Raw genomic sequence first — 144,179 nt, forward strand, 5'->3', positions numbered from 1 at the left:
CATCGGTTATCTTCCCTCCTCATTGCGTATCCTGCCCATGCCCATTTATTTTTCTTGATTTCAACTAAGATGTCATTAACTCGCGTTTGTTCCCTCACCCAATCTGCTCTTTTCTTATCCTTGAACGTTACACCTATCATTCTTCTTTCCATAGCTCGTTGCGTCGTCCTCAATTTGAGCAGAACCCTTTTCGTAAGCCTCCAGGTTTTTGCCCCATAGGTGAGTACTGGTAAGACACAGGTATTATATACTTTCCTCTTGAGGGGATAATGGCAACCTGCTAATCATCATCTGAGAATGCCTGCCAAACGCACCCCAGCCCATTCTTGTTCTTCTGAATATTTCTGTCTCATGATCCGCATCCGCTGTCACTACCTGCCCTAAGTTGATGTATTCCCTTACGACTTCCAGTGCCTCGCTGCCAATTGTAAATTGCTGTTTTCTTCCGAGACTGTTAAGCATTACTTTAGTTTCCTGCAGATTACTTTTTAGACCCACTCTTCTGCTTTGTCTCTCCAGGTCAGTGAACATGCATTGCAATTGGTCCCCTGAGGTACTAATGAAGGCAATGTCATCAGCGAATCGCGAGTTACTAAGCTATTCTCGATTAACTTTTATCCCCAATTCTTCCCAATCCATGTCTCTGAATACCTCCTGTAAAATAAAATGCCCAAATAAAACAAAGCATTTTGGGGGCCGTTGACCATGCTGACGCAGTGTGATTTCTGCACAGTGCTCTAAATGTCAACGTGACAAAATGAAAAAAAGCGTGGATAAACAACATGAGTAATGACTCCCTAGCAGTGTGCATTCAGCTGTGCCGCTTTGCACTTTCCGTTGTGCTTCAACTGGTATAGACCGGGGGAATCCTGCTGTCCATTTAAAACAAAGCATTGCGGGGACTTTTGACCATGCTGACGCAATGTGATTTCTGCCCAGTCCCCTATATGTCAACTTGATAAAATGCGACAAGGCGTGGGTAAACGAAGAGACTAACTATGACTCCCATGAGGTGCGACTAGAGCAGCACGGCTTTGCACTGTCTGGTGTGGTTTACCTGGCATGCACCGGGGGAATCTCAGTGTGCAATTAAAACAAATAATTGTGAAGGCTGTTGCCGATGCTGACACAATGTGATTTCTGCCCACTGCTATTTAATGTCAACGTGAAGAAATGCAAGAAGGTGTGTGCAAGCGGTGAGAGTAACAATGACTCCCTTGAGGTGCGCCTAGAGCAGTGCGGCTCTTGCGCAGTCTGCTGCACTCCAACTGGCATAGATCGGGGGAATCCGACTGTCAATTTATAACAAATGATTGCGAGAGCCGTTCACCATGCTTACGCAATGTGATTTCTGCCCAGTGCTCTAAACGTCAAAGTGAAGTAATTAAAAAAAAGGACGGATAAACGACAGGAGTAACCATGACTCCTTTGTGGAGCGGCTATCGCAGTGCGGCTCTTGCGTGGTCTTGTGTGCCTCAACTGGCATGGACCGGCGGAATCAGCATCAGCCTGGTTACGCCTACTGCAGGGCAAAGGCCTCTCCCATACATCTCCAACAACCCCGATCATGTACTAAGTGTGGCCATGTCGTCCCTGCAAACTTAATCTCATGCGCCCGCCTAACTTTCTGCCGCCCTCTGCTAAGCTCCCCTTCCCTTCGAATCCATTCCGTAACCCTTAATGACCATCGGTTATCTTCCCTCCTCATTGCGTATCCTGCCCATACCCCTTTCTTTTTCTTGATTTCAACTAAGACATCATTAACTCGCGTTTGTTCCCTCACCCAATCTGCTCTTTTCTTATCCTTTAACATTACACCTATCATTCTTCTTTCCATAGCTCGTTGCGTCGTCCTCAATTTGAGCAGAACCATTTTCGTAAGCCTCCAGGTTTCTGCCCCATAGTTGAGTACAGGTAAGACACAGGTATTATATACTTTCCTCTTGAGGGGATAATGGCAACCTGCTAATCATCATCTGAGAATGCCTGCCAAACACACCCCAGCCCATTCTTGTTCTTCTGAATATTTCTGTCTCATGATCCGCATCCGCTGTCACTACCTGCCCTAAGTTGATGTATTCCCTTACGACTTCTAGTGCCTCGCTGCCAATTGTAAATTGCTGTTTTCTTCCGAGACTGTTAAGCATTACTTTAGTTTCCTGCTGATTAATTTTTAGACCCACTCTTCTGCTTTGCCTATCCAGGTCAGTGAACATGCATTGCAATTGGTCCCCTGAGGTACTGAGGAAGGCAATGTCATCAGCGAATCGCGAGTTACTAAGCTATTCTCGATTACCTTTTATCCCCAATTCTTCCCAATCCATGTCTCTGAATACCTCCTGTAAAATAAAATGCCCAAATAAAACAAAGCATTTTGGGGGCCGTTGACCGTGCTGACGCAGTGTGATTTCTGCCCAGTCCCCTATATGTCAACTTGATAAAATGCAACAAGGCGTGGGTAAACGAAGAGACTAACAATGACTCCCATGAGGTGCGACTAGAGCAGCACGGTTCTGCACTGTCTGGTGTGGTTTACCTGGCATGCACCGCGGGAATCTCACTGTGCACTTAAAACAAATGATTGTGAAGGCTGTTGCCGATGCTGACACTATGTGATTTCTGCCCAGTGCTATTTAATGTCAACGTGAAGAAATGCAAGAAGGTGTGCGTAAGCGAAGAGAGTAACAATGACTCCCTCGTGGTGCGACTAGAGCAGTGCGGCTCTTGCGCAGTCTGCTGCACTCCAACTGGCATAGATCGGGGGAATCCGACTGTCCATTTAAAACAAATGATTCGAGGGCCGTTCACCATGCTGACGCAATGTGATTTCTGCCTAGTGCTCTAAACGGCAAAGTGATGAAATAAAGAAATGCCTGGATAAAGGACAGGTGTAAGAGTGACTCCTGTGAGGTGCGGCTGGAGCAGTGCAGCTCTTGCACGGTATGGTACGCCTCAACTGGCATGGACCGGCGGAATTCACTGTCCAAATGAAACAAAGCATTCTGGGGGCCAGTGCTCTAAAGGTCAACGTGAAGAAATGCAAAAAGGTGGGTATAAAGGACAGGAGTAAGAATGACTCCCGTGCAGAGTTTATTGAGCAGTTTCGCTTTGTGCTATCCATTGTGCTTCATTTGGTATGGACCGGTGGAATCCAACTGTCCATTAAAACAAAGCTTTGCGAAGACTTTTGATCATGCTGACGTAATGTGACTTCTGCCCAGCGCTCTAAATGTCAACGTGAAGAAATGCAACAAGGCATGGCTACACAAAGCGAGTAACAATGGCTCTCTTGAGGGGCGGCTAGAGCAGTGTGGCGCTTGCGCTGCTTGGTGCGCTTCAACTGGCATGGACCGGGAGAATCCGACTCTCCAAATAAAACAATGCATTTTGAGGGCCGTTGACCATGCTGACGCAATGTGATTTCTGCCCAGGTCTGTAAATGTCAACGTGAAGAAATGAAAAAAGGCGTGGTTAAACGACAGGAGTAACTATGACACCCTTTAGGTGCGGCTAGCGCAGTACAGCTCTTGCGCGGTCTGGTGCGAATGAACTGGCATGGACTGACAGAATCCACTGTCCAAATAAAACAAACCATTCTGGGGGCCGTTGAGCATGCTGACGCAGTGTGATTTCTGCACAGTGCTCTAAATGTCGAAGTGAAAAAATGAAAAAAAAAAGCGTGGATAAAAGACAGGAGTAAGAATGACTCCCTTGCAGTGTGGATTGAGCTGTGCCGCTTTGCACTTTCCGTTGCGCTTCAACTGGTATGGACCGGGAGAATCTGACTGTCCATTGAAAACAAAGCATTGCGAGGACTTTTGACCATGCTGATGCAATGTGATTTCTGCGCAGTCCCCTATATGTCAACTTGATAAAATGCGACAAGGCGTGGGTAAACGAAGAGACTAACTATGACTCCCATGAGGTGCGACTAGAGCAGCACGGCTTTGCACTGTCTGGTGTGGTTTACCTGGCATGCACCGGGGGAATCTCACTGTGCAATTAAAACAAATAATTGTGAAGGCTGTTGCCGATGCTGACACAATGTGATTTCTGCCCACTGCTATTTAATGTCAACGTGAAGAAATGCAAGAAGGTGTGTGTAAGCGGTGAGAGTAACAATGACTCCCTTGAGGTGCGCCTAGAGCATTGCGGCTCTTGCGCAGTCTGCTGCACTCCAACTGGCATAGATCGGGGGAATCCGACTGTCAATTTATAACAAATGATTGCGAGGGCCGTTCACCATGCTTACGCAATGTGATTTCTGCCCAGTGCTCTAAACGTGAAAGGGAAGTAATTAAAAAAAGGACGGATAAACGACAGGAGTAACCATGACTCCCTTGTGGAGCGGCTATCGCAGTGCGGCTCTTGCGTGGTCTTGTGTGCCTCAACTGGCATGGACCGGCGGAATCAGCATCAGCCTGGTTACGCCTACTGCAGGGCAAAGGCCTCTCCCATACATCTCCAACAACCCCGATCATGTACTAAGTGTGGCCATGTCGTCCCTGCAAACTTCTTAATCTCATGCGCCCGCCTAACTTTCTGCCGCCCTCTGCTAAGCTCCCCTTCCCTTGGAATCCATTCCGTAACCCTTAATGACCATTGGTTATCTTCCCTCCTCATTTCGTGTCCTGCCCATGCCCATTTCTTTTTCTTGATTTCAACTAAGACATCATTAACTCGCGTTTGTTCCCTCACCCAATCTGCTCTTTTCTTATCCTTTAACATTACACCTATCATTCTTCTTTCCATAGCTCGTTGCGTCGTCCTCAATTTGAGCAGAACCATTTTCGTAAGCCTCCAGGTTTCTGCCCCATAGTTGAGTACTGGTAAGACACAGGTATTATATACTTTCCTCTTGAGGGGATAATGGCAACCTGCTAATCATCATCTGAGAATGCCTGCCAAACACACCCCAGCCCATTCTTGTTCTTCTGAATATTTCTGTCTCATGATCCGCATCCGCTGTCACTACCTGCCCTAAGTTGATGTATTCCCTTACGACTTCTAGTGCCTCGCTGCCAATTGTAAATTGCTGTTTTCTTCCGAGACTGTTAAGCATTACTTTAGTTTCCTGCTGATTAATTTTTAGACCCACTCTTCTGCTTTGCCTATCCAGGTCAGTGAACATGCATTGCAATTGGTCCCCTGAGGTACTGAGGAAGGCAATGTCATCAACGAATCGCGAGTTACTAAGCTATTCTCGATTAACTTTTATCCCCAATTCTTCCCAATCCATGTCTCTGAATACCTCCTGTAAAATAAAATGCCCAAATAAAACAAAGCATTTTGGGGGCCGTTGACCGTGCTGACGCAGTGTGATTTCTGCCCAGTCCCCTATATGTCAACTTGATAAAATGCAACAAGGCGTGGGTAAACGAAGAGACGAACAATGACTCCCATGAGGTGCGACTAGAGCAGCACGGTTCTGCACTGTCTGGTGTGGTTTACCTGGCATGCACCGCGGGAATCTCACTGTGCACTTAAAACAAATGATTGTGAAGGCTGTTGCCGATGCTGACACTATGTGATTTCTGCCCAGTGCTATTTAATGTCAACGTGAAGAAATGCAAGAGGGTGTGCGTAAGCGAAGAGAGTAACAATGACTCCCTCGTGGTGCGACTAGAGCAGTGCGGCTCTTGCGCAGTCTGCTGCACTCCAACTGGCATAGATCGGGGGAATCCGACTGTCCATTTAAAACAAATGATTCGAGGGCCGTTCACCATGCTGACGCAATGTGATTTCTGCCTAGTGCTCTAAACGGCAAAGTGATGAAATAAAGAAATTCCTGGATAAAGGACAGGTGTAAGAGTGACTCCTGTGAGGTGCGGCTGGAGCAGTGCAGCTCTTGCACGGTATGGTACGCCTCAACTGGCATGGACCGGTGGAATTCACTGTCCAAATGAAACAAAGCATTCTGGGGGCCAGTGCTCTAAAGGTCAACGTGAAGAAATGCAAAAAGGTGGGTATAAAGGACAGGAGTAAGAATGACTCCCGTGCAGAGTTTATTGAGCAGTTTCGCTTTGTGCTATCCATTGTGCTTCATTTGGTATGGACCGGTGGAATCCAACTGTCCATTAAAACAAAGCTTTGCGAAGACTTTTGATCATGCTGACGTAATGTGACTTCTGCCCAGCGCTCTAAATGTCAACGTGAAGAAATGCAACAAGGCATGGCTACACAAAGCGAGTAACAATGGCTCTCTTGAGGGGCGGCTAGAGCAGTGTGGCGCTTGCGCTGCTTGGTGCGCTTCAACTGGCATGGACCGGGAGAATCCGACTCTCCAAATAAAACAATGCATTTTGAGGGCCGTTGACCATGCTGACGCAATTTGATTTCTGCCCAGGTCTGTAAATGTCAACGTGAAGAAATGAAAAAAAGGCGTGGTTAAACGACAGGAGTAACTATGACACCCTTTAGGTGCGGCTAGCGCAGTACAGCTCTTGCGCGGTCTGGTGCGAATGAACTGGCATGGACTGACAGAATCCACTGTCCAAATAAAACAAACCATTCTGGGGGCCGTTGAGCATGCTGACGCAGTGTGATTTCTGCACAGTGCTCTAAATGTCGAAGTGAAAAAATGAAAAAAAAGCGTGGATAAAAGACAGGAGTAAGAATGACTCCCTTGCAGTGTGGATTGAGCTGTGCCGCTTTGCACTTTCCGTTGCGCTTCAACTGGTATGGACCGGGAGAATCTGACTGTCCATTGAAAACAAAGCATTGCGAGGACTTTTGACCATGCTGATGCAATGTGATCTCTGCCCAGTCCCCTATATGTCAACTTGATAAAATCAACAAGGCGTGGGTAAACGAAGAGACTAACAATGACTCCCATGAGGTGCGACTAGAGCAGCACGGCTCTGCACTGTCTGGTGTGGCTTACCTGGCATGCACCGGGGGAATCTCACTGTGCACTTAAAACAAATGATTGTGAAGGCTGTTGCCGATGCTGACACTATGTGATTTCTGCCCAGTGCTATTTAATGTCAACGTGAAGAAATGCAAGAAGGTGTGTGTAAGCGGTGAGAGTAACAATGACTCCCTTGAGGTGCGACTAGAGCAGTGCAGCTTTTGCACAGTCTGCTGCACTCCAGCTGGCATAGATCGGGGGAATCCGACTGTCCATTTAAAACAAATGATTGCGAGGGCCGTCGGCCATGCTGACGCAATGTGATTTCTGCCCAGTGCTCTAAACGTGAAACTGAAGTAAATAAAAAAGGCATGGATAAACTACAGGAGTCACAATGACTCCCTTGTGGTGCGGCTATCGCAGTGCGGCTCTTGCGTGGTCTTGTGTGCCTCAACTGGCATGGACCGGCGGAATCATCATCAGCATCAGCCTGGTTACGCCTACTGCAGGGCAAAGGCCTCTCCCATACATCTCCAACAACCCCGATCATGTACTATGTGTGGCCATGTCGTCCCTGCAAACTTCTTAATCTCATGCGCCCGCCTAACTTTCTGCCGCCCTCTGCTAAGCTTCCCTTCCCTTGGAATCCATTCCGTAACCCTTAATGACCATCGGTTATCTTCCCTCCTCATTTCGTATCCTGCCCATGCCCATTTCTTTTTCTTGATTTCAACTAAGATGTCATTAACTCGCGTTTGTTCCCTCACCCAATCTGCTCTTTTCTTATCCTTTAACGTTACACCTATCATTCTTCTTTCCATAGCTCGTTGCGTCGTCCTCAATTTGAGCAGAACCCATTTCGTAAGCCTCCAGGTTTCTGCCCCATAGGTGAGTACTGGTAAGACACAGGTATTATATACTTTCCTCTGGAGGGGATAATGGCAACCTGCTAATCATCATCTGAGAATGCCTGCCAAACGCACCCCAGCCCATTCTTGTTCTTCTGAATATTTCTGTCTCATGATCCGCATCCGCTGTCACTACCTGCCCTAAGTTGATGTATTCCCTTACGACTTCTAGTGCGTCGCTGCCAATTGTAAATTGTTGTTTTCTTCCGAGACTGTTAAGCATTACTTTAGTTTCCTGCAGATTAATTTTTGACCCTCTCTTCTGCTTTGCCTATCCAGGTCAGTGAACATGCATTGCAATTGGTCCCCTGAGGTACTAAGGAAGGCAATGTCATCAGCGAATCGCGAGTTACTAAGCTATTCTCGATTAACTTTTATCCCCAAATCTTCCCAATCCATGTCTCTGAATACCTCCTGTAAAATAAAATGCCCAAATAAAACAAAGCATTTTGGGGGCCGTTGACCGTGCTGACGCAGTGTGATTTCTGCACAGTGCTCTAAAAGTCAAAGTAAAGAAATGAAAAAAAGGTGTGGATAAACGACATGAGTAAGAATGACTCCCTTGCAGTGTGCATTCAGCTGTGCCGCTTTGCACTTTCCATTGCGCTTGAACTGGTATAGACCGGGGGAATCCGACTGTCGATTTAAAACAAAGCATTGCGGGGACTTTTGACCACGCTGACGCAATGTGATTTCTGCCCAGTCCCCTATATGTCAACTTGATAAAATGCAACAAGGTGTGGGTAAACGAAGAGACTAACAATGACTCCCATGAGGTGCGACTAGAGCGGCACAGGTCTGCACTGTCTGGTGTGGCTTACCTGGCATGCACCGCGGGAATCTCACTGTGCACTTAAAACAAACGATTGTGAAGGCTGTTGCCGATGCTGACACTATGTGATTTCTGCCCAGTGCTATTTAATGTCAACGTGAAGAAATGCAAGAAGGTGTGTATGCGATGAGAGTAACAATGACTCCCTCGAGGTGCGACTAGAGCAGTGCGGCTCTTGCGCAGTCTGCTGCACTCCAACTGGCATACATCGGGGGAATCCGACTGTCCATTTAAAACAAATAATTGCGTGGGCCGTTCACCATGCTGACGCAATGTGATTTCTGCCTAGTGCTCTAAACGGCAAAGTGATGAAATAAAGAAATGCCTGGATAAAGGACAGGTGTAAGAGTGACTCCTGTGAGGTGCGGCTGGAGCAGTGCAGCTCTTGCGCGGTATGGTACGCCTCAACTGGCATGGACGGGCGGAATTCACTGTCCAAATGAAACAAAGCATTCTGGGAGCCAGTGCTCTAAATGTCAACGTGAAGAAATGCAAAAAGGTGGGTATAAAGGACAGGAGTAAGAATGACTCCAGTGCAGAGTTTATTGAGCAGTTTCGCTTTGTGCTATCCATTGTGCTTCATTTGGTATGGACCGGTGGAATCCAACTGTCCATTAAAACAAAGCTTTGCGAAGACTTTTGATCATGCTGACGTAATGTGACTTCTGCCCAGCGCTCTAAATGTCAACGTGAAGAAATGCAACAAGGCATGGCTACACAAAGCGAGTAACAATCGCTCTCTTGAGGTGCGGCTAGAGCCGTGTGGCGCTTGCGCTGCCTGGTGCGCTTCAACTGGCATGGACCGGGAGAATCCGACTCTCCAAATAAAACAATGCATTTTGAGGGCCGTTGACCATGCTGACGCAATGTGATTTCTGCCCAGGTCTGTAAATGTCAACCTGCAGAAATGAAAAAAAGGCGTGGTTAAACGACAGGAGTAAGAATGACTCCCTTGCAGTGTGCATTCAGCTGTGCCGCTTTGCACTTTCCATTGCGCTTGAACTGGTATAGACCGGGGGAATCCGACTGTCCATTTAAAAGAAAGCATTGCGGGGACTTTTGACCACGCTGACGCAATGTGATTTCTGCCCAGTCCCCTATATGTCAACTTGATAAAATGCAACAAGGCGTGGGTAAACGAAGAGACTAACAATGACTCCCATGAGGTGCGACTAGAGCAGCACAGGTCTGCACTGTCTGGTGTGGCTTACCTGGCATGCACCGCGGGAATCTCACTGTGCACTTAAAACAAACGATTGTGAAGGCTGTTGCCGATGCTGACACTATGTGATTTCTGCCCAGTGCTACTTAATGTCAACGTGAAGAAATGCAAGAAGGTGTGAATGCGATGAGAGTAACAATGACTCCCGCGAGGTGCGACTAGAGCAGTGCGGCTCTTGCGCAGTCTGCTGCACTCCAACTGGCATAGATCGGGGGAATCCGACTGTCCATTTAAAACAAATAATTGCGCGGGCCGTTCACCATGCTGACGCAATGTGATTTCTGCCTAGTGCTATAAACGGCAAAGTGATGAAATAAAGAAATGCCTGGATAAAGGACAGGTGTAAGAGTGACTCCTGTGAGGTGCGGCTGGAGCAGTGCAGCTCTTGCGCGGTATGGTACGCCTCAACTGGCATGGACGGGCGGAATTCACTGTCCAAATGAAACAAAGCATTCTGGGAGCCAGTGCTCTAAATGTCAACGTGAAGAAATGCAAAAAGGTGGGTATAAAGGACAGGAGTAAGAATGACTCCCGTGCAGAGTTTATTGAGCAGTTTCGCTTTGTGCTATCCATTGTGCTTCATTTGGTATGGACCGGTGGAATCCAACTGTCCATTAAAACAAAGCTTTGCGAAGACTTTTGATCATGCTGACGTAATGTGACTTCTGCCCAGCGCTCTAAATGTCAACGTGAAGAAATGCAACAAGGCATGGCTACACAAAGCGAGTAACAATGGCTCTCTTGAGGTGCGGCTAGAGCAGTGTGGCGCTTGCGCTGCCTGGTGCTTCAACTGGCATGGACCGGGAGAATCCGACTCTCGAAATAAAACAATGCATTTTGAGGGCCGTTGACCATGCTGACGCAATGTGATTTCTGCCCAGGTCTGTAAATGTCAACGTGCAGAAATGAAAAAAGGCGTGGTTAAACGACAGGAGTAAGAATGACTCCCTTGCAGTGTGGATTCAGGAGTGGCGCTTTATGCTATCTGTTGTGCATCAACTGGCATGGAGCGGCTGAAACTGACTGTCCACTTAAAACAAAGCATTGCAAGGACTTTTGACGATGCTGACGCAATGTGATTTGTGCCCAGGGCTCTAAATGTCAATGTGAGGAAATGGAACAAAGCGTGGGTGAAGGACGTTAGTAACAATGACTCCCTTGAGGTGCGGCTAGAACAGTGCTGCTTTGCACTGTCTGGTGTGGTTCAACTGGAATGCACAGGGGGAATCTTACTGTGCTTTAAAAAGATATAATTGCGAGGGCGGTTGACCATTTTTATGCAAGGCGATTTGTGCCCAGTGCCCTAAATGTCAACCTGAAGAAATGGAACAAGGCGTGGGGGAGCTAAGTGAGTAACAATGACTCCCTTGAGCTGCGACTAGAGCAGTGCGGCTCTAGCGCTGCCTGGTGCGCTTCAACTGGGATAGATCGGGGTAATCCGACTGTCCATTTAAAACAAATGATTGCGTGGGCCGTTGACCATGCTGACGCAATTTGATTTCTGCCTAGTGCTTTAAACGTGAAATAAATAAATTAAGGAAAGGGCTGGATAAACGACAGGAGTAACTATGACACCCTTTAGGTGCGGCTGGCGCAGTGCAGCTCTTGCGCGGTCTGGTGCGAATGAACTGGCATGGATTGACAGAATCCACTGTCCAAATAAAACAAACCATTCTGGGGGCCGTTGAGCATGCTGACGCAGTGTGATTTCTGCACAGTGCTCTAAATGTCGAAGTGAAAAAATGAAAAAAAAAAGCGTGGATAAAAGACAGGAGTAAGAATGACTCCCTTGCAGTGTGGATTGAGCTGTGCCGCTTTGCACTTTCCGTTGCGCTTCAACTGGTATGGACCGGGAGAATCTGACTGTCCATTTAAAACAAAGCATTGCGAGGACTTTTGACCATGCTGATGCAATGTGATCTCTGCCCAGTCCCCTAAATGTCAACGTGATAAAATGCAACAAGGCGAGGGTAAACGAAGAGACTAACAATGACTCCCATGAGGTGGGACTAGAGTAGCGCGGCTTTGCACTGTCTGGTGTGGTTTACCTGGCATGCAACGGGGGAATCTAACTCTGCCATGAAAAGAAATGATTGCGAAGGCCGTTGACCATGCTGACACAATGTGATTTCTGCCCAGTGCTATTTAATGTCAATGTGAAGAAATGCAAAAAAGGTGTGTGTAAGCCATGAGAGTAACAATGACACCCTTGAGGTGTGATTAGAGCAGCGCAGCATTTGCACAGTCTGCTGCACTCCAGCTGGCATAGATCGGGGGAATCCGACTGTCCAATTAAAACAAATGATTGTGAGCGCCGTCGACCATGCTGACGGAATGTGATTTCTGCCCAGTGCTCTAAACGTCAAAGTGAAGTAAATAAAAAAAAGGACGGATAAACGACAGGAGTAACAATGACTCCCTCGTGGTGCGGCTATCGCAGTGCGGCTATTGCGTGGTCTTGTGCGCCTCAACTGGCATGGACCGGCGGAATCATCATCAGCATAGGCCTGGTTACGCCTACTGCAGGGCAAAGGCCTCTCCCATACATCTCCAACAACCCCGATCATGTACTAAGTGTGGCCATGTCGTCCCCGCAAACTTCTGAATCTCATGCGCCCGCCTAACTTTCTGCCGCCCTCTGCTAAGCTTCTCTTCCCTTGGAATCCATTCCGTAACCCTCAATGACCATCGGTTATCTTCCCTCCTCATTGCGTATCCTGCCCATGCCCCTTTCTTTTTCTTGATTTCAACTAAGACATCAATAACTCGCGTTTGTTCCCTCACCCAATCTGCTCTTTTCTTATCCTTTAACGTTACACCTATCATTCTTCTTTCCATAGCTCGTTGCGTCGTCCTCAATTTGAGCAGAACCCATTTCGTAAGCCTCCAGGTTTCTGCCCCATAGGTGAGTACTGGTAAGACACAGGTATTATATACTTTCCTCTGGAGGGGATAATGGCAACCTGCTAATCATCATCTGAGAATGCCTGCCAAACGCACCCCAGCCCATTCTTGTTCTTCTGAATATTTCTGTCTCATGATCAGCATCCGCTGTCACTACCTGCCCTAAGTTGATGTATTCCCTTACGACTTCCAGTGCCTCGCTGCCAATTGTAAATTGCTGTTTTCTTCCGAGACTGTTAAGCATTACTTTAGTTTCCTGCAGATTATTTTTAGACCCACTCTTCTGCTTTGTCTCTCCAGGTCAGTGAACATGCATTGCAATTGGCCCCCTGAGGTACTAATGAAGGCAATGTCATCAGCGAATCGCGAGTTACTAAGCTATTCTCGATTACCTTTTATCCCCAATTCTTCCCAATCCATGTCTCTGAATACCTCCTGTAAAATAAAATGCCCAAATAAAACAAAGCATTTTGGGGGCCGTTGACCGTGCTGACGCAGTGTGATTTCTGCCCAGTCCCCTATATGTCAACTTGATAAAATGCAACAAGGCGTGGGTAAACGAAGAGACTAACAATGACTCCCATGAGGTGCGACTAGAGCAGCACGGTTCTGCACTGTCTGGTGTGGTTTACCTGGCATGCACCGCGGGAATCTCACTGTGCACTTAAAACAAATGATTGTGAAGGCTGTTGCCGATGCTGACACTATGTGATTTCTGCCCAGTGCTATTTAATGTCAACGTGAAGAAATGCAAGAAGGTGTGTGTAAGCGGTGAGAGTAACAATGACTCCCTTGAGGTGCGACTAGAGCAGTGCAGCTTTTGCACAGTCTGCTGCACTCCAGCTGGCATAGATCGGGGGAATCCGACTGTCCATTTAAAACAAATGATTGCGAGGGCCGTCGGCCATGCTGACGCAATGTGATTTCTGCCCAGTGCTCTAAACGGCAAAGTGATGAAATAAAGAAATGCCTGGATAAAGGACAGGTGTAAGAGTGACTCCTGTGAGGTGCGGCTGGAGCAGTGCAGCTCTTGCACGGTATGGTACGCCTCAACTGGCATGGACCGGCGGAATTCACTGTCCAAATGAAACAAAGCATTCTGGGGGCCAGTGCTCTAAAGGTCAACGTGAAGAAATGCAAAAAGGTGGGTATAAAGGACAGGAGTAAGAATGACTCCCGTGCAGAGTTTATTGAGCAGTTTCGCTTTGTGCTATCCATTGTGCTTCATTTGGTATGGACCGGTGGAATCCAACTGTCCATTAAAACAAAGCTTTGCGAAGACTTTTGATCATGCTGACGTAATGTGACTTCTGCCCAGCGCTCTAAATGTCAACGTGAAGAAATGCAACAAGGCATGGCTACACAAAGCGAGTAACAATGGCTCTCTTGAGGGGCGGCTAGAGCAGTGTGGCGCTTGCGCTGCTTGGTGCGCTTCAACTGGCATGGACCGGGAGAATCCGACTCTCCAAATAAAACAATGCATTTTGAGGGCCGTTGACCATGCTGACGCAATGTGATTTCTGCCCAGGTCTGTAAATGTCAACGTGAAGAAATGAAAAAAAGGCTGGGTAAACGACAGGAGTAACTATGACACCCTTTAGTTGCGGCTAGCGCAGTACAGCTCTTGCGCGGTCTGGTGCGAATGAACTGGCATGGACTGACAGAATCCACTGTCCAAATAAAACAAACCATTCTGGGGGCCGTTGAGCATGCTGACGCAGTGTGATTTCTGCACAGTGCTCTAAATGTCGAAGTGAAAAACTGAAAAAAAAAGCGTGGATTAAAGGCAGGAGTAAGAATGACTCCCTTGCAGTGTGGATTGAGCTGTGCCGCTTTGCACTTTCCGTTGCGCTTCAACTGGTATGGACCGGGAGAATCTGACCGTCCATTGAAAACAAAGCATTGCGAGGACTTTTGACCATGCTGATGCAATGTGATCTCTGCCCAGTCCCCTATATGTCAACTTGATAAAATCAACAAGGCGTGGGTAAACGAAGAGACTAACAATGACTCCCATGAGTTGCGACTAGAGCAGCACGGCTCTGCACTGTCTGGTGTGGCTTACCTGGCATGCACCGGGGGAATCTCACTGTGCACTTAAAACAAATGATTGTGAAGGCTGTTGCCGATGCTGACACTATGTGATTTCTGCCCAGTGCTATTTAATGTCAACGTGAAGAAATGCAAGAAGGTGTGTGTAAGCGGTGAGAGTAACAATGACTCCCTTGAGGTGCGACTAGAGCAGTGCAGCTTTTGCACAGTCTGCTGCACTCCAGCTGGCATAGATCGGGGGAATCCGACTGTCCATTTAAAACAAATGATTGCGAGGGCCGTCGGCCATGCTGACGCAATGTGATTTCTGCCCAGTGCTCTAAACGTGAAACTGAAGTAAATAAAAAAAGGCATGAATAAACTACAGGAGTCACAATGACTCCCTTGTGGTGCGGCTATCGCAGTGCGGCTCTTGCGTGGTCTTGTGTGCCTCAACTGGCATGGACCGGCGGAATCATCATCAGCATCAGCCTGGTTACGCCTACTGCAGGGCAAAGGCCTCTCCCATACATCTCCAACAACCCCGATCATGTACTATGTGTGGCCATGTCGTCCCTGCAAACTTCTTAATCTCATGCGCCCGCCTAACTTTCTGCCGCCCTCTGCTAAGCTTCCCTTCCCTTGGAATCCATTCCGTAACCCTTAATGACCATCGGTTATCTTCCCTCCTCATTTCGTATCCTGCCCATGCCCATTTCTTTTTCTTGATTTCAACTAAGATGTCATGAACTCGCGTTTGTTCCCTCACCCAATCTGCTCTTTTCTTATCCTTTAACGTTACACCTATCATTCTTCTTTCCATAGGTCGTTGCGTCGTCCTCAATTTGAGCAGAACCCATTTCGTAAGCCTCCAGGTTTCTGCCCCATAGGTGAGTACTGGTAAGACACAGGTATTATATACTTTCCTCTGGAGGGGATAATGGCAACCTGCTAATCATCATCTGAGAATGCCTGCCAAACGCACCCCAGCCCATTCTTGTTCTTCTGAATATTTCTGTCTCATGATCCGCATCCACTGTCACTACCTGCCCTAAGTTGATGTATTCCCTTACGACTTCTAGTGCCTCGCTGCCAATTGTAAATTGCTGTTTTCTTCCGAGACTGTTAAGCATTACTTTAGTTTCCTGCAGTATAATTTTAGACCCACTCTTCTGCTTTGCCTATCCAGGTCAGTGAACATGCATTGCAATTGGTCCCCTGAGGTACTAAGGAAGGCAATGTCATCAGCGAATCGCGAGTTACTAAGCTATTCTCGATTAACTTTTATCCCCAAATCTTCCCAATCCATGTCTCTGAATACCTCCTGTAAAATAAAATGCCCAAATAAAACAAAGCATTTTGGGGGCCGTTGACCGTGCTGACGCAGTGTGATTTCTGCACAGTGCTCTAAATGTCAAAGTAAAGAAATGAAAAAAGGTGTGGATAAACGACATGAGTAAGAATGACTCCCTTGCAGTGTGCATTCAGCTGTGCCGCTTTGCACTTTCCATTGCGCTTGAACTGGTATAGACCGGGGGAATCCGACTGTCGATTTAAAACAAAGCATTGCGGGGACTTTTGACCACGCTGACGCAATGTGATTTCTGCCCAGTCCCCTATATGTCAACTTGATAAAATGCAACAAGGCGTGGGTAAACGAAGAGACTAACAATGACTCCCATGAGGTGCGACTAGAGCAGCACGGTTCTGCACTGTCTGGTGTGGTTTACCTGGCATGCACCGCGGGAATCTCACTGTGCACTTAAAACAAATGATTGTGAAGGCTGTTGCCGATGCTGACACTATGTGATTTCTGCCCAGTGCTATTTAATGTCAACGTGAAGAAATGCAAGAAGGTGTGCGTAAGCGAAGAGAGTAACAATGACTCCCTCGTGGTGCGACTAGAGCAGTGCGGCTCTTGCGCAGTCTGCTGCACTCCAACTGGCATAGATCGGGGGAATCCGACTGTCCATTTAAAACAAATGATTCGAGGGCCGTTCACCATGCTGACGCAATGTGATTTCTGCCTAGTGCTCTAAACGGCAAAGTGATGAAATAAAGAAATGCCTGGATAAAGGACAGGTGTAAGAGTGACTCCTGTGAGGTGCGGCTGGAGCAGTGCAGCTCTTGCGCGGTATGGTACGCCTCAACTGGCATGGACGGGCGGAATTCACTGTCCAAATGAAACAAAGCATTCTGGGAGCCAGTGCTCTAAATGTCAACGTGAAGAAATGCAAAAAGGTGGGTATAAAGGACAGGAGTAAGAATGACTCCCGTGCAGAGTTTATTGAGCAGTTTCGCTTTGTGCTATCCATTGCGCTTCATTTGGTATGGACCGGTGGAATCCAACTGTCCATTAAAACAAAGCTTTGCGAAGATTTTTGATCATGCTGACGTAATGTGACTTCTGCCCAGCGCGCTAAATGTCAACGTGAAGAAATGCAACAAGGCATGGCTACACAAAGCGAGTAACAATCGCTCTCTTGAGGTGCGGCTAGAGCAGTGTGGCGCTTGCGCTGCCTGGTGCGCTTCAACTGGCATGGACCGGGAGAATCCGACTCTCCAAATAAAACAATGCATTTTGAGGGCCGTTGACCATGCTGACGCAATGTGATTTCTGCCCAGGTCTGTAAATGTCAACGTGCAGAAATGAAAAAAAGGCGTGGTTAAACGACAGGAGTAAGAATGACTCCCTTGCAGTGTGCATTCAGCTGTGCCGCTTTGCACTTTCCATTGCGCTTGAACTGGTATAGACCGGGGGAATCCGACTGTCCATTTAAAACAAAGCATTGCGGGGACTTTTGACCACGCTGACGCAATGTGATTTCTGCCCAGTCCCCTATATGTCAACTTGATAAAATGCAACAAGGCGTGGGTAAACGAAGAGACTAACAATGACTCCCATGAGGTGCGACTAGAGCAGCACAGGTCTGCACTGTCTGGTGTGGCTTACCTGGCATGCACCGCGGGAATCTCACTGTGCACTTAAAACAAACGATTGTGAAGGCTGTGGCCGATGCTGACACTATGTGATTTCTGCCCAGTGCTACTTAATATCAACGTGAAGAAATGCAAGAAGGTGTGAATGCGATGAGAGTAACAATGACTCCCGCGAGGTGCGACTAGAGCAGTGCGGCTCTTGCGCAGTCTGCTGCACTCCAACTGGCATAGATCGGGGGAATCCGACTGTCCATTTAAAACAAATAATTGCGCGGGCCGTTCACCATGCTGACGCAATGTGATTTCTGCCTAGGGCTATAAACGGCAAAGTGATGAAATAAAGAAATGCCTGGATAAAGGACAGGTGTAAGAGTGACTCCTGTGAGGTGCGGCTGGAGCAGTGCAGCTCTTGCGCGGTATGGTACGCCTCAACTGGCATGGACGGGCGGAATTCACTGTCCAAATGAAACAAAGCATTCTGGGAGCCAGTGCTCTAAATGTCAACGTGAAGAAATGCAAAAAGGTGGGTATAAAGGACAGGAGTAAGAATGACTCCCGTGCAGAGTTTATTGAGCAGTTTCGCTTTGTGCTATCCATTGTGCTTCATTTGGTATGGACCGGTGGAATCCAACTGTCCATTAAAACAAAGCTTTGCGAAGACTTTTGATCATGCTGACGTAATGTGACTTCTGCCCAGCGCTCTAAATGTCAACGTGAAGAAATGCAACAAGGCATGGCTACACAAAGCGAGTACCAATGGCTCTCTTGAGGTGCGGCTAGAGCAGTGTGGCGCTTGCGCTGCCTGGTGCGCTTCAACTGGCATGGACCGGGAGAATCCGACTCTCCAAATAAAACAATGCATTTTGAGGGCCGTTGACCATGCTGACGCAATGTGATTTCTGCCCAGGTCTGTAAATGTCAACGTGAAGAAATGAAAAAAAGGCGTGGTTAAACGACAGGAGTAACTATGACACCCTTTAGGTGCGGCTAGCGCAGTACAGCTCTTGCGCGGTCTGGTGCGAATGAACTGGCATGGACTGACAGAATCCACTGTCCAAATAAAACAAACCATTCTGGGGGCCGTTGAGCATGCTGACGCAGTGTGATTTCTGCACAGTGCTCTAAATGTCGAAGTGAAAAAATGAAAAAAAAAGCGTGGATAAAAGACAGGAGTAAGAATGACTCCCTTGCAGTGTGGATTGAGCTGTGCCGCTTTGCACTTTCCGTTGCGCTTCAACTGGTATGGACCGGGAGAATCTGACTGTCCATTGAAAACAAAGCATTGCGAGGACTTTTGACCATGCTGATGCAATGTGATCTCTGCCCAGTCCCCTATATGTCAACTTGATAAAATCAACAAGGCGTGGGTAAACGAAGAGACTAAGAATGACTCCCATGAGGTGCGACTAGAGCAGCACGGCTCTGCACTGTCTGGTGTGGCTTACCTGGCATGCACCGGGGGAATCTCACTGTGCACTTAAAACAAATGATTGTGAAGGCTGTTGCCGATGCTCACACAATGTGATTTCTGCCCAGTGCTATTTAATGTCAACGTGAAGAAATGCAAGAAGGTGTGTGTAAGCTATGAGAGTCACAATGACTCCCTTGAGGTGCGACTAGAACAGTGCAGCTTTTGCACAGTCTGCTGCACTCCAGCTGGCATAGATCGGGGGAATCCGACTGTCCATTTAAAACAAATGATTGCGAGGGCCGTCGACCATGCTGACGCAATGTGATTTCTGCCCAGTGCTCTAAACGTGAAACTGAAGTAAATAAAAAAAGGCATGGATAAACTACAGGAGTCACAATGACTCCCTTGTGGTGCGGCTATCGCAGTGCGGCTCTTGCGTGGTCTTGTGTGCCTCAACTGGCATGGACCGGCGGAATCATCATCAGCATCAGCCTGGTTACGCCTACTGCAGGGCAAAGGCCTCTCCCGTACATCTCCAACAACCCCGATCATGTACTATGTGTGGCCATGTCGTCCCTGCAAACTTCTTAATCTCGTGCGCCCGCCTAACTTTCTGCCGCCCTCTGCTAAGCTTCCCTTCCCTTGGAATCCATTCCGTAACCCTTAATGACCATCGTTTATCTTCCCTCCTCATTTCGTATCCTGCCCATGCCCATTTCTTTTTCTTGATTTCAACTAAGATGTCATTAACTCGCGTTTGTTCCCTCACCCAATCTGCTCTTTTCTTATCCTTTAACGTTACACCTATCATTCTTCTTTCCATAGCTCGTTGCGGCGTCCTCAATTTGAGCAGAACCCATTTCGTAAGCCTCCAGGTTTCTGCCCCATAGGTGAGTACTGGTAAGACACAGGTATTATATACTTTCCTCTTGAGGGGATAATGGCAACCTGCTAATCATCATCTGAGAATGCCTGCCAAACGCACCCCAGCCCATTCTTGTTCTTCTGAATATTTCTGTCTCATGATCCGCATCCGCTGTCACTACCTGCCCTAAGTTGATGTAATCCCTTACGACTTCTAGTGCCTCGCTGCCAATTGTAAATTGCTGTTTTCTTCCGAGACTGTTAAGCATTACTTTAGTTTCCTGCAGATTAATTTTCAGACCCACTCTTCTGCTTTGCCTATCCAGGTCAGTGAACATGCATTGCAATTGGTCCCCTGAGGTACTAAGGAAGGCAATGTCATCAGCGAATCGCGAGTTACTAAGCTATTCTCGATTAACTTTTATCCCCAAATCTTCCCAATCCATGTCTCTGAATACCTCCTGTAAAATAAAATGCCCAAATAAAACAAAGCATTTTGGGGGCCGTTGACCATGCTGACGCAATGTGATTTCTACCCAGGTCTGTAAATGTCAACGTGCAGAAATGAAAAAAAGGCGTGGTTAAACGACAGGAGTAAGAATGACTCCCTTGCAGTGTGGATTCAGGAGTGGCGCTTTATGCTATCTGTTGTGCATCAACTGGCATGGACCGGGGGAATCCGACTGTCCATTTAAAACAAAGCATTGCGGGGACTTTTGACCATGCTGACGCAATGTGATTTCTGCCCAGTCCCCTATATGTCAACTTGATAAAATCAACAAGGCGTGGGTAAACGAAGAGACTAACAATGACTCCCATGAGGTGCGACTAGAGCAGCACAGCTTTGCACTGTCTGGTGTGGTTTACCTGTCATGCACCGGGGGAATCTCACTGTGCACTTAAAACAAATGATTGTGAAGGCTGTTGCCGATGCTGACACAATGTGATTTCTGCCCAGTGCTATTTAATGTCAACGTGAAGAAATGCAAGAAGGTGTGTATGCGATGAGAGTAACAATGACTCCCTCGAGGTGCGACTAGAGCAGTGCGGCTCTTGCGCAGTCTGCTGCACTCCAACTGGCATAGATCGGGGGAATCCGACTGTCCATTTAAAACAAATGATTACGCGGGCCGTTCACCATGCTGACGCAATGTGATTTCTGCCTAGTGCTCTAAACGGCAAAGTGATGAAATAAAGAAATGCCTGGATAAAGGACAGGTGTAAGAGTGACTCCTGTGAGGTGCGGCTGGAGCAGTGCAGCTCTTGCGCGGTATGGTACGCCTCAACTGGCATGGACGGGCGGAATTCACTGTCCAAATGAAATAAAGCATTCTGGGAGCCAGTGCTCTAAATGTCAACGTGAAGAAATGCAAAAAGGTGGGTATAAAGGACAGGAGTAAGAATGACTCCCGTGCAGAGTTTATTGAGCAGTTTCGCTTTGTGCTATCCATTGTGCTTCATTTGGTATGGACCGGTGGAATCCAACTGTCCATTAAAACAAAGCTTTGCGAAGACTTTTGATCATGCTGACGTAATGTGACTTCTGCCCAGCGCCCTAAATGTCAACGTGAAGAAATGCAACAAGGCATGGCTACACAAAGCGAGTAACAATGGCTCTCTTAAGGTGCGGCTAGAGCAGTGTGGCGCTTGCGCTGCCTGGTGCGCTTCAACTGGCATGGACCGGGAGAATCCGACTCTCGAAATAAAACAATGCAATTTGAGGGCCGTTGACCATGCTGACGCAATGTGATTTCTGCCCAGGTCTGTAAATGTCAACGTGAAGAAATGAAAAAAAGGCGTGGTTAAACGACAGGAGTAACTATGACACCCTTTAGGTGCGGCTAGCGCAATACAGCTCTTGCGCGGTCTGGTGCGAATGAACTGGCATGGACTGACAGAATCCACTGTCCAAATAAAACAAACCATTCTGGGGGCCGTTGAGCATGCTGACGCAGAGTGATTTCTGCACAGTGCTCTAAATGTCGAAGTGAAAAAATGAAAAAAAAAAGCGTGGATAAAAGACAGGAGTAAGAATGACTCCCTTGCAGTGTGGATTGAGCTGTGCCGCTTTGCATTTTCCGATGCGCTTCAACTGGTATGGACCGGGAGAATCTGACTGTCCATTCAAAACAAAGCATTGCGAGGACTTTTGACCATGCTGATGCAATGTGATCTCTGCCCAGTCCCCTATATGTCAACTTGATAAAATCAACAATGCGTGGGTAAACGAAGAGACTAACAATGACTCCCATGAGGTGCGACTAGAGCAGCACGACTCTGCACTGTCTGGTGTGGCTTACCTGGCATGCACCGGGGGAATCTCACGGTGCACTTAAAACAAATGATTGTGAAGGCTGTTGCCGATGCTCACACAATGTGATTTCTGCCCAGTGCTATTTAATGTCAACGTGAAGAAATGCAAGAAGGTGTGTGTAAGCTATGAGAGTAACAATGACTCCCTTGAGGTGCGACTAGAACAGTGCAGCTTTTGCACAGTCTGCTGCACTTCAGCTGGCATAGATCGGGGGAATCCGACTGTCCATTTAAAACAAATGATTGCGAGGGCCGTCGACCATGCTGACGCAATGTGATTTCTGCCCAGTGCTCTAAACGTGAAACTGAAGTAAATAAAAAAAGGCATGGATAAACTACAGGAGTCACAATGACTCCCTTGTGGTGCGGCTATCGCAGTGCGGCTCTTGCGTGGTCTTGTGTGCCTCAACTGGCATGGACCGGCGGAATCATCATCAGCATCAGCCTGGTTACGCCTACTGCAGGGCAAAGGCCTCTCCCGTACATCTCCAACAACCCCGATCATGTACTATGTGTGGCCATGTCGTCCCTGCAAACTTCTTAATCTCGTGCGCCCGCCTAACTTTCTGCCGCCCTCTGCTAAGCTTCCCTTCCCTTGGAATCCATTCCGTAACCCTTAATGACCATCGTTTATCTTCCCTCCTCATTTCGTATCCTGCCCATGCCCATTTCTTTTTCTTGATTTCAACTAAGATGTCATTAACTCGCGTTTGTTCCCTCACCCAATCTGCTCTTTTCTTATCCTTTAACGTTACACCTATCATTCTTCTTTCCATAGCTCGTTGCGGCGTCCTCAATTTGAGCAGAACCCATTTCGTAAGCTTCCAGGTTTCTGCCCCATAGGTGAGTACTGGTAAGACACAGGTATTATATACTTTCCTCTTGAGGGGATAATGGCAACCTGCTAATCATCATCTGAGAATGCCTGCCAAACGCACCCCAGCCCATTCTTGTTCTTCTGAATATTTCTGTCTCATGATCCGCATCCGCTGTCACTACCTGCCCTAAGTTGATGTAATCCCTTACGACTTCTAGTGCCTCGCTGCCAATTGTAAATTGCTGTTTTCTTCCGAGACTGTTAAGCATTACTTTAGTTTCCTGCAGATTAATTTTCAGACCCACTCTTCTGCTTTGCCTATCCAGGTCAGTGAACATGCATTGCAATTGGTCCCCTGAGGTACTAAGGAAGGCAATGTCATCAGCGAATCGCGAGTTACTAAGCTATTCTCGATTAACTTTTATCCCCAAATCTTCCCAATCCATGTCTCTGAATACCTCCTGTAAAATAAAATGCCCAAATAAAACAAAGCATTTTGGGGGCCGTTGACCATGCTGACGCAATGTGATTTCTACCCAGGTCTGTAAATGTCAACGTGCAGAAATGAAAAAAAGGCGTGGTTAAACGACAGGAGTAAGAATGACTCCCTTGCAGTGTGGATTCAGGAGTGGCGCTTTATGCTATCTGTTGTGCATCAACTGGCATGGACCGGGGGAATCCGACTGTCCATTTAAAACAAAGCATTGCGGGGACTTTTGACCATGCTGACGCAATGTGATTTCTGCCCAGTCCCCTATATGTCAACTTGATAAAATCAACAAGGCGTGGGTAAACGAAGAGACTAACAATGACTCCCATGAGGTGCGACTAGAGCAGCACAGCTTTGCACTGTCTGGTGTGGTTTACCTGTCATGCACCGGGGGAATCTCACTGTGCACTTAAAACAAATGATTGTGAAGGCTGTTGCCGATGCTGACACAATGTGATTTCTGCCCAGTGCTATTTAATGTCAACGTGAAGAAATGCAAGAAGGTGTGTATGCGATGAGAGTAACAATGACTCCCTCGAGGTGCGACTAGAGCAGTGCGGCTCTTGCGCAGTCTGCTGCACTCCAACTGGCATAGATCGGGGGAATCCGACTGTCCATTTAAAACAAATGATTACGCGGGCCGTTCACCATGCTGACGCAATGTGATTTCTGCCTAGTGCTCTAAACGGCAAAGTGATGAAATAAAGAAATGCCTGGATAAAGGACAGGTGTAAGAGTGACTCCTGTGAGGTGCGGCTGGAGCAGTGCAGCTCTTGCGCGGTATGGTACGCCTCAACTGGCATGGACGGGCGGAATTCACTGTCCAAATGAAATAAAGCATTCTGGGAGCCAGTGCTCTAAATGTCAACGTGAAGAAATGCAAAAAGGTGGGTATAAAGGACAGGAGTAAGAATGACTCCCGTGCAGAGTTTATTGAGCAGTTTCGCTTTGTGCTATCCATTGTGCTTCATTTGGTATGGACCGGTGGAATCCAACTGTCCATTAAAACAAAGCTTTGCGAAGACTTTTGATCATGCTGACGTAATGTGACTTCTGCCCAGCGCCCTAAATGTCAACGTGAAGAAATGCAACAAGGCATGGCTACACAAAGCGAGTAACAATGGCTCTCTTAAGGTGCGGCTAGAGCAGTGTGGCGCTTGCGCTGCCTGGTGCGCTTCAACTGGCATGGACCGGGAGAATCCGACTCTCGAAATAAAACAATGCATTTTGAGGGCCGTTGACCATGCTGACGCAATGTGATTTCTGCCCAGGTCTGTAAATGTCAACGTGAAGAAATGAAAAAAAGGCGTGGTTAAACGACAGGAGTAACTATGACACCCTTTAGGTGCGGCTAGCGCAATACAGCTCTTGCGCGGTCTGGTGCGAATGAACTGGCATGGACTGACAGAATCCACTGTCCAAATAAAACAAACCATTCTGGGGGCCGTTGAGCATGCTGACGCAGTGTGATTTCTGCACAGTGCTCTAAATGTCGAAGTGAAAAAATGAAAAAAAAAGCGTGGATAAAAGACAGGAGTAAGAATGACTCCCTTGCAGTGTGGATTGAGCTGTGCCGCTTTGCATTTTCCGATGCGCTTCAACTGGTATGGACCGGGAGAATCTGACTGTCCATTCAAAACAAAGCATTGCGAGGACTTTTGACCATGCTGATGCAATGTGATCTCTGCCCAGTCCCCTATATGTCAACTTGATAAAATCAACAATGCGTGGGTAAACGAAGAGACTAACAATGACTCCCATGAGGTGCGACTAGAGCAGCACGACTCTGCACTGTCTGGTGTGGCTTACCTGGCATGCACCGGGGGAATCTCACGGTGCACTTAAAACAAATGATTGTGAAGGCTGTTGCCGATGCTCACACAATGTGATTTCTGCCCAGTGCTATTTAATGTCAACGTGAAGAAATGCAAGAAGGTGTGTGTAAGCTATGAGAGTAACAATGACTCCCTTGAGGTGCGACTAGAACAGTGCAGCTTTTGCACAGTCTGCTGCACTTCAGCTGGCATAGATCGGGGGAATCCGACTGTCCATTTAAAACAAATGATTGCGAGGGCCGTCGACCATGCTGACGCAATGTGATTTCTGCCCAGTGCTCTAAACGTGAAACTGAAGTAAATAAAAAAAGGCATGGATAAACTACAGGAGTCACAATGACTCCCTTGTGGTGCGGCTATCGCAGTGCGGCTCTTGCGTGGTCTTGTGTGCCTCAACTGGCATGGACCGGCGGAATCATCATCAGCATCAGCCTGGTTACGCCTACTGCAGGGCAAAGGCCTCTCCCGTACATCTCCAACAACCCCGATCATGTACTATGTGTGGCCATGTCGTCCCTGCAAACTTCTTAATCTCATGCGCCCGCCTAACTTTCTGCCGCCCTCTGCTAAGCTTCCCTTCCCTTGGAATCCATTCCGTAACCCTTAATGACCATCGGTTATCTTCCCTCCTCATTTCGTATCCTGCCCATGCCCATTTCGTTTTCTTGATTTCAACTAAGATGTCATTAACTCGCGTTTGTTCCCTCACCCAATCTGCTCTTTTCTTATCCTTTAACGTTACACCTATCATTCTTCTTTCCATAGCTCGTTGCGTCGTCCTCAATTTGAGCAGAACCCATTTCGTAAGCCTCCAGGTTTCTGCCCCATAGGTGAGTACTGGTAAGACACAGGTATTATATACTTTCCTCTTGAGGGGATAATGGCAACCTGCTAATCATCATCTGAGAATGCCTGCCAAACGCACCCCAGCCCATTCTTGTTCTTCTGAATATTTCTGTCTCATGATCCGCATCCGCTGTCACTACCTGCCCTAAGTTGATGTAATCCCTTACGACTTCTAGTGCCTCGCTGCCAATTGTAAATTGCTGTTTTCTTCCGAGACTGTTAAGCATTACTTTAGTTTCCTGCAGATTAATTTTTAGACCCACTCTTCTGCTTTGCCTATCCAGGTCAGTGAACATGCATTGCAATTGGTCCCCTGAGGTACTAAGGAAGGCAATGTCATCAGCGAATCGCGAGTTACTAAGCTATTCTCGATTAACTTTTATCCCCAAATCTTCCCAATCCATGTCTCTGAATACCTCCTGTAAAATAAAATGCCCAAATAAAACAAAGCATTTTGGGGGCCGTTGACCATGCTGACGCAATGTGATTTCTGCCCAGGTCTGTAAATGTCAACGTGCAGAAATGAAAAAAAGGCGTGGTTAAACGACAGGAGTAAGAATGACTCCCTTGCAGTGTGGATTCAGGAGTGGCGCTTTATGCTATCTGTTGTGCATCAACTGGCATGGACCGGGGGAATCCGACTGTCCATTTAAAACAAAGCATTGCGGGGACTTTTGACCATGCTGACGCAATGTGATTTCTGCCCAGTCCCCTATATGTCAACTTGATAAAATCAACAAGGCGTGGGTAAACGAAGAGACTAACAATGACTCCCATGAGGTGCGACTAGAGCAGCACAGCTTTGCACTGTCTGGTGTGGTTTACCTGTCATGCACCGGGGGAATCTCACTGTGCACTTAAAACAAATGATTGTGAAGGCTGTTGCCGATGCTGACACAATGTGATTTCTGCCCAGTGCTATTTAATGTCAACGTGAAGAAATGCAAGAAGGTGTGTATGCGATGAGAGTAACAATGACTCCCTCGAGGAGCGACTAGAGCAGTGCGGCTCTTGCGCAGTCTGCTGCACTCCAACTGGCATAGATCGGGGGAATCCGACTGTCCATTTAAAACAAATGATTACGCGGGCCGTTCACCATGCTGACGCAATGTGATTTCTGCCTAGTGCTCTAAACGGCAAAGTGATGAAATAAAGAAATGCCTGGATAAAGGACAGGTGTAAGAGTGACTCCTGTGAGGTGCGGCTGGAGCAGTGCAGCTCTTGCGCGGTATGGTACGCCTCAACTGGCATGGACGGGCGGAATTCACTGTCCAAATGAAACAAAGCATTCTGGGGGCCAGTGCTCTAAAGGTCAACGTGAAGAAATGCAAAAAGGTGGGTATAAAGGACAGGAGTAAGAATGACTCCCGTGCAGAGTTTATTGAGCAGTTTCGCTTTGTGCTATCCATTGTGCTTCATTTGGTATGGACCGGTGGAATGCAACTGTCCATTAAAACAAAGCTTTGCGAAGACTTTTGATCATGCTGACGTAATGTGACTTCTGCCCAGCGCTCTAAATGTCAACGTGAAGAAATGCAACAAGGCATGGCTACAAAAAGCGAGTAACAATGGCTCTCTTGAGGGGCGGCTAGAGCAGTGTGGCGCTTGCGCTGCTTGGTGCGCTTCAACTGGCATGGACCGGGAGAATCCGACTCTCCAAATAAAACAATGCATTTTGAGGGCCGTTGACCATGCTGACGCAATGTGATTTCTGCCCAGGTCTGTAAATGTCAACGTGAAGAAATGAAAAAAAGGCGTGGTTAAACGACAGGAGTAACTATGACACCCTTTAGGTGCGGCTAGCGCAATACAGCTCTTGCGCGGTCTGGTGCGAATGAACTGGCATGGACTGACAGAATCCACTGTCCAAATAAAACAAACCATTCTGGGGGCCGTTGAGCATGCTGACGCAGTGTGATTTCTGCACAGTGCTCTAAATGTCGAAGTGAAAAAATGAAAAAAAAAGCGTGGATAAAAGACAGGAGTAAGAATGACTCCCTTGCAGTGTGGATTGAGCTGTGCCGCTTTGCACTTTCCGTTGCGCTTCAACTGGTATGGACCGGGAGAATCTGACTGTCCATTCAAAACAAAGCATTGCGAGGACTTTTGACCATGCTGATGCAATGTGATCTCTGCCCAGTCCCCTATATGTCAACTTGATAAAATCAACAAGGCGTGGGTAAACGAAGAGACTAACAATGACTCCCATGAGGTGCGACTAGAGCAGCACGGCTCTGCACTGTCTGGTGTGGCTTACCTGGCATGCACCGGGGGAATCTCACGGTGCACTTAAAACAAATGATTGTGAAGGCTGTTGCCGATGCTGACACAATGTGATTTCTGCCCAGCGCTATTTAATGTCAACGTGAAGAAATGCAAGAAGGTGTGTGTAAGCTATGAGAGTAACAATGACTCCCTTGAGGTGCGACTAGAACAGTGCAGCTTTTGCACAGTCTGCTGCACTTCAGCTGGCATAGATCGGGGGAATCCGACTGTCCATTTAAAACAAATGATTGCGAGGGCCGTCGACCATGCTGACGCAATGTGATTTCTGCCCAGTGCTCTAAACGTGGAACTGAAGTAAATAAAAAAAGGCATGGATAAACTACAGGAGTCACAATGACTCCCTTGTGGTGCGGCTATCGCAGTGCGGCTCTTGCGTGGTCTTGTGTGCCTCAACTGGCATGGACCGGCGGAATCATCATCAGCATCAGCCTGGTTACGCCTACTGCAGGGCAAAGGCCTCTCCCGTACATCTCCAACAACCCCGATCATGTACTATGTGTGGCCATGTCGTCCCTGCAAACTTCTTAATCTCATGCGCCCGCCTAACTTTCTGCCGCCCTCTGCTAAGCTTCCCTTCCCTTGGAATCCATTCCGTAACCCTTAATGACCATCGGTTATCTTCCCTCCTCATTTCGTATCCTGCCCATGCCCATTTCTTTTTCTTGATTTCAACTAAGATGTCATTAACTCGCGTTTGTTCCCTCACCCAATCTGCTCTTTTCTTATCCTTTAACGTTACACCTATCATTCTTCTTTCCATAGCTCGTTGCGTCGTCCTCAATTTGAGCAGAACCCATTTCGTAAGCCTCCAGGTTTCTGCCCCATAGGTGAGTACTGGTAAGACACAGGTATTATATACTTTCCTCTTGAGGGGATAATGGCAACCTGCTAATCATCATCTGAGAATGCCTGCCAAACGCACCCCAGCCCATTCTTGTTCTTCTGAATATTTCTGTCTCATGATCCGCATCCGCTGTCACTACCTGCCCTAAGCTGATGTAATCCCTTACGACTTCTAGTGCCTCGCTGCCAATTGTAAATTGCTGTTTTCTTCCGAGACTGTTAAGCATTACTTTAGTTTCCTGCAGATTAATTTTTAGACCCACTCTTCTGCTTTGCCTATCCAGGTCAGTGAACATGCATTGCAATTGGTCCCCTGAGGTACTAAGGAAGGCAATGTCATCAGCGAATCGCGAGTTACTAAGCTATTCTCGATTAACTTTTATCCCCAAATCTTCCCAATCCATGTCTCTGAATACCTCCTGTAAAATAAAATGCCCAAATAAAACAAAGCATTTTGGGGGCCGTTGACCATGCTGACGCAATGTGATTTCTGCCCAGGTCTGTAAATGTCAACGTGCAGAAATGAAAAAAAGGCGTGGTTAAACGACAGGAGTAAGAATGACTCCCTTGCAGTGTGGATTCAGGAGTGGCGCTTTATGCTATCTGTTGTGCATCAACTGGCATGGACCGGGGGAATCCGACTGTCCATTTAAAACAAAGCATTGCGGGGACTTTTGACCATGCTGACGCAATGTGATTTCTGCCCAGTCCCCTATATGTCAACTTGATAAAATCAACAAGGCGTGGGTAAACGAAGAGACTAACAATGACTCCCATGAGGTGCGACTAGAGCAGCACAGCTTTGCACTGTCTGGTGTGGTTTACCTGTCATGCACCGGGGGAATCTCACTGTGCACTTAAAACAAATGATTGTGAAGGCTGTTGCCGATGCTGACACAATGTGATTTCTGCCCAGTGCTATTTAATGTCAACGTGAAGAAATGCAAGAAGGTGTGTATGCGATGAGAGTAACAATGACTCCCTCGAGGTGCGACTAGAGCAGTGCGGCTCTTGCGCAGTCTGCTGCACTCCAACTGGCATAGATCGGGGGAATCCGACTGTCCATTTAAAACAAATGATTACGCGGGCCGTTCACCATGCTGACGCAATGTGATTTCTGCCTAGTGCTCTAAACGGCAAAGTGATGAAATAAAGAAATGCCTGGATAAAGGACAGGTGTAAGAGTGACTCCTGTGAGGTGCGGCTGGAGCAGTGCAGCTCTTGCGCGGTATGGTACGCCTCAACTGGCATGGACGGGCGGAATTCACTGTCCAAATGAAACAAAGCATTCTGGGAGCCAGTGCTCTAAATGTCAACGTGAAGAAATGCAAAAAGGTGGGTATAAAGGACAGGAGTAAGAATGACTCCCGTGCAGAGTTTATTGAGCAGTTTCGCTTTGTGCTATCCATTGTGCTTCATTTGGTATGGACCGTTGGAATCCAACTGTCCATTAAAACAAAGCTTTGCGAAGACTTTTGATCATGCTGACGTAATGTGACTTCTGCCCAGCGCTCTAAATGTCAACGTGAAGAAATGCAACAAGGCATGGCTACACAAAGCGAGTAACAATGGCTCTCTTGAGGTGCGGCTAGAGCAGTGTGGCGCTTGCGCTGCCTGGTGCGCTTCAACTGGCATGGACCGGGAGAATCCGACTCTCCAAATAAAACAATGCATTTTGAGGGCCGTTGACCATGCTGACGCAATGTGATTTCTGCCCAGGTCTGTAAATGTCAACGTGCAGAAATGAAAAAAAGGCGTGGTTAAACGACAGGAGTAAGAATGACTCCCTTGCAGTGTGGATTCAGGAGTGGCGCTTTATGCTATCTGTTGTGCTTCAACTGGCATGGACCGGCTGAAACTGACTGTCCACTTAAAACAAAGCATTGCAAGGACTTTTGACGATGCTGACGCAATGTGATTTGTGCCCAGGGCTCTAAATGTCAATGTGAGGAAATGGAACAAAGCGTGAGTGAAGGACGTTAGTAACAATGACTCCCTTGAGGTGCGGCTAGAACAGTGCTGCTTTGCACTGTCTGGTGTGGTTCAACTGGAATGCACAGGGGGAATCTTACTGTGCTTTTAAAAGATATAATTGCGAGGGCGGTTGACCATTTTTATGCAAGGTGATTTGTGCCCAGTGCCCTAAATGTCAACCTGAAGAAATAGAACAAGGCGTGGGGGAGCTAAGTGAGTAACAATGACTCCCTTGAGCTGCGGCTAGAGCAGTGCGGCTCTAGCGCTGCCTGGTGCGCTTCAACTGGGATAGATCGGGGTAATCCGACTGTCCATTTAAAACAAATGATTGCGAGGGCCGTTGACCATGCTGACGCAATTTGATTTCTGCCTAGTGCTTTAAACGTGAAATAAATAAATTAAGGAAAGGGCTGGATAAACGACAGGAGTAACTATGACACCCTTTAGGTGCGGCTAGCGCAGTACAGCTCTTGCGCGGTCTGGTGCGAATGAACTGGCATGGACTGACAGAATCCACTGTCCAAATAAAACAAACCATTCTGGGGGCCGTTGAGCATGCTGACGCAGTGTGATTTCTGCACAGTGCTCTAAATGTCGAAGTGCAAAAATGAAAAAAAAAGCGTGGGGAAAAGACAGGAGTAAGAATGACTCCCTTGCAGTGTGGATTGAGCTGTGCCGCTTTGCACTTTCCGTTGCGCTTCAACTGGTATGGACCGGGAGAATCTGACTGTCCATTGAAAACAAAGCATTGCGAGGACTTTTGACCATGCTGATGCAATGTGATCTCTGCCCAGTCCCCTATATGCCAACTTGATAAAATCAATAAGGCGTGGGTAAACGAAGAGACTAACAATGACTCCCATGAGGTGCGACTAGAGCAGCACGGCTCTGCACTGTCTGGTGTGGCTTACCTGGCATGCACCGGGGGAATCTCACTGTGCACTTAAAACAAATGATTGTGAAGGCTGTTGCCGATGCTGACACAGTGTGATTTCTGCCCAGTGCTATTTAATGTCAACGTGAAGAAATGCAAGAAGGTGTGTGTAAGCTATGAGAGTAAAAATGACTCCCTTGAGGTGCGACTAGAACAGTGCAGCTTTTGCACAGTCTGCTGCACTCCAGCTGGCATAGATCGGGGGAATCCGACTGTCCATTTAAAACAAATGATTGCGAGGGCCGTCGACCATGCTGACGCAATGTGATTTCTGCCCAGTGCTCTAAACGTGAAACTGAAGTAAATAAAAAAAGGCATGGATAAACTACAGGAGTCACAATGACTCCCTTGTGGTGCGGCTATCGCAGTGCGGCTCTTGCGTGGTCTTGTGTGCCTCAACTGGCATGGACCGGCGGAATCATCATCAGCATCAACCTGGTTACGCCTACTGCAGGGCAAATGCCTCTCCCGTACATACCCAACAACCCCGATCATGTACTATGTGTGGCCATGTGTCCCTGCAAACTTCTTAATCTCATGCGCCCGCCTAACTTTCTGCCGCCCTCTGCTAAGCTTCCCTTCCCTTGGAATCCATTCCGTAACCCTTAATGACCATCGGTTATCTTCCCTCCTCATTTCGTATCCTGCCCATGCCCATTTCTTTTTCTTGATTTCAACTAAGATGTCATTAACTCGCGTTTGTTCCCTCACCCAATCTGCTCTTTTCTTATCCTTTAACGTTACACCTATCATTCTTCGTTCCATAGCTCGTTGCGTCGTCCTCAATTTGAGCAGAACCCATTTCGTAAGCCTCCAGGTTTCTGCCCCATAGGTGAGTACTGGTAAGACACAGGTATTATATACTTTCCTCTTGAGGGGATAATGGCAACCTGCTAATCATCATCTGAGAATGCCTGCCAAACGCACCCCAGCCCATTCTTGTTCTGCTGAATATTTCTGTCTCATGATCCGCATCCGCTGTCACTACCTGCCCTAAGTTGATGTAATCCCTTACGACTTCTAGTGCCGCGCTGCCAATTGTAAATTGCTGTTTTCTTCCGAGACTGTTAAGCATTACTTTAGTTTCCTGCAGATTAATTTTTAGACCCACTCTTCTGCTTTGCCTATCCAGGTCAGTGAACATGCATTGCAATTGGTCCCCTGAGGTACTAAGGAAGGCAATGTCATCAGCGAATCGCGAGTTACTAAGCTATTCTCGATTAACTTTTATCCCCAAATCTTCCCAATCCAGGTCTCTGAATACCTCCTGTAAAATAAAATGCCCAAATAAAACAAAGCATTTTGGGGGCCGTTGACCGTGCTGACGCAGTGTGATTTCTGCACAGTGCTCTAAATGTCGAAGTGAAAAAATGAAAAAAAAAGCGTGGATAAAAGACAGGAGTAAGAATGACTCCCTTGCAGTGTGGATTGAGCTGTGCCGCTTTGCACTTTCCGTTGCGCTTCAACTGGTATGGACCGGGAGAATCTGACTGTCCATTGAAAACAAAGCATTGCGAGGACTTTTGACCATGCTGATGCAATGTGATCTCTGCCCAGTCCCCTATATGTCAACTTGATAAAATCAATAAGGCGTGGGTAAACGAAGAGACTAACAATGACTCCCATGAGGTGCGACTAGAGCAGCACGGCTCTGCACTGTCTGGTGTGGCTTACCTGGCATGCACCGGGGGAATCTCACTGTGCACTTAAAACAAATGATTGTGAAGGCTGTTGCCGATGCTGACACAATGTGATTTCTGCCCAGTGCTATTTAATGTCAACGTGAAGAAATGCAAGAAGGTGTGTGTAAGCTATGAGAGTAAAAATGACTCCCTTGAGGTGCGACTAGAACAGTGCAGCTTTTGCACAGTCTGCTGCACTCCAGCTGGCATAGATCGGGGGAATCCGACTGTCCATTTAAAACAAATGATTGCGAGGGCCGTCGACCATGCTGACGCAATGTGATTTCTGCCCAGTGCTCTAAACGTGAAACTGAAGTAAATAAAAAAAGGCATGGATAAACTACAGGAGTCACAATGACTCCCTTGTGGTGCGGCTATCGCAGTGCGGCTCTTGCGTGGTCTTGTGTGCCTCAACTGGCATGGACCGGCGGAATCATCATCAGCATCAGCCTGGTTACGCCTACTGCAGGGCAAATGCCTCTCCCGTACATACCCAACAACCCCGATCATGTACTATGTGTGGCCATGTCGTCCCTGCAAACTTCTTAATCTCATGCGCCCGCCTAACTTTCTGCCGCCCTCTGCTAAGCTTCCCTTCCCTTGGAATCCATTCCGTAACCCTTAATGACCATCGGTTATCTTCCCTCCTCATTTCGTATCCTGCCCATGCCCATTTCTTTTTCTTGATTTCCACTAAGATGTCATTAACTCGCGTTTGTTCCCTCACCCAATCTGCTCTTTTCTTATCCTTTAACGTTACACCTATCATTCTTCTTTCCATAGCTCGTTGCGTCGTCCTCAATTTGAGCAGAACCCATTTCGTAAGCCTCCAGGTTTCTGCCCCATAGGTGAGCACTGGTAAGACACAGGTATTATATACTTTCCTCTTGAGGGGATAATGGCAACCTGCTAATCATCATCTGAGAATGCCTGCCAAACGCACCCCAGCCCATTCTTGTTCTGCTGAATATTTCTGTCTCATGATCCGCATCCGCTGTCACTACCTGCCCTAAGTTGATGTAATCCCTTACGACTTCTAGTGCCTCGCTGCCAATTGTAAATTGCTGTTTTCTTCCGAGACTGTTAAGCATTACTTTAGTTTCCTGCAGATTAATTTTTAGACCCACTCTTCTGCTTTGCCTATCCAGGTCAGTGAACATGCATTGCAATTGGTCCCCTGAGGTACTAAGGAAGGCAATGTCATCAGCGAATCGCGAGTTACTAAGCTATTCTCGATTAACTTTTATCCCCAAATCTTCCCAATCCAGGTCTCTGAATACCTCCTGTAAAATAAAATGCCCAAATAAAACAAAGCATTTTGGGGGCCGTTGACCGTGCTGACGCAGTGTGATTTCTGCACAGTGCTCTAAATGTCGAAGTGCAAAAATGAAAAAAAAAAGCGTGGGGAAAAGACAGGAGTAAGAATGACTCCCTTGCAGTGTGGATTGAGCTGTGCCGCTTTGCACTTTCCGTTGCGCTTCAACTGGTATGGACCGGGAGAATCTGACTGTCCATTGAAAACAAAGCATTGCGAGGACTTTTGACCATGCTGATGCAATGTGATCTCTGCCCAGTCCCCTATATGCCAACTTGATAAAATCAATAAGGCGTGGGTAAACGAAGAGACTAACAATGACTCCCATGAGGTGCGACTAGAGCAGCACGGCTCTGCACTGTCTGGTGTGGCTTACCTGGCATGCACCGGGGGAATCTCACTGTGCACTTAAAACAAATGATTGTGAAGGCTGTTGCCGATGCTGACACAGTGTGATTTCTGCCCAGTGCTATTTAATGTCAACGTGAAGAAATGCAAGAAGGTGTGTGTAAGCTATGAGAGTAAAAATGACTCCCTTGAGGTGCGACTAGAACAGTGCAGCTTTTGCACAGTCTGCTGCACTCCAGCTGGCATAGATCGGGGGAATCCGACTGTCCATTTAAAACAAATGATTGCGAGGGCCGTCGACCATGCTGACGCAATGTGATTTCTGCCCAGTGCTCTAAACGTGAAACTGAAGTAAATAAAAAAAGGCATGGATAAACTACAGGAGTCACAATGACTCCCTTGTGGTGCGGCTATCGCAGTGCGGCTCTTGCGTGGTCTTGTGTGCCTCAACTGGCATGGACCGGCGGAATCATCATCAGCATCAACCTGGTTACGCCTACTGCAGGGCAAATGCCTCTCCCGTACATACCCAACAACCCCGATCATGTACTATGTGTGGCCATGTCGTCCCTGCAAACTTCTTAATCTCATGCGCCCGCCTAACTTTCTGCCGCCCTCTGCTAAGCTTCCCTTCCCTTGGAATCCATTCCGTAACCCTTAATGACCATCGGTTATCTTCCCTCCTCATTTCGTATCCTGCCCATGCCCATTTCTTTTTCTTGATTTCAACTAAGATGTCATTAACTCGCGTTTGTTCCCTCACCCAATCTGCTCTTTTCTTATCCTTTAACGTTACACCTATCATTCTTCGTTCCATAGCTCGTTGCGTCGTCCTCAATTTGAGCAGAACCCATTTCGTAAGCCTCCAGGTTTCTGCCCCATAGGTGAGTACTGGTAAGACACAGGTATTATATACTTTCCTCTTGAGGGGATAATGGCAACCTGCTAATCATCATCTGAGAATGCCTGCCAAACGCACCCCAGCCCATTCTTGTTCTGCTGAATATTTCTGTCTCATGATCCGCATCCGCTGTCACTACCTGCCCTAAGTTGATGTAATCCCTTACGACTTCTAGTGCCTCGCTGCCAATTGTAAATTGCTGTTTTCTTCCGAGACTGTTAAGCATTACTTTAGTTTCCTGCAGATTAATTTTTAGACCCACTCTTCTGCATTGCCTATCCAGGTCAGTGAACATGCATTGCAATTGGTCCCCTGAGGTACTAAGGAAGGCAATGTCATCAGCGAATCGCGAGTTACTAAGCTATTCTCGATTAACTTTTATCCCCAAATCTTCCCAATCCAGGTCTCTGAATACCTCCTGTAAAATAAAATGCCCAAATAAAACAAAGCATTTTGGGGGCCGTTGACCGTGCTGACGCAGTGTGATTTCTGCACAGTGCTCTAAATGTCGAAGTGAAAAAATGAAAAAAAAAGCGTGGATAAAAGACAGGAGTAAGAATGACTCCCTTGCAGTGTGGATTGAGCTGTGCCGCTTTGCACTTTCCGTTGCGCTTCAACTGGTATGGACCGGGAGAATCTGAGTGTCCATTGAAAACAAAGCATTGCGAGGACTTTTGACCATGCTGATGCAATGTGATCTCTGCCCAGTCCCCTATATGTCAACTTGATAAAATCAATAAGGCGTGGGTAAACGAAGAGACTAACAATGACTCCCATGAGGTGCGACTAGAGCAGCACGGCTCTGCACCGTCTGGTGTGGCTTACCTGGCATGCACCGGGGGAATCTCACTGTGCACTTAAAACAAATGATTGTGAAGGCTGTTGCCGATGCTGACACAATGTGATTTCTGCCCAGTGCTATTTAATGTCAACGTGAAGAAATGCAAGAAGGTGTGTGTAAGCTATGAGAGTAAAAATGACTCCCTTGAGGTGCGACTAGAACAGTGCAGCTTTTGCACAGTCTGCTGCACTCCAGCTGGCATAGATCGGGGGAATCCGACTGTCCATTTAAAACAAATGATTGCGAGGGCCGTCGACCATGCTGACGCAATGTGATTTCTGCCCAGTGCTCTAAACGTGAAACTGAAGTAAATAAAAAAAGGCATGGATAAACTACAGGAGTCACAATGACTCCCTTGTGGTGCGGCTATCGCAGTGCGGCTCTTGCGTGGTCTTGTGTGCCTCAACTGGCATGGACCGGCGGAATCATCATCAGCATCAGCCTGGTTACGCCTACTGCAGGGCAAAGGCCTCTCCCGTACATATCCAACAACCCCGATCATGTACTATGTGTGGCCATGTCGTCCCTGCAAACTTCTTAATCTCGTGCGCCCGCCTAACTTTCTGCCGCCCTCTGCTAAGCTTCCCTTCCCTTGGAATCCATTCCGTAACCCTTAATGACCATCGGTTATCTTCCCTCCTCATTTCGTATCCTGCCCATGCCCATTTCTTTTTCTTGATTTCAACTAAGATGTCATTAACTCGCGTTTGTTCCCTCACCCAATCTGCTCTTTTCTTATCCTTTAACGTTACACCTATCATTCTTCTTTCCATAGCTCGTTGCGTCGTCCTCAATTTGAGCAGAACCCATTTCGTAAGCCTCCAGGTTTCTGCCCCATAGGTGAGTACTGGTAAGGCACAGGTATTATATACTTTCCTCTGGAGGGGATAATGGCAACCTGCTAATCATCATCTGAGAATGCCTGCCAAACGCACCCCAGCCCATTCTTGTTCTTCTGAATATTTCTGTCTCATGATCCGCATCCGCTGTCACTACCTGCCCTAAGTTGATGTATTCCCTTACGACTTCTAGTGCCTCGCTGCCAATTGTAAATTGCTGTTTTCTTCCGAGACTGTTAAGCATTACTTTAGTTTCCTGCAGATTAATTTTAGACCCACTCTTCTGCTTTGCCTATCCAGGTCAGTGAACATGCATTGCAATTGGTCCGCTGAGGTACTAAGGAAGGCAATGTCATCAGCGAATCGCGAGTTACTAAGCTATTCTCGATTAACTTTTATCCCCAAATCTTCCCAATCCATGTCTCTGAATACCTCCTGTAAAATAAAATGCCCAAATAAAACAAAGCATTTTGGGGGCCGTTGACCGTGCTGACGCAGTGTGATTTCTGCACAGTGCTCTAAATGTCAAAGTAAAGAAATGAAAAAAAGGTGTGGATAAACGACATGAGTAAGAATGACTCCCTTGCAGTGTGCATTCAGCTGTGCCGCTTTGCACTTTCCATTGCGCTTGAACTGGTATAGACCGGGGGAATCCGACTGTCGATTTAAAACAAAGCATTGCGGGGACTTTTGACCAAGCTGACGCAATGTGATTTCTGCCCAGTCCCCTATATGTCAACTTGATAAAATGCAACAAGGCGTGGGTAAACGAAGAGACTAACAATGACTCCCATGAGGTGCGACTAGAGCAGCACAGGTCTGCACTGTCTGGTGTGGCTTACCTGGCATGCACCGCGGGAATCTCACTTTGCACTTAAAACAAACGATTGTGAAGGCTGTTGCCGATGCTGACACTATGTGATTTCTGCCCAGTGCTATTTAATGTCAACGTGAAGAAATGCAAGAAGGTGTGTATGCGATGAGAGTAACAATGACTCCCTCGAGGTGCGACTAGAGCAGTGCGGCTCTTGCGCAGTCTGCTGCACTCCAACTGGCATAGATCGGGGGAATCCGACTGTCCATTTAAAACAAATAATTGCGTGGGCCGTTCACCATGCTGACGCAATGTGATTTCTGCCTAGTGCTCTAAACGGCAAAGTGATGAAATAAAGAAATGCCTGGATAAAGGACAGGTGTAAGAGTGACTCCTGTGAGGTGCGGCTGGAGCAGTGCAGCTCTTGCGCGGTATGGTACGCCTCAACTGGCATGGACGGGCGGAATTCACTGTCCAAATGAAACAAAGCATTCTGGGAGCCAGTGCTCTAAATGTCAACGTGAAGAAATGCAAAAAGGTGGGTATAAAGGACAGGAGTAAGAATGACTCCCGTGCAGAGTTTATTGAGCAGTTTCGCTTTGTGCTATCCATTGTGCTTCATTTGGTATGGACCGGTGGAATCCAACTGTCCATTAAAACAAAGCTTTGCGAAGACTTTTGATCATGCTGACGTAATGTGACTTCTGCCCAGCGCTCTAAATGTCAACGTGAAGAAATGCAACAAGGCATGGCTACACAAAGCGAGTAACAATCGCTCTCTTGAGGTGCGGCTAGAGCAGTGTGGCGCTTGCGCTGCCTGGTGCGCTTCAACTGGCATGGACCGGGAGAATCCGACTCTCCAAATAAAACAATGCATTTTGAGGGCCGTTGACCATGCTGACGCAATGTGATTTCTGCCCAGGTCTGTAAATGTCAACGTGAAGAAATGAAAAAAAGGCGTGGTTAAAAGACAGGAGTAACTATGACACCCTTTAGGTGCGGCTAGCGCAGTACAGCTCTTGCGCGGTCTGGTGCGAATGAACTGGCATGGACTGACAGAATCCACTGTCCAAATAAAACAAACCATTCTGGGGGCCGTTGAGCATGCTGACGCAGTGTGATTTCTGCACAGTGCTCTAAATGTCGAAGTGAAAAAATGAAAAAAAAGCGTGGATAAAAGACAGGAGTAAGAATGACTCCCTTGCAGTGTGGATTGAGCTGTGCCGCTTTGCACTTTCCGTTGCGCTTCAACTGGTATGGACCGGGAGAATCTGACTGTCCATTGAAAACAAAGCATTGCGAGGACTTTTGACCATGCTGATGCAATGTGATCTCTGCCCAGTCCCCTATATGTCAACTTGATAAAATCAACAAGGCGTGGGTAAACGAAGAGACTAACAATGACTCCCATGAGGTGCGACTAGAGCAGCACGGCTCTGCACTGTCTGGTGTGGCTTACCTGGCATGCACCGGGGGAATCTCACTGTGCACTTAAAACAAATGATTGTGAAGGCTGTTGCCGATGCTGACACAATGTGATTTCTGCCCAGTGCTATTTAATGTCAACGTGAAGAAATGCAAGAAGGTGTGTGTAAGCTATGAGAGTAACAATGACTCCCTTGAGGTGCGACTAGAACAGTGCAGCTTTTGCAGTCTGCTGCACTCCAGCTGGCATAGATCGGGGGAATCCGACTGTCCATTTAAAACAAATGATTGCGAGGGCCGTCGACCATGCTGACGCAATGTGATTTCTGCCCAGTGCTCTAAACGTGAAACTGAAGTAAATAAAAAAAGGCATGGATAAACTACAGGAGTCACAATGACTCCCTTGTGGTGCGGCTATCGCAGTGCGGCTCTTGCGTGGTCTTGTATGCCTCAACTGGCATGGACCGGCGGAATCATCATCAGCATCAGCCTGGTTACGCCTACTGCAGGGCAAAGGCCTCTCCCGTACATCTCCAACAACCCCGATCATGTACTATGTGTGGCCATGTCGTCCCTGCAAACTTCTTAATCTCGTGCGCCCGCCTAACTTTCTGCCGCCCTCTGCTAAGATTCCCTTCCCTTGCAATCCATTCCGTAACCCTTAATGACCATCGGTTATCTTCCCTCCTCATTTCGTATCCTGCCCATGCCCATTTCTTTTTCTTGATTTCAACTAAGATGTCATTAACTCGCGTTTGTTCCCTCACCCAATCTGCTCTTTTCTTATCCTTTAACGTTACACCTATCATTCTTCTTTCCATAGCTCGTTGCGGCGTCCTCAATTTGAGCAGAACCCATTTCGTAAGCCTCCAGGTTTCTGCCCCATAGGTGAGTACTGGTAAGACACAGGTATTATATACTTTCCTCTTGAGGGGATAATGGCAACCTGCTAATCATCATCTGAGAATGCCTGCCAAACGCACCCCAGCCCATTCTTGTTCTTCTGAATATTTCTGTCTTATGATCCGCATCCGCTGTCACTACCTGACCGAAGTTGGTGTATTCCCTTACGACTTCCAGTGCCTCGCTGCCTATTGTAAATTGCGGTTTTCTTCGGAGACTGTTAAGCATTACTTTAGTTTCCTGCAGATTAATTTTTAGACCCACTCTTCTGCTTTGCCTATCCAGGTCACTGAACATGCATTGCAATTGGTCCCCTGAGGTACTAAGCAAGGCAATGTCATCAGCGAATCGCGAGTTACCAAGCTATTCTCGATTAACTTTTATCCCCAATTCTTCCCAATCCATGTCTCTGAATACCTCCTGTAAAATAAAATGCCCAAATAAAACAAAGCATTTTGGGGGCCGTTGACCGTGCTGACGCAGTGTGATTTCTGCACAGTGCTCTAAATGTCAAAGTGAAAAAATGAAAAAAAGGTGTGGATAAACGACATGAGTAAGAATGACTCCCTTGCAGTGTGCATTCAGCTGTGCCGCTTTGCACTTTCCATTGCGCTTCAACTGGTATAGACCGGGGGAATCCGACTGTCCATTTAAAACAAAGCATTGCAGGGACTTTTGACCATGCTGACGCAATGTGATTTCTGCCCAGTCCCCTATATGTCAACTTGATAAAATCAACAAGGCGTGGGTAAACGAAGAGACTAACAATGACTCCCATGAGGTGCGACTAGAGCAGCACAGCTTTGCACTGTCTGGTGTGGTTTACCTGTCATGCACCGGGGGAATCTCACTGTGCACTTAAAACAAATGATTGTGAAGGCTGTTGCCGATGCTGACACAATGTGATTTCTGCCCAGTGCTATTTAATGTCAACGTGAAGAAATGCAAGAAGGTGCGTATGCGATGATAGTAACAATGACTCCCTCGAGGTGCGACTAGAGCAGTGCGGCTCTTGTGCAGTCTGCTGCACTCCAACTGGCATAGATCGGGGGAATCCGACTGTCCATTTAAAACAAATGATTACGCGGGCCGTTCACCATGCTGACGCAATGTGATTTCTGCCTAGTGCTCTAAACGGCAAAGTGATGAAATAAAGAAATGCCTGGATAAAGGACAGGTGTAAGAGTGACTCCTGTGAGGTGCGGCTGGAGCAGTGCAGCTCTTGCGCGGTATGGTACGCCTCAACTGGCATGGACGGGCGGAATTCACTGTCCAAATGAAACAAAGCATTCTGGGAGCCAGTGCTTTAAATGTCAACGTGAAGAAATGCAAAAAGGTGGGTATAAAGGACAGGAGTAAGAATGACTCCCGTGCAGAGTTTATTGAGCAGTTTCGCTTTGTGCTATCCATTGTGCTTCATTTGGTATGGACCGGTGGAATCCAACTGTCCACTAAAACAAAGCTTTGCGAAGACTTTTGATCATGCTGACGTAATGTGACTTCTGCCCAGCGCTTTAAATGTCAACGTGAAGAAATGCAACAAGGCATGGCTACACAAAGCGAGTAACAATGGCCCTCTTGAGGTGCGGCTAGAGCAGTGTGGCGCTTGCGCTGCCTGGTGCGCTTCAACTGGCATGGACCGGGAGAATCCGACTCTCCAAATAAAACAATGCATTTTGAGGGCCGTTGACCATGCTGACGCAATGTGATTTCTGCCCAGGTCTGTAAATGTCAACGTGCAGAAATGAAAAAAAAGGCGTGGTTAAACGACAGGAGTAAGAATGACTCCCTTGCAGTGTGGATTCAGGAGTGGCGCTTTATGCTATCTGTTGTGCTTCAACTGGCATGGACCGGCTGAAACTGACTGTCCACTTAAAACAAAGCATTGCAAGGACTTTTGACGATGCTGACGCAATGTGATTTGTGCCCAGGGCTCTAAATGTCAATGTGAGGAAATGGAACAAAGCGTGGGTGAAGGACGTTAGTAACAATGACTCCCTTGAGGTGCGGCTAGAACAGTGCTGCTTTGCACTGTCTGGTGTGGTTCAACTGGAATGCACAGGGGGAATCTTACTGTGCTTTTAAAAGATATAATTGCGAGGGCGGTTGACCATTTTTATGCAAGGTGATTTGTGCCCAGTGCCCTAAATGTCAACCTGAAGAAATAGAACAAGGCGTGGGGGAGCTAAGTGAGTAACAATGACTCCCTTGAGCTGCGGCTAGAGCAGTGCGGCTCTAGCGCTGCCTGGTGCGCTTCAACTGGGATAGATCGGGGTAATCCGACTGTCCATTTAAAACAAATGATTGCGAGGGCCGTTGACCATGCTGACGCAATTTGATTTCTGCCTAGTGCTTTAAACGTGAAATAAATAAATTAGGGAAAGGGCTGGATAAACGACAGGAGTAACTATGACACCCTTTAGGTGCGGCTAGCGCAGTGCAGCTCTTGCGCGGTCTGGTGCGAATGAACTGGCATGGACTGACAGAATCCACTGTCCAAATAAAACAAACCATTCTGGGGGCCGTTGAGCATGCTGACGCAGTGTGATTTCTGCACAGTGCTCTAAATGTCGAAGTGAAAAAATGAAAAAAAAAAGCGTGGATAAAAGACAGGAGTAAGAATGACTCCCTTGCAGTGTGGATTGAGCTGTGCCGCTTTGCACTTTCCGTTGCGCTTCAACTGGTATGGACCGGGAGAATCTGACTGTCCATTTAAAACAAAGCATTGCGAGGACTTTTGACCATGCTGATGCAATGTGATCTCTGCCCAGTCCCCTATATGTCAACTTGATAAAATCAACAAGGCGAGGGTAAACGAAGAGACTAACAATGACTCCCATGAGGTGCGACTAGAGCAGCACGGCTCTGCACTGTCTGGTGTGGCTTACCTGGCATGCACCGGGGGAATCTCACTGTGCACTTAAAACAAATGATTGTGAAGGCTGTTGCCGATGCTGACACTATGTGATTTCTGCCCAGTGCTATTTAATGTCAACGTGAAGAAATGCAAGAAGGTGCGTGTAAGCGGTGAGAGTAACAATGACTCCCTTGAGGTGCGACTAGAGCAGTGCAGCTTTTGCACAGTCTGCTGCACTCCAGCTGGCATAGATCGAGGAATCCGACTGTCCATTTAAAACAAATGATTGCGAGGGCCGTCGGCCATGCTGACGCAATGTGATTTCTGCCCAGTGCTCTAAACGTGAAACTGAAGTAAATAAAAAAAGGCATGGATAAACTACAGGAGTCACAATGACTCCCTTGTGGTGCGGCTTTCGCAGTGCGGCTCTTGCGTGGTCTTGTGTGCCTCAACTGGCATGGACCGGTGGAATCATCATCAGCATCAGCCTGGTTACGCCTACTGCAGGGCAAAGGCCTCTCCCATACATCTCCAACAACCCCGATCATGTACTAAGTGTGGCCATGTCGTCCCTGCAAACTTCTGAATCTCATGCGCCCGCCTAACTTTCTGCCGCCCTCTGCTAAGCTTCTCTTCCCTTGGAATCCATTCCGTAACCCTCAATGACCATCGGTTATCTTCCCTCCTCATTGCGTATCCTGCCCATGCCCCTTTCTTTTTCTTGATTTCAACTAAGATGTCATTAAGTCGCGTTTGTTCCCTCACCCAATCTGCTCTTTTCTTATCCTTGAACGTTACACCTATCATTCTTCTTTCCATAGCTCGTTGTGTCGTCCTCAATATGAGCAGAACCCTTTTCGTAAGCCTCAAGGTTTCTGCCCCATAGGTGAGTGCTGGTAAGACACAGGTATTATATACTTTCCTCTTGAGGGGATAACGGCAACCTGCTATTCATCATCTGAGAATGCCTGCCAAACGCACCCCAGCCCATTCTTGTTCTTCTGAATATTTCTGTCTTATGATCCGCATCCGCTGTCACTACCTGACCTAAGTTGGTGTATTCCCTTACGACTTCCAGTGCCTCGCTGCCTATTGTAAATTGCGGTTTTCTTCGGAGCCTGTTAAGCATTACTTTAGTTTCCTGCAGATTAATTTTTAGACCCACTCTTCTGCTTTGCCTATCCAGGTCACTGAACATGCATTGCAATTGGTCCCCAGAGGTACTAAGCAAGGCAATGTCATCAGCGAATCGCGAGTTACCAAGCTATTCTCGATTAACTTTTATCCCCAATTCTTCCCAATCCATGTCTCTGAATACCTCCTGTAAAATAAAATGCCCAAATAAAACAAAGCATTTTGGGGGCCGTTGACCGTGCTGACGCAGTGTGATTTCTGCACAGTGCTCTAAATGTCAAAGTGAAAAAATGAAAAAAAGGTGTGGATAAACGACATGAGTAAGAATGACTCCCTTGCAGTGTGCATTCAGCTGTGCCGCTTTGCACATTCCATTGCGCTTCAACTGGTATAGACCGGGGGAATCCGACTGTCCATTTAAAACAAAGCATTGCGGGGACTTTTGACCATGCTGACGCAATGTGATTTCTGCCCAGTCCCCTATATGTCAACTTGATAAAATCAACAAGGCGTGGGTAAACGAAGGGACTAACAATGACTCCCATGAGGTGCGACTAGAGCAGCACAGCTTTGCACTGTCTGGTGTGGTTTACCTGTCATGCACCGGGGGAATCTCACTGTGCACTTAAAACAAATGATTGTGAAGGCTGTTGCCGATGCTGACACAATGTGATTTCTGCCCAGTGCTATTTAATGTCAACGTGAAGAAATGCAAGAAGGTGTGTATGCGATGAGAGTAACAATGACTCCCTAGAGGTGCGACTAGAGCAGTGCGGCTCTTGCGCAGTCTGCTGCACTCCAACTGGCATAGATCGGGGGAATCCGACTGTCCATTTAAAACAAATGATTACGCGGGCCGTTCACCATGCTGACGCAATGTGATTTCTGCCTAGTGCTCTAAACGGCAAAGTGATGAAATAAAGAAATGCCTGGATAAAGGACAGGTGTAAGAGTGACTCCTGTGAGGTGCGGCTGGAGCAGTGCAGCTCTTGCGCGGTATGGTACGCCTCAACTGGCATGGACGGGCGGAATTCACTGTCCAAATGAAACAAAGCATTCTGGGAGCCAGTGCTCTAAATGTCAACGTGAAGAAATGCAAAAAGGTGGGTATAAAGGACAGGAGTAAGAATGACTCCCGTGCAGAGTTTATTGAGCAGTTTCGCTTTGTGCTATCCATTGTGCTTCATTTGGTATGGACCGGTGGAATCCAACTGTCCATCAAAACAAAGCTTTGCGAAGACTTGATCATGCTGACGTAATGTGACTTCTGCCCAGCGCTCTAAATGTCAACGTGAAGAAATGCAACAAGGCATGGCTACACAAAGCGAGTAACAATGGCTCTCTTGAGGTGCGGCTAGAGCAGTGTGGCGCTTGCGCTTCCTGGTGCGCTTCAACTGGCATGGACCGGGAGAATCCGGCTCTCCAAATAAAACAATGCATTTTGAGGGCCGTTGACCATGCTGACGCAATGTGATTTCTGCCCAGGTCTGTAAATGTCAACGTGAAGAAATGAAAAAAAGGCGTGGTTAAACGACAGGAGTAAGAATGACTCCCTTGCAGTGTGGATTCAGGAGTGGCGCTTTATGCTATCTGTTGTGCTTCAACTGGCATGGACCGGCTGAAACTGACTGTCCACTTAAAACAAAGCATTGCAAGGACTTTTGACGATGCTGACGCAATGTGATTTGTGCCCAGGGCTCTAAATGTCAATGTGAGGAAATGGTACAAAGAGTGAGTGAAGGACGTTAGTAACAATGACTCCCTTGAGGTGCGGCTAGAACAGTGCTGCTTTGCACTGTCTGGTGTGGTTCAACTGGAATGCACAGGGGGAATCTTACTGTGCTTTTAAAAGATATAATTGCGAGGGCGGTTGACCATTTTTATGCAAGGTGATTTGTGCCCAGTGCCCTAAATGTCAACCTGAAGAAATAGAACAAGGCGTGGGGGAGCTAAGTGAGTAACAATGACTCCCTTGAGCTGCGACTAGAGCAGTGCGGCTCTAGCGCTGCCTGGTGCGCTTCAACTGGGATAGATCGGGGTAATCCGACTGTCCATTTAAAACAAATGATTGCGAGGGCCGTTGACCATGCCGACGCAATTTGATTTCTGCCTAGTGCTTTAAACGTGAAATAAATAAATTAAGGAAAGGGCTGGATAAACGACAGGAGTAACTATGACGCCCTTTAGGTGCGGCTAGCGCAGTGCAGCTCTTGCGCGGTCTTGTGCGAATGAACTGGCACGGACTGACAGAATCCACTGTCCAAATAAAACAAACCATTCTGGGGGCCGTTGAGCATGCTGACGCAGTGTGATTTCTGCACAGTGCTCTAAATGTCGAAGTGAAAAAATGAAAAAAAAAGCGTGGATAAAAGACAGGAGTAAGAATGACTCCCTTGCAGTGTGGATTGAGCTGTGCCGCTTTGCACTTTCCGTTGCGCTTCAACTGGTATGGACCGGGCGAATCTGACTGTCCATTTAAAACAAAGCATTGCGAGGACTTTTGACCATGCTGATGCAATGTGATCTCTGCCCAGTCCCCTATATGTCAACTTGATAAAATCATCAAGGCGTGGGTAAACGAAGAGACTAACAATGACTCCCATGAGGTGCGACTAGAGCAGCACGGCTCTGCACTGTCTGGTGTGGCTTACCTGGCATGCACCGGGGGAATCTCACTGTGCACTTAAAACAAATGATTGTGAAGGCTGTTGCCGATGCTGACGCAATGTGATTTCTGCCTAGTGCTCTAAACGGCAAAGTGATGAAATAAAGAAATGCCTGGATAAAGGACAGGTGTAAGAGTGACTCCTGTGAGGTGCGGCTGGAGCAGTGCAGCTCTTGCGCGGTATGGTACGCCTCAACTGGCATGGACGGGCGGAATTCACTGTCCAAATGAAACAAAGCATTCTGGGAGCCAGTGCTCTAAATGTCAACGTGAAGAAATGCAAAAAGGTGGGTATAAAGGACAGGAGTAAGAATGACTCCCGTGCAGAGTTTATTGAGCAGTTTCGCTTTGTGCTATCCATTGTGCTTCATTTGGTATGGACCGGTGGAATCCAACTGTCCATTAAAACAAAGCTTTGCGAAGACTTGATCATGCTGACGTAATGTGACTTCTGCCCAGCGCTCTAAATGTCAACGTGAAGAAATGCAACAAGGCATGGCTACACAAAGCGAGTAACAATCGCTCTCTTGAGGTGCGGCTAGAGCAGTGTGGCGCTTGCGCTGCCTGGTGCGCTTCAACTGGCATGGACCGGGAGAATCCGACTCTCCAAATAAAACAATGCATTTTGAGGGCCATTGACCATGCTGACGCAATGTGATTTCTGCCCAGGTCTGTAAATGTCAACGTGCAGAAATGAAAAAAAGGCGTGGTTGAACGACAGGAGTAAGAATGACTCCCTTGCAGTGTGGATTCAGGAGTGGCGCTTTATGCTATCTGTTGTGCATCAACTGGCATGGACCGGCTGAAACTGACTGTCCACTTAAAACAAAGCATTGCAAGGACTTTTGACGATGCTGACGCAATGTTATTTGTGCCCAGGGCTCTAAATGTCAATGTGAGGAAATGGAACAAAGCGTGGGTGAAGGACGTTAGTAACAATGACTCCCTTGCTAGAACAGTGCTGCTTTGCACTGTCTGGTGTGGTTCAACTGGAATGCACAGGGGGAATCTTACTGTGCTTTTAAAAGATATAATTGCGAGGGCGGTTGACCATTTTTATGCAAGCTGATTTGTGCCCAGTGCCCTAAATGTCAACCTGAAGAAATAGAACTAGGCGTGGGGGAGCTAAGTGAGTAACAATGACTCCCTTGAGCTGCGACTAGAGCAGTGCGGCTCTAGCGCTGCCTGGTGCGCTTCAACTGGGATAGATCGGGGTAATCCGACTGTCCATTTAAAACAAATGATTGCGAGGGCCGTTGACCATGCTGACGCAATTTGATTTCTGCCTAGTGCTTTAAACGTGAAATAAATAAATTAAGGAAAGGCTGGATAAACGACAGGAGTAACTATGACACCCTTTAGGTGCGGCTAGCGCAGTGCAGCTCTTGCGCGGTCTGGTGCGAATGAACTGGCATGGATTGACAGAATCCACTGTCCAAATAAAACAAACCATTCTGGGGGCCGTTGAGCATGCTGTCGTAGTGTGATTTCTGCACAGTGCTCTAAATGTCGAAGTGAAAAAATGAAAAAAAAAAGCGTGGATAAAAGACAGGAGTAAGAATGACTCCCTTGCAGTGTGGATTGAGCTGTGCCGCTTTGCACTTTCCGTTGCGCTTCAACTGGTATGGACCGGGAGAATCTGACTGTCCATTTAAAACAAAGCATTGCGAGGACTTTTGACCATGCTGATGCAATGTGATCTCTGCCCAGTCCCCTAAATGTCAACGTGATAAAATGCAACAAGGCGAGGGTAAACGAAGAGACTAACAATGACTCCCATGAGGTGGGACTAGAGTAGCGCGGCTTTGCACTGTCTGGTGTGGTTTACCTGGCATGCAACGGGGGAATCTAACTCTGCCATGAAAAGAAATGATTGCGAAGGCCGTTGACCATGCTGACACAATGTGATTTCTGCCCAGTGCTATTTAATGTCAACGTGAAGAAATGCAAAAAGGTGTGTGTAAGCGATGAGAGTAACAATGACAGCCTTGAGGTGTGACTAGAGCAGCGCAGCATTTGCACAGTCTGCTGCACTCCAGCTGGTATAGATCGGGGGAATCCGACTGTCCAATTAAAACAAATGATTGTGAGCGCCGTCGACCATGCTGACGGAATGTGATTTCTGCCCAGTGCTGTAAACGTCAAAGTGAAGTAATTAAAAAAAAAGGACGGATAAACGACAGGAGTAACAATGACTCCCTCGTGGTGCGGCTATCGCAGTGCGGCTATTGCGTGGTCTTGTGCGCCTCAACTGGCATGGACCGGCGGAATCATCATCAGCATAGGCCTGGTTACGCCTACTGCAGGGCAAAGGCCTCTCCCATACATCTCCAACAACCCCGATCATTTATTTATTTATTTATTTATTCGGTATACCTACATCGCCTGTGCGGCATTATCGTAGGGGGGTTAAAATACAGGTTGTCACAATGGAAACATATTTAGCAACATCAAAAGAATACATCAGTAAATACAACATAGTTTAAGCACTGAAATTCGCAAAAGCGGAATAGAAACTACGAAAGTACAAAACAAAGTGAGTGACAAAGTAACTAACTAACAAAACAGAAAAAAAGTAGCGTATGTACAGAATTGAATAACAGAACAATCAAAGAATATGGCTCTCAATAGCATTTTCAAAACTAGAAGCTGCCATCACTTCATTAGGGAGCTCATTCCAATCGCTAATCGTGTTAGGAAAAAATGAATACTTAAACACATTGGTACGGCACTGGTAAGCTCTAATTTTGTTAGCGTGGTCTCTCCTAGATGAAACGTAATGCGGCTCCTTGATGAACAGTGTTTTGTTGATACCAGTTTTACTTTTATATATATTATAAAGGAATTTCAATCTTAGGATTTTCCTGCGTGAAGAAAGAGTTTTCCAACCCAACCCTTCCCGTATTCTGGATCCTCTGGTAGTAAAATTATAATTTCCTGTTACGAAGCGTGCTGCGTGCTTTTGGACGCGTTCTATTTTTTCTGTGAGGTTTTTAGTGTATGGATCCCAGATAACGCATGCATATTCTAGAATAGGCCTGATATTTGTTAAATACAAGGTTGCTTTCAGTGATGAAGGAGAATGCTTAAAATTTCGTCGGAAAAAGTGAAGAAGACGGTAAGCTTTCGCGCTAATTAAGTTAACATGATTAGTCCAGTCAAGCGTTTCAGAAAACGTAACTCCGAGGTACTGAACATCATTAGCGGTACTGAGTGCAACATTATTTACGCAATAGGAACTGGGGAATTTTTTCTTTTTCTTTGTGAACTGCACATGGTAGCATTTACCAGTATTCAGAGTCATCTGCCACCGCTTGCACCAAATAGATACTTTTTCAAGGTCGTCCTGTAAGACAGACATGTCGGCATAACATTTCACTGCACGATACATGACGCAGTCGTCGGCATACAGTCTAACTGTTGATTTAAGGCCTACTACTAAATCATTAATATAAATTAGGAACAAAAGAGGCCCAAGCACAGAGCCTTGAGGCACTCCCGATAGCACGTGCATTGGAGCCGAGTTTACCCCATTAAGAACAACTTGCTGTTTGCGCAGGTGTAAATAATCCTTTATCCAGCCAAAAATACGTTCAGGAAGGCCTAGGAATGATAATTTTAAGCAAAGTAGATTGTGGGGGACGACGTCAAATGCTTTCCGCAGATCAAGAAAGAGTGCATCTATCTGTTCACCATGGTCCAGGCCGAGTGCAATGTCATGAGTGAATTCGGCTAGTTGTGTTACGCACGAAAAACCAGAGCGGAACCCATGCTGAGCCGAAGTGAAAAAGTTATTTGTTTGCAAATGTTTCATCAGATTAGAGTACAGGACATGTTCGAGAGTCTTACAGCAAACGGAAGTTAAAGATATCGGCCTGTAATTGCCTACGTGTGTACGATCGCCCTCTTTAAATATCGGAGTCACGTTAGCTGTCTTCCAATCTTCGGGCAGTTTTTGATTATCTAGTGACTTGTTGAATAATAATACTAAGAAAGGCGCTATCTGTCTCGAACATTGTTTCAACACATGATTAGAAATTCCATCGGGTCCATGAGCTGAATGCAGGTTTAGGTTAAACAACAAAGCCTCCACTCCTTCCTTGCTCACTGAAACGTTTTCCATTTCCGGTAATGGTGTGGGTGTGTAAGAAATAGCAATGCTACATGGCTTTGTAAAAACTGAATGAAAATACTTGTTGAATACTTCTGCTTTTTCTTTGTCCTCTTTAATTAGGTTACCCTCATTTGTGATGGCCGGGATGCCAGTGTTATCCTTCTTGTTGCTCTTGATATACCGCCAGACCTCTTTGGGATTTGTTTTTAGTTTATCTGCTAAGGCTTGTAGATATGCATCCTTCGCAACCTTCAATTCGCTTTTAAGTTTTGTGCTGATATCCCTAAGTATATCCCTAGTTATCCTAGTTTTGTGCTGATATATGTACTAAGTGTGGCCATGTCGTCCCTGCAAACTTCTGAATCTCATGCGCCCGCCTAACTTTCTGCCGCCCTCTGCTAAGCTTCTCTTCCCTTGGAATCCATTCCGTAACCCTCAATGACCATCGGTTATCTTCCCTCCTCATTGCGTATCCTGCCCATGCCCCTTTCTTTTTCTTGATTTCAACTAAGATGTCATTAAGTCGCGTTTGTTCCCTCACCCAATCTGCTCTTTTCTTATCCTTGAACGTTACACCTATCATTCTTCTTTCCATAGCTCGTTGTGTCGTCCTCAATATGAGCAGAACCCTTTTCGTAAGCCTCAAGGTTTCTGCCCCATAGGTGAGTGCTGGTAAGACACAGGTATTATATACTTTCCTCTTGAGGGGATAACGGCAACCTGCTATTCATCATCTGAGAATGCCTGCCAAACGCACCCCAGCCCATTCTTGTTCTTCTGAATATTTCTGTCTTATGATCCGCATCCGCTGTCACTACCTGACCTAAGTTGGTGTATTCCCTTACGACTTCCAGTGCCTCGCTGCCTATTGTAAATTGCGGTTTTCTTCGGAGACTGTTAAGCATTACTTTAGTTTCCTGCAGATTAATTTTTAGACCCACTCTTCTGCTTTGCCTATCCAGGTCACTGAACATGCATTGCAATTGGTCCCCTGAGGTACTAAGCAAGGCAATGTCATCAGCGAATCGCGAGTTACCAAGCTATTCTCGATTAACTTTTATCCCCAATTCTTCCCAATCCATGTCTCTGAATACCTCCTGTAAAATAAAATGCCCAAATAAAACAAAGCATTTTGGGGGCCGTTGACCGTGCTGACGCAGTGTGATTTCTGCACAGTGCTCTAAATGTCAAAGTGAAAAAATGAAAAAAAGGTGTGGATAAACGACATGAGTAAGAATGACTCCCTTGCAGTGTGCATTCAGCTGTGCCGCTTTGCACTTTCCATTGCGCTTCAACTGGTATAGACCGGGGGAATCCGACTGTCCATTTAAAACAAAGCATTGCGGGGCTTTTGACCATGCTGACGCAATGTGATTTCTGCCCAGTCCCCTATATGTCAACTTGATAAAATCAACAAGGCGTGGGTAAACGAAGAGACTAACAATGACTCCCATGAGGTGCGACTAGAGCAGCACAGCTTTGCACTGTCTGGTGTGGTTTACCTGTCATGCACCGGGGGAATCTCACTGTGCACTTAAAAAAATGATTGTGAAGGCTGTTGCCGATGCTGACACAATGTGATTTCTGCCCAGTGCTATTTAATGTCAACGTGAAGAAATGCAAGAAGGTGTGTATGCGATGAGAGTAACAATGACTCCCTCGAGGTGCGACTAGAGCAGTGCGGCTCTTGCGCAGTCTGCTGCACTCCAACTGGCATAGATCGGGGGAATCCGACTGTCCATTTAAAACAAATGATTACGCGGGCCGTTCACCATGCTGACGCAATGTGATTTCTGCCTAGTGCTCTAAACGGCAAAGTGATGAAATAAAGAAATGCCTGGATAAAGGACAGGTGTAAGAGTGACTCCTGTGAGGTGCGGCTGGAGCAGTGCAGCTCTTGCGCGGTATGGTACGCCTCAACTGGCATGGACGGGCGGAATTCACTGTCCAAATGAAACAAAGCATTCTGGGAGCCAGTGCTCTAAATGTCAACGTGAAGAAATGCAAAAAGGTGGGTATAAAGGACAGGAGTAAGAATGACTCCCGTGCAGAGTTTATTGAGCAGTTTCGCTTTGTGCTATCCATTGTGCTTCATATGGTATGGACCGGTGGAATCCAACTGTCCATTAAAACAAAGCTTTGCGAAGACTTTTGATCATGCTGACGTAATGTGACTTCTGCCCAGCGCTCTAAATGTCAACGTGAAGAAATGCAACAAGGCATGGCTACACAAAGCGAGTAACAATGGCTCTCTTGAGGTGCGGCTAGAGCAGTGTGGCGCTTGCGCTGCCTGGTGCGCTTCAACTGGCATGGACCGGGAGAATCCGACTCTCCAAATAAAACAATGCATTTTGAGGGCCGTTGACCATGCTGACGCAATGTGATTTCTGCCCAGGTCTGTAAATGTCAACGTGCAGAAATGAAAAAAAGGCGTGGTTAAACGACAGGAGTAAGAATGACTCCCTTGCAGTGTGGATTCAGGAGTGGCGCTTTATGCTATCTGTTGTGCTTCAACTGGCATGGACCGGCTGAAACTGACTGTCCACTTAAAACAAAGCATTGCAAGGACTTTTGACGATGTTGACGCAATGTGATTTGTGCCCAGAGCTCTAAATGTCAATGTGAGGAAATGGAACAAAGCGTGAGTGAAGGACGTTAGTAACAATGACTCCCTTGAGGTGCGGCTAGAACAGTGCTGCTTTGATCTGTCTGGTGTGGTTCAACTGGAATGCACAGGGGGAATCTTACTGTGCTTTTAAAAGATATAATTGCGAGGGCGGTTGACCATTTTTATGCAAGGTGATTTGTGCCCAGTGCCCTAAATGTCAACCTGAAGAAATAGAACAAGGCGTGGGGGAGCTAAGTGAGTAACAATGACTCCCTTGAGCTGCGGCTAGAGCAGTGCGGCTCTAGCGCTGCCTGGTGCGCTTCAACTGGGATAGATCGGGGTAATCCGACTGTCCATTTAAAACAAATGATTGCGAGGGCCGTTGACCATGCTGACGCAATTTGATTTCTGCCTAGTGCTTTAAACGTGAAATAAATAAATTAAGGAAAGGGCTGGATAAACGACAGGAGTAACTATGACACCCTTTAGGTGCGGCTAGCGCAGTACAGCTCTTGCGCGGTCTGGTGCGAATGAACTGGCATGGACTGACAGAATCCACTGTCCAAATAAAACAAACCATTCTGGGGGCCGTTGAGCATGCTGACGCAGTGTGATTTCTGCACAGTGCTCTAAATGTCGAAGTGAAAAAAATGAAAAAAAAAAGCGTGGATAAAAGACAGGAGTAAGAATGACTCCCTTGCAGTGTGGATTGAGCTGTGCCGCTTTGCACTTTCCGTTGCGCTTCAACTGGTATGGACCGGGAGAATCTGACTGTCCATTGAAAACAAAGCATTGCGAGGACTTTTGACCATACTGATGCAATGTGATCTCTGCCCAGTCCCCTATATGTCAACTTGATAAAATCAACAAGGCGTGGGTAAACGAAGAGACTAACAATGACTCCCATGAGGTGCGACTAGAGCAGCACGGCTCTGCACTGTCTGGTGTGGCTTACCTGGCATGCACCGGGGGAATCTCACTGTGCACTTAAAACAAATGATTGTGAAGGCTGTTGTCGATGCTGACACAATGTGATTTCTGCCCAGTGCTATTTAATGTCAACGTGAAGAAATGCAAGAAGGTGTGTGTAAGCTATGAGAGTAACAATGACTCCCTTGAGGTGCGACTAGAACAGTGCAGCTTTTGCACAGTCTGCTGCACTCCAGCTGGCATAGATCGGGGGAATCCGACTGTCCATTTAAAACAAATGATTGCGAGGGCCGTCGACCATGCTGACGCAATGTGATTTCTGCCCAGTGCTCTAAACGTCAAAGTGAAGTAATTAAAGAAAAGGACGGATAAACGACAGGAGTAACAATGACTCCCTCGTGGTGCGGCTATCGCAGTGCGGCTCTTGCGTGGTCTTGTGTGCCTCAACTGGCATGGACCGGCGGAATCATCATCAGCATCAGCCTGGTTACGCCTACTGCAGGGCAAAGGCCTCTCCCGTACATCTCCAACAACCCCGATCATGTACTATGTGTGGCCATGTCGTCCCTGCAAACTTCTTAATCTCATGCGCCCGCCTAACTTTCTGCCGCCCTCTGCTAAGCTTCCCTTCCCTTGGAATCCATTCCGTCACCCTTAATGACCATCGGTTATCTTCCCTCCTCATTTCGTATCCTGCCCATGCCCATTTCTTTTTCTTGATTTCAACTAAGATGTCATTAACTCGCGTTTGTTCCCTCACCCAATCTGCTCTTTTCTTATCCTTTAACGTTACACCTATCATTCTTCTTTCCATAGCTCGTTGCGTCGTCCTCAATTTGAGCAGAACCCATTTCGTAAGCCTCCAGGTTTCTGCCCCATAGGTGAGTACTGGTAAGACACAGGTATTATATACTTTCCTCTTGAGGGGATAATGGCAACCTGCTAATCATCATCTGAGAATGCCTGCCAAACGCACCCCAGCCCATTCTTGTTCTTCTGAATATTTCTGTCTCATGATCCGCATCCGCTGTCACTACCTGCCCTAAGTTGATGTAATCCCTCACGACTTCTAGTGCCTCGCTGCCAATTGTAAATTGCTGTTTTCTTCCGAGACTGTTAAGCATTACTTTAGTTTCCTGCAGATTAATTTTTAGACCCACTCTTCTGCTTTGCCTATCCAGATCAGTGAACATGCATTGCAATTGGTCCCCTGAGGTGCTAAGGAAGGCAATGTCATCAGCGAATCGCGAGTTACTAAGCTATTCTCGATTACCTTTTATCCCCAAATCTTCCCAATCCATGTCTCTGAATACCTCCTGTAAAATAAAATGCCCAAATAAAACAAAGCATTTTGGGGGCCGTTGACCATGCTGACGCAATGTGATTTCTGCCCAGGTCTGTAAATGTCAACGTGCAGAAATGAAAAAAAGGCGTGGTTAAACGACAGGAGTAAGAATGACTCCCTTGCAGTGTGGATTCAGGAGTGGCGCTTTATGCTATCTGTTGTGCATCAACTGGCATGGACCGGGGGAATCCGACTGTCCATTTAAAACAAAGCATTGCGGGGACTTTTGACCATGCTGACGCAATGTGATTTCTGCCCAGTCCCCTATATGTCAACTTGATAAAATCAACAAGGCGAGGGTAAACGAAGAGACTAACAATGACTCCCATGAGGTGCGACTAGAGCAGCACGGCTCTGCACTGTCTGGTGTGGCTTACCTGGCATGCACCGGGGGAATCTCACTGTGCACTTAAAACAAATGATTGTGAAGGCTGTTGCCGATGCTGACGCAATGTGATTTCTGCCTAGTGCTCTAAACGGCAAAGTGATGAAATAAAGAAATGCCTGGATAAAGGACAGGTGTAACAGTGACTCCTGTGAGGTGCGGCTGGAGCAGTGCAGCTCTTGCGCGGTATAGTACGCCTCAACTGGCATGGACGGGCGGAATTCACTGTCCAAATGAAACAAAGCATTCTGGGAGCCAGTGCTCTAAATGTCAACGTGAAGAAATGCAAAAAGGTGGGTATAAAGGACAGGAGTAAGAATGACTCCCGTGCAGAGTTTATTGAGCAGTTTCGCTTTGTGCTATCCATTGTGCTTCATTTGGTATGGACCGGTGGAATCCAACTGTCCATTAAAACAAAGCTTTGCGAAGACTTTTGATCATGCTGACGTAATGTGACTTCTGCCCAGCGCTCTAAATGTCAACGTGAAGAAATGCAACAAGGCATGGCTACACAAAACGAGTAACTATCGCTCTCTTGAGGTGCGGCTAGAGCAGTGTGGCGCTTGCGCTGCCTGGCGCGCTTCAACTGGCATGGACCGGGAGAATCCGACTCTCCAAATAAAACAATGCATTTTGAGGGCCGTTGACCATGCTGACGCAATGTGATTTCTGCCCAGGTCTGTAAATGTCAACGTGCAGAAATGAAAAAAGGCGTGGTTAAACGACAGGAGTAAGAATGACTCCCTTGCAGTGTGCATTCAGCTGTGCCGCTTTGCACTTTCCATTGGGCTTGAACTGGTATAGACCGGGGGAATCCGACTGTCCATTTAAAACAAAGCATTGCGGGGACTTTTGACCACGCTGACGCAATGTGATTTCTGCCCAGTCCCCTATATGTCAACTTGATAAAATGCAACAAGGCGTGGGTAAACGAAGAGACTAACAATGACTCCCATGAGGTGCGACTAGAGCAGCACAGGTCTGCACTGTCTGGTGTGGCTTACCTGGCATGCACCGCGGGAATCTCACTGTGCACTTAAAACAAACGATTGTGAAGGCTGTTGCCGATGCTGACACTATGTGATTTCTGCCCAGTGCTATTTAATGTCAACGTGAAGAAATGCAAGAAGGTGTGAATGCGATGAGAGTAACAATGACTCCCGCGAGGTGCGACTAGAGCAGTGCGGCTCTTGCGCAGTCTGCTGCACTCCAACTGTCATAGATCGGGGGAATCCGACTGTCCATTTAAAACAAATAATTGCGCGGGCCGTTCACCATGCTGACGCAATGTGATTTCTGCCTAGTGCTATAAACGGCAAAGTGATGAAATAAAGAAATGCCTGGATAAAGGACAGGTGTAAGAGTGACTCCTGTGAGGTGCGGCTGGAGCAGTGCAGCTCTTGCGCGGTATGGTACGCCTCAACTGGCATGGACGGGCGGAATTCACTGTCCAAATGAAACAAAGCATTCTGGGAGCCAGTGCTCTAAATGTCAACGTGAAGAAATGCAAAAAGGTGGGTATAAAGGACAGGAGTAAGAATGACTCCCGTGCAGAGTTTATTGAGCAGTTTCGCTTTGTGCTATCCATTGTGCTTCATTTGGTATGGACCGGTGGAATCCAACTGTCCATTAAAACAAAGCTTTGCGAAGACTTTTGATTATGACGTAATGTGACTTCTGCCCAGCGCTCTAAATGTCAACGTGAAGAAATGCAACAAGGCATGGCTACACAAAGCGAGTAACTATCGCTCTCTTGAGGTGCGGCTAGAGCAGTGTGGCGCTTGCGCTGCCTGGTGCGCTTCAACTGGCATGGACCGGGAGAATCCGACTCTCCAAATAAAACAATGCATTTTGAGGGCCGTTGACCATGCTGACGCAATGTGATTTCTGCCCAGGTCTGTAAATGTCAACGTGCAGAAATGAAAAAAAGGCGTGGTTAAACGACAGGAGTAAGAATGACTCCCTTGCAGTGTGCATTCAGCTGTGCCGCTTTGCACTTTCCATTGGGCTTGAACTGGTATAGACCGGGGGAATCCGACTGTCCATTTAAAACAAAGCATTGCGGGGACTTTTGACCACGCTGACGCAATGTGATTTCTGCCCAGTCCCCTATATGTCAACTTGATAAAATGCAACAAGGCGTGGGTAAACGAAGAGACTAACAATGACTCCCATGAGGTGCGATTAGAGCAGCACAGGTCTGCACTGTCTGGTGTGGCTTACCTGGCATGCACCGCGGGAATCTCACTGTGCACTTAAAACAAACGATTGTGAAGGCTGTTGCCGATGCTGACACTATGTGATTTCTGCCCAGTGCTATTTAATGTCAACGTGAAGAAATGCAAGAAGGTGTGAATGCGATGAGAGTAACAATGACTCCCGCGAGGTGCGACTAGAGCAGTGCGGCTCTTGCGCAGTCTGCTGCACTCCAACTGGCATAGATCGGGGGAATCCGACTGTCCATTTAAAACAAATAATTGCGCGGGCCGTTCACCATGCTGACGCAATGTGATTTCTGCCTAGTGCTATAAACGGCAAAGTGATGAAATAAAGAAATGCCTGGATAAAGGACAGGTGTAAGAGTGACTCCTGTGAGGTGCGGCTGGAGCAGTGCAGCTCTTGCGCGGTATGGTACGCCTCAACTGGCATGGACGGGCGGAATTCACTGTCCAAATGAAACAAAGCATTCTGGGAGCCAGTGCTCTAAATGTCAACGTGAAGAAATGCAAAAAGGTGGGTATAAAGGACAGGAGTAAGAATGACTCCCGTGCAGAGTTTATTGAGCAGTTTCGCTTTGTGCTATCCATTGTGCTTCATTTGGTATGGACCGGTGGAATCCAACTGTCCATTAAAACAAAGCTTTGCGAAGACTTTTGATCATGCTGACGTAATGTGACTTCTGCCCAGCGCTCTAAATGTCAACGTGAAGAAATGCAACAAGGCATGGCTACACAAAGCGAGTAACTATCGCTCTCTTGAGGTGCGGCTAGAGCAGTGTGGCGCTTGCGCTGCCTGGCGCGCTTCAACTGGCATGGACCGGGAGAATCCGACTCTCCAAATAAAACAATGCATTTTGAGGGCCGTTGACCATACTGACGCAATGTGATTTCTGCCCAGGTCTGTAAATGTCAACGTGCAGAAATGAAAAAAGGCGTGGTTAAACGACAGGAGTAAGAATGACTCCCTTGCAGTGTGCATTCAGCTGTGCCGCTTTGCACTTTCCATTGGGCTTGAACTGGTATAGACCGGGGGAATCCGACTGTCCATTTAAAACAAAGCATTGCGGGGACTTTTGACCACGCTGACGCAATGTGATTTCTGCCCAGTCCCCTATATGTCAACTTGATAAAATGCAACAAGGCGTGGGTAAACGAAGAGACTAACAATGACTCCCATGAGGTGCGACTAGAGCAGCACAGGTCTGCACTGTCTGGTGTGGCTTACCTGGCATGCACCACGGGAATCTCACTGTGCACTTAAAACAAACGATTGTGAAGGCTGTTGCCGATGCTGACACTATGTGATTTCTGCCCAGTGCTATTTAATGTCAACGTGAAGAAATGCAAGAAGGTGTGAATGCGATGAGAGTAACAATGACTCCCGCGAGGTGCGACTAGAGCAGTGCGGCTCTTGCGCAGTCTGCTGCACTCCAACTGTCATAGATCGGGGGAATCCGACTGTCCATTTAAAACAAATAATTGCGCGGGCCGTTCACCATGCTGACGCAATGTGATTTCTGCCTAGTGCTATAAACGGCAAAGTGATGAAATAAAGAAATGCCTGGATAAAGGACAGGTGTAAGAGTGACTCCTGTGAGGTGCGGCTGGAGCAGTGCAGCTCTTGCGCGGTATGGTACGCCTCAACTGGCATGGACGGGCGGAATTCACTGTCCAAATGAAACAAAGCATTCTGGGAGCCAGTGCTCTAAATGTCAACGTGAAGAAATGCAAAAAGGTGGGTATAAAGGACAGGAGTAAGAATGACTCCCGTGCAGAGTTTATTGAGCAGTTTCGCTTTGTGCTATCCATTGTGCTTCATTTGGTATGGACCGGTGGAATCCAACTGTCCATTAAAACAAAGCTTTGCGAAGACTTTTGATCATGCTGACGTAATGTGACTTCTGCCCAGCGCTCTAAATGTCAACGTGAAGAAATGCAACAAGGCATGGCTACACAAAGCGAGTAACTATCGCTCTCTTGAGGTGCGGCTAGAGCAGTGTGGCGCTTGCGCTGCCTGGTGCGCTTCAACTGGCATGGACCGGGAGAATCCGACTCTCCAAATAAAACAATGCATTTTGAGGGCCGTTGACCATGCTGACGCAATGTGATTTCTGCCCAGGTCTGTAAATGTCAACGTGCAGAAATGAAAAAAAGGCGTGGTTAAACGACAGGAGTAAGAATGACTCCCTTGCAGTGTGCATTCAGCTGTGCCGCTTTGCACTTTCCATTGGGCTTGAACTGGTATAGACCGGGGGAATCCGACTGTCCATTTAAAACAAAGCATTGCGGGGACTTTTGACCACGCTGACGCAATGTGATTTCTGCCCAGTCCCCTATATGTCAACTTGATAAAATGCAACAAGGCGTGGGTAAACGAAGAGACTAACAATGACTCCCATGAGGTGCGATTAGAGCAGCACAGGTCTGCACTGTCTGGTGTGGCTTACCTGGCATGCACCGCGGGAATCTCACTGTGCACTTAAAACAAACGATTGTGAAGGCTGTTGCCGATGCTGACACTATGTGATTTCTGCCCAGTGCTATTTAATGTCAACGTGAAGAAATGCAAGAAGGTGTGAATGCGATGAGAGTAACAATGACTCCCGCGAGGTGCGACTAGAGCAGTGCGGCTCTTGCGCAGTCTGCTGCACTCCAACTGGCATAGATCGGGGGAATCCGACTGTCCATTTAAAACAAATAATTGCGCGGGCCGTTCACCATGCTGACGCAATGTGATTTCTGCCTAGTGCTATAAACGGCAAAGTGATGAAATAAAGAAATGCCTGGATAAAGGACAGGTGTAAGAGTGACTCCTGTGAGGTGCGGCTGGAGCAGTGCAGCTCTTGCGCGGTATGGTACGCCTCAACTGGCATGGACGGGCGGAATTCACTGTCCAAATGAAACAAAGCATTCTGGGAGCCAGTGCTCTAAATGTCAACGTGAAGAAATGCAAAAAGGTGGGTATAAAGGACAGGAGTAAGAATGACTCCCGTGCAGAGTTTATTGAGCAGTTTCGCTTTGTGCTATCCATTGTGCTTCATTTGGTATGGTCCGGTGGAATCCAACTGTCCATTAAAACAAAGCTTTGCGAAGACTTTTGATCATGCTGACGTAATGTGACTTCTGCCCAGCGCTCTAAATGTCAACGTGAAGAAATGCAACAAGGCATGGCTACACAAAGCGAGTAACTATCGGTCTCTTGAGGTGCGGCTAGAGCAGTGTGGCGCTTGCGCTGCCTGGTGCGCTTCAACTGGCATGGACCGGGAGAATCCGACTCTCCAAATAAAACAATGCATTTTGAGGGCCGTTGACCATGCTGACGCAATGTGATTTCTGCCCAGGTCTGTAAATGTCAACGTGCAGAAATGAAAAAAAGGCGTGGTTAAACGACAGGAGTAAGAATGACTCCCTTGCAGTGTTGATTCAGGAGTGGCGCTTTATGCTATCTGTTGTGCATCAACTGGCATGGACCGGCTGAAACTGACTGTCCACTTAAAACAAAGCATTGCAAGGACTTTTGACGATGCTGACGCAATGTGATTTGTGCCCAGGGCTCTAAATGTCAATGTGAGGAAATGGAACAAAGCGTGGGTGAAGGACGTTAGTAACAATGACTCCCTTGAAGTGCGGCTAGAACAGTGCTGCTTTGCACTGTCTGGTGTGGTTCAACTGGAATGCGCAGGGGGAATCTTACTGTGCTTTTAAAAGATATAATTGCGAGGGCGGTTGACCATTTTTATGCAAGGTGATTTGTGCCCAGTGCCCTAAATGTCAACCTGAAGAAATAGAACAAGGCGTGGGGGAGCTAAGTGAGTAACAATGACTCCCTTGAGCTGTGACTAGAGCAGTGCGGCTCTAGCGCTGCCTGGTGCGCTTCAACTGGGATAGATCGGGGTAATCCGACTGTCCATTTAAAACAAATGATTGCGAGGGCCGTTGACCATGCTGACGCAATTTGATTTCTGCCTAGTGCTTTAAACGTGAAATAAATAAATTAAGGAAAGGGCTGGATAAACGACAGGAGTAACCATGACACCCTTTAGGTGCGGCTAGCGCAGTGCAGCTCTTGCGCGGTCTGGTGCGAATGAACTGGCATGGATTGACAGAATCCACTGTCCAAATAAAACAAACCATTCTGGGGGCCGTTGAGCATGCTGACGCAGTGTGATTTCTGCACAGTGCTCTAAATGTCGAAGTGAAAAAATGAAAAAAAAGCGTGGATAAAAGACAGGAGTAAGAATGACTCCCTTGCAGTGTGGATTGAGCTGTGCCGCTTTGCACTTTCCGTTGCGCTTCAACTGGTATGGACCGGGAGAATCTGACTGTCCATTTAAAACAAAGCATTGCGAGGACTTTTGACCATGCTGATGCAATGTGATCTCTGCCCAGTCCCCTAAATGTCAACGTGATAAAATGCAACAAGGCGAGGGTAAACGAAGAGACTAACAATGACTCCCATGAGGTGGGACTAGAGTAGCGCGGCTTTGCACTGTCTGGTGTGGTTTACCTGGCATGCAACGGGGGAATCTAACTCTGCCATGAAAAGAAATGATTGCGAAGGCCGTTGACCATGGTGACACAATGTGATTTCTGCCCAGTGCTATTTAATGTCAACGTGAAGAAATGCAAAAAAGGTGTGTGTAAGCGATGAGAGTAACAATGACACCCTTGAGGTGTGACTAGAGCAGCGCAGCATTTGCACAGTCTGCTGCACTCCAGCTGGCATAGATCGGGGGAATCCGACTGTCCAATTAAAACAAATGATTGTGAGCGCCGTCGACCATGCTGACGGAATGTGATTTCTGCCCAGTGCTCTAAACGTCAAAGTGAAGTAACTAATAAAAGGACGGATAAACGACAGGAGTAACAATGACTCCCTCGTGGTGCGGCTATCGCAGTGCGGCTATTGCTTGGTCTTGTGCGCCTCAACTGGCATGGACCGGCGGAATCATCATCAGCATAGGCCTGGTTACGCCTACTGCAGGGCAAAGGCCTCTCCCATACATCTCCAACAACCCCGATCATGTACTAAGTGTGGCCATGTCGTCCCTGCAAACTTCTGAATCTCATGCGCCCGCCTAACTTTCTGCCGCCCTCTGCTAAGCTTCTCTTCCCTTGGAATCCATTCCGTAACCCTCAATGACCATCGGTTATCTTCCCTCCTCATTGCGTATCCTGCCCATGCCCCTTTCTTTTTCTTGATTTCAACTAAGATGTCATTAAGTCACGTTTGTTCCCTCACCCAATCTGCTCTTTTCTTATCCTTGAACGTTACACCTATCATTCTTCTTTCCATAGCTCGTTGTGTCGTCCTCAATATGAGCAGAACCCTTTTCGTAAGCCTCAAGGTTTCTGCCCCATAGGTGAGTGCTGGTAAGACACAGGTATTATATACTTTCCTCTTGAGGGGATAACGGCAACCTGCTATTCATCATCTGAGAATGCCTGCCAAACGCACCCCAGCCCATTCTTGTTCTTCTGAATATTTCTGTCTTATGATCCGCATCCGCTGTCACTACCTGACCTAAGTTGGTGTATTCCCTTACGACTTCCAGTGCCTCGCTGCCTATTGTAAATTGCGGTTTTCTTCGGAGACTGTTAAGCATGACTTTAGTTTCCTGCAGATTAATTTTTAGACCCACTCTTCTGCTTTGCCTATCCAGGTCACTGAACATGCATTGCAATTGGTCCCCTGAGGTACTAAGCAAGGCAATGTCATCAGCGAATCGCGAGTTACCAAGAAATTCTCGATTAACTTTTATCCCCAATTCTTCCCAATCCATGTCTCTGAATACCTCCTGTAAAATAAAATGCCCAAATAAAACAAAGCATTTTGGGGGCCGTTGACCGTGCTGACGAAGTGTGATTTCTGCACAGTGCTCTAAATGTCAAAGTGAAAAAATGAAAAAAAGGTGTGGATAAACGACATGAGTAAGAATGACTCCCTTGCAGTGTGCATTCAACTGTGCCGCTTTGCACTTTCCATTGCGCTTCAACTGGTATAGACCGGGGGAATCCGACTGTCCATTTAAAACAAAGCATTGCGGGGACTTTTGACCATGCTGACGCAATGTGATTTCTGCCCAGTCCCCTATATGTCAACTTGATAAAATCAACAAGGCGTGGGTAAACGAAGGGACTAACAATGACTCCCATGAGGTGCGGCTAGAGCAGCACAGCTTTGCACTGTCTGGTGTGGTTTACCTGTCATGCACTGGGGGAATCTCACTGTGCACTTAAAACAAATGATTGTGAAGGCTGTTGCCGATGCTGACACAATGTCATTTCTGCCCAGTGCTATTTAATGTCAACGTGAAGAAATGCAAGAAGGTGTGTATGCGATGAGAGTAACAATGACTCCCTCGAGGTGCGACTAGAGCAGTGCGGCTCTTGCGCAGTCTGCTGCACTCCAACTGGCATAGATCGGGGGAATCCGACTGTCCATTTAAAACAAATGATTACGCGGGCCGTTCACCATGCTGACGCAATGTGATTTCTGCCTAGTGCTCTAAACGGCAAAGTGATGAAATAAAAAAATGCCTGGATAAAGGACAGGTGTAAGAGTGACTCCTGTGAGGTGCGGCTGGAGCAGTGCAGCTCTTGCGCGGTATGGTACGCCTCAACTGGCATGGACGGGCGGAATTCACTGTCCAAATGAAACAAAGCATTCTGGGAGCCAGTGCTCTAAATGTCAACGTGAAGAAATGCAAAAAGGTGGGTATAAAGGACAGGAGTAAGAATGACTCCCGTGCAGAGTTTATTGAGCAGTTTCGCTTTGTGCTATCCATTGTGCTTCATTTGGTATGGACCGGTGGAATCCAACTGTCCATTAAAACAAAGCTTTGCGAAGACTTTTGATCATGCTGACGTAATGTGACTTCTGCCCAGCGCTCTAAATGTCAACGTGAAGAAATGCAACAAGGCATGGCTACACAAAGCGATTAACAATGGCTCTCTTGAGGTGCGGCTAGAGCAGTGTGGCGCTTGCGCTGCCTGGTGCGCTTCAACTGGCATGGACCGGGAGAATCCGACTCTCCAAATAAAACAATGCATTTTGAGGGCCGTTGACCATGCTGACGCAATGTGATTTCTGCCCAGGTCTGTAAATGTCAACGTGCAGAAATGAAAAAAAAGGCGTGGTTAAACGACAGGAGTAAGAATGACTCCCTTGCAGTGTGGATTCAGGAGTGGCGCTTTATGCTATCTGTTGTGCTTCAACTGGCATGGACCGGCTGAAACTGACTGTCCACTTAAAACAAAGCATTGCAAGGACTTTTGACGATGCTGACGCAGTGTGATTTGTGCCCAGGGCTCTAAATGTCAATGTGAGGAAATGGAACAAAGCGTGAGTGAAGGACGTTAGTAACAATGACTCCCTTGAGGTGCGGCTAGAACAGTGCTGCTTTGCTCTGTCTGGTGTGGTTCAACTGGAATGCACAGGGGGAATCTTACTGTGCTTTTAAAAGATATAATTGCGAGGGCGGTTGACCATTTTTATGCAAGGTGATTTGTGCCCAGTGCCCTAAATGTCAACCTGAAGAAATAGAACAAGGCGTGGGGGAGCTAAGTGAGTAACAATGACTCCCTTGAGCTGCGGCTAGAGCAGTGCAGCTCTAGCGCTGCCTGGTGCGCTTCAACTGGGATAGATCGGGGTAATCCGACTGTCCATTTAAAACAAATGATTGCGAGGGCCGTTGACCATGCTGACGCAATTTGATTTCTGCCTAGTGCTTTAAACGTGAAATAAATAAATTAAGGAAAGGGATGGATAAACGACAGGAGTAACTATGACACCCTTTAGGTGCGGCTAGCGCAGTGCAGCTCTTGCGCGGTCTGGTGCGAATGAACTGGCATGGACTGACAGAATCCACTGTCCAAATAAAACAAACCATTCTGGGGGCCGTTGAGCATGCTGACGCAGTGTGATTTCTGCACAGTGCTCTAAATGTCGAAGTGAAAAAATGAAAAAAAAAGCGTGGATAAAAGACAGGAGTAAGAATGACTCCCTTGCAGTGTGGATTGAGCTGTGCCGCTTTGCACTTTCCGTTGCGCTTCAACTGGTATGGACCGGGAGAATCTGACTGTCCATTTAAAACAAAGCATTGCGAGGACTTTTGACCATGCTGATGCAATGTGATCTCTGCCCAGTCCCCTATATGTCAACTTGATAAAATCATCAAGGCGTGGGTGAACGAAGAAACTAACAATGACTCCCATGAGGTGCGACTAGAGCAGCACGGCTCTGCACTGTCTGGTGTGGGTTACCTGGCATGCACCGGGGGAATCTCACTGTGCAGTTAAAACAAATGATTGTGAAGGCTGTTGCCGATGCTGACACTATGTGATTTCTGCCCAGTGCTATTTAATGTCAACGTGAAGAAATGCAAGAAGGTGTGTGTAAGCGGTGAGAGTAACAATGACTCCCTTGAGGTGCGACTAGAGCAGTGCAGCTTTTACACAGTCTGCTGCACTCCAGCTGGCAGAGATCGGGGGAATCCGACTGTCCATTTAAAACAAATGATTGCGAGGGCCGTCGGCCATGCTGACGCAATGTGATTTCTGCCCAGTGCTCTAAACGTGAAACTGGAGTAAATAAAAAAAGGCATGGATAAACTACAGGAGTCACAATGACTCCCTTGTGGTGCGGCTATCGCAGTGCGGCTCTTGCGTGGTCTTGTGTGCCTCAACTGGCATGGACCGGCGGAATCATCATCAGCATCAGCCTGGTTACGCCTACTGCAGGGCAAAGGCCTCTCCCGTACATCTCCAACAACCCCGATCATGTACTATGTGTGGCCATGTCGTCCCTGCAAACTTCTTAATCTCATGCGCCCGCCTAACTTTCTGCCGCCCTCTGCTAAGCTTCCCTTCCCTTGGAATCCATTCCGTAACCCTTAATGACCATCGGTTATCTTCCCTCCTCATTTCGTATCCTGCCCATGCCCATTTCTTTTTCTTGATTTCAACTAAGATGTCATTAACTCGCGTTTGTTCCCTCACCCAATCTGCTCTTTTCTTATCCTTTAACGTTACACCTATCATTCTTCTTTCCATAGCTCGTTGCGTCGTCCTCAATTTGAGCAGAACCCATTTCGTAAGCCTCCAGGTTTCTGCCCCATAGGTGAGTACTGGTAAGACACAGGTATTATATACTTTCCTATTGAGGGGATAATGGCAACCTGCTAATCATCATCTGAGAATGCCTGCCAAACGCACCCCAGCCCATTCTTGTTCTTCTGAATATTTCTGTCTCATGATCCGCATCCGCTGTCACTACCTGCCCTAAGTTGATGTAATCCCTTACGACTTCTAGTGCCTCGCTGCCAATTGTAAATTGCTGTTTTCTTCCGAGACTTTTAAACATTACTTTAGTTTCCTGCAGATTAATTTTTAGACCCACTCTTCTGCTTTGCCTATCCAGGTCAGTGAACATGCATTGCAATTGGTCCCCTGAGGTACTAAGGAAGGCAATGTCATCAGCGAATCGCGAGTTACTAAGCTATTCTCGATTACCTTTTATCCCCAAATCTTCCCAATCCATGTCTCTGAATACCTCCTGTAAAATAAAATGCCCAAATAAAACAAAGCATTTTGGGGGCCGTTGACCATGCTGACGCAATGTGATTTCTGCCCAGGTCTGTAAATGTCAACGTGCAGAAATGAAAAAAGGCGTGGTTAAACGACAGGAGTAAGAATGACTCCCTTGCAGTGTGGATTCAGGAGTGGCGCTTTATGCTATCTGTTGTGCACCAACTGGCATGGACCGGGGGAATCCGACTGTCCATTTAAAACAAAGCATTGCGGGGACTTTTGACCATGCTGACGCAATGTGATTTCTGCCCAGTCCCCTATATGTCAACTTGATAAAATCAACAAGGCGTGGGTAAACGAAGAGACTAACAATGACTCCCATGAGGTGCGACTAGAGCAGCACAGCTTTGCACTGTCTGGTGTGGTTTACCTGTCATGCACCGGGGGAATCTCACTGTGCACTTAAAACAAATCATTGTAAAGGCTGTTGCCGATGCTGACACAATGTGATTTCTGCCCAGTGCTATTTAATGTCAACGTGAAGAAATGCAAGAAGGTGTGTATGCGATGAGAGTAACAATGACTCCCTCGAGGTGCGACTAGAGCAGTGCGGCTCTTGCGCAGTCTGCTGCACTCCAACTGGCATAGATCGGGGGAATCCGACTGTCCATTTAAAACAAATGATTACGCGGGCCGTTCACCATGCTGACGCAATGTGATTTCTGCCTAGTGCTCTAAACGGCAAAGTGATGAAATAAAGAAATGCCTGGATAAAGGACAGGTGTAAGAGTGACTCCTGTGAGGTGCGGCTGGAGCAGTGCTACTCTTGCGCGGTATGGTACGCCTCAACTGGCATGGACGGGCGGAATTCACTGTCCAAATGAAACAAAGCATTCTGGGAGCCAGTGCTCTAAATGTCAACGTGAAGAAATGCAAAAAGGTGGGTATAAAGGACAGGAGTAAGAATGACTCCCGTGCAGAGTTTATTGAGCAGTTTCGCTTTGTGCTATCCATTGTGCTTCATTTGGTATGGACCGGTGGAATCCAACTGTCCATTAAAACAAAGCTTTGCGAAGACTTTTGATCATGCTGACGTAATGTGACTTCTGCCCAGCGCTCTAAATGTCAACGTGAAGAAATGCAACAAGGCATGGCTACACAAAGCGATTAACAATGGCTCTCTTGAGGTGCGGCTAGAGCAGTGTGGCGCTTGCGCTGCCTGGTGCGCTTCAACTGGCATGGACCGGGAGAATCCGACTCTCCAAATAAAACAATGCATTTTGAGGGCCGTTGACCATGCTGACGCAATGTGATTTCTGCCCAGGTCTGTAAATGTCAACGTGCAGAAATGAAAAAAAAGGCGTGGTTAAACGACAGGAGTAAGAATGACTCCCTTGCAGTGTGGATTCAGGAGTGGCGCTTTATGCTATCTGTTGTGCTTCAACTGGCATGGACCGGCTGAAACTGACTGTCCACTTAAAACAAAGCATTGCAAGGACTTTTGACGATGCTGACGCAATGTGATTTGTGCCCAGGGCTCTAAATGTCAATGTGAGGAAATGGAACAAAGCGTGAGTGAAGGACGTTAGTAACAATGACTCCCTTGAGGTGCGGCTAGAACAGTGCTGCTTTGCTCTGTCTGGTGTGGTTCAACTGGAATGCACAGGGGGAATCTTACTGTGCTTTTAAAAGATATAATTGCGAGGGCGGTTGACCATTTTTATGCAAGGTGATTTGTGCCCAGTGCCCTAAATGTCAACCTGAAGAAATAGAACAAGGCGTGGGGGAGCTAAGTGAGTAACAATGACTCCCTTGAGCTGCGGCTAGAGCAGTGCAGCTCTAGCGCTGCCTGGTGCGCTTCAACTGGGATAGATCGGGGTAATCCGACTGTCCATTTAAAACAAATGATTGCGAGGGCCGTTGACCATGCTGACGCAATTTGATTTCTGCCTAGTGCTTTAAACGTGAAATAAATAAATTAAGGAAAGGGCTGGATAAACGACAGGAGTAACTATGACACCCTTTAGGTGCGGCTAGCGCAGTGCAGCTCTTGCGCGGTCTGGTGCGAATGAACTGGCATGGACTGACAGAATCCACTGTCCAAATAAAACAAACCATTCTGGGGGCCGTTGAGCATGCTGACGCAGTGTGATTTCTGCACAGTGCTCTAAATGTCGAAGTGAAAAAATGAAAAAAAAAGCGTGGATAAAAGACAGGAGTAAGAATGACTCCCTTGCAGTGTGGATTGAGCTGTGCCGCTTTGCACTTTCCGTTGCGCTTCAACTGGTATGGACCGGGAGAATCTGACTGTCCATTTAAAACAAAGCATTGCGAGGACTTTTGACCATGCTGATGCAATGTGATCTCTGCCCAGTCCCCTATATGTCAACTTGATAAAATCATCAAGGCGTGGGTGAACGAAGAGACTAACAATGACTCCCATGAGGTGCGACTAGAGCAGCACGGCTCTGCACTGTCTGGTGTGGCTTACCTGGCATGCACCGGGGGAATCTCACTGTGCACTTAAAACAAATGATTGTGAAGGCTGTTGCCGATGCTGACACTATGTGATTTCTGCCCAGTGCTATTTAATGTCAACGTGAAGAAATGCAAGAAGGTGTGTGTAAGCGGTGAGAGTAACAATGACTCCCTTGAGGTGCGACTAGAGCAGTGCAGCTTTTACACAGTCTGCTGCACTCCAGCTGGCAGAGATCGGGGGAATCCGACTGTCCATTTAAAACAAATGATTGCGAGGGCCGTCGGCCATGCTGACGCAATGTGATTTCTGCCCAGTGCTCTAAACGTGAAACTGGAGTAAATAAAAAAAGGCATGGATAAACTACAGGAGTCACAATGACTCCCTTGTGGTGCGGCTATCGCAGTGCGGCTCTTGCGTGGTCTTGTGTGCCTCAACTGGCATGGACCGGCGGAATCATCATCAGCATCAGCCTGGTTACGCCTACTGCAGGGCAAAGGCCTCTCCCGTACATCTCCAACAACCCCGATCATGTACTATGTGTGGCCATGTCGTCCCTGCAAACTTCTTAATCTCATGCGCCCGCCTAACTTTCTGCCGCCCTCTGCTAAGCTTCCCTTCCCTTGGAATCCATTCCGTAACCCTTAATGACCATCGGTTATCTTCCCTCCTCATTTCGTATCCTGCCCATGCCCATTTCTTTTTCTTGATTTCAACTAAGATGTCATTAACTCGCGTTTGTTCCCTCACCCAATCTGCTCTTTTCTTATCCTTTAACGTTACACCTATCATTCTTCTTTCCATAGCTCGTTGCGTCGTCCTCAATTTGAGCAGAACCCATTTCGTAAGCCTCCAGGTTTCTGCCCCATAGGTGAGTACTGGTAAGACACACGTATTATATACTTTCCTATTGAGGGGATAATGGCAACCTGCTAATCATCATCTGAGAATGCCTGCCAAACGCACCCCAGCCCATTCTTGTTCTTCTGAATATTTCTGTCTCATGATCCGCATCCGCTGTCACTACCTGCCCTAAGTTGATGTAATCCCTTACGACTTCTAGTGCCTCGCTGCCAATTGTAAATTGCTGTTTTCTTCCGAGACTTTTAAGCATTACTTTAGTTTCCTGCAGATTAATTTTTAGACCCACTCTTCTGCTTTGCCTATCCAGGTCAGTGAACATGCATTGCAATTGGTCCCCTGAGGTACTAAGGAAGGCAATGTCATCAGCGAATCGCGAGTTACTAAGCTATTCTCGATTACCTTTTATCCCCAAATCTTCCCAATCCATGTCTCTGAATACCTCCTGTAAAATAAAATGCCCAAATAAAACAAAGCATTTTGGGGGCCGTTGACCATGCTGACGCAATGTGATTTCTGCCCAGGTCTGTAAATGTCAACGTGCAGAAATGAAAAAAAGGCGTGGTTAAACGACAGGAGTAAGAATGACTCCCTTGCAGTGTGGATTCAGGAGTGGCGCTTTATGCTATCTGTTGTGCACCAACTGGCATGGACCGGGGGAATCCGACTGTCCATTTAAAACAAAGCATTGCGGGGACTTTTGACCATGCTGACGCAATGTGATTTCTGCCCAGTCCCCTATATGTCAACTTGATAAAATCAACAAGGCGTGGGTAAACGAAGAGACTAACAATGACTCCCATGAGGTGCGACTAGAGCAGCACAGCTTTGCACTGTCTGGTGTGGTTTACCTGTCATGCACCGGGGGAATCTCACTGTGCACTTAAAACAAATCATTGTAAAGGCTGTTGCCGATGCTGACACAATGTGATTTCTGCCCAGTGCTATTTAATGTCAACGTGAAGAAATGCAAGAAGGTGTGTATGCGATGAGAGTAACAATGACTCCCTCGAGGTGCGACTAGAGCAGTGCGGCTCTTGCGCAGTCTGCTGCACTCCAACTGGCATAGATCGGGGGAATCCGACTGTCCATTTAAAACAAATGATTACGCGGGCCGTTCACCATGCTGACGCAATGTGATTTCTGCCTAGTGCTCTAAACGGCAAAGTGATGAAATAAAGAAATGCCTGGATAAAGGACAGGTGTAAGAGTGACTCCTGTGAGGTGCGGCTGGAGCAGTGCTACTCTTGCGCGGTATGGTACGCCTCAACTGGCATGGACGGGCGGAATTCACTGTCCAAATGAAACAAAGCATTCTGGGAGCCAGTGCTCTAAATGTCAACGTGAAGAAATGCAAAAAGGTGGGTATAAAGGACAGGAGTAAGAATGACTCCCGTGCAGAGTTTATTGAGCAGTTTCGCTTTGTGCTATCCATTGTGCTTCATTTGGTATGGACCGGTGGAATCCAACTGTCCATTAAAACAAAGCTTTGCGAAGACTTTTGATCATGCTGACGTAATGTGACTTCTGCCCAGCGCTCTAAATGTCAACGTGAAGAAATGCAACAAGGCATAGCTACACAAAGCGATTAACAATGGCTCTCTTGAGGTGCGGCTAGAGCAGTGTGGCGCTTGCGCTGCCTGGTGCGCTTCAACTGGCATGGACCGGGAGAATCCGACTCTCCAAATAAAACAATGCATTTTGAGGGCCGTTGACCATGCTGACGCAATGTGATTTCTGCCCAGGTCTGTAAATGTCAACGTGCAGAAATGAAAAAAAAGGCGTGGTTAAACGACAGGAGTAAGAATGACTCCCTTGCAGTGTGGATTCAGGAGTGGCGCTTTATGCTATCTGTTGTGCTTCAACTGGCATGGACCGGCTGAAACTGACTGTCCACTTAAAACAAAGCATTGCAAGGACTTTTGACGATGCTGACGCAATGTGATTTGTGCCCAGGGCTCTAAATGTCAATGTGAGGAAATGGAACAAAGCGTGAGTGAAGGACGTTAGTAACAATGACTCCCTTGAGGTGCGGCTAGAACAGTGCTGCTTTGCTCTGTCTGGTGTGGTTCAACTGGAATGCACAGGGGGAATCTTACTGTGCTTTTAAAAGATATAATTGCGAGGGCGGTTGACCATTTTTATGCAAGGTGATTTGTGCCCAGTGCCCTAAATGTCAACCTGAAGAAATAGAACAAGGCGTGGGGGAGCTAAGTGAGTAACAATGACTCCCTTGAGCTGCGGCTAGAGCAGTGCAGCTCTAGCGCTGCCTGGTGCGCTTCAACTGGGATAGATCGGGGTAATCCGACTGTCCATTTAAAACAAATGATTGCGAGGGCCGTTGACCATGCTGACGCAATTTGATTTCTGCCTAGTGCTTTAAACGTGAAATAAATAAATTAAGGAAAGGGCTGGATAAACGACAGGAGTAACTATGACACCCTTTAGGTGCGGCTAGCGCAGTGCAGCTCTTGCGCGGTCTGGTGCGAATGAACTGGCATGGACTGACAGAATCCACTGTCCAAATAAAACAAACCATTCTGGGGGCCGTTGAGCATGCTGACGCAGTGTGATTTCTGCACAGTGCTCTAAATGTCGAAGTGAAAAAATGAAAAAAAAAGCGTGGATAAAAGACAGGAGTAAGAATGACTCCCTTGCAGTGTGGATTGAGCTGTGCCGCTTTGCACTTTCCGTTGCGCTTCAACTGGTATGGACCGGGAGAATCTGACTGTCCATTTAAAACAAAGCATTGCGAGGACTTTTGACCATGCTGATGCAATGTGATCTCTGCCCAGTCCCCTATATGTCAACTTGATAAAATCATCAAGGCGTGGGTAAACGAAGAGACTAACAATGACTCCCATGAGGTGCGACTAGAGCAGCACGGCTCTGCACTGTCTGGTGTGGCTTACCTGGCATGCACCGGGGGAATCTCACTGTGCACTTAAAACAAATGATTGTGAAGGCTGTTGCCGATGCTGACACTATGTGATTTCTGCCCAGTGCTATTTAATGTCAACGTGAAGAAATGCAAGAAGGTGTGTGTAAGCGGTGAGAGTAACAATGACTCCCTTGAGGTGCGACTAGAGCAGTGCAGCTTTTACACAGTCTGCTGCACTCCAGCTGGCAGAGATCGGGGGAATCCGACTGTCCATTTAAAACAAATGATTGCGAGGGCCGTCGGCCATGCTGACGCAATGTGATTTCTGCCCAGTGCTCTAAACGTGAAACTGGAGTAAATAAAAAAAGGCATGAATAAACTACAGGAGTCACAATGACTCCCTTGTGGTGCGGCTATCGCAGTGCGGCTCTTGCGTGGTCTTGTGTGCCTCAACTGGCATGGACCGGCGGAATCATCATCAGCATCAGCCTGGTTACGCCTACTGCAGGGCAAAGGCCTCTCCCGTACATCTCCAACAACCCCGATCATGTACTATGTGTGGCCATGTCGTCCCTGCAAACTTCTTAATCTCATGCGCCCGCCTAACTTTCTGCCGCCCTCTGCTAAGCTTCCCTTCCCTTGGAATCCATTCCGTAACCCTTAATGACCATCGGTTATCTTCCCTCCTCATTTCGTATCCTGCCCATGCCCATTTCTTTTTCTTGATTTCAACTAAGATGTCATTAACTCGCGTTTGTTCCCTCACCCAATCTGCTCTTTTCTTATCCTTTAACGTTACACCTATCATTCTTCTTTCCATAGCTCGTTGCGTCGTCCTCAATTTGAGCAGAACCCATTTCGTAAGCCTCCAGGTTTCTGCCCCATAGGTGAGTACTGGTAAGACACAGGTATTATATACTTTCCTCTTGAGGGGATAATGGCAACCTGCTAATCATCATCTGAGAATGCCTGCCAAACGCACCCCAGCCCATTCTTGTTCTTCTGAATATTTCTGTCTCATGATCCGCATCCGCTGTCACTACCTGCCCTAAGTTGATGTAATCCCTCACGACTTCTAGTGCCTCGCTGCCAATTGTAAATTGCTGTTTTCTTCCGAGACTGTTAAGCATTACTTTAGTTTCCTGCAGATTAATTTTTAGACCCACTCTTCTGCTTTGCCTATCCAGATCAGTGAACATGCATTGCAATTGGTCCCCTGAGGTGCTAAGGAAGGCAATGTGATCAGCGAATCGCGAGTTACTAAGCTATTCTCGATTACCTTTTATCCCCAAATCTTCCCAATCCATGTCTCTGAATACCTCCTGTAAAATAAAATGCCCAAATAAAACAAAGCATTTTGGGGGCCGTTGACCATGCTGACGCAATGTGATTTCTGCCCAGGTCTGTAAATGTCAACGTGCAGAAATGAAAAAAAGGCGTGGTTAAACGACAGGAGTAAGAATGACTCCCTTGCAGTGTGGATTCAGGAGTGGCGCTTTATGCTATCTGTTGTGCATCAACTGGCATGGACCGGGGGAATCCGACTGTCCATTTAAAACAAAGCATTGCGGGGACTTTTGACCATGCTGACGCAATGTGATTTCTGCCCAGTCCCCTATATGTCAACTTGATAAAATCAACAAGGCGAGGGTAAACGAAGAGACTAACAATGACTCCCATGAGGTGCGACTAGAGCAGCACGGCTCTGCACTGTCTGGTGTGGCTTACCTGGCATGCACCGGGGGAATCTCACTGTGCACTTAAAACAAATGATTGTGAAGGCTGTTGCCGATGCTGACGCAATGTGATTTCTGCCTAGTGCTCTAAACGGCAAAGTGATGAAATAAAGAAATGCCTGGATAAAGGACAGGTGTAACAGTGACTCCTGTGAGGTGCGGCTGGAGCAGTGCAGCTCTTGCGCGGTATAGTACGCCTCAACTGGCATGGACGGGCGGAATTCACTGTCCAAATGAAACAAAGCATTCTGGGAGCCAGTGCTCTAAATGTCAACGTGAAGAAATGCAAAAAGGTGGGTATAAAGGACAGGAGTAAGAATGACTCCCGTGCAGAGTTTATTGAGCAGTTTCGCTTTGTGCTATCCATTGTGCTTCATTTGGTATGGACCGGTGGAATCCAACTGTCCATTAAAACAAAGCTTTGCGAAGACTTTTGATCATGCTGACGTAATGTGACTTCTGCCCAGCGCTCTAAATGTCAACGTGAAGAAATGCAACAAGGCATGGCTACACAAAACGAGTAACTATCGCTCTCTTGAGGTGCGGCTAGAGCAGTGTGGCGCTTGCGCTGCCTGGCGCGCTTCAACTGGCATGGACCGGGAGAATCCGACTCTCCAAATAAAACAATGCATTTTGAGGGCCGTTGACCATGCTGACGCAATGTGATTTCTGCCCAGGTCTGTAAATGTCAACGTGCAGAAATGAAAAAAGGCGTGGTTAAACGACAGGAGTAAGAATGACTCCCTTGCAGTGTGCATTCAGCTGTGCCGCTTTGCACTTTCCATTGGGCTTGAACTGGTATAGACCGGGGGAATCCGACTGTCCATTTAAAACAAAGCATTGCGGGGACTTTTGACCACGCTGACGCAATGTGATTTCTGCCCAGTCCCCTATATGTCAACTTGATAAAATGCAACAAGGCGTGGGTAAACGAAGAGACTAACAATGACTCCCATGAGGTGCGACTAGAGCAGCACAGGTCTGCACTGTCTGGTGTGGCTTACCTGGCATGCACCGCGGGAATCTCACTGTGCACTTAAAACAAACGATTGTGAAGGCTGTTGCCGATGCTGACACTATGTGATTTCTGCCCAGTGCTATTTAATGTCAACGTGAAGAAATGCAAGAAGGTGTGAATGCGATGAGAGTAACAATGACTCCCGCGAGGTGCGACTAGAGCAGTGCGGCTCTTGCGCAGTCTGCTGCACTCCAACTGTCATAGATCGGGGGAATCCGACTGTCCATTTAAAACAAATAATTGCGCGGGCCGTTCACCATGCTGACGCAATGTGATTTCTGCCTAGTGCTATAAACGGCAAAGTGATGAAATAAAGAAATGCCTGGATAAAGGACAGGTGTAAGAGTGACTCCTGTGAGGTGCGGCTGGAGCAGTGCAGCTCTTGCGCGGTATGGTACGCCTCAACTGGCATGGACGGGCGGAATTCACTGTCCAAATGAAACAAAGCATTCTGGGAGCCAGTGCTCTAAATGTCAACGTGAAGAAATGCAAAAAGGTGGGTATAAAGGACAGGAGTAAGAATGACTCCCGTGCAGAGTTTATTGAGCAGTTTCGCTTTGTGCTATCCATTGTGCTTCATTTGGTATGGACCGGTGGAATCCAACTGTCCATTAAAACAAAGCTTTGCGAAGACTTTTGATTATGACGTAATGTGACTTCTGCCCAGCGCTCTAAATGTCAACGTGAAGAAATGCAACAAGGCATGGCTACACAAAGCGAGTAACTATCGCTCTCTTGAGGTGCGGCTAGAGCAGTGTGGCGCTTGCGCTGCCTGGTGCGCTTCAACTGGCATGGACCGGGAGAATCCGACTCTCCAAATAAAACAATGCATTTTGAGGGCCGTTGACCATGCTGACGCAATGTGATTTCTGCCCAGGTCTGTAAATGTCAACGTGCAGAAATGAAAAAAAGGCGTGGTTAAACGACAGGAGTAAGAATGACTCCCTTGCAGTGTGCATTCAGCTGTGCCGCTTTGCACTTTCCATTGGGCTTGAACTGGTATAGACCGGGGGAATCCGACTGTCCATTTAAAACAAAGCATTGCGGGGACTTTTGACCACGCTGACGCAATGTGATTTCTGCCCAGTCCCCTATATGTCAACTTGATAAAATGCAACAAGGCGTGGGTAAACGAAGAGACTAACAATGACTCCCATGAGGTGCGATTAGAGCAGCACAGGTCTGCACTGTCTGGTGTGGCTTACCTGGCATGCACCGCGGGAATCTCACTGTGCACTTAAAACAAACGATTGTGAAGGCTGTTGCCGATGCTGACACTATGTGATTTCTGCCCAGTGCTATTTAATGTCAACGTGAAGAAATGCAAGAAGGTGTGAATGCGATGAGAGTAACAATGACTCCCGCGAGGTGCGACTAGAGCAGTGCGGCTCTTGCGCAGTCTGCTGCACTCCAACTGGCATAGATCGGGGGAATCCGACTGTCCATTTAAAACAAATAATTGCGCGGGCCGTTCACCATGCTGACGCAATGTGATTTCTGCCTAGTGCTATAAACGGCAAAGTGATGAAATAAAGAAATGCCTGGATAAAGGACAGGTGTAAGAGTGACTCCTGTGAGGTGCGGCTGGAGCAGTGCTACTCTTGCGCGGTATGGTACGCCTCAACTGGCATGGACGGGCGGAATTCACTGTCCAAATGAAACAAAGCATTCTGGGAGCCAGTGCTCTAAATGTCAACGTGAAGAAATGCAAAAAGGTGGGTATAAAGGACAGGAGTAAGAATGACTCCCGTGCAGAGTTTATTGAGCAGTTTCGCTTTGTGCTATCCATTGTGCTTCATTTGGTATGGACCGGTGGAATCCAACTGTCCATTAAAACAAAGCTTTGCGAAGACTTTTGATCATGCTGACGTAATGTGACTTCTGCCCAGCGCTCTAAATGTCAACGTGAAGAAATGCAACAAGGCATGGCTACACAAAGCGATTAACAATGGCTCTCTTGAGGTGCGGCTAGAGCAGTGTGGCGCTTGCGCTGCCTGGTGCGCTTCAACTGGCATGGACCGGGAGAATCCGACTCTCCAAATAAAACAATGCATTTTGAGGGCCGTTGACCATGCTGACGCAATGTGATTTCTGCCCAGGTCTGTAAATGTCAACGTGCAGAAATGAAAAAAAAGGCGTGGTTAAACGACAGGAGTAAGAATGACTCCCTTGCAGTGTGGATTCAGGAGTGGCGCTTTATGCTATCTGTTGTGCTTCAACTGGCATGGACCGGCTGAAACTGACTGTCCACTTAAAACAAAGCATTGCAAGGACTTTTGACGATGCTGACGCAATGTGATTTGTGCCCAGGGCTCTAAATGTCAATGTGAGGAAATGGAACAAAGCGTGAGTGAAGGACGTTAGTAACAATGACTCCCTTGAGGTGCGGCTAGAACAGTGCTGCTTTGCTCTGTCTGGTGTGGTTCAACTGGAATGCACAGGGGGAATCTTACTGTGCTTTTAAAAGATATAATTGCGAGGGCGGTTGACCATTTTTATGCAAGGTGATTTGTGCCCAGTGCCCTAAATGTCAACCTGAAGAAATAGAACAAGGCGTGGGGGAGCTAAGTGAGTAACAATGACTCCCTTGAGCTGCGGCTAGAGCAGTGCAGCTCTAGCGCTGCCTGGTGCGCTTCAACTGGGATAGATCGGGGTAATCCGACTGTCCATTTAAAACAAATGATTGCGAGGGCCGTTGACCATGCTGACGCAATTTGATTTCTGCCTAGTGCTTTAAACGTGAAATAAATAAATTAAGGAAAGGGCTGGATAAACGACAGGAGTAACTATGACACCCTTTAGGTGCGGCTAGCGCAGTGCAGCTCTTGCGCGGTCTGGTGCGAATGAACTGGCATGGACTGACAGAATCCACTGTCCAAATAAAACAAACCATTCTGGGGGCCGTTGAGCATGCTGACGCAGTGTGATTTCTGCACAGTGCTCTAAATGTCGAAGTGAAAAAATGAAAAAAAAAGCGTGGATAAAAGACAGGAGTAAGAATGACTCCCTTGCAGTGTGGATTGAGCTGTGCCGCTTTGCACTTTCCGTTGCGCTTCAACTGGTATGGACCGGGAGAATCTGACTGTCCATTTAAAACAAAGCATTGCGAGGACTTTTGACCATGCTGATGCAATGTGATCTCTGCCCAGTCCCCTATATGTCAACTTGATAAAATCATCAAGGCGTGGGTAAACGAAGAGACTAACAATGACTCCCATGAGGTGCGACTAGAGCAGCACGGCTCTGCACTGTCTGGTGTGGCTTACCTGGCATGCACCGGGGGAATCTCACTGTGCACTTAAAACAAATGATTGTGAAGGCTGTTGCCGATGCTGACACTATGTGATTTCTGCCCAGTGCTATTTAATGTCAACGTGAAGAAATGCAAGAAGGTGTGTGTAAGCGGTGAGAGTAACAATGACTCCCTTGAGGTGCGACTAGAGCAGTGCAGCTTTTACACAGTCTGCTGCACTCCAGCTGGCAGAGATCGGGGGAATCCGACTGTCCATTTAAAACAAATGATTGCGAGGGCCGTCGGCCATGCTGACGCAATGTGATTTCTGCCCAGTGCTCTAAACGTGAAACTGGAGTAAATAAAAAAAGGCATGAATAAACTACAGGAGTCACAATGACTCCCTTGTGGTGCGGCTATCGCAGTGCGGCTCTTGCGTGGTCTTGTGTGCCTCAACTGGCATGGACCGGCGGAATCATCATCAGCATCAGCCTGGTTACGCCTACTGCAGGGCAAAGGCCTCTCCCGTACATCTCCAACAACCCCGATCATGTACTATGTGTGGCCATGTCGTCCCTGCAAACTTCTTAATCTCATGCGCCCGCCTAACTTTCTGCCGCCCTCTGCTAAGCTTCCCTTCCCTTGGAATCCATTCCGTAACCCTTAATGACCATCGGTTATCTTCCCTCCTCATTTCGTATCCTGCCCATGCCCATTTCTTTTTCTTGATTTCAACTAAGATGTCATTAACTCGCGTTTGTTCCCTCACCCAATCTGCTCTTTTCTTATCCTTTAACGTTACACCTATCATTCTTCTTTCCATAGCTCGTTGCGTCGTCCTCAATTTGAGCAGAACCCATTTCGTAAGCCTCCAGGTTTCTGCCCCATAGGTGAGTACTGGTAAGACACAGGTATTATATACTTTCCTCTTGAGGGGATAATGGCAACCTGCTAATCATCATCTGAGAATGCCTGCCAAACGCACCCCAGCCCATTCTTGTTCTTCTGAATATTTCTGTCTCATGATCCGCATCCGCTGTCACTACCTGCCCTAAGTTGATGTAATCCCTTACGACTTCTAGTGCCTCGCTGCCAATTGTAAATTGCTGTTTTCTTCCGAGACTTTTAAGCATTACTTTAGTTTCCTGCAGATTAATTTTTAGACCCACTCTTCTGCTTTGCCTATCCAGGTCAGTGAACATGCATTGCAATTGGTCCCCTGAGGTACTAAGGAAGGCAATGTCATCAGCGAATCGCGAGTTACTAAGCTATTCTCGATTACCTTTTATCCCCAAATCTTCCCAATCCATGTCTCTGAATACCTCCTGTAAAATAAAATGCCCAAATAAAACAAAGCATTTTGGGGGCCGTTGACCATGCTGACGCAATGTGATTTCTGCCCAGGTCTGTAAATGTCAACGTGCAGAAATGAAAAAAAGGCGTGGTTAAACGACAGGAGTAAGAATGACTCCCTTGCAGTGTGGATTCAGGAGTGGCGCTTTATGCTATCTGTTGTGCACCAACTGGCATGGACCGGGGGAATCCGACTGTCCATTTAAAACAAAGCATTGCGGGGACTTTTGACCATGCTGACGCAATGTGATTTCTGCCCAGTCCCCTATATGTCAACTTGATAAAATCAACAAGGCGTGGGTAAACGAAGAGACTAACAATGACTCCCATGAGGTGCGACTAGAGCAGCACAGCTTTGCACTGTCTGGTGTGGTTTACCTGTCATGCACCGGGGGAATCTCACTGTGCACTTAAAACAAATCATTGTAAAGGCTGTTGCCGATGCTGACACAATGTGATTTCTGCCCAGTGCTATTTAATGTCAACGTGAAGAAATGCAAGAAGGTGTGTATGCGATGAGAGTAACAATGACTCCCTCGAGGTGCGACTAGAGCAGTGCGGCTCTTGCGCAGTCTGCTGCACTCCAACTGGCATAGATCGGGGGAATCCGACTGTCCATTTAAAACAAATGATTACGCGGGCCGTTCACCATGCTGACGCAATGTGATTTCTGCCTAGTGCTCTAAACGGCAAAGTGATGAAATAAAGAAATGCCTGGATAAAGGACAGGTGTAAGAGTGACTCCTGTGAGGTGCGGCTGGAGCAGTGCTACTCTTGCGCGGTATGGTACGCCTCAACTGGCATGGACGGGCGGAATTCACTGTCCAAATGAAACAAAGCATTCTGGGAGCCAGTGCTTTAAATGTCAACGTGAAGAAATGCAAAAAGGTGGGTATAAAGGACAGGAGTAAGAATGACCCCCGTGCAGAGTTTATTGAGCAGTTTCGCTTTGTGCTATCCATTATGCTTCATTTGGTATGGACCGGTGGAATCCAACTGTCCATTAAAACAAAGCTTTGCGAAGACTTTTGATCATGCTGACGTAATGTGACTTCTGCCCAGCGCTCTAAATGTCAACGTGAAGGAATGCGACAAGGCATGGCTACACAAAGCGAGTAACAATGGCTCTCTTGAGGTGCGGCTAGAGCAGTGTGGCGCTTGCGCTGCCTGGTGCGCTTCAACTGGCATGGACCGGGAGAATCCGACTCTCCAAATAAAACAATGCATTTTGAGGGCCGTTGACCATGCTGACGCAATGTGATTTCTGCCCAGGTCTGTAAATGTCAACGTGCAGAAATGAAAAAAAGGCGTGGTTAAACGACAGGAGTAAGAATGACTCCCTTGCAGTGTGGATTCAGGAGTTGCGCTTTATGCTATCTGTTGTGCATCAACTGGCATGGAGCGGCTGAAACTGACTGTCCACTTAAAACAAAGCATTGCAAGGACTTTTGACGATGCTGACGCAATGTGATTTGTGCCCAGGGCTCTAAATGTCAATGTGAGGAAATGGAACAAAGCGTGGGTGAAGGACGTTAGTAACAATGACTCCCTTGAAGTGCGGCTAGAACAGTGCTGCTTTGTACTGTCTGGTGTGGTTCAACTGGAATGCACAGGGGGAATCTTACTGTGCTTTTAAAAGATATAATTGCGAGGGCGGTTACCATTTTTATGCAAGGTGATTTGTGCCCAGTGCCCTAATGTCAACCTGAAGAAATAGAACAAGGCGTGGGGGAGCTAAGTGAGTAACAATGACTCCCTTGAGCTGCGACTAGAGCAGTGCGGCTCTAGCGCTGCCTGGTGCGCTTCAACTGGGATAGATCGGGGTAATCCGACTGTCCATTTAAAACAAATGATTGCGAGGGCCGTTGACCATGCTGACGCAATTTGATTTCTGCCTAGTGCTTTAAACGTGAAATAAATAAATTAAGGAAAGGGCTGGATAAACGACAGGAGTAACTATGACACCCTTTAGGTGCGGCTAGCGCAGTGCAGCTCTTGCGCGGTCTGGTGCGAATGAACTGGCATGGACTGACAGAATCCACTGTCCAAATAAAACAAACCATTCTGGGGGCCGTTGAGCATGCTGACGCAGTGTGATTTCTGCACGGTGCTCTAAATGTCGAAGTGAAAAAATGAAAAAAAAGCGTGGATAAAAGACAGGAGTAAGAATGACTCCCTTGCAGCGTGGATTGAGCTGTGCCGCTTTGCACTTTCCGTTGCGCTTCAACTGGTATGGACCGGCAGAATCTGACTGTCCATTTAAAACAAAGCATTGCGAGGACTTTTGACCATGCTGATGCAATGTGATCTCTGCCCAGTCCCCTAAATGTCAACGTGATAAAATGCAACAAGGCGAGGGTAAACGAAGAGACTAACAATGACTCCCATGAGGTGGGACTAGAGTAGCGCGGCTTTGCACTGTCTGGTGTGGTTTACCTGGCATGCAACGGGGGAATCTAACTCTGCCATGAAAAGAAATGATTGCGAAGGCCGTTGACCATGCTGACACAATGTGATTTCTGCCCAGTGCTATTTAATGTCAATGTGAAGAAATGCAAAAAAGGTGTGTGTAAGCGATGAGAGTAACAATGACACCCTTGAGGTGTGATTAGAGCAGCGCAGCATTTGCACAGTCTGCTGCACTCCAGCTGGCATAGATCGGGGGAATCCGACTGTCCAATTAAAACAAATGATTGTGAGCGCCGTCGACCATGCTGACGGAATGTGATTTCTGCCCAGTGCTCTAAACGTCAAAGTGAAGTAAATAAAAAATTACCGACGATTACGTTACTTCCTAATGCGAAATTTGAGCGCAGCAAATAAGCTGTTTCACCTTTTCGATAGATTGAGGCAAAGAAATCGAGCAACACATGTATGCGCTATCACAGAATTTTTTTTTATTTTTCACACGTATTCCTTTAACAAAGACTCCACTAACAGTTCTTGACAGTCATGAAGGAAGCTTTGTGGTCGGAGAAATATACTGATATATGTTCGACTTGGTACACCAATGCTTGATTCTCAAAGACGAGATCTATACAAGTGCCTCGCGAGGTTGTCACAGCCGTGGGACGCGTTACGAGCGAGAGGAACGGGATGTTCTCCCACATAAGTGTTAGGAAATTGCTGTTTGTCTTTATGTCAACATTAAAGTCCCCCACTACTAACATCGGTGTGGATCGATGGACGGTTAATGCGAGCTGCAGGAGGTGCACGACGTCTTTCGTGAGTGCGGTAGGGGCGAAGTAGGCAGCTACTACCAGCAAGCCGTTGGGCAACTTTGCGGCGCACAGTTCGCCAACTTCAAAGTTCGAGCCGGCGCTTTGACAACCGGAAACTCGCAGGAAGAGGTGGGAAGGGGGCGGCGTGTACACCCAGCGGCAAACGATGGGGGCAGAAGCGCGTGCAGCAAGCGGACAACACGATAAAGGGAGGAGGGAAGAGATAGCAGCGACTGACTGATGCCGCTGACGCCGATAGTGAGTCAACCCCAGCTGCGGAGTTGGTTTCAGGGACAACGCCGCCGATGCCGACACAAACAATATGATACCCTCGCTTCCGCAGCGCTAAGAACCAGGGGGGGGGACCCTTTCCTCCTCTTTCTGCATGGCGGCGACGGCGTTCTATGCAGTCACGCTATCTTCACTCTCTAGCGGCGTCAGCGGCATCCAGCGGTATCAGTCGGTCGCTGCTAGCGCTGGGGGGATGAAAGGGGGGCGGAGCTGGTTACGAGGCCGACGACGACGACGCGAAACCCAGGAACGGACGCCAAAGAGCTGCGCTCTAAAAAAGGACGGATAAACGACAGGAGTAACAATGACTCCCTCGTGGTGTGGCTATCGCAGTGCGGCTATTGCGTGGTCTTGTGCGCCTCAACTGGCATGGACCGGCGGAATCATCATCAGCATAGGCCTGGTTACGCCTACTGCAGGGCAAAGGCCTCTCCCATACATCTCCAACAACCCCGATCATGTACTAAGTGTGGCCATGTCGTCCCCGCAAACTTCTGAATCTCATGCGCCCGCCTAACTTTCTGCCGCCCTCTGCTAAGCTTCTCTTCCCTTGGAATCCATTCCGTAACCCTCAAAGACCATCGGTTATCTTCCCTCCTCGTTGCGTATCCTGCCCATGCCCCTTTCTTTTTCTTGATTTCAACTAAGATGTCATTAAGTCGCGTTTGTTCCCTCACCCAATCTGCTCTTTTCTTATCCTTGAACGTTACACCTATCATTCTTCTTTCCATAGCTCGTTGTGTCGTCCTCAATATGAGCAGAACCCTTTTCGTAAGCCTCAAGGTTTCTGCCCCATAGGTGAGTGCTGGTAAGACACAGGTATTATATACTTTCCTCTTGAGGGGATAACGGCAACCTGCTATTCATCATCTGAGAATGCCTGCCAAACGCACCCCGGCCCATTCTTGTTCTTCTGAATATTTCTGTCTTATGATCCGCATCCGCTGTCACTACCTGACCTAAGTTGGTGTATTCCCTTACGACTTCCAGTGCCTCGCTGCCTATTGTAAATTGCGGTTTTCTTCGGAGACTGTTAAGCATTACTTTAGTTTCCTGCAGATTAATTTTTAGACCCACTCTTCTGCTTTGCCTATCCAGGTCACTGAACATGCATTGCAATTGGTCCCCTGAGGTACTAAGCAAGGCAATGTCATCAGCGAATCGCGAGTTACCAAGCTATTCTCGATTAACTTTTATCCCCAATTCTTCCCAATCCATGTCTCTGAATACCTCCTGTAAAATAAAATGCCCAAATAAAACAAAGCATTTTGGGGGCCGTTGACCGTGCTGACGCAGTGTGATTTCTGCACAGTGCTCTAAATGTCAAAGTGAAAAAATGAAAAAAAGGTGTGGATAAACGACATGAGTAAGAATGACTCCCTTGCAGTATGCATTCAGCTGTGCCGCTTTGCACTTTCCATTGCGCTTCAACTGGTATAGACCGGGGGAATCCGACTGTCCATTTAAAACAAAGCATTGCGGGGACTTTTGACCATGCTGACGCAATGTGATTTCTGCCCAGTCCCCTATATGTCAACTTGATAACATCAACAAGGCGTGGGTAAACGAAGGGACTAACAATGACTCCCTTGAGGTGCGACTAGAGCAGCACAGCTTTGCACTGTCTGGTGTGGTTTACCTGTCATGCACCGGGGGAATCTCACTGTGCACTTAAAACAAATGATTGTGAAGGCTGTTGCCGATGCTGACACAATGTGATTTCTGCCCAGTGCTATTTAATGTCAACGTGAAGAAATGCAAGAAGGTGTGAATGCGAAGAGAGTAACAATGACTACCGCGAGGTGCGACTAGAGCAGTGCGGCTCTTGCGCAGTCTGCTGCACTCCAACTGGCATAGATCGGGGGAATCCGACTGTCCATTTAAAACAAATGATTACGCGGGCCATTCACCATGCTGACGCAATGTGATTTCTGCCTAGTGCTCTAAACGGCAAAGTGATGAAATAAAGAAATGCCTGGATAAAGGACAGGTGTAAGAGTGACTCCTGTGAGGTGCGGCTGGAGCAGTGCAGCTCTTGCGCGGTATGGTACGCCTCAACTGGCATGGACGGGCGGAATTCACTGTCCAAATGAAACAAAGCATTCTGGGAGCCAGTGCTCTAAATTTCAACGTGAAGAAATGCAAAAAGGTGGGTATAAAGGACAGGAGTAAGAATGACTCCCGTGCAGAGTTTATTGAGCAGTTTCGCTTTGTGCTATCCATTGTGCTTCATTTGGTATGGACCGGTGGAATCCAACTGTCCATTAAAACAAAGCTTTGCGAAGACTTTTGATCATGCTGACGTAATGTGACTTCTGCCCAGCGCTCTAAATGTCAACGTGAAGAAATGCAACAAGGCATGGCTACACAAAGCGAGTAACAATGGCCCTCTTGAGGTGCGGCTAGAGCAGTGTGGCGCTTGCGCTGCCTGGTGCGCTTCAACTGGCATGGACCGGGAGAATCCGACTCTCCAAATAAAACAATGCATTTTGAGGGCCGTTGACCATGCTGACGCAATGTGATTTCTGCCCAGGTCTGTAAATGTCAACGTGCAGAAATGAAAAAAAAGGCGTGGTTAAACGACAGGAGTAAGAATGACTCCCTTGCAGTGTGGATTCAGGAGTGGCGCTTTATGCTATCTGTTGTGCTTCAACTGGCATGGACCGGCTGAAACTGACTGTCCACTTAAAACAAAGCATTGCAAGGACTTTTGACGATGCTGACGCAATGTGATTTGTGCCCAGGGCTCTAAATGTCAATGTGAGGAAATGGAACAAAGCGTGGCTGAAGGACGTTAGTAACAATGACTCCCTTGAGGTGCGGCTAGAACAGTGCTGCTTTGCACTGTCTGGTGTGGTTCAACTGGAATGCACAGGGGGAATCTTACTGTGCTTTTAAAAGATATAATTGCGAGGGCGGTTGACCATTTTTATGCAAGGTGATTTGTGCCCAGTGCCCTAAATGTCAACCTGAAGAAACAGAACAAGGCGTGGGGGAGCTAAGTGAGTAACAATGACTCCCTTGAGCTGCGACTAGAGCAGTGCGGCTCTAGCGCTGCCTGGTGCGCTTCAACTGGGATAGATCGGGGTAATCCGACTGTCCATTTAAAACAAATGATTGCGAGGGCCGTTGACCATGCCGACGCAATTTGATTTCTGCCTAGTGCTTTAAACGTGAAATAAATAAATTAAGGAAAGGGCTGGATAAACGACAGGAGTAACTATGACACCCTTTAGGTGCGGCTAGCGCAGTGCAGCTCTTGCGCGGTCTGGTGCGAATGAACTGGCACGGACTGACAGAATCCACTGTCCAAATAAAACAAACCATTCTGGGGGCCGTTGAGCATGCTGACGCAGTGTGATTTCTGCACAGTGCTCTAAATGTCGAAGTGAAAAAATGAAAAAAAAAGCGTGGATAAAAGACAGGAGTAAGAATGACTCCCTTGCAGTGTGGATTGAGCTGTGCCGCTTTGCATTTTCCGTTGCGCTTCAACTGGTATGGACCGGGAGAATCTGACTGTCCATTTAAAACAAAGCATTGCGAGGACTTTTGACCATGCTGATGCAATGTGATCTCTGCCCAGTCCCCTATATGTCAACTTGATAAAATCAACAAGGCGTGGGTAAACGAAGAGACTAACAATGACTCCCATGAGGTGCGACTAGAGCAGCACGGCTCTGCACTGTCTGGTGTGGCTTACCTGGCATGCACCGGGGGAATCTCACTGTTCACTTAAAACAAATGATTGTGAAGGCTGTTGCCGATGCTGACACTATGTGATTTCTGCCCAGTGCTATTTAATGTCAACGTGAAGAAATGCAAGAAGGTGCGTGTAAGCGGTGAGAGTAACAATGACTCCCTTGAGGTGCGACTAGAGCAGTGCAGCTTTTGCACAGTCTGCTGCACTCCAGCTGGCATAGATCGGGGGAATCCGACTGTCCATTTAAAACAAATGATTGCGAGGGCCGTCGACCATGCTGACGCAATGTGATTTCTGCCCAGTGCTCTAAACGTGAAACTGAAGTAAATAAAAAAAGGCATGGATAAACTACAGGAGTCACAATGACTCCCTTGTGGTGCGGCTATCGCAGTGCGGCTCTTGCGTGGTCTTGTGTGCCTCAACTGGCATGGACCGGCGGAATCATCATCAGCATCAGCCTGGTTACGCCTACTGCAGGGCAAAGGCCTCTCCCGTACATCTCCAACAACCCCGATCATGTACTATGTGTGGCCATGTCGTCCCTGCAAACTTCTTAATCTCATGCGCCCGCCTAACTTTCTGCCGCCCTCTGCTAAGCTTCCCTTCCCTTGGAATCCATTCCGTAACCCTTAATGACCATCGGTTATCTTCCCTCCTCATTTCGTATTCTGCCCATGCCCATTTCTTTTTCTTGATTTCAACTAAGATGTCATTAACTCGCGTTTGTTCCCTCACCCAATCTGCTCTTTTCTTATCCTTTAACGTTACACCTATCATTCTTCTTTCCATAGCTCGTTGCGTCGTCCTCAATTTGAGCAGAACCCATTTCGTAAGCCTCCAGGTTTCTGCCCCATAGGTGAGTACTGGTAAGACACAGGTATTATATACTTTCCTCTTGAGGGGATAATGGCAACCTGCTAATCATCATCTGAGAATGCCTGCCAAACGCACCCCAGCCCATTCTTGTTCTTCTGAATATTTCTGTCTCATGATCCGCATCCGCTGTCACTACCTGCCATAAGTTGATGTAATCCCTTACGACTTCTAGTGCCTCGCTGCCAATTGTAAATTGCTGTTTTCTTCCGAGACTGTTAAGCATTACTTTAGTTTTCTGCAGATTAATTTTTAGACCCACTCTTCTGCTTTGCCTATCCATGTCAGTGAACATGCATTGCAATTGGTCCCCTGAGGTACTAAGGAAGGCAATGTCAGCAGCGAATCGCGAGTTACTAAGGTATTCTCGATTAACTTTTATCCCCAAATCTTCCCAATCCATGTCTCTGAATACCTCCTGTAAAATAAAATGCCCAAATAAAACAAAGCATTTTGGGGGCCGTTGACCATGCTGACGCAATGTGATTTCTGCCCAGGTCTGTAAATGTCAACGTGCAGAAATGAAAAAAAGGCGTGGTTAAACGACAGGAGTAAGAATGACTCCCTTGCAGTGTGGATTCAGGAGTGGCGCTTTATGCTATCTGTTGTGCATCAACTGGCATGGACCGGGGGAATCCGACTGTCCATTTAAAACAAAGCATTGCGGGGACTTTTGACCATGCTGACGCAATGTGATTTCTGCCCAGTCCCCTATATGTCAACTTGATAAAATCAACAAGGCGAGGGTAAATGAAGAGACTAACAATGACTCCCATGAGGTGCGACTAGAGCAGCACGGCTCTGCACTGTCTGGTGTGGCTTACCTGGCATGCACCGGGGGAATCTCACTGTGCACTTAAAACAAATGATTGTGAAGGCTGTTGCCGATGCTGACGCAATGTGATTTCTGCCTAGTGCTCTAAACGGCAAAGTGATGAAATAAAGAAATGCCTGGATAAAGGACAGGTGTAACAGTGACTCCTGTGAGGTGCGGCTGGAGCAGTGCAGCTCTTGCGCGGTATGGTACGCCTCAACTGGCATGGACGGGCGGAATTCACTGTCCAAATGAAACAAAGCATTCTGGGAGCCAGTGCTTTAAATGTCAACGTGAAGAAATGCAAAAAGGTGGGTGTAAAGAACAGGAGTAAGAATGACTCCCGTGCAGAGTTTATTGAGCAGTTTCGCTTTGTGCTATCCATTGTGCTTCATTTGGTATGGACCGGTGGAATCCAACTGTCCATTAAAACAAAGCTTTGCGAAGACTTTTGATCATGCTGACGTAATGTGACTTCTGCCCAGCGCTCTAAATGTCAACGTGAAGAAATGCAACAAGGCATGGCTACACAAAGCGAGTAACAATGGCTCTCTTGAGGTGCGGCTAGAGCAGTGTGGCGCTTGCGCTGCCTGGTGCGCTTCAACTGGCATGGGCCGGGAGAATCCGACTCTCGAAATAAAACAATGCATTTTGAGGGCCGTTGACCATGCTGACGCAATGTGATTTCTGCCCAGGTCTGTAAATGTCAACGTGCAGAAATGAAAAAAAAGGCGTGGTTAAACGACAGGAGTAAGAATGACTCCCTTGCAGTGTGGATTCAGGAGTGGCGCTTTATGCTATCTGTTGTGCTTCAACTGGCATGGACCGGCTGAAACTGACTGTCCACTTAAAACAAAGCATTGCAAGGACTTTTGACGATGCTGACGCAATGTGATTTGTGCCCAGGGCTCTAAATGTCAATGTGAGGAAATGGAACAAAGCGTGAGTGAAGGACGTTAGTAACAATGACTCCCTTGAGGTGCGGCTAGAACAGTGCTGCTTTGCACTGTCTGGTGTGGTTCAACTGGAATGCACAGGGGGAATCTTACTGTGCTTTTAAAAGATATAATTGCGAGGGCGGTTGACCATTTTTATGCAAGGTGATTTGTGCCCAGTGCCCTAAATGTCAACCTGAAGAAATAGAACAAGGCGTGGGGGAGCTAAGTGAGTAACAATGACTCCCTTGAGCTGCGGCTAGAGCAGTGCGGCTCTAGCGCTGCCTGGTGCGCTTCAACTGGGATAGATCGGGGTAATCCGACTGTCCATTTAAAACAAATGATTGCGAGGGCCGTTGACCATGCTGACGCAATTTGATTTCTGCCTAGTGCTTTAAACGTGAAATAAATAAATTAAGGAAAGGGCTGGATAAACGACAGGAGTAACTATGACACCCTTTAGGTGCGGCTAGCGCAGTACAGCTCTTGCGCGGTCTGGTGCGAATGAACTGGCATGGACTGACAGAATCCACTGTCCAAATAAAACAAACCATTCTGGGGGCCGTTGAGCATGCTGACGCAGTGTGATTTCTGCACAGTGCTCTAAATGTCGAAGTGAAAAAATGAAAAAAAAAGCGTGGATAAAAGACAGGAGTAAGAATGACTCCCTTGCAGTGTGGATTGAGCTGTGCCGCTTTGCACTTTCCGTTGCGCTTCAACTGGTATGGACCGGGAGAATCTAACTGTCCATTGAAAAGAAAGCATTGCGAGGACTTTTGACCATGCTGATGCAATGTGATCTCTGCCCAGTCCCCTATATGTCAACTTGATAAAATCAGCAAGGCGTGGGTAAACGAAGAGACTAACAATGACTCCCATGAGGTGCGACTAGAGCAGCACGGCTCTGCACTGTCTGGTGTGGCTTACCTGGCATGCACCGGGGGAATTTCACTGTGCACTTAAAACAAATGATTGTGAAGGCTGTTGCCGATGCTGACACAATGTCATTTCTGCCCAGTGCTATTTGATGTCAACGTGAAGAAATGCAAGAAGGTGTGTATGCGATGAGAGTAACAATGACTCCCTCGAGGTGCGACTAGGGCAGTGCGGCTCTTGCGCAGTCTGCTGCACTCCAACTGGCATAGATCGGGGGACTCCGACTGTCCATTTAAAAATTGGAGGACGCTTAAGCTTCGCCTTCAAGAGTGGGACGCGACAGCGTTCCCGTCGACCCGCCAAGGTGTATAAGACAATGCGCTACGGCACAGCAATCACTTACGATGCGCCCCGCATCGGACTTAGCGCCCACCTATCACGCGGTGAGCGTCGAGCAACGCAGCGTTCGGCGCGGCAACGAAACGTGCGCCTGAGCGAACGAAACGAACCAAAGAAGTCGGTGTCTCGGAGGGGAAACGATCTACGCCAGCCAAACGTCGTGATCGGCACGGGCAGAGAGATAGATAGTAATCTAAACCGGGAGCACGGCGAAGCGTCGTCAGGGGAGAGGGAGTCCCGCGACGCGCCTGGCAGCGGTCCCAATGCGCGCGCGGCGCGCCTCCTGTCGGGGCAGCGCCGTACATTGAGAGGAGGGGGTCTTCTGTGTTTGCCGCAAGATGGCTCTGCGTGTGCGGAAAGCGCAGAAGAAATGCTGCGGAAACGCACTTCGCAACTCGTGTAATTGTGACTTCTGTACGTTACATGTTCATAATTACCGATATACACCGCAGTATAACTTTCCACGGCTCGTTTCGAAGGCAACACCGCATTCACTAGAGGCGCGTTTGCACCGCTTGGAAGCATCGAACTCGTGGCTGAGTGGTAGCGTCTCCGTCTCACACTCCGGAGACCCGGGTTCGATTCCCACCGGGCCAATCTTGGAAGTTGCTTTTTATTTATGAAGCGCCTGCCGTGATTTATCGCTCACGGTCAACGCCGCCGACGCCGACACCGACGCCGACGACACCGGCTTTTCTGCGACACGAGCTCGTTAACGCTATCGCGTTAAAACAAATGATTACGCGGGCCGTTCACCATGCTGACGCAATGTGATTTCTGCCTAGTGCTCTAAACGGCAAAGTGATGAAATAAAGAAATGCCTGGATAAAGGACAGGTGTAAGAGTGACTCCTGTGAGGTGCGGCTGGAGCAGTGCAGCTCTTGCGCGGTATGGTACGCCTCAACTGTCATGGACGGGCGGAATTCACTGTCCAAATGAAACAAAGCATTCTGGGAGCCAGTGCTCTAAATGTCAACGTGAAGAAATGCAAAAAGGTGGGTATAAAGGACAGGAGTAAGAATGACTCCCGTGCAGAGTTTATTGAGCAGTTTCGCTTTGTGCTATCCATTGTGCTTCATTTGGTATGGACCGGTGGAATCCAACTGTCCATTAAAACAAAGCTTTGCGAAGACTTTTGATCATGCTGACGTAATGTGACTTCTGCCCAGCGCTCTAAATGTCAACGTGAAGAAATGCAACAAGGCATGGCTACACAAAGCGAGTAACAATGGCTCTCTTGAGGTGCGGCTAGAGCAGTGTGGCGCTTGCGCTGCCTGGTGCGCTTCAACTGGCATGGGCCGGGAGAATCCGACTCTCCAAATAAAACAATGCATTTTGAGGGCCGTTGACCATGCTGACGCAATGTGATTTCTGCCCAGGTCTGTAAATGTCAACGTGCAGAAATGAAAAAAAAGGCGTGGTTAAACGACAGGAGTAAGAATGACTCCCTTGCAGTGTGGATTCAGGAGTGGCGCTTTATGCTATCTGTTGTGCTTCAACTGGCATGGACCGGCTGAAACTGACTGTCCACTTAAAACAAAGCATTGCAAGGACTTTTGACGATGCTGACGCAATGTGATTTGTGACCAGGGCACTAAATGTCAATGTGAGGAAATGGAACAAAGCGTGGGTGAAGGACGTTAGTAACAATGACTCCCTTGAGGTGCGGCTAGAACAGTGCTGCTTTGCACTGTCTGGTGTGGTTCAACTGGAATGCACAGGGGGAATCTTACTGTGCTTTTAAAAGATATAATTGCGAGGGCGGTTGACCATTTTTATGCAAGGTGATTTGTGCCCAGTGCCCTAAATGTCAACCTGAAGAAATAGAACAAGGCGTGGGGGAGCTAAGTGAGTAACAATGACTCCCTTGAGCTGCGACTAGAGCAGTGCGGCTCTAGCGCTGCCTGGTGCGCTTCAACTGGGATAGATCGGGGTAATCCGACTGTCCATTTAAAACAAATGATTGCGAGGGCCGTTGACCATGCTGACGCAATTTGATTTCTGCCTAGTGCTTTAAACGTGAAATAAATAAATTAAGGAAAGGGCTGGATAAACGACAGGAGTAACTATGACACCCTTTAGGTGCGGCTAGCGCAGTGCAGCTCTTGCGCGGTCTGGTGCGAATGAACTGGCATGGATTGACAGAATCCACTGTCCAAATAAAACAAACCATTCTGGGGGCCGTTGAGCATGCTGACGCAGTGTGATTTCTGCACAGTGCTCTAAATGTCGAAGTGAAAAAATGAAAAAAAAGCGTGGATAAAAGACAGGAGTAAGAATGACTCCCTTGCAGTGTGGATTGAGCTGTGCCGCTTTGCACTTTCCGTTGCGCTTCAACTGGTATGGACCGGGAGAATCTGACTGTCCATTTAAAACAAAGCATTGCGAGGACTTTTGACCATGCTGATGCAATGTGATCTCTGCCCAGTCCCCTAAATGTCAACGTGATAAAATACAACAAGGCGAGGGTAAACGAAGAGACTAACAATGACTCCCATGAGGTGGGACTAGAGTAGCGCGGCTTTGCACTGTCTGGTGTGGTTTACCTGGCATGCAACGGGGGAATCTAACTCTGCCATGAAAAGAAATGATTGCGAAGGCCGTTGACCATGCTGACACAATGTGATTTCTGCCCAGTGCTTTTTATTGTCAACGTGAAGAAATGCAAAAAAGGTGTGTGTAAGCGATGAGAGTAACAATGACGCCCTTGAGGTGTGACTAGAGCAGCGCAGCATTTGCACAGTCTGCTGCACTCCAGCTGGCATAGATCGGGGGAATCCGACTGTCCAATTAAAACAAATGATTGTGAGCGCCGTCGACCATGCTGACGGAATGTGATTTCTGCCCAGTGCTCTAAACGTCAAAGTGAAGTAATTAAAAAAAAAGGACGGATACACGACAGGAGTAACAATGACTCCCTCGTGGTGCGGCTATCGCAGTGCGGCTATTGCGTGGTCTTGTGCGCCTCAACTGGCATGGACCGGCGGAATCATCATCAGCATAGGCCTGGTTACGCCTACTGCAGGGCAAAGGCCTCTCCCATACATCTCCAACAACCCCGATCATGTACTAAGTGTGGCCATGTCGTCCCTGCAAACTTCTGAATCTCATGCGCCCGCCTAACTTTCTGCCGCCCTCTGCTAAGCTTCTCTTCCCTTGGAATCCATTCCGTAACCCTCAATGACCATCGGTTATCTTCCCTCCTCATTGCGTATCCTGCCCATGCCCCTTTCTTTTTCTTGATTTCAACTAAGATGTCATTAAGTCGCGTTTGTTCCCTCACCCAATCTGCTCTTTTCTTATCCTTGAACGTTACACCTATCATTCTTCTTTCCATAGCTCGTTGTGTCGTCCTCAATATGAGCAGAACCCTTTTCGTAAGCCTCAAGGTTTCTGCCCCATAGGTGAGTGCTGGTAAGACACAGGTATTATATACTTTCCTCTTGAGGGGATAACGGCAACCTGCTATTCATCATCTGAGAATGCCTGCCAAACGCACCCCAGCCCATTCTTGTTCTTCTGAATATTTCTGTCTTATGATCCGCATCCGCTGTCACTACCTGACCTAAGTTGGTGTATTCCCTTACGACTTCCAGTGCCTCGCTGCCTATTGTAAATTGCGGTTTTCTTCGGAGACTGTTAAGCATTACTTTAGTTTCCTGCAGATTAATTTTTAGACCCACTCTTCTGCTTTGCCTATCCAGGTCACTGAACATGCATTGCAATTGGTCCCCTGAGGTACTAAGCAAGGCAATGTCATCAGCGAATCGCGAGTTACCAAGCTATTCTCGATTAACTTTTATCCCCAATTCTTCCCAATCCATGTCTCTGAATACCTCCTGTAAAATAAAATGCCCAAATAAAACAAAGCATTTTGGGGGCCGTTGACCGTGCTGACGCAGTGTGATTTCTGCACAGTGCTCTAAATGTCAAAGTGAAAAAATGAAAAAAAGGTGTGGATAAACGACATGAGTAAGAATGACTCCCTTGCAGTGTGCATTCAGCTGTGCCGCTTTGCACATTCCATTGCGCTTCAACTGGTATAGACCGGGGGAATCCGACTGTCCATTTAAAACAAAGCATTGCGGGGACTTTTGACCATGCTGACGCAATGTGATTTCTGCCCAGTCCCCTATATGTCAACTTGATAAAATCAACAAGGCGTGGGTAAACGAAGGGACTAACAATGACTCCCATGAAGTGCGACTAGAGCAGCACAGCTTTGCACTGTCTGGTGTGGTTTACCTGTCATGCACCGGGGGAATCTCACTGTGCACTTTAAACAAATGATTGTGAAGGCTGTTGCCGATGCTGACACAATGTGATTTCTGCCCAGTGCTATTTAATGTCAACGTGAAGAAATGCAAGAAGGTGTGTATGCGATGAGAGTAACAATGACTCCCTCGAGGTGCGACTAGAGCAGTGCGGCTCTTGCGCAGTCTGCTGCACTCCAACTGGCATAGATCGGGGGAATCCGACTGTCCATTTAAAACAAATGATTACGCGGGCCGTTCACCATGCTGACGCAATGTGATTTCTGCCTAGTGCTCTAAACGGCAAAGTGATGAAATAAAGAAATGCCTGGATAAAGGACAGGTGTAAGAGTGACTCCTGTGAGGTGCGGCTGGAGCAGTGCAGCTCTTGCGCGGTATGGTACGCCTCAACTGGCATGGACGGGCGGAATTCACTGTCCAAATGAAACAAAGCATTCTGGGAGCCAGTGCTCTAAATGTCAACGTGAAGAAATGCAAAAAGGTGGGTATAAAGGACAGGAGTAAGAATGACTCCCGTGCAGAGTTTATTGAGCAGTTTCGCTTTGTGCTATCCATTGTGCTTCATTTGGTATGGACCGGTGGAATCCAACTGTCCATTAAAACAAAGCTTTGCGAAGACTTTTGATCATGCTGACATAATGTGACTTCTGCCCAGCGCTCTAAATGTCAACGTGAAGAAATGCAACAAGGCATGGCTACACAAAGCGAGTAACAATGGCTCTCTTGAGGTGCGGCTAGAGCAGTGTGGCGCTTGCGCTGCCTGGTGCGCTTCAACTGGCATGGGCCGGGAGAATCCGACTCTCCAAATAAAACAATGCATTTTGAGGGCCGTTGACCATGCTGACGCAATGTGATTTCTGCCCAGGTCTGTAAATGTCAACGTGCAGAAATGAAAAAAAAAGGCGTGGTTAAACGACAGGAGTAAGAATGACTCCCTTGCAGTGTGGATTCAGGAGTGGCGCTTTATGCTATCTGTTGTGCTTCAACTGGCATGGACCGGCTGAAACTGACTGTCCACTTAAAACAAAGCATTGCAAGGACTTTTGACGATGCTGACGCAATGTGATTTGTGCCCAGGGCTCTAAATGTCAATGTGAGGAAATGGAACAAAGCGTGAGTGAAGGACGTTAGTAACAATGACTCCCTTGAGGTGCGGCTAGAACAGTGCTGCTTTGCACTGTCTGGTGTGGTTCAACTGGAATGCACAGGGGGAATCTTACTGTGCTTTTAAAAGATATAATTGCGAGGGCGGTTGACCATTTTTATGCAAGGTGATTTGTGCCCAGTGCCCTAAATGTCAACCTGAAGAAATAGAACAAGGCGTGGGGGAGCTAAGTGAGTAACAATGACTCCCTTGAGCTGCGGCTAGAGCAGTGCGGCTCTAGCGCTGCCTGGTGCGCTTCAACTGGGATAGATCGGGGTAATCCGACTGTCCATTTAAAACAAATGATTGCGAGGGCCGTTGACCATGCTGACGCAATTTGATTTCTGCCTAGTGCTTTAAACGTGAAATAAATAAATTAAGGAAAGGGCTGGATAAACGACAGGAGTAACTATGACACCCTTTAGGTGCGGCTAGCGCAGTACAGCTCTTGCGCGGTCTGGTGCGAATGAACTGGCATGGACTGACAGAATCCACTGTCCAAATAAAACAAACCATTCTGGGGGCCGTTGAGCATGCTGACGCAGTGTGATTTCTGCACAGTGCTCTAAATGTCGAAGTGAAAAAATGAAAAAAAAAGCGTGGATAAAAGACAGGAGTAAGAATGACTCCCTTGCAGTGTGGATTGAGCTGTGCCGCTTTGCACTTTCCGTTGCGCTTCAACTGCTATGGACCGGGAGAATCTGACTGTCCATTGAAAAGAAAGCATTGCGAGGACTTTTGACCATGCTGATGCAATGTGATCTCTGCCCAGTCCCCTATATGTCAACTTGATAAAATCAACAAGGCGTGGGTAAACGAAGAGACTAACAATGACTCCCATGAGGTGCGACTAGAGCAGCACGGCTCTGCACTGTCTGGTGTGGCTTACCTGGCATGCACCGGGGGAATTTCACTGTGCACTTAAAACAAATGATTGTGAAGGCTGTTGCCGATGCTGACACAATGTGATTTCTGCCCAGTGCTATTTAATGTCAACGTGAAGAAATGCAAGAAGGTGTGTATGCGATGAGAGTAACAATGACTCCCTCGAGGTGCGGCTAGAGCAGTACGGCTCTTGCGCAGTCTGCTGCACTCCAACTGGCATAGATCGGGGGAATCCGACTGTCCATTTAAAACAAATGATTACGCGGGCCGTTCACCATGCTGACGCAATGTGATTTCTGCCTAGTGCTCTAAACGGCAAAGTGATGAAATAAAGAAATGCCTGGATAAAGGACAGGTGTAAGAGTGACTCCTGTGAGGTGCGGCTGGAGCAGTGCAGCTCTTGCGCGGTATGGTACGCCTCAACTGGCATGGACTGGCGGAATTCACTGTCCAAATCAAACAAAGCATTCTGGGAGCCAGTGCTCTAAATGTCAACGTGAAGAAATGCAAAAAGGTGGGTATAAAGGACAGGAGTAAGAATGACTCCCGTGCAGAGTTTATTGAGCAGTTTCGCTTTGTGCTATCCATTGTGCTTCATTTGGTATGGACCGGTGGAATCCAACTGTCCAATAAAACAAAGCTTTGCGAAGACTTTTGATCATGCTGACGTAATGTGACTTCTGCCCAGCGCTCTAAATGTCAACGTGAAGAAATGCAACAAGGCATGGCTACACAAAGCGAGTAACAATGGCCCTCTTGAGGTGCGGCTAGAGCAGTGTGGCGCTTGCGCTGCCTGGTGCGCTTCAACTGGCATGGACCGGGAGAATCCGACTCTCCAAATAAAACAATGCATTTTGAGGGCCATTGACCATGCTGACGCAATGTGATTTCTGCCCAGGTCTGTAAATGTCAACGTGCAGAAATGAAAAAAAAAGGGGTGGTTAAACGACAGGAGTAAGAATGACTCCCTTGCAGTGTGGATTCAGGAGTGGCGCTTTATGCTATCTGTTGTGCTTCAACTGGCATGGACCGTCTGAAACTGACTGTCCACTTAAAACAAAGCATTGCAAGGACTTTTGACGATGCTGACGCAATGTGATTTGTGCCCAGGGCTCTAAATGTCAATGTGAGGAAATGGAACAAAGCGTGGGTGAAGGACGTTAGTAACAATGACTCCCTTGAGGTGCGGCTAGAACAGTGCTGCTTTGCACTGTCTGGTGTGGTTCAACTGGAATGCACAGGGGGAATCTTACTGTGCTTTTAAAAGATATAATTGCGAGGGCGGTTGACCATTTTTATGCAAGGTGATTTGTGCCCAGTGCCCTAAATGTCAACCTGAAGAAATAGAACAAGGCGTGGGGGAGCTAAGTGAGTAACAATGACTCCCTTGAGCTGCGGCTAGAGCAGTGCGGCTCTAGCGCTGCCTGGTGCGCTTCAACTGAGATAGATCGGGGTAATCCGACTGTCCATTTAAAACAAATGATTGCGAGGGCCGTTGACCATGCTGACGCAATTTGATTTCTGCCTAGTGCTTTAAACGTGAAATAAATAAATTAAGGAAAGGGCTGGATAAACGACAGGAGTAACTATGACACCCTTTAGGTGCGGCTAGCGCAGTGCAGCTCTTGCGCGGTCTGGTGCGAATGAACTGGCATGGACTGACAGAATCCACTGTCCAAATAAAACAAACCATACTGGGGGCCGTTGAGCATGCTGACGCAGTGTGATTTCTGCACAGTGCTCTAGATGTCGAAGTGAAAAAATGAAAAAAAGCGTGGATAAAAGACAGGAGTAAGAATGACTCCCTTGCAGTATGGATTGAGCTGTGCCGCTTTGCACTTTCCGTTGCGCTTCAACTGGTATGGACCGGGAGAATCTGACTGTCCATTTAAAACAAAGCATTGCGGGGACTTTTGACCACGCTGACGCAATGTGATTTCTGCCCAGTCCCCTATATGTCAACTTGATAAAATGCAACAAGGCGTGGGTAAACGAAGAGACTAACAATGACTCCCATGAGGTGCGACTAGAGCAGCACAGGTCTGCACTGTCTGGTGTGGCTTACCTGGCATGCACCGCGGGAATCTCACTGTGCACCTAAAACAAACGATTGTGAAGGCTGTTGCCGATGCTGACACTATGTGATTTCTGCCCAGTGCTATTTAATGTCAACGTGAAGAAATGCAAGAAGGTGTGAATGCGATGAGAGTAACAATGACTCCCGCGAGGTGCGACTAGAGCAGTGCGGCTCTTGCGCAGTCTGCTGCACTCCAACTGGCATAGATCGGGGGAATCCGACTGTCCATTTAAAACAAATAATTGCGCGGGCCGTTCACCATGCTGACGCAATGTGATTTCTGCCTAGTGCTCTAAACGGCAAAGTGATGAAATAAAGAAATGCCTCGATAAAGGACAGGTGTAAGAGTGACTCCTGTGAGGTGCGGCTGGAGCAGTGCAGCTCTTGCGCGGTATGGTACGCCTCAACTGGCATGGACGGGCGGAATTCACTGTCCAAATGAAACAAAGCATTCTGGGAGCCAGTGCTCTAAATGTCAACGTGAAGAAATGCAAAAAGGTGGGTATAAAGGACAGGAGTAAGAATGACTCCCGTGCAGAGTTTATTGAGCAGTTTCGCTTTGTGCTATCCATTGTGCTTCATTTGGTATGGACCGGTGGAATCCAACTGTCCATTAAAACAAAGCTTTGCGAAGACTTTTGATCATGCTGACGTAATGTGACTTCTGCCCAGCGCTCTAAATGTCAACGTGAAGAAATGCAACAAGGCATGGCTACACAAAGCGAGTAACAATGGCTCTCTTGAGGCGCGGCTAGAGCAGTGTGGCGCTTGCGCTGCCTGGTGCGCTTCAACTGGCATGGACCGGGAGAATCCGACTCTCCAAATAAAACAATGCATTTTGAGGGCCGTTGACCATGCTGACGCAATGTGATTTCTGCCCAGGTCTGTAAATGTCAACGTGCAGAAATGAAAAAAAGGCGTGGTTAAACGACAGGAGTAAGAATGACTCCCTTGCAGTGTGGATTCAGGAGTGGCGCTTTATGCTATCTGTTGTGCATCAACTGGCATGGACCAGCTGAAACTGACTGTCCACTTAAAACAAAGCATTGCAAGGACTTTTGACGATGCTGACGCAATGTGATTTGTGCCCAGGGCTCTAAATGTCAATGTGAGGAATTGGAACAAAGCGTGGGTGAAGGACGTTAGTAACAATGACTCCCTTAAGGTGCGGCTAGAACAGTGCTGCTTTGCACTGTCTGGTGTGGTTCAACTGGAATGCACAGGGGGAATCTTACTGTGCTTTTAAAAGATATAATTGCGAGGGCGGTTGACCATTTTTATGCAAGGTGATTTGTGCCCAGTGCCCTAAATGTCAACCTGAAGAAATAGATCAAGGCATGGGGGAGCTAAGTGAGTAACAATGACTCCCTTGAGCTGCGACTAGAGCAGTGCGGCTCTAGCGCTGCCTGGTGCGCTTCAACTGGGATAGATCGGGGTAATCCGACTGTCCATTTAAAACAAATGATTGCGAGGGCCATTGACCATGCTGACGCAATTTGATTTCTGCCTAGTGCTTTAAACGTGAAATAAATAAATTAAGGAAAGGGCTGGATAAACGACAGGAGTAACTATGACACCCTCTAGGTGCGGCTAGCGCAGTGCAGCTCTTGCGCGGTCTGGTGCGAATGAACTGGCATGGACTGACAGAATCCACTGTCCAAATAAAACAAACCATTCTGGGGGCCGTTGAGCATGCTGACGCAGTGTGATTTCTGCACAGTGCTCTAAATGTCGAAGTGAAAAAATGAAAAAAAAAAGCGTGGATAAAAGACAGGAGTAAGATTGACTCCCTTGCAGTGTGGATTGAGCTGTGCCGCTTTGCACTTTCCGTTGCGCTTCAACTGGTATGGACCGGGAGAATCTGACTGTCCATTTAAAACAAAGCATTGCGAGGACTTTTGACCATGCTGATGCAATGTGATCTCTGCCCAGTCCCCTATATGTCAACTTGATAAAATCATCAAGGCGTGGGTAAACGAAGAGACTAACAATGACTCCCATGAGGTGCGACTAGAGCAGCACGGCTCTGCACTGTCTGGTGTGGCTTACCTGGCATGCACCGGGGGAATCTCACTGTGCACTTAAAACAAATGATTGTGAAGGCTGTTGCCGATGCTGACACTATGTGATTTCTGCCCAGTGCTATTTAATGTCAACGTGAAGAAATGCAAGAAGGTGTGAATGCGATGAGAGTAACAATGACTCCCGCGAGGTGCGACTAGAGCAGTGCGGCTCTTGCGCAGTCTGCTGCACTCCAACTGGCATAGATCGGGGAAATCCGACTGTCCATTTAAAACAAATGATTGCGAGGGCCGTCGGCCATGCTGACGCAATGTGATTTCTGCCCAGTGCTCTAAACGTGAAACTGAAGTAAATAAATAAAGGCATGGATAAACTACAGGAGTCACAATGACTCCCTTGTGATGCGGCTATCGCAGTGCGGCTCTTGCGTGGTCTTGTGTGCCTCAACTGGCATGGACCGGCGGAATCATCATCAGCATCAGCCTGGTTACGCCTACTGCAGGGCAAAGGCCTCTCCCGTACATCTCCAACAACCCCGATCATGTACTAAGTGTGGCCATGTCGTCCCCGCAAACTTCTGAATCTCATGCGCCCGCCTAACTTTCTGCCGCCCTCTGCTAAGCTTCTCTTCCCTTGGAATCCATTCCGTAACCCTCAATGACCATCGGTTATCTTCCCTCCTCATTGCGTATCCTGCCCATGCCCCTTTCTTTTTCTTGATTTCAACTAAGATGTCATTAAGTCGCGTTTGTTCCCTCACCCAATCTGCTCTTTTCTTATCCTTGAACGTTACACCTATCATTCCTCTTTCCATAGCTCGTTGTGTCGTCCTCAATATGAGCAGAACCCTTTTCGTAAGCCTCAAGGTTTCTGCCCCATAGGTGAGTGCTGGTAAGACACAGGTATTATATACTTTCCTCTTGAGGGGATAACGGCAACCTGCTATTCATCATCTGAGAATGCCTGCCAAACGCACCCCAGCCCATTCTTGTTCTTCTGAATATTTCTGTCTTATGATCCGCATCCGCTGTCACTACCTGACCTAAGTTGGTGTATTCCCTTACGACTTCCAGTGCCTCGCTGCCTATTGTAAATTGCGGTTTTCTTCGGAGACTGTTAAGCATTAATTTAGTTTCCTGCAGATTAATTTTTAGACCCACTCTTCTGCTTTGCCTATCCAGGTCACTGAACATGCATTGCAATTGGTCCCCTGAGGTACTAAGCAAGGCAATGTCATCAGCGAATCGCGAGTTACCTAGCTATTCTCGATTAACTTTTATCCCCAATTCTTCCCAATCCATGTCTCTGAATACCTCCTGTAAAATAAAATGCCCAAATAAAACAAAGCATTTTGGGGGCCGTTGACCGTGCTGACGCAGTATGATTTCTGCACAGTGCTCTAAATGTCAAAGTGAAAAAATGAAAAAAAGGTGTGGATAAACGACATGAGTAAGAATGACTCCCTTGCAGTGTGCATTCAGCTGTGCCGCTTTGCACTTTCCATTGCGCTTCAACTGGTATAGACCGGGGGAATCCGACTGTCCATTTAAAACAAAGCATTGCGGGGAATTTTGACCATGCTTACGCAATGTGATTTCTGCCCAGTCCCCTATATGTCAACTTGATAAAATCAACAAGGCGTGGGTAAACGAAGAGACTAACAATGACTCCCATGAGGTGCGACTAGAGCAGCACAGCTTTGCACTGTCTGGTGTGGTTTACCTGTCATGCACCGGGGGAATCTCACTGTGCACTTAAAACAAATGATTGTGAAGGCTGTTGCCGATGCTGACACAATGTGATTTCTGCCCAGTGCTATTTAATGTCAACGTGAAGAAATGCAAGAAGGTGTGTATGCGATAAGAGTAACAATGACTCCCTCGAGGTGCGACTAGAGCAGTGCGGCACTTGCGCAGTCTGCTGCAATCCAACTGGCATAGATCGGGGAAATCCGACTGTCCATTTAAAACAAATGATTACGCGGGCCGTTCACCATGCTGACGCAATGTGATTTCTGCCTAGTGCTCTAAACGGCAAAGTGATGAAATAAAGAAATGCCTGGATAAAGGACAGGTGTAAGAGTGACTCCTGTGAGGTGCGGCTGGAGCAGTGCAGCTCTTGCGCGGTATGGTACGCCTCAACTGGCATGGACGGGCGGAATTCACTGTCCAAATGAAACAAAGCATTCTGGGAGCCAGTGCTCTAAATGTCAACGTGAAGAAATGCAAAAAGGTGGGTATAAAGGACAGGAGTAAGAATGACTCCCGTGCAGAGTTTATTGAGCAGTTTCGCTTTGTGCTATCCATTGTGCTTCATTTGGTATGGACCGGTGAAATCCAACTGTCCAATAAAACAAAGCTTTGCGAAGACTTTTGATCATGCTGACGTAATGTGACTTCTGCCCAGCGCTCTAAATGTCAACGTGAAGAAATGCAACAAGGCATGGCTACACAAAGCGAGTAACAATGGCCCTCTTGAGGTGCGGCTAGAGCAGTGTGGCGCTTGCGCTGCCTGGTGCGCTTCAACTGGCATGGACCGGGAGAATCCGACTCTCCAAATAAAACAATGCATTTTGAGGGCCGTTGACCATGCTGACGCAATGTGATTTCTGCCCAGGTCTGTAAATGTCAACGTGCAGAAATGAAAAAAAGGCGTGGTTAAACGACAGGAGTAAGAATGACTCCCTTGCAGTGTGGATTCAGGAGTGGCGCTTTATGCTATCTGTTGTGCTTCAACTGGCATGGACCGGCTGAAACTGACTGTCCACTTAAAACAAAGCATTGCAAGGACTTTTGACGATGCTGACGCAATGTGATTTGTGCCCAGGGCTCTAAATGTCAATGTGAGGAAATGGAACAAAGCGTGGGTGAAGGACGTTAGTAACAATGACTCCCTTGAGGTGCGGCTAGAACAGTGCTGCTTTGCACTGTCTGGTGTGGTTCAACTGGAATGCACAGGGGGAATCTTACTGTGCTTTTAAAAGATATAATTGCGAGGGCGGTTGACCATTTTTATGCAAGGTGATTTGTGCCCAGTGCCCTAAATGTCAACCTGAAGAAATAGAACAAGGCGTGGGGGAGCTAAGTGAGTAACAATGACTCCCTTGAGCTGCGGCTAGAGCAGTGCGGCTCTAGCGCTGCCTGGTGCGCTTCAACTGGGATAGATCGGGGTAATCCGACTGTCCATTTAAAACAAATTATTGCGAGGGCCGTTGACCATGCTGACGCAATTTGATTTCTGCCTAGTGCTTTAAACGTGAAATAAATAAATTAAGGCAAGGGCTGGATAAACGACAGGAGTAACTATGACACCCTTTAGGTGCGGCTAGCGCAGTGCAGCTCTTGCGCGGTCTGGTGCGAATGAACTGGCATGGACTGACAGAATCCACTGTCCAAATAAAACAAACCATTCTGGGGGCCGTTGAGCATGCTGACGCAGTGTGATTTCTGCACAGTGCTCTAAATGTCGAAGTGAAAAAATGAAAAAAAAAGCGTGGATAAAAGACAGGAGTAAGAATGACTCCCTTGCAGTGTGGATTGAGCTGTGCCGCTTTGCACTTTCCGTTGCGCTTCAACTGGTATGGACCGGGAGAATCTGACTGTCCATTTAAAACAAAGCATTGCGAGGACTTTTGACCATGCTGATGCAATGTGATCTCTGCCCAGTCCCCTATATGTCAACTTGATAAAATCAACAAGGCGAGGGTAAACGAAGAGACTAACAATGACTCCCATGAGGTGCGACTAGAGCAGCACGGCTCTGCACTGTCTGGTGTGGCTTACCTGGCATGCACCGGGGGAATCTCACTGTGCACTTAAAACAAATGATTGTGAAGGCTGTTGCCGATGCTGACGCAATGTGATTTCTGCCTAGTGCTCTAAACGGCAAAGTGATGAAATAAAGAAATGCCTGGATAAAGGACAGGTGTAAGAGTGACTCCTGTGAGGTGCGGCTGGAGCAGTGCAGCTCTTGCGCGGTATGGTACGCCTCAACTGGCATGGACGGGCGGAATTCACTGTCCAAATGAAACAAAGCATTCTGGGAGCCAGTGCTCTAAATGTCAACGTGAAGAAATGCAAAAAGGTGGGTATAAAGGACAGGAGTAAGAATGACTCCCGTGCAGAGTTTATTGAGCAGTTTCGCTTTGTGCTATCCATTGTGCTTCATTTGGTATGGACCGGTGGAATCCAACTGTCCATTAAAACAAAGCTTTGCGAAGACTTTTGATCATGCTGACGTAATGTGACTTCTGCCCAGCGCTCTAAATGTCAACGTGAAGAAATGCAACAAGGCATGGCTACACAAAGCGAGTAACAATGGCCCTCTTGAGGTGCGGCTAGAGCAGTGTGGCGCTTGCACTGCCTGGTGCGCTTCAACTGGCATGGACCGGGAGAATCCGACTCTCCAAATAAAACAATGCATTTTGAGGGCCGTTGACCATGCTGACGCAATGTGATTTCTGCCCAGGTCTGTAAATGTCAACGTGCAGAAATGAAAAAAAAAGGCGTGGTTAAACGACAGGAGTAAGAATGACTCCCTTGCAGTGTGGATTCAGGAGTGGCGCTTTATGCTATCTGTTGTGCTTCAACTGGCATGGACCGGCTGAAACTGACTGTCCACTTAAAACAAAGCATTGCAAGGACTTTTGACGATGCTGACGCAATGTGATTTGTGCCCAGGGCTCTAAATGTCAATGTGAGGAAATGGAACAAAGCGTGGGTGAAGGACGTTAGTAACAATGACTCCCTTGAGGTGCGGCTAGAACAGTGCTGCTTTGCACTGTCTGGTGTGGTTCAACTGGAATGCACAGGGGGAATCTTACTGTGCTTTTAAAAGATATAATTGCGAGGGCGGTTGACCATTTTTATGCAAGGTGATTTGTGCCCAGTGCCCTAAATGTCAACCTGAAGAAATAGAACAAGGCGTGGGGGAGCTAAGTGAGTAACAATGACTCCCTTGAGCTGCGTCTAGAGCAGTGCGGCTCTAGCGCTGCCTGGTGCGCTTCAACTGGGATAGATCGGGGTAATCCGACTGTCCATTTAAAACAAATGATTGCGAGGGCCGTTGACCATGCTGACGCAATTTGATTTCTGCCTAGTGCTTTAAACGTGAAATAAATAAATTAAGGAAAGGGCTGGATAAACGACAGGAGTAACTATGACACCCTTTAGGTGCGGATAGCGCAGTGCAGCTCTTGCGCGGTCTGGTGCGAATGAACTGGCATGGACTGACAGAATCCACTGTCCAAATAAAACAAACCATTCTGGGGGCCGTTGAGCATGCTGACGCAGTGTGATTTCTGCACAGTGCTCTAAATGTCGAAGTGAAAAAATGAAAAAAAAAGCGTGGATAAAAGACCGGAGTAAGCATGACTCCCTTGCAGTGTGGATTGAGCTGTGCCGCTTTGCACTTTCCGTTGCGCTTCAACTGGTATGGACCGGGAGAATCTGACTGTCCATTTAAAACAAAGCATTGCGAGGACTTTTGACCATGCTGATGCAATGTGATCTCTGCCCAGTCCCCTATATGTCAACTTGATAAAATCAACAAGGCGAGGGTAAACGAAGAGACTAACAATGACTCCCATGAAGTGCGACTAGAGCAGCACGGCTCTGCACTGTCTGGTGTGGCTTACCTGGCATGCACCGGGGGAATCTCACTGTGCACTTAAAACAAATGATTGTGAAGGCTGTTGCCGATGCTGACGCAATGTGATTTCTGCCTAGTGCTCTAAACGGCAAAGTGATGAAATAAAGAAATGCCTGGATAAAGGACAGGTGTAACAGTGACTCCTGTGAGGTGCGGCTGGAGCAGTGCAGCTCTTGCGCGGTATGGTACGCCTCAACTGGCATGGACGGGCGGAATTCACTGTCCAAATGAAACAAAGCATTCTGGGAGCCAGTGCTCTAAATGTCAACGTGAAGAAATGCAAAAAGGTGGGTATAAAGGACAGGAGTAAGAATGACTCCCGTGCAGAGTTTATTGAGCAGTTTCGCTTTGTGCTATCCATTGTGCTTCATTTGGTATGGACCAGTGGAATCCAACTGTCCATTAAAACAAAGCTTTGCGAAGACTTTTGATCATGCTGACGTAATGTGACTTCTGCCCAGCGCTCTAAATGTCAACGTGAAGAAATGCAACAAGGCATGGCTACACAAAGCCAGTAACAATCGCTCACTTGAGGTGCGGCTAGAGCAGTGTGGCGCTTGCGCTGCCTGGTGCGCTTCAACTGGCATGGACCGGGAGAATCCGACTCTCCAAATAAAACAATGCATTTTGAGGGCCGTTGACCATGCTGACGCAATGTGATTTCTGCCTAGGTCTGTAAATGTCAACGTGCAGAAATGAAAAAAAAGGCGTGGTTAAACGACAGGAGTAAGAATGACTCCCTTGCAGTGTGCATTCAGCTGTGCCGCTTTGCACTTTCCATTGCGCTTGAACTGGTATAGACCGGGGGAATCCGACTGTCCATTTAAAACAAAGCATTGCGGGGACTTTTGACCACGCTGACGCAATGTGATTTCTGCCCAGTCCCCTATATGTCAACTTGATAAAATGCAACAAGGCGTGGGTAAACGAAGAGACTAACAATGACTCCCATGAGGTGCGACTAGAGCAGCACAGGTCTGCACTGTCTGGTGTGGCTTACCTGGCATGCACCGCGGGAATCTCACTGTGCACTTAAAACAAACGATTGTGAAGGCTGTTGCCGATGCTGACACTATGTGATTTCTGCCCAGTGCTATTTATTGTCAACGTGAAGAAATACAAGAAGGTGTGAATGCGATGAGAGTAACAATGACTCCCGCGAGGTGCGACTAGAGCAGTGCGGCTCTTGCGCAGTCTGCTGCACTCCAACTGGCATAGATCGGGGGAATCCGACTGTCCATTTAAAACAAATAATTGCGCGGGCCGTTCACCATGCTGACGCAATGTGATTTCTGCCTAGTGCTATAAACGGCAAAGTGATGAAATAAAGAAATGCCTGGATAAAGGACAGGTGTAAGAGTGACTCCTGTGAGGTGCGGCTGGAGCAGTGCAGCTCTTGCGCGGTATGGTACGCGTCAACTGGCATGGACGGGCTGAATTCACTGTCCAAATGAAACAAAGCATTCTGGGAGCCAGTGCTCTAAATGTCAACGTGAAGAAATGCAAAAAGGTGGGTATAAAGGACAGGAGTAAGAATGACTCCCGTGCAGAGTTTATTGAGCAGTTTCGCTTTGTGCTATCCATTGTGCTTCATTTGGTATGGACCGGTGGAATCCAACTGTCCATTAAAACAAAGTTTTGCGAAGACTTTTGATCATGCTGACGTAATGTGACTTCTGCCCAGCGCCCTAAATGTCAACGTGAAGAAATGCAACAAGGCATGGCTACACAAAGCGAGTAACAATGGCTCTCTTAAGGTGCGGCTAGAGCAGTGTGGCGCTTGCGCTGCCTGGTGCGCTTCAACTGGCATGGACCGGGAGAATCCGACTCTCGAAATAAAACAATGCATTTTGAGGGCCGTTGACCATGCTGACGCAATGTGATTTCTGCCCAGGTCTGTAAATGTCAACGTGCAGAAATGAAAAAAAAGGCGTGGTTAAAGGACAGGAGTAAGAATGACTCTCTTGCAGTGTGGATTCAGGAGTGGCGCTTTATGCTATCTGTTGTGCTTCAACTGGCATGGACCGGCTGAAACTGACTGTCCACTTAAAACAAAGCATTGCAAGGACTTTTGACGATGCTGACGCAATGTGATTTGTGCCCAGGGCTCTAAATGTCAATGTGAGGAAATGGAACAAAGCGTGGGTGAAGGACGTTAGTAACAATGACTCCCTTGAGGTGCGGCTAGAACAGTGCTGCTTTGCACTGTCTGGTGTGGTTCAACTGGAATGCACAGGGGGAATCTTACTGTGCTTTTAAAAGATATAATTGCGAGGGCGGTTGACCATTTTTATGCAAGGTGATTTGTGCCCAGTGCCCTAAATGTCAACCTGAAGAAATAGAACAAGGCGTGGGGGAGCTAAGTGAGTAACAATGACTCCCTTGAGCTGCGACTAGAGCAGTGCGGCTCTAGCGCTGCCTGGTGCGCTTCAACTGGGATAGATCGGGGTAATCCGACTGTCCATTTAAAACAAATGATTGCGAGGGCCGTTGACCATGCCGACGCAATTTGATTTCTGCCTAGTGCTTTAAACGTGAAATAAATAAATTAAGGAAAGGGCTGGATAAACGACAGGAGTAACTATGACACCCTTTAGGTGCGGCTAGCGCAGTGCAGCTCTTGCGCGGTCTGTTGCGAATGAACTGGCACGGACTGACAGAATCCACTGTCCAAATAAAACAAACCATTCTGGGGGCCGTTGAGCATGCTGACGCAGTGTGATTTCTGCACAGTGCTCTAAATGTCGAAGTGAAAAAATGAAAAAAAAAGCGTGGATAAAAGACAGGAGTAAGAATGACTCCCTTGCAGTGTGGATTGAGCTGTGCCGCTTTGCACTTTCCGTTGCGCTTCAACTGGTATGGACCGGGAGAATCTGACTGTCCATTTAAAACAAAGCATTGCGAGGACTTTTGACCATGCTGATGCAATGTGATCTCTGCCCAGTCCCCTATATGTCAACTTGATAAAATCATCAAGGCGTGGGTAAACGAAGAGACTAACAATGACTCCCATGAGGTGCGACTAGAGCAGCACGGCTCTGCACTGTCTGGTGTGGCTTACCTGGCATGCACCGGGGGAATCTCACTGTGCACTTAAAACAAATGATTGTGAAGGCTGTTGCCGATGCTGACACAATGTGATTTCTGCCCAGTGCTATTTAATGTCAACGTGAAGAAATGCAAGAAGGTGTGTGTAAGCTATGAGAGTAACAATGACTCCCTTGAGGTGCGACTAGAACAGTGCAGCTTTTGCACAGTCTGCTGCACTCCAGCTGGCATAGATCGGGGGAATCCGACTGTCCATTTAAAACAAATGATTGCGAGGGCCGTCGACCATGCTGACGCAATGTGATTTCTGCCCAGTGCTCTAAACGTGAAACTGAAGTAAATAAAAAAAGGCATGGATAAACTACAGGAGTCACAATGACTTCCTTGTGGTGCGGCTATCGCAGTGCGGCTCTTGCGTGGTCTTGTGCGCCTCAACTGGCATGGACCGGCGGAATCATCATCAGCATCAGCCTGGTTACGCCTACTGCAGGGCAAAGGCCTCTCCCATACATCTCCAACAACCCCGATCATGTACTAAGTGTGGCCATGTCGTCCCCGCAAACTTCTGAATCTCATGCGCCCGCCTAACTTTCTGCCGCCCTCTGCTAAGCTTCTCTTCCCTTGGAATCCATTCCGTAACCCTCAATGACCATCGGTTATCTTCCCTCCTCATTGCGTATCCTGCCCATGCCCCTTTCTTTTTCTTGATTTCAACTAAGATGTCATTAAGTCGCGTTTGTTCCCTCACCCAATCTGCTCTTTTCTTATCCTTGAACGTTACACCTATCATTCTTCTTTCCATAGCTCGTTGTGTCGTCCTCAATATGAGCAGAACCCTTTTCGTAAGCCTCAAGGTTTCTGCCCCATAGGTGAGTGCTGGTAAGACACAGGTATTATATACTTTCCTCTTGAGGGGATAACGGCAACCTGCTATTCATCATCTGAGAATGCCTGCCAAACGCACCCCAGCCCATTCTTGTTCTTCTGAATATTTCTGTCTTATGATCCGCATCCGCTGTCACTACCTGACCTAAGTTGGTGTATTCCCTTACGACTTCCAGTGCCTCGCTGCCTATTGTAAATTGCGGTTTTCTTCGGAGACTGTTAAGCATTACTTTAGTTTCCTGCAGATTCATTTTTAGACCCACTCTTCTGCTTTGCCTATCCAGGTCACTGAACATGCATTGCAATTGGTCCCCTGAGGTACTAAGCAAGGCAATGTCATCAGCGAATCGCGAGTTACCAAGCTATTCTCGATTAACTTTTATCCCCAATTCTTCCCAATCCATGTCTCTGAATACCTCCTGTAAAATAAAATGCCCAAATAAAACAAAGCATTTTGGGGGCCGTTGACCGTGCTGACGCAGTGTGATTTCTGCACAGTGCTCTAAATGTCAAAGTGAAAAAATGAAAAAAAGGTGTGGATAAACGACATGAGTAAGAATGACTCCCTTGCAGTGTGCATTCAGCTGTGCCGCTTTGCACTTTCCATTGCGCTTCAACTGGTATAGACCGGGGGAATCCGACTGTCCATTTAAAACAAAGCATTGCGGGGACTTTTGACCATGCTGACGCAATGTGATTTCTGCCCAGTCCCCTATATGTCAACTTGATAAAATCAACAAGGCGTGGGTAAACGAAGAGACTAACAATGACTCCCATGAGGTGCGACTAGAGCAGCACAGCTTTGCACTGTCTGGTGTGGTTTACCTGTCATGCACCGGGGGAATCTCACTGTGCACTTAAAACAAATGATTGTGAAGGCTGTTGCCGATGCTGACACAATGTGATTTCTGCCCAGTGCTATTTAATGTCAACGTGAAGAAATGCAAGAAGGTGTGTATGCGATGAGAGTAACAATGACTCCCTCGAGGTGCGACTAGAGCAGTGCGGCTCTTGCGCAGTCTGCTGCACTCCAACTGGCATAGATCGGGGGAATCCGACTGTCCATTTAAAACAAATGATTACGCGGGCCGTTCACCATGCTGACGCAATGTGATTTCTGCCTAGTGCTCTAAACGGCAAAGTGATGAAATAAAGAAATGCCTGGATAAAGGACAGGTGTAAGAGTGACTCCTGTGAGGTGCGGCTGGAGCAGTGCAGCTCTTGCGCGGTATGGTACGCCTCAACTGGCATGGACGGGCGGAATTCACTGTCCAAATGAAACAAAGCATTCTGGGAGCCAGTGCTCTAAATGTCAACGTGAAGAAATGCAAAAAGGTGGGTATAAAGGACAGGAGTAAGAATGACTCCCGTGCAGAGTTTATTGAGCAGTTTCGCTTTGTGCTATCCATTGTGCTTCATTTGGTATGGACCGGTGGAATCCAACTGTCCATTAAAACAAAGCTTTGCGAAGACGTTTGATCATGCTGACGTAATGTGACTTCTGCCCAGCGCTCTAAATGTCAACGTGAAGAAATGCAACAAGGCATGGCTACACAAAGCGAGTAACAATGGCCCTCTTGAGGTGCGGCTAGAGCAGTGTGGCGCTTGCGCTGCCTGGTGCGCTTCAACTGGCATGGACCGGGAGAATCCGACTCTCCAAATAAAACAATGCATTTTGAGGGCCGTTGACCATGCTGACGCAATGTGATTTCTGCCCAGGTCTGTAAATGTCAACGTGCAGAAATGAAAAAAAAGGCGTGGTTAAACGACAGGAGTAAGAATGACTCCCTTGCAGTGTGGATTCAGGAGTGGCGCTTTATGCTATCTGTTGTGCTTCAACTGGCATGGAGCGGCTGAAACTGACTGTCCACTTAAAACAAAGCATTGCAAGGACTTTTGACGATGCTGACGCAATGGGATTTGTGCCCAGGGCTCTAAATGTCAATGTGAGGAAATGGAACAAAGCGTGGGTGAAGGACGTTAGTAACAATGACTCCCTTGAGGTGCGGCTAGAACAGTGCTGCTTTGCACTGTCTGGTGTGGTTCAACTGGAATGCACAGGGGGAATCTTACTGTGCTTTTAAAAGATATAATTGCGAGGGCGGTTGACCATTTTTATGCAAGGTGATTTGTGCCCAGTGCCCTAAATGTCAACCTGAAGAAATAGAACAAGGCGTGGGGGAGCTAAGTGAGTAACAATGACTCCCTTGAGCTGCGGCTAGAGCAGTGCGGCTCTAGCGCTGCTTGGTGCGCTTCAACTGGGATAGATCGGGGTAATCCGACTGTCCATTTAAAACAAATGATTGCGAGGGCCGTTGACCATGCTGACGCAATTTGATTTCTGCCTAGTGCTTTAAACGTGAAATAAATAAATTAAGGAAAGGGCTGGATAAACGACAGGAGTAACTATGACACCCTTTAGGTGCGGCTAGCGCAGTGCAGCTCTTGCGCGGTCTGGTGCGAATGAACTGGCATGGACTGACAGAATCCACTGTCCAAATAAAACAAACCATTCTGGGGGCCGTTGAGCATGCTGACGCAGTGTGATTTCTGCACAGTGCTCTAAATGTCGAAGTGAAAAAATGAAAAAAAAAGCGTGGATAAAAGACAGGAGTAAGAATGACTCCCTTGCAGTGTGGATTGAGCTGTGCCGCTTTGCACTTTCCCTTGCGCTTCAACTGGTATGGACCGGGAGAATCTGACTGTCCATTTAAAACAAAGCATTGCGGGGACTTTTGACCACGCTGACGCAATGTGATTTCTGCCCAGTCCCCTATATGTCAACTTGATAAAATGCAACAAGGCGTGGGTAAACGAAGAGACTAACAATGACTCCCATGAGGTGCGACTAGAGCAGCACAGGTCTGCACTGTCTGGTGTGGCTTACCTCGCATGCACCGCGGGAATCTCACTGTGCACTTAAAACAAACGATTGTGAAGGCTGTTGCCGATGCTGACACTATGCGATTTCTGCCCAGTGCTATTTAATGTCAACGTGAAGAAATGCAAGAAGGTGTGTGTAAGCGGTGAGAGTAACAATGAGTCCCTGGAGGTGCGACTAGAGCAGTGCGGCTCTTGCGCAGTCTGCTGCACTCCAACTGGCATAGATCGGGGGAATCCGACTGTCCATTTAAAACAAATGATTACGCGGGCCGTTCACCATGCTGACGCAATGTGATTTCTGCCTAGTGCTCTAAACGGCAAAGTGATGAAATAAAGAAATGCCTGGATAAAGGAGAGGTGTAAGAGTGACTCCTGTGAGGTGCGGCTGGAGCAGTGCAGCTCTTGCGCGGTATGGTACGCCTCAACTGGCATGGACGGGCGGAATTCACTGTCCAAATGAAACAAAGCATTCTGGGAGCCAGTGCTCTAAATGTCAACGTGAAGAAATGCAAAAAGGTGGGTATAAAGGACAGGAGTAAGAATGACTCCCGTGCAGAGTTTATTGAGCAGTTTCGCTTTGTGCTATCCATTGTGCTTCATTTGGTATGGACCGGTGGAATCCAACTGTCCATTAAAACAAAGCTTTGCGAAGACTTTTGATCATGCTGACGTAATGTGACTTCTGCCCAGCGCCCTAAATGTCAACGTGAAGAAATGCAACAAGGCATGGCTACACAAAGCGAGTAACAATGGCTCTCTTAAGGTGCGGCTAGAGCAGTGTGGCGCTTGCGCTGCCTGGTGCGCTTCAACTGGCATGGACCGGGAGAATCCGACTCTCGAAATAAAACAATGCATTTTGAGGGCCGTTGACCATGCTGACGCAATGTGATTTCTGCCCAGGTCTGTAAATGTCAACGTGCAGAAATGAAAAAAAAGGCGTGGTTAAAGGACAGGAGTAAGAATGACTCCCTTGCAGTGTGGATTCAGGAGTGGCGCTTTATGCTATCTGTTGTGCTTCAACTGGCATGCACCGGCTGAAACTGACTGTCCAGTTAAAACAAAGCATTGCAAGGACTTTTGACGATGCTGACGCAATGTGATTTGTGCCCAGGGCTCTAAATGTCAATGTGAGGAAATGGAACAAAGCGTGGGTGAAGGACGTTAGTAACAATGACTCCCTTGAGGTGCGGCTAGAACAGTGCTGCTTTGCACTGTCTGGGGTGGTTCAACTGGAATGCACAGGGGGAATCTTACTGTGCTTTTAAAAGATATAATTGCGAGGGCGGTTGACCATTTTTATGCAAGGTGATTTGCGCCCAGTGCCCTAAATGTCAACCTGAAGAAATAGAACAAGGCGTGGGGGAGCTAAGTGAGTAACAATGACTCCCTTGAGCTGCGACTAGAGCAGTGCGGCTTTAGCGCTGCCTGGTGCGCTTCAACTGGGATAGATCGGGGTAATCCGACTGTCCATTTAAAACAAATGATTGCGAGGGCCGTTGACCATGCCGACGCAATTTGATTTCTGCCTAGTGCTTTAAACGTGAAATAAATAAATTAAGGAAAGGGCTGGATAAACGACAGGAGTAACTATGACGCCCTTTAGGTGCGGCTAGCGCAGTGCAGCTCTTGCGCGGTCTGGTGCGAATGAACTGGCACGGACTGACAGAATCCACTGTCCAAATAAAACAAACCATTCTGGGGGCCGTTGAGCATGCTGACGCAGTGTGATATCTGCACAGTGCTCTAAATGTCGAAGTGAAAAAATGAAAAAAAAGCGTGGATAAAAGACAGGAGTAAGAATGACTCCCTTGCAGTGTGGATTGAGCTGTGCCGCTTTGCACTTTCCGTTGCGCTTCAACTGGTATGGACCGGGAGAATCTGACTGTCCATTTAAAACAAAGCATTGCGAGGACTTTTGACCATGGTGATGCAATGTGATCTCTGCCCAGTCCCCTAAATGTCAACGTGATAAAATCATCAAGGCGTGGGTAAACGAAGAGACTAACAATGACTCCCATGAGGTGCGACTAGAGCAGCACGGCTCTGCACTGTCTGGTGTGGCTTACCTGGCATGCACCGGGGGAATCTCACTGTGCACTTAAAACAAATGATTGTGAAGGCTGTTGCCGATGCTGACACTATGTGATTTCTGCCCAGTGCTATTTAATGTCAACGTGAAGAAATGCAAGAAGGTGTGTGTAAGCGGTGAGAGTAACAATGACTCCCTTGAGGTGCGACTAGAGCAGTGCAGCTTTTGCACAGTCTGCTGCACTCCAGCTGGCATAGATCGGGGGAATCCGACTGTCCATTTAAAACAAATGATTGCGAGGGCCGTCGGCCATGCTGACGCAATGTGATTTCTGCCCAGTGCTCTAAACGTGAAACTGAAGTAAATAAAAAAAGGCATGGATAAACTACAGGAGTCACAATGACTCCCTCGTGGTGCGGCTATCGCAGTGCGGCTCTTGCGTGGTCTTGTGTGCCTCAACTGGCATGGACCGGCGGAATCATCATCAGCATCAGCCTGGTTACGCCTACTGCAGGGCAAAGGCCTCTCCCATACATCTCCAACAACCCCGATCATGTACTAATGTGGCCATGTCGTCCCCGCAAACTTCTGAATCTCATGCGCCCGCCTAACTTTCTGCCGCCCTCTGCTAAGCTTCTCTTCCCTTGGAATCCATTCCGTAACCCTCAATGACCATCGGTTATCTTCCCTCCTCATTGCGTATCCTGCCCATGCCCCTTTCTTTTTCTTGATTTCAACTAAGATGTCATTAAGTCGCGTTTGTTCCCTCACCCAATCTGCTCTTTTCTTATCCTTGAACGTTACACCTATCATTCTTCTTTCCATAGCTCGTTGTGTCGTCCTCAATATGAGCAGAACCCTTTTCGTAAGCCTCAAGGTTTCTGCCCCATAGGTGAGTGCTGGTAAGACACAGGTATTATATACTTTCCTCTTGAGGGGATAACGGCAACCTGCTATTCATCATCTGAGAATGCCTGCCAAACGCACCCCAGCCCATTCTTGTTCTTCTGAATATTTCTGTCTTATGATCCGCATCCGCTGTCACTACCTGACCTAAGTTGGTGTATTCCCTTACGACTTCCAGTGCCTCGCTGCCTATTGTAAATTGCGGTTTTCTTCGGAGACTGTTAAGCATTACTTTAGTTTCCTGCAGATTAATTTTTAGAACCACTCTTCTGCTTTGCCTATCCAGGTCACTGAACATGCATTGCAATTGGTCCCCTGAGGTACTAAGCAAGGCAATGTCATCAGCGAATCGCGAGTTACCAAGCTATTCTCGATTAACTTTTATCCCCAATTCTTCCCAATCCATGTCTCTGAATACCTCCTGTAAAATAAAATGCCCAAATAAAACAAAGCATTTTGGGGGCCGTTGACCGTGCTGACGCAGTGTGATTTCTGCACAGTGCTCTAAATGTCAAAGAGAAAAAATGAAAAAAAGGTGTGGATAAACGACATGAGTAAGAATGACTCCCTTGCAGTGTGCATTCAGCTGTGCCGCTTTGCACTTTCCATTGCGCTTCAACTGGTATAGACCGGGGGAATCCGACTGTCCATTTAAAACAAAGCATTGCGGGGACTTTTGACCATGCTGACGCAATGTGATTTCTGCCCAGTCCCCTATATGTCAACTTGATAAAATCAACAAGGCGTGGGTAAACGAAGGGACTAACAATGACTCCCATGAGGTGCGACTAGAGCAGCACAGCTTTGCACTGTCTGGTGTGGTTTACCTGTCATGCACCGGGGGAATCTCACTGTGCACTTAAAACAAATGATTGTGAAGGCTGTTGCCGATGCTGACACAATGTGATTTCTGCCCAGTGCTATTTAATGTCAACGTGAAGAAATGCAAGAAGGTGTGTATGCGATGAGAGTAACAATGACTCCCTCGAGGTGCGACTAGAGCAGTGCGGCTCTTGCGCAGTCTGCTGCACTCCAACTGGCATAGATCGGGGGAATCCGACTGTCCATTTAAAACAAATGATTACGCGGGCCGTTCACCATGCTGACGCAATGTGATTTCTGCCTAGTGCTCTAAACGGCAAAGTGATGAAATAAAGAAATGCCTGGATAAAGGACAGGTGTAAGAGTGACTCCTGTGAGGTGCGGCTGGAGCAGTGCAGCTCTTGCGCGGTATGGTACGCCTCAACTGGCATGGACGGGCGGAATTCACTGTCCAAATGAAACAAAGCATTCTGGGAGCCAGTGCTCTAAATGTCAACGTGAAGAAATGCAAAAAGGTGGGTATAAAGGAGAGGAGTAAGAATGACTCCCGTGCAGAGTTTATTGAGCAGTTTCGCTTTGTGCTATCCATTGTGCTTCATTTGGTATGGACCGGTGGAATCCAACTGTCCATTAAAACAAAGCTTTGCGAAGACTTTTGATCATGCTGATGTAATGTGACTTCTGCCCAGCGCTCTAAATGTCAACGTGAAGAAATGCAACAAGGCATGGCTACACAAAGCGAGTAACAATGGCCCTCTTGAGGTGCGGCTAGAGCAGTGTGGCGCTTGCGCTGCCTGGTGCGCTTCAACTGGCATGGACCGGGAGAATCCGACTCTCCAAATAAAACAATGCATTTTGAGGGCCGTTGACCATGCTGACGCAATGTGATTTCTGCCCAGGTCTGTAAATGTCAACGTGCAGAAATGAAAAAAAAGGCGTGGTTAAACGACAGGAGTAAGAATGACTCCCTTGCAGTGTGGATTCAGTAGTGGCGCTTTATGCTATCTGTTGCGCTTCAACTGGCATGGACCGGCTGAAACTGACTGTCCACTTAAAACAAAGCATTGCAAGGACTTTTGACGATGCTGACGCAATGTGATTTGTGCCCAGGGCTCTAAATGTCAATGTGAGGAAATGGAACAAAGCGTGGGTGAAGGACGTTAGTAACAATGACAGTGCTGACGTTAGTAACAACATTGCTGCTTTGCACTGTCTGGTGTGGTTCAACTGGAATGCACAGGGGGAATCTTACTGTGCTTTTAAAAGATATAATTGCGAGGGCGGTTGACCATTTTTATGCAAGGTGATTTGTGCCCAGTGCCCTAAATGTCACCCTGAAGAAATAGAACAAGGCGTGGGGTAGCTAAGTGAGTAACAATGACTCCCTTCAGCTGCGACTAGAGCAGTGCGGCTCTAGCGCTGCCTGGTGCGCTTCAACTGGGATAGATCGGGGTAATCCGACTGTCCATTTAAAACAAATGATTGCGACGGCCGTTGACCATGCTGACGCAATTTGATTTCTGCCTAGTGCTTTAAACGTGAAATAAATAAATTAAGGAAAGGGCTGGATAAACGACAGGAGTAACTATGACACCCTTTAGGTGCGGCTAGCGCAGTGCAGCTCTTGCGCGGTCTGGTGCGAATGAACTGGCATGGACTGACAGAATCCACTGTCCAAATAAAACAAACCATTCTGGGGGCCGTTGAGCATGCTGACGCAGTGTGATTTCTGCACAGTGCTCTAAATGTCGAAGTGAAAGAATGAAAAAAAAAGCGTGGATAAAAGACAGGAGTAAGAATGACTCCGTTGCAGTGTGGATTGAGCTGTGCCGCTTTGCACTTTCCGTTGCGCTTCAACTGGTATGGACCGGGAGAATCTGACTGTCCATTTAAAACAAAGCATTGCGAGGACTTTTGACCATGCTGATGCAATGTGATCTCTGCCCAGTCCCCTAAATGTCAACGTGATAAAATGCAACAAGGCGAGGGTAAACGAAGAGACTAACAATGACTCCCATGAGGTAGGACTAGAGTAGCGCGGCTTTGCACTGTCTGGTGTGGTTTACCTGGCATGCAACGGGGAAATCTAACTCGGCCATGAAAAGAAATGATTGCGAAGGCCGTTGACCATGCTGACACAATGTGATTTCTGCCCAGTGCTATTTAATGTCAACGTGAAGAAATGCAAAAAAGGTGTGTGTAAGCGATGAGAGTAACAATGACACCCTTCAGGTGTGACTAGAGCAGCGCAGCATTTGCACAGTCTGCTGCACTCCAGCTGGCATAGATCGGGGGAATCCGACTGTCCAATTAAAACAAATGATTGTGAGCGCCGTCGACCATGCTGACGGAATGTGATTTCTGCCCAGTGCTCTAAACATCAAAGTGAAGTAATTAAAAAAAAGGACGGATAAACGACAGGAGTAACAATGACTCCCTCGTGGTGCGGCTATCGCAGTGCGGCTATTGCGTGGTCTTGTGCGCCTCAACTGGCATGGACCGGCGGAATCATCATCAGCATAGGCCTGGTTACGCCTACTGCAGGGCAAAGGCCTCTCCCATACATCTCCAACAACCCCGATCATGTACTAAGTGTGGCCATGTCGTCCCTGCAAACTTCTGAATCTCATGCGCCCGCCTAACTTTCTGCCGCCCTCTGCTAAGCTTCTCTTCCCTTGGAATCCGTTCCGTAACCCTCAATGACCATCGGTTATCTTCCCTCCTCATTGCGTATCCTGCCCATGCCCCTTTCTTTTTCTTGATTTCAACTAAGATGTCATTAAGTCGCGTTTGTTCCCTCACCCAATCTGCTCTTTTCTTATCCTTGAACGTTACACCTATCATTCTTCTTTCCATAGCTCGTTGTGTCGTCCTCAATATGAGCAGAACCCTTTTCGTAAGCCTCAAGGTTTCTGCCCCATAGGTGAGTGCTGGTAAGACACAGGTATTATATACTTTCCTCTTGAGGGGATAACGGCAACCTGCTATTCATCATCTGAGAATGCCTGCCAAACGCACCCCAGCCCATTCTTGTTCTTCTGAATATTTCTGTCTTATGATCCGCATCCGCTGTCACTACCTGACCTAAGTTGGTGTATTCCCTTACGACTTCCAGTGCCTCGCTGCCTATTGTAAATTGCGGTTTTCTTCGGAGACTGTTAAGCATTACTTTAGTTTCCTGCAGATTATTTTTTAGACCCACTCTTCTGCTTTGCCTATCCAGGTCACTGAACATGCATTGCAATTGGTCCCCTGAGGTACTAAGCAAGGCAATGTCATCAGCGAATCGCGAGTTACCAAGCTATTCTCGATTAACTTTTATCCCCAATTCTTCCCAATCCATGTCTCTGAATACCTCCTGTAAAATAAAATGCCCAAATAAAACAAAGCATTTTGGGGGCCGTTGACCGTGCTGACGCAGTGTGATTTCTGCACAGTGCTCTAAATGTCAAAGTGAAAAAATGAAAAAAAGGTGTGGATAAACGACATGAGTAAGAATGACTCCCTTGCAGTGTGCATTCAGCTGTGCCGCTTTGCACTTTCCATTGCGCTTCAACTGGTATAGACCGGGGGAATCCGACTGTCCATTTAAAACAAAGCATTGCGGGGACTTTTGACCATGCTGACGCAATGTGATTTCTACCCAGTCCCCTATATGTCAACTTGATAAAATCAACAAGGCGTGGGTAAACGAAGGGACTAACAATGACTCCCATGAGGTGCGACTAGAGCAGCACAGCTTTGCACTGTCTGGTGTGGTTTACCTGTCATGCACCGGGGGAATCTCACTGTGCACTTAAAACAAATGATTGTGAAGGCTGTTGCCGATGCTGACACAATGTGATTTCTGCCCAGTGCTATTTAATGTCAACGTGAAGAAATGCAAGAAGGTGTGTATGCGATGAGAGTAACAAAGACTCCCTCGAGGTGCGACTAGAGCAGTGCGGCTCTTGCGCAGTCTGCTGCACTCCAACTGGCATAGATCGGGGGAATCCGACTGTCCATTTAAAACAAATGATTACGCGGGCCGTTCACCATGCTGACGCAATGTGATTTCTGCCTAGTGCTCTAAACGGCAAAGTGATGAAATAAAGAAATGCCTGGATAAAGGACAGGTGTAAGAGTGACTCCTGTGAGGTGCGGCTGGAGCAGTGCAGCTCTTGCGCGGTATGGTACGCCTCAACTGGCATGGACGGGTGGAATTCACTGTGCAAATGAAACAAAGCATTCTGGGAGCCAGTGCTCTAAATGTCAACGTGAAGAAATGCAAAAAGGTGGGTATAAAGGACAGGAGTTAGAATGACTCCCGTGCAGAGTTCATTGAGCAGTTTCGCTTTGTGCTATCCATTGTGCTTCATTTGGTATGGACCGGTGGAATCCAACTGTCCATTAAAACAAAGCTTTGCGAAGACTTTTGATCATGCTGACGTAATGTGACTTCTGCTCAGCGCTCTAAATGTCAACGTGAAGAAATGCAACAAGGCATGGCTACACAAAGCGAGTAACAATGGCTCTCTTGAGGTGCGGCTAGAGCAGTGTAGCGCTTGCGCTGCCTGGTGCGCTTCAACTGGCATGGACCGGGAGAATCCGACTCTCCAAATAAAACAATGCATTTTGAGGGCCGTTGACCATGCTGACGCAATGTGATTTCTGCCCAGGTCTGTAAATGTCAACGTGCAGAAATGAAAAAAAAGGCGTGGTTAAACGACAGGAGTAAGAATGACTCCCTTGCAGTGTGGATTCAGGAGTGGCGCTTTATGCTATCTGTTGTGCTTCAACTGGCATGGACCGGCTGAAACTGACTGTCCACTTAAAACAAAGCATTGCAAGGACTTTTGACGATGCTGACGCAATGTGATTTGTGCCCAGGGCTCTAAATGTCAATGTGAGAAAATGGAACAAAGCGTGAGTGAAGGACGTTAGTAACAATGACTCCCTTGAGGTGCGGCTAGAACAGTGCTGCTTTGCACTGTCTGGTGTGGTTCAACTGGAATGCACAGGGGGAATCTTACTGTGCTTTTAAAAGATATATTTGCGAGGCCGGTTGACCATTTTTATGCAAGGTGATTTGTGCCCACTGCCCTAAATGTCAACCTGAAGAAATAGAACAAGGCGTGGGGGAGCTAAGTGAGTAACAATGACTCCCTTGAGCTGCGGCTAGAGCAGTGCGGCTCTAGCGCTGCCTGGTGCGCTTCAACTGGGATAGATCGGGGTAATCCGACTGTCCATTTAAAACAAATGATTGCGAGGGCCATTGACCATGCTGACGCAATTTGATTTCTGCCTAGTGCTTCAAACGTGAAATAAATAAATTAAGGAAAGGGCTGGATAAACGACAGGAGTAACTATGACACCCTTTAGTTGCGGCTAGCGCAGTACAGCTCTTGCGCGGTCTGGTGCGAATGAACTGGCATGGACTGACAGAATCCACTGTCCAAATAAAACAAACCATTCTGGGGGCCGTTGAGCATGCTGACGCAGTGTGATTTCTGTACAGTGCTCTAAATGTCGAAGTGAAAAAATGAAAAAAAAAGCGTGGATAAAAGACAGGAGTAGAATGACTCCCTTGCAGTGTGGATTGAGCTGTGCCGCTTTGCACTTTCCGTTGCGCTTCAACTGGTATGGACCGGGAGAATCTGACTGTCCATTGAAAACAAAGCATTGCGAGGACTTTTGACCATGCTGATGCAATGTGATCTCTGCCCAGTCCCCTATATGTCAACTTGATAAAATCAACAAGGCGTGGGTAAACGAAGAGACTAACAATGACCCCATAAGGTGCGACTAGAGCAGCACGGCTCTGCACTGTCTGGTGTGGCTTACCTGGCATGCACCGGGGGAATCTCACTGTGCACTTAAAACAAATGATTGTGAAGGCTGTTGCCGATGCTGACACAATGTGATTTCTGCCCAGTGCTATTTAATGTCAACGTGAAGAAATGCAAGAAGGTGTGTGTAAGCTATGAGAGTAACAATGACTCCCTTGAGGTGCGACTAGAACAGTGCAGCTTTTGCACAGTCTGCTGCACTCCAGCTGGCATAGATCGGGGGAATCCGACTGTCAATTTAAAACAAATGATTGCGAGGGCCGTCGACCATGCTGACGCAATGTGATTTCTGCCCAGTGCTCTAAACGTGAAACTGAAGTAAATAAAAAAGGCATGGATAAACTACAGGAGTCACAATGACTCCCTTGTGGTGCGGCTATCGCAGTGCGGCTCTTGCGTGGTCTTGTGTGCCTCAACTGGCATGGACCGGCGGAATCATCATCAGCATCAGCCTGGTTACGCCTACTGCAGGGCAAAGGCCTCTCCCGTACATCTCCAACAACCCCGATCATGTACTATGTGTGGCCATGTCGTCCCTGCAAACTTCTTAATCTCATGCGCCCGCCTAACTTTCTGCCGCCCTCTGCTAAGCTTCCCTTCCCTTGGAATCCATTCCGTAACCCTTAATGACCATCGGTTATCTTCCCTCCTCATTTCGTATCCTGCCAATGCCCATTTCTTTTTCTTGATTTCAACTAAGATGTCATTAACTCGCGTTTGTTCCCTCACCCAATCTGCTCTTTTCTTATCCTTTAACGTTACACCTATCATTCTTCTTTCCATAGCTCGTTGCGTCGTCCTCAATTTGAGCAGAACCTATTTTGTAAGCCTCCAGGTTTCTGCCCCATAGGTGAGTACTGGTAAGACACAGGTATTATATACTTTCCTCTTGAGGGGATAATGGCAACCTGCTAATCATCATCTGAGAATGCCTGCCAAACCCACCCCAGCCCATTCTTGTTCTTCTGAATATTTCTGTCTCATGATCCGCATCCGCTGTCACTACCTGCCCTAAGTTGATGTAATCCCTTACGACTTCTAGTGCCTCGCTGCCAATTGTAAATTGCTGTTTTCTTCCGAGACTGTTAAGCATTACTTTAGTTTCCTGCAGATTAATTTTTAGACCCACTCTTCTGCTTTGCCTATCCAGGTCAGTGAACATGCATTGCAATTGGTCCCCTGAGGTACTAAGGAAGGCAATGTCATCAGCGAATCGCGAGTTACTAAGCTATTCTCGATTAACTTTTATCCCCAAATCTTCCCAATCCATGTATCTGAATACCTCCTGTAAAATAAAATGCCCAAATAAAACAAAGCATTTTGGGGGCCGTTGACCATGCTGACGCAATGTGATTTCTGCCCAGGTCTGTAAATGTCAACGTGCAGAAATGAAAAAAAGGCGTGGTTAAACGACAGGAGTAAGAATGACTCCCTTGCAGTGTGGATTCAGGAGTGGCGCTTTATGCTATCTGTTGTGCATCAACTGGCATGGACCGGGGGAATCCGACTGTCCATTTAAAACAAAGCATTGCGGGGACTTTTGACCATGCTGACGCAATGTGATTTCTGCCCAGTCCCCTATATGTCAACTTGATAAAATCAACAAGGCGTGGGTAAACGAAGAGACTAACAATGACTCCCATGAGGTGCGACTAGAGCAGCACAGCTTTGCACTGTCTGGTGTGGTTTACCTGTCATGCACCGGGGGAATCTCACTGTGCACTTAAAACAAATGATTGTGAAGGCTGTTGCCGATGCTGACACAATGTGATTTCTGCCCAGTGCTATTTAATGTCAACGTGAAGAAATGCAAGAAGGTGTGTATGCGATGAGAGTAACAATGACTCCCTCGAGGTGCGACTAGAGCAGTGCGGCTCTTGCGCAGTCTGCTGCACTCCAACTGGCATAGATCGGGGGAATCCGACTGTCCATTTAAAACAAATGATTACGCGGGCCGTTCACCATGCTGACGCAATGTGATTTCTGCCTAGTGCTCTAAACGGCAAAGTGATGAAATAAAGAAATGCCTGGATAAAGGACAGGTGTAAGAGTGACTCCTGTGAGGTGCGGCTGGAGCAGTGCAGCTCTTGCGCGGTATGGTACGCCTCAACTGGCATGGACGGGCGGAATTCACTGTCCAAATGAAACAAAGCATTCTGGGAGCCAGTGCTCTAAATGTCAACGTGAAGAAATGCAAAAAGGTGGGTATAAAGGACAGGAGTAAGAATGACTCCCGTGCAGAGTTTATTGAGCAGTTTCGCTTTGTGCTATCCATTGTGCTTCATTTGGTATGGACCGGTGGAATCCAACTGTCCATTAAAACAAAGCTTTGCGAAGACTTTTGATCATGCTGACGTAATGTGACTTCTGCCCAGCGCTCTAAATGTCAACGTGAAGAAATGCAACAAGGCATGGCTACACAAAGCGAGTAACAATGGCCCTCTTGAGGTGCGGCTAGAGCAGTGTGGCGCTTGCGCTGCCTGGTGCGCTTCAACTGGCATGGACCGGGAGAATCCGACTCTCCAAATAAAACAATGCATTTTGAGGGCCGTTGACCATGCTGACGCAATGTGATTTCTGCCCAGGTCTGTAAATGTCAACGTGCAGAAATGAAAAAAAAGGCGTGGTTAAACGACAGGAGTAAGAATGACTCCCTTGCAGTGTGGATTCAGGAGTGGCGCTTTATGCTATCTGTTGTGCTTCAACTGGCATGGACCGGCTGAAACTGACTGTCCACTTAAAACAAAGCATTGCAAGGACTTTTGACGATGCTGACGCAATGTGATTTGTGCCCAGGGCTCTAAATGTCAATGTGAGGAAATGGAACAAAGCGTGGGTGAAGGACGTTAGTAACAATGACTCCCTTGAGGTGCGGCTAGAACAGTGCTGCTTTGCACTGTCTGGTGTGGTTCAACTGGAATGCACAGGGGGAATCTTACTGTGCTTTTAAAAGATATAATTGCGAGGGCGGTTGACCATTTTTATGCAAGGTGATTTGTGCCCAGTGCCCTAAATGTCAACCTGAAGAAATAGAACAAGGCGTGGGGTAGCTAAGTGGGTAACAATGACTCCCTTGAGCTGCGACTAGAGCAGTGCGGCTCTAGCGCTGCCTGGTGCGCTTCAACTGGGATAGATCGGGGTAATCCGACTGTCCATTTAAAACAAATGATTGCGAGGGCCGTTGGCCATGCTGACGCAATTTGATTTCTGCCTAGTGCTTTAAACGTGAAATAAATAAATTAAGGAAAGGGCTGGATAAACGACAGGAGTAACTACGACACCCTTTAGGTGCGGCTAGCGCAGTGCAGCTCTTGCGCGGTCTGGTGCGAATGAACTGGCATGGACTGACAGAATCCACTGTCCAAATAAAACAAACCATTCTGGGGGCCGTTGAGCATGCTGACGCAGTGTTATTTCTGCACAGTGCTCTAAATGTCGAAGTGAAAAAATGAAAAAAAAGCGTGGATAAAAGACAGGAGTAAGAATGACTCCCTTGCAGTGTGGATTGAGCTGTGCCGCTTTGCACTTTCCATTGCGCTTCAACTGGTATGGACCGGGAGAATCTGACTGTCCATTTAAAACAAAGCATTGCGAGGACTTTTGACCATGCTGATGCAATGTGATCTCTGCCCAGTCCCCTATATGTCAACTTGATAAAATCAACAAGGCGAGGGTAAACGAAGAGACTAACAATGACTCCCATGAGGTGCGACTAGAGCAGCACGGCTCTGCACTGTCTGGTGTGGCTTACCTGGCATGCACCGGGGGAATCTCACTGTGCACTTAAAACAAATGATTGTGAAGGCTGTTGCCGATGCTGACGCAATGTGATTTCTGCCTATTGCTCTAAACGGCAAAGTGATGAAATAAAGAAATGCCTGGATAAAGGACAGGTGTAACAGTGACTCCTGTGAGGTGCGGCTGGAGCAGTGCAGCTCTTGCGCGGTATGGTACGCCTCAACTGGCATGGACGGGCGGAATTCACTGTCCAAATGAAACAAAGCATTCTGGGAGCCAGTGCTCTAAATGTCAACGTGAAGAAATGCAAAAAGGTGGGTATAAAGGACAGGAGTAAGAATCACTCCCGTGCAGAGTTTATTGAGCAGTTTCGCTTTGTGCTATCCATTGTGCTTCATTTGGTATGGACCGGTGGAATCCAACTGTCCATTAAAACAAAGCTTTGCGAAGACTTTTGATCATGCTGACGTAATGTGACTTCTGCCCAGCGCTCTAAATGTCAACGTGAAGAAATGCAACAAGGCATGGCTACACAAAGCGAGTAACAATCGCTCTCTTGAGGTGCGGCTAGAGCAGTGTGGCGCTTGCGCTGCCTGGTGCGCTTCAACTGGCATGGACCGGGAGAATCCGACTCTCCAAATAAAACAATGCATTTTGAGGGCCGTTGACCATGCTGACGCAATGTGATTTCTGCCCAGGTCTGTAAATGTCAACGTGCAGAAATGAAAAAAAGGCGTGGTTAAACGACAGGAGTAAGAATGACTCCCTTGCAGTGTGCATTCAGCTGTGCCGCTTTGCACTTTCCATTGCGCTTGAACTGGTATAGACCGGGGGAATCCGACTGTCCATTTAAAACAAAGCATTGCGGGGACTTTTGACCACGCTGACGCAATGTGATTTCTGCCCAGTCCCCTATATGTCAACTTGATAAAATGCAACAAGGCGTGGGTAAACGAAGAGACTAACAATGACTCCCATGAGGTGCGACTAGAGCAGCACAGGTCTGCACTGTCTGGTGTGGCTTACCTGGCATGCACCGCGGGAATCTCACTGTGCACTTAAAACAAACGATTGTGAAGGCTGTTGCCGATGCGGACACTATGTGATTTCTGCCCAGTGCTATTTAATGTCAACGTGAAGAAATGCAAGAAGGTGTGAATGCGATGAGAGTAACAATGACTCCCGCGAGGTGCGACTAGAGCAGTGCGGCTCTTGCGCAGTCTGCTGCACTCCAACTGGCATAGATCGGGGGAATCCGACTGTCCATTTAAAACAAATAATTGCGCGGGCCGTTCACCATGCTGACGCAATGTGATTTCTGCCTAGTGCTATAAACGGCAAAGTGATGAAATAAAGAAATGCCTGGATAAAGGACAGGTGTAAGAGTGACTCCTGTGAGGTGCGGCTGGAGCAGTGCAGCTCTTGCGCGGTATGGTACGCCTCAACTGGCATGGACGGGCGGAATTCACTGTCCAAATGAAACAAAGCATTCTGGGAGCCAGTGCTCTAAATGTCAACGTGAAGAAATGCAAAAAGGTGGGTATAAAGGACAGGAGTAAGAATGACTCCCGTGCAGAGTTTATTGAGCAGTTTCGCTTTGTGCTATCCATTGTGCTTCATTTGGTATGGACCGGTGGAATCCAACTGTCCATTAAAACAAAGCTTTGCGAAGACTTTTGATCATGCTGACGTAATGTGACTTCTGCCCAGCGCTCTAAATGTCAACGTGAAGAAATGCAACAAGGCATGGCTACACAAAGCGAGTAACAATGGCTCTCTTGAGGTGCGGCTAGAGCAGTGTGGCGCTTGCGCTGCCTGGTGCGCTTCAACTGGCATGGACCGGGAGAATCCGACTCTCCAAATAAAACAATGCATTTTGAGGGCCGTTGACCATGCTGACGCAATGTGATTTCTGCCCAGGTCTGTAAATGTCAACGTGCAGAAATGAAAAAAAGGCGTGGTTAAACGACAGGAGTAAGAATGACTCCCTTGCAGTGTGGATTCAGGAGTGGCGCTTTATGCTATCTGTTGTGCATCAACTGGCATGGACCGGCTGAAACTGACTGTCCACTTAAAACAAAGCATTGCAAGGACTTTTGACGATGCTGACGCAATGTGATTTGTGCCCAGGGCTCTAAATGTCAATGTGAGGAAATGGAACAAAGCGTGGGTGAAGGACGTTAGTAACAATGACTCCCTTAAGGTGCGGCTAGAACAGTGCTGCTTTGCACTGTCTGGTGTGGTTCAACTGGAATGCACAGGGGGAATCTTACTGTGCTTTTAAAAGATATAATTGCGAGGGCGGTTGACCATTTTTATGCAAGGTGATTTGTGCCCAGTGCCCTAAATGTCAACCTGAAGAAATAGAACAAGGCGTGGGGTAGCTAAGTGAGTAACAATGACTCCCTTGAGCTGCGACTAGAGCAGTGCGGCTCTAGCGCTGCCTGGTGCGCTTCAACTGGGATAGATCGGGGTAATCCGACTGTCCATTTAAAACAAATGATTGCGAGGGCCGTTGACCATGCTGACGCAATTTGATTTCTGCCTAGTGCTTTAAACGTGAAATAAATAAATTAAGGAAAGGGCTGGATAAACGACAGGAGTAACTATGACACCCTTTAGGTGCGGCTAGCGCAGTGCAGCTCTTGCGCGGTCTGGTGCGAATGAACTGGCATGGACTGACAGAATCCACTGTCCAAATAAAACAAACCATTCTGGGGGCCGTTGAGCATGCTGACGCAGTGTGATTTCTGCACAGTGCTCTAAATGTCGAAGTGAAAAAATGAAAAAAAAAGCGTGGATAAAAGACAGGAGTAAGAATGACTCCCTTGCAGTGTGGATTGAGCTGTGCCGCTTTGCACTTTCCGTTGCGCTTCAACTGGTATGGACCGGGAGAATCTGACTGTCCATTTAAAACAAAGCATTGCGAGGACTTTTGACCATGCTGATGCAATGTGATCTCTGCCCAGTCCCCTAAATGTCAACGTGATAAAATGCAACAAGGCGAGGGTAAACGAAGAGACTAACAATGACTCCCATGAGGTGGGACTAGAGTAGCGCGGCTTTGCACTGTCTGGTGTGGTTTACCTGGCATGCAACGGGGGAATCTAACTCTGCCATGAAAAGAAATGATTGCGAAGGCCGTTGACCATGCTGACACAATGTGATTTCTGCCCAGTGCTATTTAATGTCAACGTGAAGAAATGCAAAAAAGGTGTTTGTAAGCGATGAGAGTAACAATGACACCCTTGAGGTGTGACTAGAGCAGCGCAGCATTTGCACAGTCTGCTGCACTCCAGCTGGCATAGATCGGGGGAATCCGACTGTCCAATTAAAACAAATGATTGTGAGCGCCGTCGACCATGCTGACGGAATGTGATTTCTGCCCAGTGCTCTAAACGTCAAAGTGAAGTAATTAAAAAAAAGGACGGATAAACGACAGGAGTAACAATGACTCCCTCGTGGTGCGGCTATCGCAGTGCGGCTATTGCGTGGTCTTGTGCGCCTCAACTGGCATGGACCGGCGGAATCATCATCAGCATAGGCCTGGTTACGCCTACTGCAGGGCAAAGGCCTCTCCCATACATCTCCAACAACCCCGATCATGTACTAAGTGTGGCCATGTCGTCCCCGCAAACTTCTGAATCTCATGCGCCCGCCTAACTTTCTGCCGCCCTCTGCTAAGCTTCTCTTCCCTTGGAATCCATTCCGTAACCCTCAATGACCATCGGTTATCTTCCCTCCTCATTGCGTATCCTGCCCATGCCCCTTTCTTTTTCTTGATTTCAACTAAGATGTCATTAAGTCGCGTTTGTTCCCTCACCCAATCTGCTCTTTTCTTATCCTTGAACGTTACACCTATCATTCTTCTTTCCATAGCTCGTTGTGTCGTCCTCAATATGAGCAGAACCCTTTTCGTAAGCCTCAAGGTTTCTGCCCCATAGGTGAGTACTGGTAAGACAAAGGTATTATATACTTTCCTCTTGAGGGGATAACGGCAACCTACTATTCATAATCTGAGAATGCCTGCCAAACGCACCCCAGCCCATTCTTGTTCTTCTGAATATTTCTGTCTTATGATCCGCATCCGCTGTCACTACCTGACCTAAGTTGGTGTATTCCCTTACGACTTCCAGTGCCTCGCTGCCTATTGTAAATTGCGGTTTTCTTCGGAGACTGTTAAGCATTACTTTAGTTTCCTGCAGATTAATTTTTAGACCCACTCTTCTGCTTTGCCTATCCAGGTCACTGAACATGCATTGCAATTGGTCCCCTGAGGTACTAAGCAAGGCAATGTCATCAGCGAATCGCGAGTTACCAAGCTATTCTCGATTAACTTTTATCCCCAATTCTTCCCAATCCATGTCTCTGAATACCTCCTGTAAAATAAAATGCCCAAATAAAACAAAGCATTTTGGGGGCCGTTGACCGTGCTAACGCAGTGTGATTTCTGCACAGTGCTCTTAATGTCAAAGTGAAAAAATGAAAAAAAGGTGTGGATAAACGACATGAGTAAGAATGACTCCCTTGCAGTGTGCATTCAGCTGTGCCGCTTTGCACTTTCCATTGCGCTTCAACTGGTATAGACCGGGGGAATCCGACTGTCCATTTAAAACAAAGCATTGCGGGGACTTTTGACCATGCTGACGCAATGTGATTTCTGCCCAGTCCCCTATATGTCAACTTGATAAAATCAACAAGGCGTGGGTAAACGAAGGGACTAACAATGACTCCCATGAGGTGCGACTAGAGCAGCACAGCTTTGCACTGTCTGGTGTGGTTTACCTGTCATGCACCGGGGGAATCTCACTGTGCACTTAAAACAAATGATTGTGAAGGCTGTTGCCGATGCTGACACAATGTGATTTCTGCCCAGTGCTATTTAATGTCAACGTGAAGAAATGCAAGAAGGTGTGTATGCGAAGAGAGTAACAATGACTCCCTCGAGGTGCGACTAGAGCAGTGCGGCTCTTGCGCAGTCTGCTGCACTCCAACTGGCATAGATCGGGGGAATCCGACTGTCCATTTAAAACAAATGATTACGCGGGCCGTTCACCATGCTGACGCAATGTGATTTCTGCCTAGTGCTCTAAACGGCAAAGTGATGAAATAAAGAAATGCCTGGATAAAGGACAGGTGTAAGAGTGACTCCTGTGAGGTGCGGCTGGAGCAGTGCAGCTCTTGCGCGGTATGGTACGCCTCAACTGGCATGGACGGGCGGAATTCACTGTCCAAATGAAACAAAGCATTCTGGGAGCCAGTGCTCTAAATGTCAACGTGAAGAAATGCAAAAAGGTGGGTATAAAGGACAGGAGTAAGAATGACTCCCGTGCAGAGTTTATTGAGCAGTTTCGCTTTGTGCTATCCATTGTGCTTCATTTGGTATGGACCGGTGGAATCCAACTGTCCATTAAAACAAAGCTTTGCGAAGACTTTGGATCATGCTGACGTAATGTGACTTCTGCCCAGCGCTCTAAATGTCAACGTGAAGAAATGCAACAAGGCATGGCTACACAAAGCGAGTAACAATGGCTCTCTTGAGGTGCGGCTAGAGCAGTGTGGCGCTTGCGCTGCCTGGTGCGCTTCAACTGGCATGGACCGGGAGAATCCGACTCTCCAAATAAAACAATGCATTTTGAGGGCCGTTGACCATGCTGACGCAATGTGATTTCTGCCCAGGTCTGTAAATGTCAACGTGCAGAAATGAAAAAAAGGCGTGGTTAAACGACAGGAGTAAGAATGACTCCCTTGCAGTGTGGATTCAGGAGTGGCGCTTTATGCTATCTGTTGTGCTTCAACTGGCATGGACCGGCTGAAACTGACTGTCCACTTAAAACAAAGCATTGCAAGGACTTTTGACGATGCTGACGCAATGTGATTTGTGCCCAGGGCTCTAAATGTCAATGTGAGGAAATGGAACAAAGCGTGAGTGAAGGACGTTAGTAACAATGACTCCCTTGAGGTGCGGCTAGAACAGTGCTGCTTTGCACTGTCTGGTGTGGTTCAACTGGAATGCACAGGGGGAATCTTACTGTGCTTTTAAATGATATAATTGCGAGGGCGGTTGACCATTTTTATGCAAGGTGATTTGTGCCCAGTGCCCTAAATGTCAACCTGAAGAAATAGAACAAGGCGTGCGGGAGCTAAGTGAGTAACAATGACTCCCTTGAGCTGCGGCTAGAGCAGTGCGGCTCTAGCGCTGCCTGGTGCGCTTCAACTGGGATAGATCGGGGTAATCCGACTGTCCATTTAAAACAAATGATTGCGAGGGCCGTTGACCATGCTGACGCAATTTGATTTCTGCCTAGTGCTTTAAACGTGAAATAAATAAATTAAGGAAAGGGCTGGATAAACGACAGGAGTAACTATGACACCCTTTAGGTGCGGCTAGCGCAGTACAGCTCTTGCGCGGTCTGGTGCGAATGAACTGGCATGGACTGACAGAATCCACTGTCCAAATAAAACAAACCATTCTGGGGGCCGTTGAGCATGCTGACGCAGTGTGATTTCTGCACAGTGCTCTAAATGTCGAAGTGAAAAAATGAAAAAAAAAGCGTGGATAAAAGACAGGAGTAAGAATGACTCCCTTGCAGTGTGGATTGAGCTGTGCCGCTTTGCACTTTCCGTTGCGCTTCAACTGGTATGGACCGGGAGAATCTGACTGTCCATTGAAAACAAAGCATTGCGAGGACTTTTGACCATGCTGATGCAATGTGATCTCTGCCCAGTCCCCTATATGTCAACTTGATAAAATCAACAAGGCATGGGTAAACGAAGAGACTAACAATGACTCCCATGAGGTGCGACTAGAGCAGCACGGCTCTGCACTGTCTGGTGTGGCTTACCTGGCATGCACCGGGGGAATCTCACTGTGCACTTAAAACAAATGATTGTGAAGGCTGTTGCCGATGCTGACACAATGTGATTTCTGCCCAGTGCTATTTAATGTCAACGTGAAGAAATGCAAGAAGGTGTGTGTAAGCTATGAGAGTAACAATGACTCCCTTGAGGTGCGACTAGAACAGTGCAGCTTTTGCACAGTCTGCTGCACTCCAGCTGGCATAGATCGGGGGAATCCGACTGTCCATTTAAAACAAATGATTGCGAGGGCCGTCGACCATGCTGACGCAATGTGATTTCTGCCCAGTGCTCTAAACGTGAAACTGAAGTAAATAAAAAAGGCATGGATAAACTACAGGAGTCACAATGACTCCCTTGTGGTGCGGCTATCGCAGTGCGGCTCTTGCGTGGTCTTGTGTGCCTCAACTGGCATGGACCGGCGGAATCATCATCAGCATCAGCCTGGTTACGCCTACTGCAGGGCAAAGGCCTCTCCCGTACATCTCCAACAACCCCGATCATGTACTATGTGTGGCCATGTCGTCCCTGCAAACTTCTTAATCTCATGCGCCCGCCTAACTTTCTGCCGCCCTCTGCTAAGCTTCCCTTCCCTTGGAATCCATTCCGTAACCCTTAATGACCATCGGTTATCTTCCCTCCTCATTTCGTATCCTGCCCATGCCCATTTCTTTTTCTTGATTTCAACTAAGATGTCATTAACTCGCGTTTGTTCCCTCACCCAATCTGCTCTTTTCTTATCCTTTAACGTTACACCTATCATTCTTCTTTCCATAGCTCGTTGCGTCGTCCTCAATTTGAGCAGAACCTATTTCGTAAGCCTCCAGGTTTCGGACCCAAAGGTGAGTACTGGTAAGACTCAGGTATTATATACTTTCCTCTTGAGGGGATAATGGCAACCTGCTAATCATCATCTGAGAATGCCTGCCAAACCCACCCCAGCCCATTCTTGTTCTTCTGAATATTTGTCTCATGATCCGCATCCGCTGTCACTACCTGCCCTAAGTTGATGTAATCCCTTACGACTTCTAGTGCCTCGCTGCCAATTGTAAATTGCTGTTTTCTTCCGAGACTGTTAAGCATTACTTTAGTTTCCTGCAGATTAATTTTTAGACCCACTCTTCTGCTTTGCCTATCCAGGTCAGTGAACATGCATTGCAATTGGTCCCCTGAGGTACTAAGGAAGGCAATGTCATCAGCGAATCGCGAGTTACTAAGCTATTCTCGATTAACTTTTATCCCCAAATCTTCCCAATCCATGTCTCTGAATACCTCCTGTAAAATAAAATGCCCAAATAAAACAAAGCATTTTGGGGGCCGTTGACCATGCTGACGCAATGTGATTTCTGCCCAGGTCTGTAAATGTCAACGTGCAGAAATGAAAAAAAAGGCGTGGTTAAACGACAGGAGTAAGAATGACTCCCTTGCAGTGTGGATTCAGGAGTGGCGCTTTATGCTATCTGTTGTGCATCAACTGGCATGGACCGGGGGAATCCGACTGTCCATTTAAAACAAAGCATTGCGGGGACTTTTGACCATGCTGACGCAATGTGATTTCTGCCCAGTCCCCTATATGTCAACTTGATAAAATTAACAAGGCGTGGGTAAACGAAGAGACTAACAATGACTCCCATGAGGTGCGACTAGAGCAGCACAGCTTTGCACTGTCTGGTGTGGTTTACCTGTCATGCACCGGGGAAATCTCACTGTGCACTTAAAACAAATGATTGTGAAGGCTGTTGCCGATGCTGACACAATGTGATTTCTGCCCAGTGCTATTTAATGTCAACGTGAAGAAATGCAAGAAGGTGTGTATGCGATGAGAGTAACAATGACTCCCTCGAGGTGCGACTAGAGCAGTGCGGCTCTTGCGCAGTCTGCTGCATTCCAACTGGCATAGATCGGGGGAATCCGACTGTCCATTTAAAACAAATGATTACGCGGGCCGTTCACCATGCTGACGCAATGTGATTTCTGCCTAGTGCTCTAAACGGCAAAGTGATGAAATAAAGAAATGCCTGGATAAAGGACAGGTGTAAGAGTGACTCCTGTGAGGTGCGGCTGGAGCAGTGCAGGTCTTGCGCGGTATGGTACGCCTCAACTGGCATGGACGGGCGGAATTCACTGTCCAAATGAAACAAAGCATTCTGGGAGCCAGTGCTCTAAATGTCAACGTGAAGAAATGCAAAAAGGTGGGTATAAAGGACAGGAGTAAGAATGACTCCCGTGCAGAGTTTATTGAGCAGTTTCGCTTTGTGCTATCCATTGTGCTTCATTTGGTATGGACCGGTGGAATCCAACTGTCCATTAAAACAAAGCTTTGCGAAGACTTTTGATCATGCTGACGTAATGTGACTTCTGCCCAGCGTTCTAAATGTCAACGTGAAGAAATGCAACAAGGCATGGCTACACAAAGCGAGTAACAATGGCCCTCTTGAGGTGCGGCTAGAGCAGTGTGGCGCTTGCGCTGCCTGGTGCGCTTCAACTGGCATGGACCGGGAGAATCCGACTCTCCAAATAAAACAATGCATTTTGAGGGCCGTTGACCATGCTGACGCAATGTGATTTCTGCCCAGCGCCCTAAATGTCAACGTGAAGAAATGCAACAAGGCATGGCTACACAAAGCGAGTAACAATGGCTCTCTTAAGGTGCGGCTAGAGCAGTGTGGCGCTTGCGCTGCCTGGTGCGCTTCAACTGGCATGGACCGGGAGAATCCGACTCTCGAAATAAAACAATGCATTTTGAGGGCCGTTGACCATGCTGACGCAATGTGATTTCTGCCCAGGTCTGTAAATGTCAACGTGCAGAAATGAAAAAAAAGGCGTGGTTAAAGGACAGGAGTAAGAATGACTCCCTTGCAGTGTGGATTCAGGAGTGGCGCTTTATGCTATCTGTTGTGCTTCAACTGGCATGGACCGGCTGAAACTGACTGTCCACTTAAAACAAAGCATTGCAAGGACTTTTGACGATGCTGACGCAATGTGATTTGTGCCCAGGGCTCTAAATGTCAATGTGAGGAAATGGAACAAAGCGTGGGTGAAGGACGTTAGTAACAATGACTCCCTTGAGGTGCGGCTAGAACAGTGCTGCTTTGCACTGTCTGGTGTGGTTCAACTGGAATGCACAGGGGGAATCTTACTGTGCTTTTAAAAGATATAATTGCGAGGGCGGTTGGCCATTTTTATGCAAGGTGATTTGTGCCCAGTGCCCTAAATGTCAACCTGAAGAAATAGAACAAGGCGTGGGGGAGCTAAGTGAGTAACAATGACTTCCTTGAGCTGCGGCTAGAGCAGTGCGGCTCTAGCTCTGCCTGGTGCACTTCAACTGGGATAGATCGGGGTAATCCGACTGTCCATTTAAAACAAATGATTGCGAGGGCCGTTGACCATGCTGACGCAATTTGATTTCTGCCTAGTGCTTTAAACGTGAAATAAATAAATTAAGGAAAGGGCTGGATAAACGACAGGAGTAACTATGACACCCTTTAGGTGCGGCTAGCGCAGTGCAGCTCTTGCGCGGTCTGGTGCGAATGAACTGGCACGGACTGACAGAATCCACTGTCCAAATAAAACAAACCATTCTGGGGGCCGTTGAGCATGCTGACGCAGTGTGATTTCTGCACAGTGCTCTAAATGTCGAAGTTAAAAAATGAAAAAAAAAGCGTGGATAAAAGACAGGAGTAAGAATGATTCCCTTGCAGTGTGGATTGAGCTGTGCCGCTTTGCACTTTCCGTTGCGCTTCAACTGGTATGGACCGGGAGAATCTGACTGTCCATTTAAAACAAAGCATTGCGAGGACTTTTGACCATGCTGATGCAATGTGATCTCTGCCCAGTCCCCTATATGTCAACTTGATAAAATCAACAAGACGAGGTTAAACGAAGAGACTAACAATGACTCCCATGAGGTGCGACTAGAGCAGCACGGCTCTGCACTGTCTGGTGTGGCTTACCTGGCATGCACTGGGGGAATCTCACTGTGCACTTAAAACAAATGATTGTGAAGGCTGTTGCCGATGCTGACACTATGTGATTTCTGCCCAGTGCTATTTAATGTCAACGTGAAGAAATGCAAGAAGGTGTGTGTAAGCGGTGAGAGTAACAATGACTCCCTTGAGGTGGGACTAGAGCAGTGCAGCTTTTGCACAGTCTGCTGCACTCCAGCTGGCATAGATCGGGGGAATCCGACTGTCCATTTAAAACAAATGATTGCGAGGGCCGTCGGCCATGCTGACGCAATGTGATTTCTGCCCAGTGCTCTAAACGTGAAACTGAAGTAAATAAAAAAAGGCACGGATAAACTACAGGAGTCACAATGACTCCCTTGTGGTGCGGCTATCGCAGTGCGGCTCTTGCGTGGTCTTGTGTGCCTCAACTGGCATGGACCGGCGGAATCATCATCAGCATCAGCCTGGTTACGCCTACTGCAGGGCAAAGGCCTCTCCCATACATCTCCAACAACCCCGATCATGTACTAAGTGTGGCCATGTCGTCCCCGCAAACTTCTGAATCTCATGCGCCCGCCTAGCTTTCTGCCGCCCTCTGCTAAGCTTCTCTTCCCTTGGAATCCATTCCGTAACCCTCAATGACCATCGGTTATCTTCCCTCCTCATTGCGTATCCTGCCCATGCCCCTCTCTTTTTCTTGATTTCAACTAAGATGTCATTAGGTCGCGTTTGTTCCCTCACCCAATCTGCTCTTTTCTTATCCTTGAACATTACACCTATCATTCTTCTTTCCATAGCTCGTTGTGTCGTCCTCAATATGAGCAGAACCCTTTTCGTAAGCCTCAAGGTTTCTGCCCCATAGGTGAGTGCTGGTAAGACACAGGTATTATATACTTTCCTCTTGAGGGGATAACGGCAACCTGCTATTTATCATCTGAGAATGCCTGCCAAACGCACCCTAGCCCATTCTTGTTCTTCTGAATATTTCTGTCTTATGATCCGCATCCGCCGTCACTACCTGACCTAAGTTGGTGTATTCCCTTACGACTTCCAGTGCCTCGCTGCCTATTGTAAATTGCGGTTTTCTTCGGAGACTGTTAAGCATTACTTTAGTTTCCTGCAGATTAATTTTTAGACCCACTCTTCTGCTTTGCCTATCCAGGTCACTGAACATGCATTGCAATTGGTCCCCTGAGGTACTAAGCAAGGCAATGTCATCAGCGAATCGCGAGTTACCAAGTTATTCTCGATTAACTTTTATCCCCAATTCTTCCCAATCCATGTCTCTGAATACCTGCTGTAAAATAAAATGCCCAAATAAAACAAAGCATTTTGGGGGCCGTTGACCGTGCTGACACAGTGTGATTTGTGCACAGTGCTCTAAATGTCAAAGTGAAAAAATGAAAAAAAGGTGTGGATAAACGACATGAGTAAGAATGACTCCCTTGCAGTGTGCATTCAGCTGTGCCGCTTTGCACTTTCCATTGCGCTTCAACTGGTATAGACCGGGGGAATCCGACTGTCCATTTAAAACAAAGCATTGCGGGGACTTTTGACCATGCTGACGCAATGTGATTTCTGCCCAGTCCCCTATATGTCAACTTGATAAAATCAACAAGGTGTGGGTAAACGAAGAGACTAACAATGACTCCCATGAGGTGCGACTACAGCAGCACAGCTTTGCACTGTCTGGTGTGGTTTACCTGTCATGCACCGGGGGAATCTCACTGTGCACTTAAAACAAATGATTGTGAAGGCTGTTGCCGATGCTGACACAATGTGATTTCTGCCCAGTGCTATTTAATGTCAACGTGAAGAAATGCAAGAAGGTGTGTATGCGATGAGAGTGACAATGACTCCCTCGAGGTGCGACTAGAGCAGTGCGGCTCTTGCGCAGTCTGCTGCACTCCAACTGGCATAGATCGGGGGAATCCGACTGTCCATTTAAAACAAATGATTACGCGGGCCGTTCACCATGCTGACGCAATGTGATTTCTGCCTAGTGCTCTAAACGGCAAAGTGATGAAATAAAGAAATGCCTGGATAAAGGACAGGTGTAAGAGTGACTCCTGTGAGGTGCGGCTGGAGCAGTGCAGCTCTTGCGCGGTATGGTACGCCTCAACTGGCATGGACGGGCGGAATTCACTGTCCAAATGAAACAAAGCATTCTGGGAGCCAGTGCTCTAAATGTCAACGTGAAGAAATGCAAAAAGGTGGGTATAAAGGACAGGAGTAAGAATGACTCCCGTGCAGAGTTTATTGAGCAGTTTCGCTTTGTGCTATCCATTGTGCTTCATTTGGTATGGACCGGTGGAATCCAACTGTCCATTAAAACAAAGCTTTGCGAAGACTTTTGATCATGCTGACGTAAGGTGACTTCTACCCAGCGCTCTAAATGTCAACGTGAAGAAATGCAACAAGGCATGGCTACACAAAGCGAGTAACAATGGCCCTCTTGAGGTGCGGCTAGAGCAGTGTGGCGCTTGCGCTGCCTGGTGCGCTTCAACTGGCATGGACCGGGAGAATCCGACCCTCCAAATAAAACAATGCATTTTGAGGGCCGTTGACCATGCTGACGCAATGTGATTTCTGCCCAGGTCTGTAAATGTCAACCTGCAGAAATGAAAAAAAAGGCGTGGTTAAAGGACAGGAGTAAGAATGACTCCCTTGCAGTGTGTATTCAGGACTGGCGCTTTATGCTATCTGTTGTGCTTCAACTGGCATGGACCGGCTGAAACTGACTGTCCACTTAAAACAAAGCATTGCAAGGACTTTTGACGATGCTGACGCAATGTGATTTGTGCCCAGGGCTCTAAATGTCAATGTGAGGAAATGGAACAAAGCGTGAGTGAAGGACGTTAGTAACAATGACTCCCTTGAGGTGCGGCTAGAACAGTGCTGCTTTGCACTGTCTGGTGTGGTTCAACTGGAATGCACAGGGGGAATCTTACTGTGCTTTTAAAAGATATAATTGCGAGGGCGGTTGACCATTTTTATGCAAGGTGATTTGTGCCCAGTGCCCTAAATGTCAACCTGAAGAAATAGAACAAGGCGTGGGGGAGCTAAGTGAGTAACAATGACTCCCTTGAGCTGCGGCTAGAGCAGTGCGGCTCTAGCGCTGCCTGGTGCGCTTCAACTGGGATAGATCGGGGTAATCCGACTGTCCATTTAAAACAAATGATTGCGAGGGCCGTTGACCATGCTGACGCAATTTGATTTCTGCCTAGTGCTTTAAACGTGAAATAAATAAATTAAGGAAAGGGCTGGATAAACGACAGGAGTAACTATGACACCCTTTAGGTGCGGCTAGCGCAGTACAGCTCTTGCGCGGTCTGGTGCGAATGAACTGGCATGGACTGACA

Source organism: Dermacentor albipictus, unplaced genomic scaffold, assembly GCF_038994185.2.
Source record: "Dermacentor albipictus isolate Rhodes 1998 colony unplaced genomic scaffold, USDA_Dalb.pri_finalv2 scaffold_37, whole genome shotgun sequence".
Lineage (NCBI taxonomy): Eukaryota > Metazoa > Arthropoda > Arachnida > Ixodida > Ixodidae > Dermacentor > Dermacentor albipictus.